Raw genomic sequence first — 144,179 nt, 5'->3', positions numbered from 1 at the left:
ATCTATGAAAAAATAAATATTCTATACAATATAATGGGGGTCCCTGCTTTATCTCGGTCTCAGCCAAGGGGTCCTTGGCCTGAAAACGTTGAAGACCCCTGATCTAAAGCGTAATTATATCTAGTTAGAAATGCTGTGGTGTTACCGACCCTGGCTGTGGTACATTTTGACCCAGTCTTGTAAGACCCTGCTTGTAAGACCAGCCACTGTATGAAAAGTGCTGGGTAACCAGGCTAGTACTTTTTACTTGTGTTTTTTTTTTCCTATGAAACTCTCAAAGAACAAAGCTTGACTATCTGCATGCCAGCCACAATGGACAGACTCGACTTTCATTAATTATTTTGGGTCATTAATAATGCCCATATTTGGGCTTTGTTTACGTCTGACTTCTTTTGGGCACACAGTAGCTTATTCCAGAGCGTTAGAGTTCTCTCTAAGTTAGAGAGAACTCACTAACGCTCTGGACCAGGGCTAACAGAAGCTTAGCCTTGGATCAAGACTATATTTTAGTTGTATATGATCAAGTCTGACTCAGATAAAATACATCTACGATAGTCTTGATCCAAGGTAGCCACGCTAGTAACACACAGACTTGCACAGCACTTCTACAGTTCACCAACATTACCTGTCAAACGATAAAACAAAATAATAAAAACAAACTTACTTACCCTTGCACAAATAAGATTGAGCCTCAAGGCTGTTGTAGGCCATCAACTGGTCCATAGTGTAGTAGGCACTGCGTGTAAACACTAAATAATAATCATACAATATCCAGATAATGTATGGCCCGGCGGATAAAGATCCTTATTGACACTAAACTCACTCGTAACAAGCTTATACGGATCGATACCGATAAATGTAATCTTCTCCTCGTATTGTTTCCTCTTAATCTGCGTAAAATGTTCTAGCAGTGACTAGCTAAAGTAGCTGCTATGTGTTTACAGTGTGTTACACTAAAATCTGCCGGCGGAACGGAGCTAACACGGTGCTGGACCGAACCGGACCTCACCAAGATGGCGCGTAGGGAGGGGGTGGAGTCTCGGCTCCGCCCCCTCCCTATCCGTAACTTTGTATAATAATGCATATGAATGATCGATAATTAAAAAACAGGTCATTTTCCGTTTTCCATTCATGTAGATGAAAGGCTAGAATTGAAAATCAAGCCAATTTTCGATTTTGGATTTTGGATTTCACATTGAATAATAGACTGAACGGGCTTGTGAAGTAATACTTGATATCTTGGCAAAAATTGTGTTTAACAAAAAATTAAAGTTAAAAAACGGGTCAATTTCCGTTTTCCATTCATGAGATGAAGCCAATTTCTTATTTTCGATTTTGGGACTTAAGAACAGATATAAACTGAACGGCCAATTTCCGATTTTCGATTTTGGGATTTGAGAACGGATATGAACTGAACGCTACGTACACGGATTCACAGTACATCAGACTTAAATGTATATCCTTTAACTTCTTGTTTATGCCCAAAATGATTGGATACAGGTTTTGTAGCAATTGTAGAAATACTAGAAGTTCGGGCCGCTACGCGGCCCGAACGTCTAGCGTGACGCGTCGTTCACTTTGCAGTGCCACCTCACAGGCACCTCACAGTGTGAGAGAGAGTTTTGTGCTCTCCTAAATCCACGGCAGGCTTTGAAAGTACCCACTTCAGAAAGAGGTGACGTGCATCACCTCTCCAATGACCAAAACCCACTATGGAAGCCGTCGAACTGGTGCGATCTGACGGCATCCTAGAATTTATAGGTAGGATGTGATGTCATATACCGTCTCATCGTGATGTCAGATTACGTCACACTGGCGTGATGTCAGATTACGTCACACTGGCCACATACAACGTTCGTACATACTGACAACCGACATGGCGCAGGATTCAAATTGTATATATAGATAGATTGAGGTGCCCACTCTACCTGTTACCTTTGTGGCTAGGGCGGCACAGTATCGCTCTGAAACATGACTGTCAGATGATGACAGTTATGACGAAACTTCAACCTGGTTTTTGCACTTTCTCTATTTAAAGGTAGGGTAAGTGATTTACTTTGGTTAAAATAAGTGTTAAATAGCTCTATATTCTGATAGTACTCATTGCTATAGAGTGTTTGTTCAGTATTAGGAGTCTCCTTGTCTCTCCAGCTCTTTATAAAACAGAAAATGCATTTTCGTTTCAGTTTCAGTTTCATTTCCAATTTTTTCCAACCAGGACAGAGAACTCAATCAGGATACAGATTAAACAAGTGACATTGTAAGTGATGACACTAAGAAATGAGCAGACAAAATTTGAACTGGAACACTATACAAATTAAGCTTAAAATGGGTACTTTCTCCTGATTGGCTGAGATTTTGACACCTACCGAAAAATGTATTTTCTGTTTATTAAAGAGCTGGAGAGACAGGGAGACTCCTGTTACTGTAAAAACACTCTATAGCAATGATTACTATCAGAATATAGTATTTCAACCTTTTAACAAAATACTTTTTGTTTTAACCAAAAAATCTCATTTACCCTACCTTTAAGGTCCGTACATCTATATAAACGTTCAAATTTCAAATATAAAGTGTTTACCTCATGGTAACGGATGTTGCAATTATGTACGGGGCTTTGAGACCTTGACTTTGAGAACCTACTGTGCTAAATGCCTATACATTGTAATTGTTATTCTCACCACAATATGGCGCTCCAGACCAGGATTAATATGAACACTGCAAACCACGGATTCTCTTTCTAGGGGGCCTTAGTACTGTTTTCATTGTGTCATAATAATAAGATATAACATAACACTGTTTTCATTGTGACATAATAATAAGATATAACATAACACTGTTTTCATTGTGTCATAATAATAAGATATAACATAACACTGTTTTCATTGTGTCATAATAATAATAAATGTCTCAGGCTACTTTCTTTGTTTTTATTCAAACTTAGTTTTTTATTTGTTTTGAGAAACATTGAGTAGATAATATGATGTAACAATGTCTGGCTTTTCTTTTTCCACTTTGTCAAACATAATAAAACCACACAAAGCAATGGTTCTCAACCAGTGGTCCGGGGACCACCAGTGGTCCGTGGGGGGGGGGGGGGTACCAGGGGGCCCCCAGCGAAATTAGCGTCACAATCATTTTAACCACTTAGCTTTGGCTATTCAAAAATAGCAGATCTACAAGTTCATAGCGAAGCACCAAGTGCCACGCTATGAGCTTGTAGATCTGCTATTTTTTATTTATTCTTTAAATCGTGTTGAGTTGTTTGACCAAGAAGGATCACAATAAAGATCATGTTCATTTAACACAACCCACTGAAATTACAATGCAGAAAATTGTAAAAACAATTAATGTGACACTTGATTAAAATAAATAATGTACTTTTGTTAACACTCCAATAGTCACCGTCACTCCCTTCATGGTCCAAAAACGAGGCAGTGGTTTTGTGGTACTGGTGGTTTTATTCAAGCACTTGTCTCTCAAATATACCATCGTAAAACTGATAGAAACACATAAAATAAACAACGATCAGAACATACAACGCATACAAAACATATAACTTACATAAAACGTATAAAAGAAAATACACTTAAGAAATGACTTTACCTCGCTGGCTGCATAATGACACAAAGGGAATGAAGTCCAGGAGGCCCAAATATACAAAGAACAAACAAAACTTAAGTCAGCACCAACCATGCTGCTTACAAACATTTCTCTCTGCTCCCATGGGAGCGAGCTGCTAGTGACTTCTCTACAGGTATACGCACCATATAAGGAAGCGGCCGGAAGCCGTCAGACCAGCACTTCCGGACTGCTCGTCAAAATAAGACAAATCTTGGCAAGAGACAAAATAATAAGCTATAGCTGCAGTTACACTCCCACCAAATCAATCTTGATTTCATTTGAACACTTTAAATAATTCAAATCTTCATTTCAAAACAAAGTAGACCTTGACCTTCTGCTTCAAGCAGTATGACAATATTTCTTGTCCAAATCAAAAAACAATTAAACCTTCAAACGTGTATAAGAAAACAAAACCTTTGTACAGCTTCAAAATCAACGTATAATAAACTCAAGAAATAATTAATAGAAAATATATATGCCAACATTGTGGCTTCACAATACTTTGACCTTTTCCATTTTGTTGGAGCCGGCGTGCCTCGCTCCAAACAAACAATGTATCGCGACTAGGCCTGTCAAAAAAAATCGATTCATGAATAAATCGCGATTCTTAATGCCACGATTTTAAAAATCGATTCAAGATATTAAAATCGATTTTTTGGAAAAAAATAAATAAATGTATAAGTTAGTACCTTTTTCACTGGCAATTTGTCTGAAATCAATGTCAGAAAGACTGCCTGACATGATCTGGCTGCATTGAAGTGTATGATTCAACTTTTCATGGTTTATATTATATTAAAATGTTCTAGTATAATTAAAGCAAAGTGATTTGGGGTAGATAATCGCAATAAATCGCAGAATCGAATATCAATTAATCGCAGAATCGCAATTTTAATCGAATCGGCACCCTAGGAATCGATTTTGAATCGAATCGTGAGGTAAGTGAATCGTGACACCCCTAATCGCGACGGAGAGACACAAATTTTTGTATTTCTTCAGATACTCCTTTTTTTTATAAAGATTTCACATACAGAATCTGCAGTTACCATTACAAGTTCGCCTATATGTTATAATGTTTCTGCCTGCCTACAACAAGGGCTGCCTGACTGAGCAGAGTGCAATTGAAATGTTAATGGCTATTTAAAAGACAATTAAACCCCCACTGTATGGGTGAGAAGGTGTCAACTCGTCTGGCGCACAGAGGGGAGACAGTATATGGACGCTGCCCATATATGGTCTTCCTGGCTCGGAGCCGGGCGTGGAATGCGAGCGCCCAGTGGGCCACTTTTGGTAAGCAGAACTGGCGCTGCGGGATGAACCGAATGCCGGGGTAAGGTGCCCTTTGTTTAGAGGGCACCAAATTTAAAAAAAAAATGGGTCTCAGAAGAAAGCCAAGAAATGTACTTGGGTGAGCAGTGAGTGAACAACACACATAACTAAAGCCAGGGAAACCAAAGTCTTTGGGTTCCGGGGGGGAGTATGGTTGCAAAGCTGAAACTTTCCACAGCTACCACCAGTAGGAGAGTATTAGATAACCAGGGTGAGTTTGCTCAATGATGAAGCATTTAACTTAAGGAATTGACGGAAGGGCACCACCAGGAGTGGAGCCTGCGGCTTAATTTGACTCAACGCGGGGAAGCTCACCCGGCCCGGACACGGAAAGGATTGACAGATTGATAGCTCTCGACGGCTGTGTTTTCAGTTCGGCAGCGAACACATGTAAGATTTGTACCGGACCACTTCCTACCAAAAAAAAAAAAAAAATGATTTTAATGTTTTTGTAATGAATAAAGATTTTCTATGGTAATGACTATTTCACCTTTTTGCTTGTTTGAGGATGGCACAGTCTCCCAATACAACCTTCCACTATCCTTCACTGTGCCATGTGGTGAGCATTTGACAATTCATGGCCTCACAGTAATTCTATTTTTCACAGTTTGTGCCACAGAGATTGCATTTTATTTTCTAGTTAGAAGTTCTTACAGTTTGTGACACAATGTGTCATTTACTAGTTCCTTATTGTATTGGTCTATTCACATAGGGCATGCACATAGCATCCACAACATCACTGATGAGCCAGCACTACTAGGCTTTACCAGGATACGCAGCCACAATGCAGATTAAATTTACACCTACAGTGTGATATTGGGGGGTGTGGAAGAGCTGTGGAAGTGGAAGAGCTCCAAAATTATTTGATGAAGTTTTTGTAATGAATAAAGAAAGATTTTTGTAATTAATTAAGAGAGATTTTCTATCACCTTTTTGCTTGTTTGAGGATTTTGGCAGATGGCACCAAACAAAAACAATGGGTCCCAAAAAATGAACAAACGAGCAAAACAATCGAAAACCCTTTACCTAGGTGAGCAGTGAGTGAACAACACACACAACTAAAGCCAGATTAATATTACATATATAGATTTATATTTATATTATATATATTTAGTATATATTTATTTTGTTTAGATGGCACCCAACAAAAAGAATGGATCACAGAAAACCAGAGAGAGCAAAAAAATGGAAAGCCCTCTAGGTAAGCAGTGAGTGAACAACACACACAACTAAAGCCAGATTTATATTTATATTATATATTTACTTATTATATTTATATTTATATATATATGTCGTCGCATGACGGCGGTGCACACTGAAAATAGCCGATCTACAAGCTCACAACATATGGTGCATGATGTGATGCGTTGTGAGCTTGTAGATCTGCTACTTTTTGGCAGTGGTGGAAAGTAACTAAGTATATTTACTCTAGTACTGTACTTAACAAATTAGGAGCACCTGAAAAGGAACAGAGGTGCTCACTCAAACAAACCAACTCCAGGGAGAAGGAGACTCCAGAGAGAAGAAACTTCAAGTTTTTTAAGCCGGTTTTAACACATTGGGTGCCAAAAACGTATATATACGTTTTTGGCAATACTAACATGGAGTGCCAAAACCGTATATATACGTTTTTTGAAGAAAAAAAACTTCTTTTTTTTTCTCAAAAACTTTTTTTTTTTTCCTCCATAGCAACAGGAGGTATCATTTTTCTAAGATTTAGACTTGAATCCACTTCCTGGTTAAGTTATGACTTCAAAAGGCTGTATCTCTGCTCCTGTGTACTTTTTTTTTTTTACAATGTTAATTTGACTATTTTCAACTGGCTGTAACTATGGAACGGATTACCGAATGTTTTTAATTTTTCCCCCCCGATTGTACGAGACCTCTATCTGTGTAATGAGGGGATCACTGTGAGGACGGTGATCACTGAAAATATTTTGTGACTACTTAAAAAAGGTTCAAAAATGGTTAAAAATCCAGGCACTCAACGTACATTTTTTTAATAAACCTCTGGCACCCCAAGTGTTAATAACCCTGTCTCTCCTTTTTAAACTTGTTTTAATCCTGCTTTAGACTTTTGATTATGATGCAAATGGTTCTTCTTTTTATCTGTTTATTATGTACTGTAGCACTTTGAGGTTTGTTTCAAATGTAAAGTGCAATACAAATAAAATGTATTATTATTATTATTATAAGTTTCCAAACAAGAGTTAAGCCCAAAGCCAATGGTCGGTGAAATTATTATTATATAATATATTTGGTACCGTGCCCAAACCATTCAACTTCTCGCAAGGCAACAAGAGGAAGGGGGAGGAGCCTGCTCCGTGTGTGTCCACGGCTTAATTTGACTCAACACGGGGAAGCTCACCCCACGTTAGGAGACTAACGTGGTGACTGGTGAAGTTGGTTTCACGTTGGATATCCAGAGGAAAACATTGTATCATCAGCAACTTTCTTTATTTCAGGTCGAAGCCAGTGTGTCTATCTTACGTCTGAGATGGAGGAGGCTGGACCAAGCAAGATCTACAAGCTTGCGTCACGAGCTTGTAGAACAGCCATTTTCGGTGCACATGACGTACAACCAAGTATCGGGCATAACCCTAACTACGCCCCAGTGTTGCGCTGCGTGCCAGGCGCCCCCATACGAGAACGAGCCTCTGATGATGATGATTACTGGAAGAGGATTGCAGAGCTACAGGCGAGGAACAAAAGGCAGCTTCCTCACCTAAAGAGCAGCTACCCTGTGGAGCCCAGGCCTAGCCTCGGTCCGGACTAGGGTTTAACATTTTCCGGGAAATAGCAAATTTTAATTCCCGGGAATTTTCAGACCTTTTCCCGGGCTTCCCGGGAATTCCCGTTAAAGGGTAAAAAAAAAAAAAAGCCCATTAAAATGCATTTATATGTAGATACTTAAATAGCCAATTTTACATCGAGGTGCCCAAATGTCCCTATTGTGTCCACCTATGAACTTGCACTAATAATGACTTAAGTAGATTTTTAAAATCATATAAATATAATATATAAATATAATATAGTGCCCTGGCGGAGATCTGCCCAGTTGCGCAGCAGCGGGTGAAGACTATTAACTTAAACGAGGAGCTGCGCTGTGCAGCCAAAACGCACTCAAACAATGTCAAACTCTAGCTGCTGAAATAAACGTTCCATTTGTATCATTATTGACAAGATCATTTGCAAAATGATTATTTATTTATTGTCCATCAGAGCGCAGGTGAGGTCACAGCTTATCTCTACTTTTGTAGGATATTGATTTGATAGCCTAAATTTGTTTGCAGTTATTCATTTATATTAGGCTACTTGCTGGCTATTAAGACTCCATTTCGGGATGTTGGCTGTATGTTGTCAAATGTATTAATCTATATTTTGTTGTTGATCAAATGTCGGGTTTTGTAGTGTGATTTTGATGTGCACATACATGCGCTGCCACTGACAATCAATGAGACAGAGACAGCTGTTGTGCAGTTCACTTGTTCTACTGGGTAGTTCTAGTAAAATGGTAGTTTGAACGTTCTAAAATGCAAGTGTAGGTAGGGTAGGCTACATTAATGATGCTAAAATAATCGGCTCTCTCTCTCTCTCTCTCTCTCTCTCTCTCTCTCTCTCTCTCTCTCTCTCTCTCTCTCTCTCTCTCTCTCTCTCTCTCTCTCTCTCTCTCTCTCTCTCTCTCTCTCTCTCTCTCTCTCTCTCTCTCTCTCTCTCTCTCTCTCTCTCTCCTCTCTCTCTCTCTCTCTCTCTCTCTCTCTCTCTCTCTCTCTCTCTCTCTCTCTCCTCTCTCTCTCTCTCTCTCTCTCTCTCTCTCTCTCTCTCTCTCTCTCTCTCTCTCTCTCTGCTGGAGTATAGGCTCGAAATCAAACCTACCTACTTGTTTATGCAGCGTTTCACTTGATGTTGAATCTCAATAGTCAACTGTACCGTATTGACAGCAGAGGAAACAGTGAAATCAGCCGTGCGCAGGGCAGGCAGCGGGCATCACGGCCACTTGTGTTTTATTTTGTTCATTACTGTTACATTCAGTGCGTCCCATATTTGGTTCACAACGGGACGATGGGACCCTGCCCTGGTCGGCAAGTAACTTGGCTAATTATAATAGTAATAATTCCTCCGCGCTGTAGATAGGCCTTTCTACTAATTAGTATTCATTTCTAACAAGAAAAAAAAAAAAAACAGGATCCCGGGAGCCAAAGTCAGTTCCCGGGACGGTAAATAGCCTCGGGATTCCCGGGATTCCCGGCATCCCGGGAATCCCGGTGTTAAACCCTAGTCCGGACTTCATGGTCTCGGACGAGGGGCTTCGCACGGCAACCCCTGGGGACCATGAGGCGGGCCACCCTGCTGCAGGACTCCCTGGCCTCCCACCGCGTCTCTAACATGGGACCGCATCCTCCTGGCGCCATTCTGTGATGCCCGGTCATCTGCCCAGAAACACCGCGGCCGCTTCTTTGTCCTCTCACCACCAGGAGACCCACAGAGGGTCAAGCGGCCTGCAGCCTGTGTGTCCCAGGCACAACTGGGTCCTGAGGCAAAGCGGAAGGCCATGCTTGCTCTTACTAAGGTTACACGCAGGGCGACCATGTTCACCATTGACAATACGCCAAAGAAAAAAACAAACCCGACGCCAGAGGAGGTCACCCCGAGCCACCGCCAGCATCTAATCATCATCGGCCCCGACTCCCTCACCCGCTCCACCCAGGACTTCTCACTCAATATCGACGGCTCCCTCATCAAACCTCCCCCCACATCCGCAACCTTGGTGTAATCTTTGACCCCACCCTGTCATTTCTCCCACATGTCAACAACATCACCAAAATAGCCTTTTTTCACCTCCGGAACATTGCCCGTCTCCGTCCCTCCCTGACATTTTCTGCTGCCGAAACCCTCATCCATGCCTTCATCTCATCCCGGTTAGATTATTGCAACAGCATCCTCCACGGTATCACCGCCAAAACCCTCAATAAACTCCAATATGTACAGAACTCAGCCGCCCGCCTGCTCACCCACACCCGCTCCAGAGACCACATCACACCAGTCACACGACCTCCACTGGCTCCCGGTCAAACACAGAATAAACTTCAAAATCCTCATCACCACCTACAAAGCCCTCAACCACCAGGCACCCCAATACATCTCCGACCTCCTTCACAACCACGTTCCCACCCGTTCGCTCAGATCCAGCGATGCCAACCTCCTCAAATTCCCCACCCAAAAAAACAAAGCGCACCTGGGGTGATAGGGCATTCTCCGTTGCAGCACCCACCCTCTGGAACCCACTTCCACCTCACATCAAAACCGCCCCCACACTTGCCGTGTTCAAAACCTCCCTCAAAACCCACCTCTTCAGAACCGCTTTCCCCACCTAACTGTTCCCCTACCACCCTAGTCTCAACTTGTGTTTTATTCCCTGGCCTTCTGTAGCCTTTTAACTTTTTAATCTCTGTATTTTCTCATTAAAGTTGTTTTGTTTTGATTTTATTCCACTTAGTTTAGCCTTGTAAAGCGACTTTGAGTACTCAGAAAAGCGCTATATAAATCTCAGGTATTATTATTATCAGCAGCAGCGCGGCAGGCCTGACGGCCAGCGCTCGCAAGATGATGATCTTTTCAAGGGAACCAGGGCCTTGTGCAAAACTGTTCCCTTAGGGAACTGTATAATTTTAATATTTGTTGTCTAATAAAAATGTGTTTTAATAACTTGTGTCTGTTTTGCATGCAGGAGCACATAATCATTGAATGAACAAACCCTTAACTCATTTAGACCTGAGGCCGATTCTAAAAACGCCTTCTAAATCCTGACCCAACATCAATCAGTCAAATGTTGGGATTATTGGCTCAGGAAAATGACAAAACAAAATCTCCATGAATTCCAGCCTTCATGGGGTGAGTGATTGATAGGAAAAAAAAATAGGGTTTTGACACTTGCTCTGGCAATGTAAACATGTGTTCTCATGCCAATAAAGCTCCATTGAATTGACAGATTGAATTTACCAGTAACCTGTAAACTGATCGTATGACATTCTGTATAGTAGTGTGCATATCTGTCTGTCTCTTACATGTCATCATGATTTGTGTGCATGGGGATCTCATCTTAAACAAGCTTAGTGCTTAATGAGCTATCCAGTTTAGTAGACCTTGTATTGTGAATTTGTACTTCCATGTACTGTTATGTACTGTCATGTACTGTTCTCATGTCTTACTAAATAAAGTACATCAATCAATGTAGTTATAAGGCTGACAGGTCCTTCACAGGGAACCGGAGCAGCTGACGTGTGAGGTGGTGCTGTAGATGCTGCTGTCCCTCCCCGTTTCCCTATAACTGGCTGCTTTCTCCGTTATTGTTTTATTCTACTTTAGTTAGTGGGCCCCTTTTAGTTTGTTTTTAGATAGGCATTTTATTGTTGTGTTTGGCTGTTTTAGATGCCACTGTAACTAGGGTAATTTACAATAAATGTCATTTGTTTCACTTTGCAATTTTGCCTGTTTTAAGTTTTTGCCTTTTTAATCTCAAAGTTGTCAGACAGACCTGTGTTGCCTTTTTAACGTTTTAACTGAGGACCAGACCTCTCAAAAGGTGGCATGGTCGGTCATTTTAAGCACCTGGCACTTTACAGACCTTTAACTTGTATTTTATTGTTTAATTTATAAGTACCATATTTAAGTATTGGGTGTTTTTAGCGGTGCCACACACAGTATATATTTCTTTTGCATGTACAATAAAACTGTGTGACCAGTATCCTTAAACACTTTGCTTTTTACTGTTGCTTGGGGTGGCTCTTCAACCTGTGCAGGCTCTGTACAGGCTGCCTTTGTTTTCCCACCTTGCTCAGACATTTTAAATAGCCAACACTTAACCCATTTAAACCATTCAACAGTTTCCTTGAAACATTATGTTGCATTTCATAAACACATAGTGTATGCAACACTTAAAATAATCAAAAACGGTACCACCAACAAAAGATCACAATGTCCTTCATTCATTAAATGCATTTGCAAAAGAATGCGCTTTTCCTCTTCTTTTCAAATTGTCTTTTAATGTCTTATGCACCTTGGCTTTAGCACAGTCTTTTGTGTAGTGCACTAACCTGTTGCTGTCGGGGGGTTAACAGCAAAAAAGCGTGCATTTGTCTGGGCAACTGAAGTCTTTAAAGGCCACCGAGCTGCTCCGCGAAACGGCGATTAAGGGTGAGGAAACGGCCCGCTTGGTCCCGGTCGGCTGGGCTGCGGTCTTGTAGACCCCCACGGAAGGGGCTGCGGTCTTGTAGACCCCCACGGAAGGGGCTTGGACTGCCTTGGGGTCGGTGGTATGCGCTGAGTTTGACTGTCACTCCCTTCATGTCAAGAACGAGGCAGATGGTTTGCTACTGATGGTTTATTAAGCACCTTTCTGGCTTAAAGCACCAACGTCAAACTGTGACAAAACATAGAAAAATAAACAACGATAAGGATAACATAAAACATGTAACGCACATAAAACCTAAAGAAAGAAAAATGCATGTAAGAAATTAAATTACCTCATTGACTGCATAATATCAAAGGAGGGACTGAGCGTTCAGGAAACCCAAAACAACAAACAACTGAAAACAAACTGAAACAAAACAAACAATCAATCAATCAATTAAACTCATCATAAAACATGACATACAACACATTGACAAGAACATAAACGTTGACATGTAAAATAAAACAAACCTTGGTTCCGTGACCATGCTGCAAACAAACATTGTGCTCACGGTGAGCGTCACCGACACTCTGAGCTGTGAGTGAGACTTCAACCCGGTCGAGACCATATAAGGGAGCGGCCGGAAGCTGTCACAATACAGCTTCCCGGACAGCTTGTCAAAATAAAATAATTCTTGGCAAAAACAAAATAATTACAAAACTAATAAGCTGTAGCTGCAGTTACAGTGCCGGTCGGCTGGGCTGCGGTCTTGTAGACCCCCACGGAAGGGGCTCGGACTGCCGTGGGTCGGTCATGGTATGCGCTGAGTTTGACTGTCACTCCCTTCATGGTCCAAAAACGAGGCAGTAGTTTTCTGGTACTGGTGGTTTTATTCAAGCACTCGTCTCTCAAATATACCATCGTAAAACTGATAGAAACACATAAAATAAACAACGATCAGAACATACAACGCATAAAAAACATATAACTTATATAAAACATATAAAAGAAAATACACTTAAAGGACAACTTTGTTTTTTTACAACCAAGGTTTATGTTTTAGATTGTAATTAAAGTAAATAAAAGATGAGTGTTATTTTTTTTTCATTTACTGCTTTCTATAGTTTTAGCAATTTTCGCCAAACTTCTTTTTTACAGTGGGCGGGGGCATTCTGTCCAGTGGCTAAATATGCTTTTTTCTACACAATAACCCCGCGTTTTCTTTATTATTATTTACAGTAGCTCTTCTAGCCTAGCCTGGTAAACCCTCCCTCCGGAAATCTCATTTCCATTTGATTTCAGGAAGGAGTCTGGCATGAACGCCCATTCTGCAATATTGGGGAGTTTCCAGCGAAATCAGGACCTAACCGCGCCTATCAGCGTCGTCGCTCATCGTTCTGTGATTGACAGTGACAGTTGGCCAATCAGGTGGCGAGTTCGAGTGAGCCAGAATGAAGCCGAGTGCAGCCTGAGAGCCGCCGACAAAAGACGAACGGCAGCCATTGTTGTTGTCCGAGTGCCGTCACTTCTTAGTTTCGTTCTTAAAACGGTCTCAAACTTCTTTTTTGAGGCACGGAATTTACTATTAACATATCGTTTGGATAGAATTTAGTTGTTTAACTTCATATATGTGGTCAATTAATCATGACAGAGCCTATTTAAAAATATAAATTTAGAGAACCGGCAGGGGCGGGGAGTGACACGCATGTATCCCAATAAGGCAGCCTATTTTCGGCATGGCCGTCCCAAAAGTCCCGTTGCGTCACATAGTCTGGAGCTCGTCAAAATGAACTGCTGATTGGCTGAAGGGGAAAAACGATCATTGGTTGAAGGGGTTGTCAGTCAACAGTATTACTCCCGCCCAACTCCAGCCCACAGCCAATATTGCAGAATGGGCGTTCATGCCAGACTCCTTCCTGAAATCAAATGGAAATGAGATTTCCGGAGGGAGGGTTTACCAGGCTACTTCTAGCCACCAATAACCCACATCTGGCCATCAAAGACCACAGGACCTTTTTTATTGTGTAAAAAAAGGCATATTTAGCCACCGGACAGAATGCCCCCGCCCACTGTAAAAAATATCATGAAAATTGCTAAAACTATAGAAAGCAGTAAATGAAAAAAAAATTACACTCACCTTTTATTTACTTTAATTACAAGCTAAAATATAAACCTTGGTTGTAAAAAAACAAAGTTGTCCTTTAAGAAATGACTTTACCTCGCTGGCTGCATAATGACACAAAGGGAATGAAGTCCAGGACGCCCAAATATACAAAGAACAAACACAGCTTAAGTCAGCGCCATGCTGCTTACAAACATTTCTGTCTGCTCCCATGGGAGCGAGCTGCTAGTGACTTCTCTACCGGTACGCACCATATAAGGAAGCGGCCGGAAGCCGTCAGACCAGCACTTCTGGACTGCTCGTCAAAATAAGACAAATCTTAGCGCTGTCGCCTCACAGCTAGAAGGTCCTGGGTTCAATTCCCGCCGGGGACGCTGTGGGCGCTGGGGGCGTGTTCTCTCCTCCGCGTCATCAGTGCCCATACCCAAGGTGGGGTTGGTGAAAGGGCCTTTCTGTGTGGAGTTTGCATGTTCTCCCCGTGTCTCCTAGGGTAGTTAATACCCTCACAAAAACATGCAGTAATCCTGGTCACTATACTGCCTCCCCCTGGTCAGCCAGGGCACCTGATGGAGGGGAAAGGAACTGGTTGGAATAACGTGTTCCTTCCACGCGCTACGTCTAACCAGGGAACCTCCCCCCTGTCGGGTGACAAGAAGCGGCCTGCTTGCTCCTCATGCATTGAAGGAGGCATGAGCTTCAGCTTGGGCTCTCCCTAGGCTGGCAGAGGGAGAGTAGCGCCCAGGATTACATAGGCAATTGGCACTGGGTGAAAAAATATGGGTTACAAAAATCGTGGGATAAAAATTATTAATAAAAAAAAAAAGAATAATGAGACAAATCTTGGCAAGAGACAAAATAATAAGCTATAGCTACAGTTACAGTCATTCATCACACATCTTATCTCTGACATTATGAGCATGCTGATATGTTTGGAAATGTAATCATAACATCATAACTGGTGGACCAGCATATGGGTATAGACATTCAAAACATAAAGGATGAGGATAAACAATATACATGAAGCAAGTTCCATGCAAAAGAAAATATCTTGTTTTTAAACAAGATGAGCAAATATTCGAGTCTCTTCTAGGATTATGGTGCACAATGTACAATCATCATACTGCACCTTCCTTCTGGATGCAAGAAGAGTGGGCTTTAAGGTAGAGTGGGCCTAATGAAGAGTGGGCCTATAGAGTGGGCCTAATGAAGAGTGGCCCTAATGAAGAGTGGCCTAATGAAGAGTGGGCATCTCCATGGAAAATGTGCTATTTTGTCCAAAATGTAAAAAAAAAAAAAAAAAAAAAAACATCTGAAGTAATGTGAAGTATATGATTAGAACATGATTGAACATTTAGGTCTAATATTTCTACAATTGCTTCAAATTGCTACAAAACCTGTATATCCAATCAATTTGGGCAGAAGAAGTTGAAGGGTAAATGTAAGTCTGATAATGATGTACCGTGCATGTTCACATCATATATCTACTTTACATCAGTGGTTTCATGTCAAGGACCCCCAAATTGATAAATATTTGGCCCATCTGAAAATATGTTGTGCCAGGGACCCCCAGAAGCAAAGATTTGTGTTAAAAAATGTCCACAAATGTTCAAGATGTTTGAAAAATAGTGCTATGAGCTTGTAGATCTGCTATTTTTCAATAGCCAACGTATAAAAAGTTAAAGTGGTTAAAACGATTGTGATGCTATGATAACTACTTTCGCTGGGGACCCCCTAGCCCTGGTCCAGAGCATTAGTGCAGGGGTCTGGGACCCCTAGGGGGTCCTCAGAGTTACTACAGGGGGTCCCCCAAATCTTTGTGTGATATGATGATGATTTTTTTACCTTAACCACTTGAACCCTAGCATCCCTTTTCTGGGGAGAACTTTAGCCGATCTACAAGCCGATCTACAAGCCGATCTACAAGCTCACAGATCTACAAGCCGATCTACAAGCTCACAACGCCTCGCGCTGCGAGGCGTTGTGAGCTTGTAGATCGGCTATTTTTGGCAAAGAGGTATAGGTGTAGAGGGAAAAAAGAGCAGACCAAGTAAAAAAAAATATATATAATCTGAAACACAATTTCATACAATATAGAGGGGGTCCCTGCTTCATCTCTCTCTCAGCTAGGGGGTCCTTGGCCTGAAAACGTTGAAGACCCCTGCATTAGTGAGTTCTCTCTAACTCACTAACACTCTGGCCCAGGGCTAGGGACCCCCTGGAACCCCCCCAAGGACCCATGTTGCCTTTTCCTTCCATTTATGTTTTCTCTTTGAGAAAAGACAGAAGAAAAACCCAACAACAGCAAGAAGAACAACAGCAACAAAACAGAAAGTGTAAAACAGTTTGAAAACACTGAGTGAAAGAGCTGTACTTTCTCACGGGGTGAAGTGAATAGTGAAGCATGACAGTATTACTAAATAGACTCATGCAGAGACAGTCTTCTTGGTCAAAGGCCCCTGTGCCAATTTTCTGAGACTACACAGTGTTGCCATGTCTGCTTATTATAAGCTACTTTGGGGGGCTTGTTTTTTCTGAAAAAGTTGCAATAGTAAATATTGGTAGTTGCAGGTTGTGTTTTTTTTTTTAGCTTGTTTCTAAAGTATAGTTGCTTTTTTTGGGCTTGTTTCTAAAGTATAGTTGCTTTTTTGGGCTTGTTTCTAAAGTATAGTTGCTTTTTTGGGCTTGTTTCCTATATGTTGTTTACAGTGGTTCTCAGACATTTTCATGTCAACGAGCCCCAAATGAATATGTAATATCTATAGAATATTTTCCCCCATCTATAGAATATTTTGTGCCAGGGACCCCATACCAGATTTGTGTTGTTAAAATGTTTTTTTTTGTTGTTCTAAACAGACAGATTGGCTATTTTCATATAGCCGATGCGATAGGTTTAAAGTGTTCATGTGGCTTATTTTGGACTTGTTTTCATAGACCTGGTTGCTTATTTCTCTTGCAAAACCTGGCAGCATTGAGACTACAGGCTGTGCACTTGTAGAAGAGCACAACAACACTGGACTATAGCAGCTGTTTGCTCCATTTCTACAATTAACACGGCCGTTAAACCAAATGATAAAGTGTGAAGCCTGTTATTGCAAAATATCTCCTACTATCTGTTTGCGATCTCTCAGTATCCAAAGCATGCACCGTGTCCCTAATACAGTATTTGTACTTGATTTGAGTATTTCCAATTTCCAATACTTTTACTTCTACTCCACTACATCTCAGAGGCAAATATTGTACTTTAACTCCACCACAAGTATTTGCAAACTTTAGTTACTAGTTGATTTTGTTGATCCTATATAAATTTAGGCCATTTGAAAATAGCAGATCAACAAGCTCACAATGCATCGCGATGCGACGCATTGTGAGCTCGTAGATCGGCTATTTTCAAAACATGTTTTATACATTTGAAAACTTGTAACGGGACATTCTGTACAATGAGTACTTTCTACTTTTGGGACTTTTTTTTCAAGTTTTTGATTCCAATTCATTTTGATACCAATACTTTTATACTGATACTCAAGTAATTTTTGAAATCCGGACTTGTACTTGTAACAGAGTACTTCTACATTGCAGTATTGATACTTTTACTTAAGTAAAACATTTGAGTGCTTTTTACGACACTGCATACCGTATTCAATAAACCACCTTAAAGTGTCTCACAACTTGGTCCTATTGCAGAGCACATTCCTCCAAAATAAACACTTAAAACAGCACTGTCTATGTAACTTTCCTCTTCTTCTACCCCGGATTCGAACCCTGTTCCATGCGTAAGTGCTGAAATGTTTTACCATTGAGCAAATAGGGCCTGCCTGCTTGCTCACGGGATAAATGGAATCTTGACCGCTTGGTGTCAGATCCTGTGTCTAGAGACGATCTAAATGTCTCAATTAAAGAGCAGGGAGACAAAATACAACCACCCTGTGTAAGTTAAGTTTAAGTTAAAAAAGAAAAGAAAAAAAAGACACATTCATATATTGTTGTTTAAAATGTGTTTTCTTTATGAAACCAAAAGACAGGGCGCCCCCAGTGGTTCACCTGGTAAGAGCACATACCACAAATAAATGAAGACTACAGTCCTTCTTGCAGCTGGCCGAGGTCCATTGGGGGGGGGGGGGGGGGAGGGTTCGAGGAGCAGAGGCCCCCACAGTTAGCTGTCTCAGGAAACTAACATAATGGCTCAGATATGAACTCAATTGACCAGGCCCGCAGAAGGGATCTCTCTCTCTCTGTCTCTCTCTCTCCTGCTGTTTAATCAGTCCACAGATGACAAGCATGCAGTTCAGGTGATTGAGCTATCATCACCATAACACCTAGTTGGAATAAGGGCCGTGGTACTAATGTTTGAACCATTAAATTAAGTGTTTCGTTAAAATCGTACTGCTTCAATATCCAACACACTGAGATTCTGACTTTAATATGCAGGCCTTATCAAAAAAAAGCTTATTAAATTGCCAATACAAATGTCTCAAAATTAAGAAATAGCTGTAATGTAAAGGATACTTCATAGTTTTTCATGTGAAAAGCAGGATATCGTGTAACTTGAGAGTAGTCTACAGACCACGTGACATTACAAGGTTTGGCGCAGTGGTAATTACTATATTTACTGCAAAAGAGTTTTTAATCAAAAGCCAATTCCAAGTAAACGCGTACAACAGGAGTAAAATGTTCAACCACTAACAGATAAAGTTTTGATTAATTTGGGGCGTTTTGGATAATTATTTGAAACATGCTGCTGATTTATGCCACACATTTGGACTTATTAATCACAGCTACATGTTGCTGAAATCTATATTTAATATTGTCAGAGAACCAAACCTTGTGTTCCAGTTTGAAATAGATCTTAGAATACTCCCAGGCCTTGAAAAAGCTAAAGTAAAACAGTAAAAACACTTTCAATGTAATCCAAGGTACAGCATTATAGCCCAAAACAGAAAAAGGTTCTAGTTTCTTGACGGCTGAAATGGCTTCACCACACGAGCATCAAGCCTCATGATGACACAGCATTATTCCCACAGGAAAAAACATCAAAGTAGAACTGCTTGCACAAAATGTAGGCTATAGTGGTTCTAAATTGTTTTCATGTCAAGGACCCCAAAATTGATATGTATTTGGCCGCGGACACCCCATCTGAAAAGGTTTTATGCCAGGGACCCCCAGACGAGAAGATTTGTGAGCTTGTATCAATGTCAGCACTTGTGGGCGGCAGTGGCTCAGGGGTAGAGTGGACTGGAGACCGCAAGGTTCCCAGTTCGATCCTGGGCTGGGGCGCTCCCCCAGAGTTAGTGTTGAAGTGTCCTTGAGCAAGACACTGAACCCCCTAATTGCTCCCGATGAGCAGGTTGGTGCCTTGCATGGTTTCTTCCACCATCGGTGAATGAATGTGTGTGTGAATGGGTGAATGTAATTGCACAATCTATGTAAAGCGCTCTGGATAAAAGCGCTATATAAATGCACCATTTACCATTTACTTGTAGACCTGCTATTTTTGAATAGCCAACGTACAAATGGATGAAGTGGTTAAAATGACTGTGACGATGTATAGTGTGGAAGTTCAAGTGTGTAAGAAGAAGGTTTAGGATGGATGTTTACTGTGATCCGTTTACTAGCGATTCTCAAAGCTGAGTTGTCCCCCAAACCCCGCCTCCAGTCGCAGAGGGAGGTGGGAGCGCTCTATGATCACGGCACCAGAGCCTGCTTGATCACACAGCCGTATCCCCTCAAACCTAATTTATACTCCGCCAGGCGAAGGTGTTGCGTGCAGAGAACAACGGTCTCATCCGCGACGCGTGAGCTTGTATGTCAGCCGCTCTCTGCGCGCAGTACCGTTGCGGGGTGAAGTATATATGTCTCGCCAGGAGCGTCTCACCGGCCAACACACAGAGGAGGTTGAATGAACTGAAACCAGTAGTACTCCCCAGAGTGATCCCCAAAACAACAGGTTTGGGGATCTGTTGGGAATAGATTACATGAAACAGGCACCTGCGTGTACTGTCTCAATGTTGGTAAAAACAAAAACACATTTTGGAACCCCCCACCAATAAACACTTTGAGAACCACTGATGGTAGGGCACAATCAGAGGGACAATAGTCAAGTCTCGATACAGACAGACCCGTCTTGTCTCGTCTTGAGACACGACAGACAGGCTGGGCGAAGTCTAGAGGCACACATGGTGACATCACAGCCTTGCGGTGGAAAAGGACAAAGCATACCATAGTGACAGTGTAATCTCTCAAGAACACATTCCGAGCTGCGCTAGAACTGCATCTGTCGGGAGGGCCATTCAGAACGTGTGAACGTTGGCCTACAAGTGGGCGTTCTCGGAGCCGACAACACCACGGAAAGTTAGAAACATTTTAACTTGTTCTTACATCATAGAAACAAGTGGGCTTATAACCAAAACCATCCATGTTCCGTGGGAGAAGTGTCAGTGGGAATGAAAACATAGGCGCCCCCACCGGAAGAGAAGGGCTGAGGGCGGACCAAACGGGCCAGCTTCCTGTATCAACATTCTATTGGGAGGTCCCCCAGAGTCAAATTCAAAGGAAAAAAACAGCCAGCAGAGGGCGCTGTTTTTTTTTTTACAATGGGTTCTCAGATTGGTGACAATGTAACAGCATTCCTTCGGTGTCATTCTGTAGCAAACCGTACATTCCACAGTCACACAGCTCGGAAAAAAAGCCGTCCGTCCGTCCGTCTGCTGCTATAGACGAAAGAAAGCCACCGCGGGGGGAAAAAAGAGTTGAATAGGCAGCAGCAGCATTACACAGCAACAGCTATGTGTGAAGCCATAGCTCCCTTAACAACCAGACCAGGACAGGTCCTTTTAATTGGGGACACGTTCCTTTTCGGTGTGTGTGCCGCAGCATGGACTGTCAATGGTGTCCATGTGAAGCTGGTCACTCCAGAATGTCCGTTTCAAAGGGAACCAGATGGTAATAGGAGAGGTTGGTGACGTAGGCTTCTGTTTCCTCCTCATCGGCGCACAGGTCTGTTTCCACTGGCAAGAAGTCCGTTCCGTCTTCATACCTGCCGGCACAGAGACAAACGTTATACTAACATGATGGGAAATGAACAGGGTTTTGCACAACACTATAAGATTTAAGACCGGAAATGCATCTGTGTCATTTTTTTTTATTTCTTTGTGCTATTTGGCAGATCTACAAGCTCATAGCACGGTACCGAGTGTCGCGCTATGAGCTTATAGATCTGCTATTTTTTTTTTAATCGTGAAAATTTGTGCAAATCTTTGAATATATATACTTTTTTAAAGCAAACATTTGTAACTAAAATCTTTGCTTCTGGGGATTTTACAAATGTCTTCTAAATCCTAACTGTTTTTTTTTTTTTTTTTTACTTATGTTTCTATAATATCAGTGGTTCTCAAACATTTTTCATGTCAAGGACCCCCAAAATTATATGTATTTGTCAGTGGACAAGAATCTCAAAATCTGTTGTTCCCGCAAGCAATTATTTGAGTTAAAATAATTGCTTTAAAAAATATATATATATTCAAAGATTTGCAAAGAAATGTCACAAGTTAATTGATGAAATAGCAGATCTACAAGCTCATAGCGCGGCACTCGGTGTCGGCTATTTTTGAATAGCCAAAGTAAAAAAAAATAAGTGGTTACACAGACATGTTCCAGGTCTTAATGGGTTATGCTATTTTATTTATACATTTTTTAATTGCTAATTTTCCAAGACAATCTTGTAGTGAATGTTGAAAAGCCAGGACAAACAGTATTAGTGTCTTAGAGATATTTGTCGGGACTCGGCATGCAGCTTGAAATCCCGACTTTGAAGGCATGATCATGATTAAAATATAAAGCGGAAGTGAAGCCTCCTCCCCACTTCCATTTCGTCTTTACAGTCGCACAAATTCATCCTAATATAAATCAAAATCATCTAAACATATATAGCTTAATGCTTAGCAGAAATGGAAATAAAAAAATAAAATGCAAAGATATTTTAAAATGTATTTTTCACGAACGGAAGTGCCAGCTTCCTCTCTCGGATTTTGGTAGGTGTAGTTCCAGACTCTATACAACAGGGGTCTTCAACAGGGGGTCCGGGACCCCTAGGGGGTCCTCAGAGCTACTATAGGGGGTCCGCAAAATCTTTGTGTGAGAGGATTTTGTGTTTTTACGTTAACCACTTGAACCCTAGAATTCCTTTTCTGAGGGGAACATTAGCCAAAAATAGCCGATCTACAGTACAAGCTTGTAGATCGGCTATTTTCGGCAAAGAGGCTATAGGTGTAGAGGGAAAAAAGAGTAGACTAAGTAAAAAAAAAAAAAAACTTTAATCTGAAACACAATTTTATACAATATAGAGTAGGGGGTCCCTGCTTCCTCTCTCTCTCAGCTAGGGGGTCCTTGGCCTGAAAACGTTGAAGACCCCTCCTATAGAACATTCGGAGATTGTGGAATAGTTGTCAGGCTATACGCGAAACTATGGTCACCCTAAGCATCGAACCAAGCTGTTGCAAGGAAGGAACCGCTGGGCGCAGCGACAAAGAATGCCCTCCCTCCCTCCCTCCCTGCCTGGCTGGCTTCCCTCTGGCCAACACAGCCAGTTGAGCTCATATGGATGGCCGGCATATTTCTGCCAATTAGTGACTGATGAAGCAGAGTTGTTTAGTGTGGAACACCAAGAGGCTATGCTTTGCTTCTTGCACACACACACACACACACACACAGACACACACACACACACACACACACACACACACACACACACACACACACACACACACACACACACACACACACACACACACACACACACACACACACACACACACACACACACACACACACACACACACACACACACACACACACACACACACACACACACACGCACACACACAGGGAAGGAAGAGGTACAGAGACATTTCCTGAGGGCCGGGCGGGAGGGGGGGAATTCAAGGAATTTCACTCATGCTGCATTCACCCAAGCAGCAACAAAGCAACAGTCCTACAAGTCATTTTCAAAGGGAGCTATAGTGACCAGTGGTGGAAAGTAACTAAGTACATTTACTCAATACTGTACTTATAAGTACAATTTTGAGGTACAAGCTCACAACGTTTTATTTTAATTTTAAATTGAACAAATTATTAATTAAACACAGTTTGACTTTTTTCAAGAAACTTGCCCTAAATAGTTGTTAAGACAGTGACGTACCCGAGGACGTGTGCACGAGGATAAGTGTAAAAAAAACATGATACTCACGTATGTTCTCCAGAGTCAGCGGACGACGGCCTCTCTTTGTCCTGAGACAGATTGTCATCAAACACGATGGTCTCTGTGTTCGCCAGACAGAAGCCATTGGACCGCATGATCTCTAGAAGAAGACACAGAGTGCATCACCTCGTTGGTTTCATCATATACAGTACGTGACAAACGTCTCAGAATCAGGTTTATTGTCACATCACAGGTTTACAAGGTAAAAAAAGTGGGTGAAATTCGTTTTTGTACATCGTTCCCAACGCAACGTTATTTCCATAGAAAGAAGAGGGGGAGGAAGAAGAGGGGTGGGGGAGGGCAAGTGGGAAGGAGATCAAACAAGAGAACAACAAAAAGGCCAAAGAAGTTATCTACATATTTACAATAGTACCTGAGATAAAAATATGACTAAAGTGCCTGAGCATAGCAGCAATGCATGTATACTGTGCATGATATACTTATGGACGTTAAGGTGCTTGGGGGGGGGGGGGGGGGGGGGGGAAAGAGCACATTAAAAAGACAAAAAAGTCAGTGCGTTATACATGGGATTAAGGTGCAAAAAGTCAGTGCATGTCGACCGCATAATCCACCTGGACTGACCCTGGTATAATCCGCAAGTAGCTCCATGAGGGAGAGCAAAAAAAGAAAGTCACTTGTACCTGCTGTAGTCCACAGGTATGTCCAAGGAGGAGCTAAGTCCAAGTCATTTGTCCCTGGTAAAATCCACAGGTGTGTTCAAGAAGAGCCAAAAAAAAAATGTCTGCGACCAGCTGGACAGTACCGCCTATTGTCAGGCTGCTGAATAAGGCTCATGCCTCATTCAGCAGTCTGACAGCAGCCGGATTAAAACTGCACCAGAACCTGGTGATGGTACTCTTGATACTGCGGTAGGGCCCCTTGCCCGGTCGCGGTCGTTGTTCTCACGAAGTTCTCACAAAGCTCAGCGACTATTGATGATTATGACGCACCTCTCATATCTCGCTCATTTCACTCCTTCGTTTGGCAGCTCTGTTCTTGGCCCCCTCCTCCCTAGACTCCCTTGGCAGTACGTTCTGTATCTTATGCTTGTTGTGTTTCCACTGAGTCTGATGACTCAATCTCACGTTAGCGCTGTCTTCAATCAACTTTTTACATGTCGATGAATTGTTGGAGGACCTCTTTTAATTTTTATTTCTTTGCCCTCAAAATATTATAAAGTCTTCTAAAAAACAGTTTTTTGAAAAAACATATGTTACTATGTCAGTGGTTCTCAAACTTTTTCATGTCAAGGACCCCCCAAAATAATATGTATTTGGCCGCGGACCCCCATCTCAAAATATTTTGTTCCAGGGACCCCCCAGAAGCAAAGATTTGAGTTAAAAATGTTGGCTTTAAAACAATATATATTCAAAGATTTGCACACATTTTCACGATTTTTCAAAAATAGCAGATCTACAAGCTCGTAGCACGGCACTCTGCTATCATTTGGGTTTTTAACATCGCCATGGACAATCCTACCTGATATCTTGATTGGACTCTGAAAGCAGGGCTGTATGCGGTGGACCTTGTCGTTCCTCAGCACCTGATCCAGCGGCGACCGCTCGAAGAACGTCAGCATCACCTCTGACCTGGAATACTGTGGAATGAGGGGTTTAGAGTACATTTAGTGATGTGGAATATACTTTTTCCCTTTGGTGGGATAAGTATACTGTAAAACACTTTTTCTCCACTACAATTATTATGTCACTGATCACATGACCTCAACAATAAATTCTCCAGTTCTAGGCAACATAGAAAGGGGGGGGGACTCTGTTCTTATTTCCACACAACAGCTCTAAGGTGTATTAAAGACATACAGTATAGTTCAATGTTGAAAATGAGTGGTATCCCCCTTTAAGTGTAACAGTGATGAAATGGTGACAGTGGTGAGTGATGGATGAACCAACCTTCCATGGCATGTTGATGGCGTTCTTCAGCAGCCTCTCCACCTCGTTTAACTTCATCTCTATGTCACTCGCTTCTTTAATCTTTACCAGTCCTGAAACAAATAAAGATACACACACAACTTAAGGCAGGCACTATGTTGTGGATGATGATTAATCAATGAACTATTACATTAAATACAGATATTAAAATAGATCTCACTTTATGGAATAAATATTGTATTGTCTGTCGTGACCATCAATTCAAATGAATAAACAATAATAAGAAAATAATTCAATTGGAGAGCCCATCCAGAAACCACAATAGGAAAGAAAGAATGCAATAAATTATTTGCGATAAAGCCACAAAACCCTGAACTAAGTTGATCCATCGTATAATTGTGTGTGTGTGTGTGTGTGTGTGTGTGTGTGTGTGTGTGTGTGTGTGTGTGTGTGTGTGTGTGTGTGTGTGTGTGTGTGTGTGTGTGTGTGTGTGTGTGTGTGTGTGTGTGTGTGTGTGTGTGTGTGTGTGTGTGTGGTCCCTTCCCATGAAGTCAATTTGGATGTTTTGTTCTTCATATTTTAACAATATGAAAAGGCTTTATATTGATATTTTAAATTAGGTTTTGGCTGCAGGGCTACCATGTTCTTTTAAATGTGGATTCCAACGAGGCCTTAGTGCAATATTAAGCATTTAGCTAACATAACTCTGTCAGTAAAGAAGAATGATCCTGACCTGAAACCGAACTGGGGACCCCCCACCCTGACAAGCACTTGGAATTGTAGGCATTACATTTAGTTTGACTCGGTTCCACAGATACATTTTGAGAAAACAGCCGATCTACAATATAGCCTCTTTCTTATATGTAATTGACAATTTGGTATTAAAAAGGTCTTAAAAGTGATAAATTGTCCCCTAGGGGGGTCCCTAAATGTAGACCCCCAGTTTGGGAACCATACCGCTCTACTATATAATCCCAAATCAGTTTTACAAAGATCATTTTCAGCCAGGCGGGGGGTAACACAAGGAGAACTATATTAGTGTGACCTTTGCTTCCAAAGACCAGGACTAGAATGGGTTAAATAAACCACTCCTCTTCTAAAAGGTTGGCTGCTAATTCAAGTGACAGGCGGGCAGGAAACCTGTTGAAAGAACGCACTAACCTTTATTAACAATACTCACTGCCCTCAGCAGCCAGCGCTGCATTGAGACTACACACATTCATAATAAACTATTTAAAGTTATCTTTGATAAGAGATAAAAGCAATAGCAGCTGTAATAGACCAGTGGGTCCCAAAGGTTTTAGTCTAAGACCCCAAAAGAGATATTAGACATTTGCCCAGGAACCCAAAACTATAGTGAAAACAGCAGATCTACAAGCTCACAACACTTTGTGGCGCGAATTCTAACAACACAATACACAAATCTGGTACGGTGCTCCCTAGCACAAAACATTTTCAGATGGGAGGTCTACGGACAAATACATAATTAATTTGTGGGTCCATGACATGAAAACATGTCATGTACATTTGAGAACCACTGGTTTAAATAATAATTAAAAACTTTGGAAGCAAGCCCTAAATAAGCAACTACAGTACACTTTTAGAAACAAGCCCAACAAAAAACTCAACTACCAATATTTACAAGCAACTCTTTACAGAAAAAGAAACCCAAAGTCGCTTATAATAAGCAGGACATGGCAACACTGGCAGCGACCTTTATCATAGCCTTTCTCCCGTTACAGTTGTGTCTTTTTTCATAACAGTACGTGCACAACGCCAGAACAATGTCCTCACATGCACCACACAGACATAATGATGGAGGGGAGGGGGGGGCGTGCCTCCTGGCAGAGATCTGTGCTCTACTGAGCCCCCCTTTCTAGCTTTATGACATATGACCCGTTCATTACATTACTCAGCACAGCATCATCATTATAGGGTCATGCTGCAGAAAGAGGGACAGGAAATTGCAAACACTTTAACGATGACTAAGCGATTGCAACTGTACAACAATGTAGTTCTGTCTGATGTGAAGAACGTGCTACAAACAACATGAAACCAGAACTGATGTAAAATAGAAGCTCTGTGTCTAAGAGGACACGAGGCAGCTCTCTGCAATCCTCACAGTCAGTGTGGCCAGATTTTGCGAGAGAAATAAGCAACGAGGTCTATGAAAACAAGCCCAAAAGAAGCGACTAGGCTACTGCTATTTGCAAATAGCCGATCTTCAAGCTCAATCAACAGGCAACATATTCTCCGACAAGATATATTAGCCAAGGATAAATTGTTACGTTAGAGAATAGAGGTTTTATTGTGGTGTGATTTGTGCAGAGTGACAATGTAAATGACAGAGTAGATGTTTCAGTGTGCTTGAATGTTTCGTGATGGATTCAACAACCTCCTAAGGATACAGAGCCTGGAGCAACAGCAAACCAGCACCACACAATACAAGGCAGTTACTGTATATTTGACATGTTTTATAATATAATCATTTATATCTACAAAGTAGTAACTAAAGTTGTCAAATAATTGTAGTGGAGTAAAAGTACAATATTTGCCTCCATGTAGTGGAGTAGAAGTAAAATTATTGAAAATATCGAAATAATCAAGTAAAGTAAAAACAAAAAATTGTACTTAGGTACAGTACTTGAGTAAATGTACTTAGTTACTTTAGACCACTGCTTTCAGTGTGCTTGAATGCTTCGTGATGGATTCAGTGACCTCCTACTAAGGATACATAGCCTAGAGCAACAGCAAACAACACCACACAACACAAGGCAGTTACTGTATATTTGTCATCTCATATGGAAACAAAACATGAGGACATAACTTCTCTTCAGACTAAGCATGCCCGGATGCCTAGAGTCTAGTCGTTTTCCCTGTAAACCAGTGGTTTTCAACCATTTTTCATATAAGGTCCATTATTTATTCGGCATTTAAGCAACGGAACACCATTTGATGAGATTTAGACTCTCAGACCCAAAACGTAGAATATTTTGTTGTCGTTGGATAAGATTTTGTCCACAATTCCATCCATGTTGTGTTGATGTTGGTACCATAGGAGAGATAACAGGCAAACGTTGATCAAAATAACAATTCTTCTACATTCTCTAATTGTGTAGACTTCTTGTAAATTAAGTAATGCAGGTGTTTAACAATAATTTAACTCTTGAGAGCGTAAAATGAAACCAAATGGACCCGTAAGGGTCCATTTGGTTTCATTTTACGCTCTCAAGAGTTAAAGATCTATAAGGGTCCATTTGGTTTCATTTTACACTCTCAATAGTTGAAGATCTATGAGGGTCCATTTGGTTACCAACTCTCCATCATTTAGCTGGGGACCACCTGGAACCCCCTCAAGGACCACTGGTGGTCCCCGGACCACTGGTTGAGAACCACTGCTACAAACCAATGACTCTGTGGGACCACAGAAAGAAACTTGGAGAAAACAAAAAATCGATATCTACTGTAATATATTATTGTATCGTACAGTCTCCCTGTCTCACCAGCTCTTTAGCAAATAGTAAATGCATTTTCAGGTCAGGAATTGTACTCAATCGGGAGAGAGAATCCATACAGGATAAACAATAAAAAAGTTGAATTGGAAGTGATGATGAAATGATCAGACAAAATTGGAACTGGAACACTATAAAATTGAAGATGATAAATGGGTTCTTTTTCCTGGTAAAACTGAAATTAGCAACCCAAAGGAAAGTGTATTTTCAGGCTTTCACTTTATTAAAGAGCTGGAGAGATGGTGAGACCGCTGTCATTGAACAAACACTCAACAGCACTCACACTACCTTTAAAGTTAGTGGAATCCCAATCAATCACTTACTGGTTTAGTAGAGCCAACCCTATAGCAGGTTTGACAGTGAGAAAAGGCCAATTTCAAGCTCTCTCTGCTAACCGAGTGAAAGAGTATAGTTATAAAGTCTCCCACATGTGCAGAATCTGGAATTTGTATAATACTGTATGTATTTTAAAGATGGGCACACGGCCTGCTGTAATGTTTATGAAAGTAAGAAGAGAGGAAACCATATGCCACAAACAAATTAAAAACAGTACATGAAATGTATTCATACAGAAGTAGTATCAGGGGACCACTATCTTCCCCAAAATGTGGTTAGTGATTTGTGGTGGAATTTCTACCTTAGGCTGTGGACAAGGCCAATTTGAAAGGGATTAAAATCCTTAACAATCCACTAATTATCACTAATAATCACCTGGCTAATACTATACTAATACCACAGGCCAGGGCTAGTTGTTGAAAACAAAAGCAGCGGTCTTGTTTCCTTTTAGGCTTCCTTTTAGTTTTAAGTGTATTTTCTCCAATTTCCTGTCAGTGTCCATTTCCTGTGTGGTCTTCCTGGTCGTATAGTGCAGTGGTTCTGAACCTTTTCAGGCCGTGACCCCCCAAAATAATCATATTTGAACTGAAGACCCCCCACCCTGACAAGCACTTGGAATTGTAGGAGTTGAGGCATTACATTTAGTTTGACTCGGCTCCACAGATAAAAAATGACAATTTGACCAATGTTTGACCAGTCTTTATACATATTTTGGTATTGAAAAGGTCCTTAAATCGTCACTTTACTGTCATCTGGGGACCCCAACCAAAATCATGTGGGGACCCCCCCGGGGGTCCTGACCCACAGGTTGAGAACCACTGGTACAGCGGCCCTGCTGACGTTGCTCTGTGACATTATTCACGGCTCTGATCATTTGGACAAATAATCCAATAATGCTTTTCTAGCATTCTGCACACTGACTATTCCTCTCACTGTGACACATCAGTCCAAGACAACGTTAAGGATTAACCCATTCAGACCTGAGGCCGATTCTAAAAACGCCTTCTAAATCCTGACCTAAGTTTTCTGAAAAACTTCAAATATTTATACAAAACTTACAACAAATGTATGTTGCTATATACTGTACATAGCAACAAGAAACCCCAAAAGGGGTTCCTGTCCTGAAAGGTATAGTTACAAATAGGGGTTCTCGTCTTAAGCTATACCGGCGTTAACTAAATCAGTGGTTCTCAAACTTTTCCATGTCAAGGACCCCAGCGATTACGTATTTGGCTGCGGACCCCCATCTGAACATTTCTAGTTCCAGGGACCCCCAGAAGCACAGATTTGAGTTAAAAATGTTTCTCTTTAAAAATCTCTGTATATATATATTGAAAGATTTGCTCCCCACTTTGAGAAGCAATGAACTACATGGCCCAAACGCTACGACCAAAACAGCAATTACACATCAACTACAGTACATGCAGTGGTGGAAAGTAACTAAGTACATTTACTTAAGTACTGTACTTAAGTAACATTTTTAGGTATTTGTACTTAACTTGAGTATTTCCAATTTCCGATACTTTTACTTCTACTCCACTACATCTCAGAGGCAAATATTGTACTTTTACTCCACTACAATTATTTGAAAACTTTAGTTACTAGTTACTTTTCAGATATAAACTATGATATAATGAAACATACATTAACCACTTTAGCCCTATTTTATACCTAGGCTATTTGAAAATAGCAGATCTACAAGCTCACAACGCGTCGCATCGCGACGTGTTGTGAGCTTGTAGATCGGCTATTTTCAAATATTTAGTACTTTTACTTTTGGTACTTTAAGTACATTTTGATGCCAACACCTTTGTACTTTACTCAAGTACATTTTTTATTTGGGATTTTTACTTGTAACAGAGTATTTTTATATTGCATTATTGGTACTTTTACTTAAGTAAAGAATTTAAGTACTTTTTCCACCACTGAGTACATGGCAGTAACTGTTGTCTGTAACTAATACTTTGTTGTGTGAGAGCGTTGCTCATACTGTTCTTTACATAAAGGTGGAGCGGGGACATAACCATCAGCTATCATGACATTTTAACAACACAGACCAGACAGATGACATCAGATAAGCTAAAGAAGAAGATCAAATGTTCTAGGGCAGTAGTTTTCAACCTTTTTCATGCCAAGGAAGGACCCCTAAATTGATATACATTTGGCCGCGGACCCCCATCTGAAAATGTTTTGTGGCGGGGACCCCCAGAAGCAAAGATTTGAGTAAAAGATGTTTGCTTCAAAAATATATATATATTCAAAGATATGCACACATTTTCAAGATTTTTCAAAAATAGCAGAAGTTGAACTTGTATATCTGCTATTTTTGAATAGCCAAAGCTAAGCGCTTAAAATGATTGTGACGCTACTAAATGCAACTAATTTAGCTGGGGATCCCCTGGTACCCCCCCCCCCCCCCGGCCAAGGACCACTTGGTTGAGAACCAATTTTCTATAGGACAGGACGCTATGCTATGTCATCCTCAACCACACTATCTCAACAGTCATCAGACCAAACAAACAGCCGTTTCACAACCAGCCTCTACCTTCTGCACCACATCAGATAAGAGCCAGTCAGCTGCATGAGACGATGACACCATAATAATCATCTAAATGCTAAAAACTCTCTCTTGTTCCATCAACACACCATGTTCAGGCTAAAGTCACTACACACATCTGTTTGTCCTGCTGTTCACTGTGTGTCTGTAACAAGAATTCTAACAAGTCTGAGGCCTAAATTAACTTGTGAGACCTTTCTTGTCCGAGTTTATATTCCTGTGTTGCCTAAATCATGAGCTGAACAAACACAATCGCTGCAATAGGACTGTTACAATTATGATATTTTACTTGACGATTAATTGTCGCTCAAATAATTGTGATTAACGATTTAACATTGGAACATTATGAATAACATAATTGGAACATTATGAATAACATAATTGGAACATTATGAATAACATAATTACATTTGTGTTTGGCCTTTAGGCTTCCTAAACAAAAAGGTGCACAGGGCAGATATGACAAATAACTTGATTTAATAACTTTATTAAAAAAACATGAATAGTGGATATAGCCGGTCTGCACACTCAAAACGCATCACATCATGACACGTTTCGAGCTTATATATCAGCTATTTCCACTATTTTTGAAAATCTCAAATAATTGCAATTACACGATTATGCAATAATTGCGACAGGCCTATCTATGTGCAATCACTGCCTGTCTATGACTGTCCATCCGTTTCCCGAAAAATTGACAAAGAGTGATCAGTTATAGTTTCACAGACTCGTTTCACAAACTTTCAACACTAACAGCATGTATTGAACCTGGGATATCTGTTGTTGGTTGGACGTTCTATAATAGGCCATGAAGCAACTGACTCTGGGGTCATGTGTAGACGTAGCCTACTGTTATGAGCAGGGACGAGCAGAGTATGTTAGAGAGGCAGGGGCTATTTTCGATATTTTCACCAAAAGTGCCCCTTTAAGGGGCACTTTTGTTGAAAATATCAAAAATAGCCGACGCGTTGTGAGCTTGGAGATCTCCTCTCCTCAGCCCATGACATCAGTCTGAAAGTTCGTCCACGCCTCCCTGGTTGCCCGGGGCGACGGCACATAAACAGGAAAACATGAGGCGGAGGCCAGCAGCCATGCAGAGAGACTGGAGCGATGGCTTTGAGGCGAGGTGACGAAGGCCACAAAGCTACTGCTCTATACTAGCAGGCAGTGATGGAAAGAGTACTACAATGTTTTACTATAAGTAAAAAGTATCAATACTGCAGTGTAGAAATACTCTGTATTAAAAATGTGCTCGAGTAAAAGTACAAAAGTATTGGTATCGAAAGGTACTTAAAAGTACCAAAAGTAAAAGTACTCAGTGTGCAAAATGTCCCATATCACAAGTTCATAATGCATACACATATTTTGAAAATAGCAGATCTACAAGCTCACAATGCGTCGCGATGCGACGCATTGTGAGCTTGTAGATCGGCTATTTTCAAATGGCCGAAATGTATATAGGGCTGAAGTGGTTAATGTATGTTTTGTGATAATAATAAAAATCTACAAATTATCTAGTAACTAAAGTGTTCAAATAGTAGTGGAGTAAAAGTACAATATTTGCCTCTGAGATGTAGTGGAGTAGAAGTAAAAGTATTGAAAATATGGGAAATACTCCAGTGAAGTAAAAAAAAAAAAAATCCTCAAAAGTGTACTTAAGTACAGTACTTGAGTAAATGTACTTAGTTACTTTCCACCACTGCTGGAGCGTCGGTTGAGGCGAGGTGACGAAGGCCACGAAGCTACGTCTCTCTACTAGCAGGACGTCCTGTCCCAAGCAGCAGTTATAGGGAGGATGTAAATGAAATATGGAGCTGAGGTGGGAAAATAGCAGCAATCCATCACTGGAGATGTCAAAGAAGCTATATCAGAGACACTGCTGAAGTAGTACTGCCCTGAACACATCTACACATCGACACTGATCTCGCAGCTTCCGTAAATTCATCTCTCAGTTTGAGAGAGGAAGGGTGTATTAAAAGAGATCCAAAAAACAAGAAGTGCCAACTGACAGTCAGTCAGTCACTCATGAGTCAGTACGACAAATCTCTTCCCATAATCAGTGTTGCCATGTCAGCTTTATTATAAGCGACTTTGGGCTTGTTTTTCTGTGAAGTTGCATAAGTTGTAAATACTGGTAGTTTGCGAGTTGCGTTTTTTCTAAAGTGTAGTTGCTTATTTTGGGCTTGTTTCCTTAAATGTTGTTTAAACCAGTGGTTCTCAAAAAGTTTATGTCAAGGACCCCCAATTACTATATAATTGTCCCCGTATCTCCATCCGTAACAGATTTATGTTCTAAAACATTTTTAGAAATAGCTGATCGTACATAGGTTTTAAAGTGCTCATGTGTTTGTCGCTTCTTTTGGGGGGCTCGCATTTTCATAGACATGGTTTGCTTAATTCTCTCGCAAAACCTGGCAACACTGCCCATAATGCAGACAGACAGCACATTTTAGCAGAGATTCATATGGAGCGCCACAGTAACTGTAGTCTGTTGATGACTTCTCAGCTATTTCAGTGTTAGGGGGGAGGAAGGAAGTGAAGCCACCGAAGGCATGCTTCCAAAATATACTTATAGGCTCATAGTTGGCAGACGTTGGCACAGACAAAAAGAGAAGTGCCAGGGAGACAGTGGTGGGATATAATAGACCCAGCAGACTACATACTGAACATTCTGCCAAACCCTCATGTGGGGGGCCTGGGGGGCTACCACCACCACCACACCACAGTGACAGGGGCCCCCAGATTCAAGCAGTGGTGGAAAAAGTACTCGAATGTTTTACTTACTGTAGGTAAAAGTATCGATACTGCAATGTAGAAGTACTCCGTTACAAGTGAAAGGCTGGAATTCAAAATGTTACTTGAGTAAAAGTACAAAAGCACTGGCAGCAAAATGTACTTAAAGTACCAAAAGTAAAAGTACTAAAATGTTTGAAAATAGCAGATCAACAAGCTCACAACGCGTCGCGATGCGACGCGTTGTGAGCTTGTAGATCGGCTATTTTCAAATAGCCTATGTATAAAATAGGGCTAAAGTGGTTAATGTATGTTTTATAATGTAATCATTTATATCTGCAAAGTAACTAGTAACTAAGGTTTTCAAATAATTGTAGTGGAGTAAAAGTACAATATTTTCCTCTGAGATGTAGTGGAGTAGAAGTAAAAAGTATAGACAGTTACTTTACACCACTATTGACAGGGGCCCCAGATTCAAGGCTATGGTTATGGGCCACATTTGGCAAGAACTTTAGCCCAATGAAAATCACTGCTTTTACCAAACCAAACCCCTTTGGAACTATTATAGACTGCATAGAACTTTGGAGCAAAACAACTCCTAGCACATTTTCTGCGACTGACTTTATATGTCAGACTTTATATGTCATGAGACCGGGAACGCATGTGTGTCATTTAGATTGACTGATTAAGATTTCTTAAAAAATCGAATAAAGCAGATATAGAAGCTCATAGGGTGGTGCCGCACTATGAGCTTGTAGATCTGCTTGTAGAAGTTGGAGCACCACTGATATAGCAACATACATACTGTTATGATTTAGAAAACATTTTTAGATATGTATTTGGCCGCAGACCCACATCTCAAAATGTTTTGTTCCAGGGACCCCCTCCCAGAAGCAAAGATACTTTGGGCTATTAAAAAATAGCAGCTCTGTGCCGCGCTACGAGCTTGTAGATCTGCTAGAGCTTGTGGATCTGCTATTTTTCAAAGTGAGCAAGTCTTTGAATATATATGTTTTTTAAAGTGAACATTTGTAACTCAAATCTTTGCTTCAGGGGATTCTACAAATAAATCTTCTTTTTTTTAAAAAACGTATGTTGCTATAATATCAGTGGTTCTCAAACTTCTTTTTATGTCAAGGACCCCCAAAATTATATGTATTTATCACCGGACCCCCACCCCCCCCACTCCCCATCTCAAAATATTGCATACAGGAGCAAAGTTAGATAAAGTTCAAAATGTATATATTATTCAACGATTTGCACACATTTTCACGATTTCTTTCAAAGATAGCAGATCTACACAGCCAATGACATCTAAAATGACACAGATGTGTTTACGGATTGAATTGGTTAAGGTTGAAATATTTCTGACAACTAATAAATCTATAGGCTGCTATTTGTTTAAGCTTAACCAAAAAAAACTTTACTATTAGACCTATGTTTTAGGCTGAATGAATCTTTACATAATCTATCTATAGGTCCACCACAGATATTGATAGCATAAACAACCCTCATTAGTCTGAACTGTTTGTTTGTTTGTTTGTGGTTCAAAGTGCAGCCATGTCATAGCGTATTGTGACATGACATCCTAAAACTGGACTTTGTTAATAATTAAAGTATAGTTAAAGGGATAGTTCACCCCTAAAATGACTTTTTGTCTATGGATTAGTCACCCCATGGAGACTTGAATTTGTGGATATTTTTTTGTATTTGTCGCATTCCTAAGCCAATATCTTTTTTTGGGTGAACTATCCCTTTAAAAAGTGTCCTTAAGATATCATTAAGCAGGTTGTATAGGCATCACCCTCTGTTAGTATCAGATTTATCACCTATATGCTGTCAAACTAAACACTATGCCTTAGCCTCTGTATACCAGCTGGTCTTCAACAGGAGGTTCCGGGACCCCTAGGGGGTCCTCAGAGTTACTACAGGGAGGTGATAGGATATTTATTTTTTACATTAACCACTTGAACCCTAGCATCTCTGTTCTGAGGAGAACTTTAGCCGAAAACAGCAGATCTACAAGCTCACAACGCCTCGCGCTGCGAGGCGTTGTGAGCTTGTAGATCTGCTATTGTCTGCAAATAGACTAGGCAGAATTTCAGAAAATGTGCTTGTATAAAATGCTGAAGGCATTTCGTGTTTATTTTTGGTATACAACATTTCTAGGGGTATTAAGGGGTGCTGAATCCAAATCTGCTGTATACCCAGCGCAAAAATGTCAATTAAGGCCTCAAAATTGAGAAATTCAACATGGCCGCCAGCACCAGGACCTCTTTCCAAAAAAACAGGTGCTAAACCCACATTCTTTATTCTACTGACATGAAACTTTGCACAGAACATCTGCACTTATGGGGGAAGAAAGTAGGAATATAGCTGGGGTGCAACCATGAGAGTAACAGGGTGTTTTTGACTGTCTAACTGTAATCTTTGTATAGGCGAGGATACAAAAATGACATTTCTTCAGTGTTTGCAGGAATACTACAGCAATTTGGTAATAACTGTACAGTGTTGGACACCAACATTGGAATCCCCCAAGTCTTAGCTTTCTTCAGGTACCAAGTTTATGCCAGTAGCCCTTATAAGTCTGGATATATAAGCATTTTAGTGTAAGCATGCTGTTTTATAGTAGGGTCCGAAAGTGAGGTTCTGTGACCATCCTTTGGCAAGTATGTTTTTACGATTGATTTCACCTCTATGGACCCTTTAGAAAAGATTTAGCCCCCAGGTCCCTCCCAAAAATCCCGGCATTTTTTGCTAGACAGCCAAATTCAAAATGGCGCCCGGCGCCATCTCTAAAAATTAACTTTTGATCTGGATGACCTAGAATCATGTATGAAGGCACTTTTCCATACAAGTCAACCATGAGGATTCCAAATCTGACACAATTTTAATTGTCAGACCTCGTTTTGACTCCGAAATTCAAGATGGCCGACATCCAGTACAGTAAAAACTTATACCCAGGGGGCAATGAACCAGATGGGCTAGAAATAAAAACTTGGTGTCTATTTCATGGTTTCAGAGCATGAGAAACTCAATGGAATACTTATCTTTATGATTGGGTGTGTCTGGACCTTTAATTTGCATATTTCCAAGATGGACGCCACGCAAAAATGAGTTTTACTTTGACTTTTACAGTGACAGCTGACTGTTATGGCAAAAAAGTCTGCTTTTTAAGTAATATGAACACATTTGGTCAGTTTGAGCTTTAATTTATATGTTGTCAATATGGCAGACCCACACCATGAGTCTGGTCAGAGTCGTGTAATCCGGGATGCAGAGATGGTAGTCAAGGCAGCAGTGGAGACTAACCCATTTACAGTGAGCACATCATCCATGATCAACATATCTACAGGACAGTGTGCTGATTCCACATCCACAGTCAAGGACGACTTGATGAGTGTGAAAGAACTTGGTCTGAAGGCACTGTGTGAGTCACTGTCCAGTGAACAGAAGAAGACAAGAATAATGAAGCTTAACACTTTCTACACTCAAAACACAAAATCTAAACAATCTAAGGGGAAAACCTCAGCACCTGGCAAGAGCAATGAAATTACTGCCCTCCTGCGGATGACCCTAATCATAGCCAGTGGTGGAGAACTCAACCTTGTTGACTTTATAGGCAACCACGAGTGCAGTGACTTCCCCCCTTCCCTCTTCCAGGAAGATGGCAGGATGAGAACAGGTACCAAGGCAAGCCTTGTGAAGGTCCTGAAAGAGGAGACCAAAGTTGCATGTATCCCTGACCTGCCTACAGAAGACAGAAAAACAGCAGTAGTTATTGATGCCATGTATGCCATGCGCCATTGGTCGTTCCTGAAAGGTGAAGCATTTGGAACAATCGCTGAACGATACCAACGTCTGCTGTTGAATGATGTGCCTGCTGGCACAGAGATCATTCACTTCTGTTTTGATCGGTACTGTGGACCTAGTCTTAAGACAGCTGAGCAAGAACACAGATATGCTTGACCAAAACCTACCAAAGAATATGAAGTCAGTATGCATTACACAGCTCCAGATCCTCAGGAGTTTTTTGCTGTGTCAGCTAACAAGGCAAACCTATTGAGTTTCCTCTGTGACGAATGGTGTGAAAATGAGAAACTTAAGTCGGCCCTTGGTCCAACACATCTTTACCTGGGTGGGGGGTTTAAAGAAGAGACAAGGAGTGTGGTGATCAAGGAGGGGTCTATTGAAGATGTCCCTGCACTAGAATCCACACAACAGGAGGCTGATACAAGAATAATACTCCACACCCTGTACAGTGTCCAGAATGACAAAGTTGACAGAGTTGTCAGAATCAGAATCAGAAGACTTTATTGCCATGACATGTGAACATGTTAGGAATTTCATTTGGTACAGCGGAGCACAGTTTACAACAGACAGAAACAACACTCCCCAACACCACAGCAGCCATGGGCGGCGCTGTCATCCATGCCAATGACACAGATATCATCATCATGTGCCTTTACTATGCAGCAACCCATCTCCAATGCCTTCCAGAGCTGTGGGTGAGAACAGAGCAAAATTCATACCTTCCTATCCATCAAATGGTATCAGCACTGGGTCTCGCACAGTGTCGTGCCCTGCCCTTTATCCATAGTTTAAGTGGCAGAGATACTGTACCACCAGCTATCCCTTCTTCACTGGGAAGAAGGCATGGTTCAAGGCCATCATGCGTCTGGATCTCTGCACTTGAGGAGTTTGGTGAAAACTCTTATGATTCCCTCTCAGATGACGTCCATCAATCAGGCACGAGACCTCACAATTGCTGTATATACATCCAAAGCGGACCACCAGGAGGATTTTGACCTGAGTAAGCTTAGAGTGTACAAGTTCCTCAATAATAGATCAACCCTCTTAAAGCTGCTGCCCCCAACAGATAATTCCTTTGACCTGCACCTGAGAAGAGCTGTTCTAGCAACCATAATAGATAAATGTGCACATATCGCCAAGCCGGATATTCCTTCTTTCACAGAGTATGGATGTTCTCTCAGTGCTAGCAATGCAGTCCCCCTTGCATCTACCGAGCCAGCCTGGCCTGTGTGAATGAACAAGGCAATATCATGCAGCTGTATCAAAGGCTGCCAGAAAAACTGTTCCCGTGCAAAGAAGGCAATTCCATTCTACTTAGGATGCCGTTGCCAGGGACTGGAGACACGATGCAGCAGGATCAGTGCAACATGACAACAGTGACAGTGAATAGCATTGTACCATAGTATCATTGGCTTTAGAAGCAGGCAAGACTGAACCATAGAGGTCAAAATGAACCTTTTGTAGGCAACCTCAACTCCGCTTTTACTCTATTTGTCACTAAGTAGTCTATCTTTTGTTATGTTACTTGAATGCATACCACTATGTTAATTTGTATAGCCCTAAAGTTGAAGTTTTTGGCAAGTCTTGGAGTGTGCATGTGTCTGTTTATATTGTATTTAGTTTATTAAAATGATACATAAGGTACATTGTGGGCTTTTTCTCCGATTTTTCTCTGCAATCATCCCCACAACTATAGATCTATAAATCAATAAATGGAAAATGTAATACCATACATTATTTATGACTGCAGCCATATTGACAACATATAAATTAAAGCGCAAATTGACCAAATGTGTTCATATTGCTTAAAAAGCAGACTTTTTGCCATAACAGTAAGCTGTAACTGTAAAAGTCATAGTAAAACTCATTTTCGCGTGGCGTCCATCTTGGAAATATGCAAATTAAAGGTCCAGACACACCCAATCATAAAGATAAGTATTCCATTGAGTTTCTCATGCTCTGAAACCATGAAATAGACACCAAGTTTTTATTTCTAGCCCATCTGGTTCTTTGCCCCCTGGGTATAAGTTTTTACTGTACTGGATGTCGGCCATCTTGAATTTCGGAGTCAAAACGAGGTCTGACAATTAAAATTGTGTCAGATGTGGAATCCTCATGGTTGACTTGTATGGAAAAGTGCCTTCATACATGATTCTAGGTCATCCAGATCAAAAGTTAATTTTTAGAGATGGCGCCGGGCGCCATTTTGAATTTGGCTGTCTAGCAAAAAATGCCGGGATTTTTGGGAGGGACCTGGGGGCTAAATCTTTTCTAAAGGGTCCATAGAGGTCAAATCAATCGTAAAAACATACTTGCCAAAGGATGGTCACAGAACCTCACTTTCGGACCCTACTATAAAACAGCATGCTTACACTAAAATGCTTATATATCCAGACTTATAAGGGCTACTGGCATAAACTTGGTACCTGAAGAAAGCTAAGACTTGGGGGATTCCAATGTTGGTGTCCAACACTGTACAGTTATTACCAAATTGCTGTAGTATTCCTGCAAACACTGAAGAAATGTCATTTTTGTATCCTCGCCTATACAAAGATTACAGTTAGACAGTCAAAAACACCCTGTTACTCTCATGGTTGCACCCCAGCTATATTCCTACTTTCTTCCCCCATAAGTGCAGATGTTCTGTGCAAAGTTTCATGTCAGTAGAATAAAGAATGTGGGTTTAGCACCTGTTTTTTTGGAAAGAGGTCCTGGCGCTGGCGGCCATGTTGAATTTCTCAATTTTGAGGCCTTAATTGACATTTTTGCGCTGGGTATACAGCAGATTTGGATTCAGCACCCCTTAATACCCCTAGAAATGTTGTATACCAAAAATAAACACGAAATGCCTTCGGGGTTATGCTTCTCTGAAAATTGACCCTGTCTAAAAGTGGTTTGGTGTGTAGAGGGACCAAAAGAGCAGACCAAGTACAAGTTTTCCAATTATTGACGGTTTAAGTGGTTAAACTGTCTGAAAATACACATTAACATGAATCCAACACAATGCTACACATTGATAGTTTCTGTCAAACAAGTCTATGAAGATATCTATGAAAAAAGTTTAATCTGCAACTTTTATACAATATGTAGTGGGGGGGCTGGGGGGGGGGGGGGGGGGTCCCCGCTTCATCTCTCTGTCAGCTAGGGGGGTCCCTGGCCTGAAAAACCTTGAAGACCCTTGTTCGAGAGTAGCCTATAGACTTTATTAGGCGGGTTGTTCTGCCAGCACCCGATCTGTTATTTATCAGCTACTGTCAAACAACACACTATGTCCCTGGTTCTTAAAGTGGGGTCCAGGGTCTCTTGGGGTACCTTTAGGGAGGTTTAAATTGACCCTTACAGGTCTGTAACTCTTGACAGTGTACAAATGGAACCAAATGGACCCTAAGGGTCCATTTGGTTCCATTTGTACACTGTCAAGAGTTAAGAGGAGACCTTGAAATGTAAACGTTTGAGAACCACTGCTCTATATACTATATCAGGGGTGATGCAACTTTGATGATGGAGAGGGCCACTATATTTCCATATTCCTCTTATCTCCGTATTTTAACTTTTTCCGCAATTCTAGGTCACACAAAAGTAGCAAAAATAGCCGTTCTACAAGCTCAAAACGTGTCACAGTGAGCTTGTAGAACGGCTATTTTTGCTACTTTTGAATTGGAATCCAGATTTATTTTTTGCTATTTTTGAATTGGAATCCTGAAAAGTAAAATTTTTATTTAATTTCAAATGCATTTAGTTATACTTATGTTAACTTTATGAACTTAATTACAAATACATTGGACATAAAAAAGACAATAGAATGTTAATACTAGTCATTAACTTCCTAATATAGACTGAAGTAATTAAAGCGGGTCATGTTTGCATGTTAGGAATCATAACAGCTGAAATAAATAATATATCAGTATTCTGATATTAGCCTGCGGGATGCATTAAGTGAAGGTGGGGGCCACATGTGTGGCCCCCAGGCCGCCAGTTGCCGATGTATGGACTATATTATACCAACCTTCTATGAGAGGACTCTTGGACAGCTCTCTCCTGTCCTCGGGGAAGGACTCCATCAGTCTCTTAAACAGCCTCCCCAGGTCCTTGGAGCTCCGGTGCAGATACACGATGTTCCTGTCCGACCACTGGGTCCGGATCTCGTAGAACTCCTCTTCCTCTCCTCCTCCTCCTCCTCCTCCTGACCCTCTCTCTCTCTGGCTGATGATCAGCCGGCGGACCCCGTTCACCCAGCAGTCCACCACGAACATGTTGACCACTGACGTCCCGGGGAACACGGCCGATGCCATGAAGTGATGTAATTCCTCTGGGAACCACCAGGAGGAGCCCCGTTTAGTCCAGCCTCCTGGACATTCTGGACCACTAGTGGACACTCTGCTCTGCTGGACACCAGTGTTGTTGCCAGATGTTGTGAGAGGAACAAGCAACCAGGTGGTCTAGGAAAACAAGCCCAAAAGAAGCAACTTATTAGGTCACATGAGCACTTTAAACCTATGTACACGTACGCGCACAGACACACGCACGCACGCACGCACGCACGCACGCACGCACGCACGCACGCACGCACGCACGCACGCACACACACACACACACACACACACACACACACACACACACACACACACACACACACACACACACACACACACACACACACACACACACACACACACACACACACACACACACACACACACACACACACACACACACACGCGCGCGCGCTCCATGGCTGGCAAAACACATTTTCATGAAAAAATATTTGAGAACCACGTACTGGTTTAGATGATAATTTAAACATATGGAAGCAAAGCCTAAATAAACAACTGCATTTTAAAAACAAGCCCAAATAAGCAACTACACTTTAAAAACAAGCCCAAATAAGCAACTACACTTTAAAAACAAGCCCAAATAAGCAACTACACTTTAAAAACAAGCCCAAATAAGCAACTACACTTTAGAAACAAGCCCAAATAATCAACTACACTTTAGAAACAAGCCCAAATAAACAACTACACTTTAGAAACAAGCCCAAATAAACAACTACACTTTAGAAACAAGCCCAAATAAACAACTACACTTTAGAAACAAGCCCAAATAAACAACTACACTTTAGAAACAAGCCCAAATTAGCAACTACACTTTAAAAACAAGCCCAAATAAGCAACTACACTTTAGAAACAAGCCCAAATAAACAACTACACTTTAGAAACAAGCCCAAATAAACAACTACACTTTAGAAACAAGCCCAAATAAACAACTACACTTTAGAAACAAGCCCAAATAAACAACTACACTTTAGAAACCAGTGGTGTAAAGTAACAAAGTACATTTACTCAAGTACTGTACTTAAATACAATTTTGAGGTATTTTTTACTTTACTAGAGTATTTCCAATTTTCAGTACTTTTACTCCACTACATCTCAGAGGCAAATATTGTACTTTTAATCACAATTGTTTGAAAACTTTAGTCACTATTTTATACATCGGCTATTTAAAAATAGCCGATCTAGCTCACCACGTTGTGTGCTTGTAGATCTGCTATTTTCAAACATTGTAGTACTTTTACTTTTGGTAGGCCTACTTTAAGTACATGTTGATGCCAATACTTTTATACTTTTAAGTCAATTTTGAATTCTGGACTTTTACTTGTAACAGCTAGTATTTCTATATTGCAGTATTAGTACTTTTACTAAGTAAAGAATGTGAGTACTTTTTCCACCACTGTTAGAAACAAGCCCAAAAAACCCACAACCCACAACTACCAATATTTACAAGCAACTTTACAGAAAAACAAGGTCCCAGAAGTCGCTTATAATGAACATACCTGGCAACGCTGGCTGGGCCACTTCAAAGTCAAACACCAAGTCACTCCGATTGTTGCAACAAATTAAAGGATCGTTACTTTGTGTCCGTTAGTTTAGACACAATGTATCAGAGTCTCAGTGGAGGATGTTTGTCTTCGCTCAGCCCATTAGATCATCATCAGAGGAATGTCATCATGAACGTGGCATAGTGACAGCGCTACGTTAAGAAAATACTCTACATTCTTTACTCACAGACACACAGGAATACCGCGTTACTGTACGAAACCCCGAAAAGATTGTTACCGTTTCTTTTCTCTTTTCTTTTTAAATCTTCGTTATCCTTTGGAAGCGAAAAGAAACATCGTTGACTCCCTAAATATAGACCTACGACTACTATTGTTTCTGCTGTTTGCTCTTTGAAGTTATTATAGGAGACAGAGGCAAAACCGTTAGTCGTTATATCCGTTAGACTGTCCTGTCTCTGTATTGTCCTGTAGGTTACTGTCCTACTGTAGTCCTGTCCTGATCTAACATTCCTCCAGTTGTTGTCCCATGAAGTCCTGATCTGTTCTTCTCTCTGACATGAAGACACGGTCTCCTCCCCGAGCTCTCTCTCTCTCTCTCTCTCTCCTCCTGCTGTTCCCTCCCTCCCCTAGTGGTGGAAGAAAGTACTCAGATATTTTTACTTAAGTAAAGTAGCAATACCGTCCACAATATAAAAATACTGTGTTGAAAACGTTACTTAACTTGAGTGAACGTACAAAATGACTGGCATCAAAATATAAGTACCAAAAGTAAAAGTAGGCCTACTAAAATGTTTGAAAATAGCCTAGGTATAAAATAAGGCTGAAGTGGTTAATGTATGTTTTATAATATAATCATTTATATCTGTAAAAATAACTAAAGTTTTCAAATAATTGTAGTGGAGTAAAAGTTGCACTGCACTCTGCCTCTGTCTTTCTCCACTCTTGTGCATTAAACACACCTCCTTCAAATGAGAAATTCATGTGGTTGCCATGCAGAACAGTTGTTTTTTTAAAATACCAATTAATAGTGTAGTGTATACGTTCACACTTCAACCATCAACAAAAAAACATGACTTCAAGCATAACAATAATTGTAACCACTTTAACCTTCTATACTTTGGCTATTCAAAAATAGCAGATCTACAAGCTCATAGCGCGGCACTCGGTGCCGCGCTATGAGCTTGTAGATCTGCTATTTTTGATAAATCTTGAAAATGTGTGCATATCTTTGAACATATATTTTTTAAAGCGAACATTTTTAACTCAAATCTTTGGGGGTCCCTGGAACAACATATTTTGAGATGGGGGGTCTGCGGCCAAAATACATATCATTTTGGGGGTCCTTGACATGAAAAAGTTTGAGAACCACTGCTTTAGACAAGTGACATATAGTGAAGCCTCTGAGACAAGCAGATCTATGTCCAAGAAGGACCAACCAATCTCTCATTCTCAGTGGTTATAAGGCCTGTGGCTTCATACCAATTTGGCATGAATGCCAGTGAATGCTTTTTTCTCTTTCTTTGAATCTATATTAAGCTAATCTGAAACAATTGTTAGCATTCATCTCTGACCCAAAAAAGGAGCAGCTTAGATCCTCCTCTCTGCTTTGCCTCGTTAACTACAGCATCCCAGTAATGTTCCTCTGAGTGCTCCACAGGAGCACCGTTGCCAGATCCTGCGAGAGAAATAAGCAACCAGGTCTATGAAGACAAGCCCTAAATAAGCGACTATTACCACATGAGCACTTTAAAGTTTTGAACCTATATGCATCGGCTATTTGAAAATAGCCGATCTACAAGCTGGAGCATCGACTATCTGGCAATAGCCGATCTACAAGCTCACAAGGTGTCGCGATGCGACACGTTGTGAGCTTGTAGATCTGCTATTTTCAAAGAAACGTGAAAAATGTTGAAAATTTTTAAAAAAATGTTTAACGCAAATTTGGTATTGGGAGGGGATCCCTGGCAAAAAAAACATTTTCAGATGGGGGGTCCGCGGAATAATGCATATTCATTTTTCAGGTCATGACACTACAAAAACAAGCCTAAAGTCGCTTATAACAAGCAGACATGGCAACACTGTGGATGAGTGGCTGAAGAGCTTTACAGGAAAGCATAACAAATTGAAGTAATGAGGATTGAGCTGTAATTAACTGGTGTATTATAACAGGACTGTCTGCTCTGGAGGCAGTGATGTGTGATGGTACTATCAGTGCCGTCAGTAAACAATAGAGAGTACAGGAAATGGCTTCTTAATTGCAAGTAAAGTTGAACTGTAAAACACACATGCACGCACGCACACGCACAAACGCGCACACGCGCACGCACGCACCCACGCACGCACGCACGCGCACACACACACACACACACACACACACACACGCGCGCACACGCGCGCACACACACACACGCACGCACGCACGCACGCACGCACGCACGCACACACATGCACGCACACACACACACACACACACACACGCACACACACACACACACACACACACACACACACACACACACACACACATACACGCTCGCATGCGTCCACATAGACACACAGTTGGTGAGGAATGGAACATTTTCCTAAAAGCTGTGTACAAACCAACAAACACCAAATCCATACAAAAGCAAAGTACGCTGTACCACTGAAACCAAACAAAGAAATTTACAATTGAGGCATTTAGAGAGACTTACAGTACGCAAAGTAAACAAGAGGTAACACATCAAATACATAGAAATAAGTGATCTAGGATCATAGGTGAACCAAGAACCTATCATCAGTCTAAACCAGGGGTCTTCAACAGGGGGTCCGGGACCCCTAGGGGGTCCTCAGAGTTACTACAGGGGGTCCCCCAAATCTTTGTGTGATATGATTTTTTTTTTTTTACCTTAACCACTTGAACCCTAGCATCCCTTTTTCTCAGGAGAACTTCAGCCAAAAATAGCCGATCTGCAAGCTCACAACGCCTCGCGCTGCGAGGCGTTGTGAGCTTGTAGATCGGCTATTTTTGCCAAAGAGGTGTAGAGGAAAAAAAGAGCAGACCTAATTTAAAAAAAAAAAAGTTCTATAGAGGGGGTCCCTGCTTCATCTCTCTCTCAGCTAGGGGGTCCCTGGCCTGAAAACGTTGAAGACCCCTGGTCTAAACAGTAGAATATCAAAAAATCTGTACATTGAAACTATACACGCTATAGGATGCCAGGTCTACACATGAACCTGACATCTGTCTACATAACATGCTATCTAAATTACATTTTAACCTTTGCGTAAGCCCTGCACGGTCATCAAGGCTATAGGGGCAAGTGCTACGGGTTAAGGTGGAGTCTCGGAGGAAGATTGGGAGTGAGTCTGCAGTTCTGACTGCAATGGGGAGTTCGTTCCACAGTTTGGGAGCCAGAAGGGAGACGAGTCTGGGAACGCGTGGAGCGTTGTCTAATGTAGAAATTGATTTCCATGGCAATTTATCACTGAACTAGATGCTGGATGCAAACCTGAAATACTGGATGTTAACCGATTCAATCCGGGAATGCATCTGTGTCATTTGAGATTTCTTTGGGCTATTCAAAAATAGCAGATATACAAGCTCATACAGTATATAGTGCCGCGCTATGAGCTTGTAGGTCTGCTATTTTTGGAGAAAAAAATCGTGAAATGTGCAAATCGTTATATAAACTGTTTACTCAAATCTTTGCTTCTGGGGGTCCCTGGAACAAAATATTGTTAGATGGCGGTGGGGGGCGGAGGTCCGTGGATAAATACATATCATTTGACATGAAAAAAGTTTGAGAACCACTGATATTATAGCGACATAAGTTAAAAAACAAAAACAAAAAGACAGTTAGGATTTAGAAGACATTTGTAGAATCCCCCGAAGCAAAGGTTTTAGTAAAACATGTTTGCTTTAAAAAATATATATATATATATATTCAAAGATTTGCAAGAATTCTCACGATTTCATTTTACATATCTAGAAGCTACGAGCTTGTATATCTGCTATTTTTGAATAGCTAAAGCATAACATAATGGTCAAAAAAAGGAATTTAAAAAAACCCAAAAAGGTAGCACATCCAAAAATGTCAATTAAATGGAGGACAAATTACTCACATTTCCACTTTTGTATTGGCACACCAATAAAGTGAACGCTTGCGCGTTTCGGCTATGAGCCTTCCTCAGAGCATGCTCTGAGGAAGGCTCATAGTCGAAACGCGTTTGTCCTCCGATTTGTCCTCCATTTAATTGACATTTTTGGATATGCTACCTTTTTGGAATTTTTCTATTTCCTTTTTTTGATATGTATACGGACTTTGGGTCTAGCACTCCACTGAGAAAACCCATTGTTGATGCGCAACCTCTTTTTCTTATATAACATAATGGCATCATAGCTAAAAGTCTAAAATGACACAGTATACGTTCCCGGATTGAATGGCTTAAAGGGGTAGTTCACCCAAAAAATGACTTATTTTCTATCAATTGGACACCCCATGAAGCCTTGAATCCATGGATTTATTTTTGTTTTGGTTGCATTCCTAAGCCAATAATTTGATTCCTGTCTCCTACCGGCTAATGTATCCGGTGGGAGACACAAAGTAGATTATTTGTGTCTCCTACCGGATACACACCCGGTCATCAAATTATTGGCTTAGGAATGCCACAAAAATAAAAATGAATCCATGAATTCAAGGCTTCATGGGATGTGCAATTGATAGAAAATAAGTAATTTTTTGGGTGAACTCCTCCTTTAATAAGAAAATACAGTACATTGAGTGTTCATCGTCTTTCTGAACACTCAACTGCACCACTCGGAGTGCAAATATCTCACCGTGGTCACGTGCTGTAGTGTAGGCACACAGGACTCAGAGATGCGGCCAGTCGGGCGAACATAATGGTTCATTTTGCTACTTAAATTTCAGCTATTCAAGGAGGAGGCCTCTTTAACATGAGACAGCTTTATACGCAGCCGTTTCCAGAAAGCCTCATCTCCAAATGAATCTCTCGTTCCAATGAGGAGACATAATAACTGAAAATACTGTGACATTATCTACTGTAATAGGAAATATCAACCGCCATAAAAAGGAAATGTTCTGAAGCTGTGGAATCACTGTATCAGTGAGTGATTGCTACTTTGGCACAGGTTCCACATTGTCAACCACATATACAATTTAATTATGAACCTGTCATCTTCAGATATCTATCTCCAATTGTTAGAAATATTTCTTTTCTGCTGTGTGTGTGTGTGTGTGTGTGTGTGTGTGTGTGTGTGTGTGTGTGTGTGTGTGTGTGTGTGTGTGTGTGTGTGTGTGTGTGTGTGTGTGTGTGTGTGTGTGTCCAGAGAAGTGTTTGTATTAGAGATATCCTACTCTAGCCTAGAGGAAGCCTTTATGACCATAAGGTCATTAAATACCAACCACTCCTACATACCATCTCAGAGCTGGGCTATAGGTGCAGACTATTTGCTTTTACATTTGGCAGCCTATAGGAGGACATACTCACAGACTGGTTGTTAGAGGGTTTCAACAACCTGCATTGCTTGTCATACTTTGGTCATACTCAACGCAGTGGAAGATCTTTTGTCTGATATCGTACAAGATGAGATGGAGATATTGAAAATGCAGCTCTATGCAAGTCTGAAGTAATGGAGCATATTGGTGAATCCCTTTGTCCCCATAGAGTAGTTGTATAGGTTTGGTTTGTTATTTAAAAGGTAGGGAAAGTGATTTGCTTTGGTTAAAATAAGTGTTAAATAGCTCTATATTCTGATAGTAATCTCATTGCTATAGAGTGTTTGTTCAGTAACAGGAGTCTCCTTGTCTCTGCAGCTCTTTATTAAACAGAAAAATGCATTTTCAGGTCGGGATACCAATTTTATCCAATCAGGATAGAGAACTCAGTCAGGATATAGATTAAACAAGTGAAATTAGAAGTGATGACACAAAGAAATGAGCTGACACACAATTAACTGGAACACTGCAGTATCAAAATGAAGCTGATAAATGGGTACTTTCTCCTGATTGGCTGAAATGTTGTCACCTACCAGAAAATGTATTTTCTGTTTAAAAAAGAGCTGGAGAGACATGGAGACGCCTGTTACTGAACAAACACTATATAGCAAGAGCACTATCACAATATAGAGCTTTAACCTTTTAACAAAAACCTTTTTGTTTTAATAGAAAAATCACTTACCCTACCTTTAATGCAACTCTGCTGAGTGGTACACGCAGGCCTAGGAGCTTGTTCTTTGATGTCAGTGGTGAAAACGTGGCAAGTTTAGTGGAGAAGCATTGTGAAATACAAGCAATAAACTTCACACAACGTTAATTTGATCTGTTCTCTCCCTGATGTCTATTATTTCAATGTTTTGGAGCATAAAATTATTAGCACAGGTTAAAGCATGTCTAGGTATGCTGCCTTTTATTCATTCCTATTACAGTTGGCACGCTGAAAAGCCCTCTATAGCGTTTCACACACCGTCTTTAGATTTTCATTAAACAAATTATATTTGAAGTTGTGAAGGTGGTGAGAATTCCCAGGGGGAAGAAAACATCAGTGCATGACTAATGAAAAAATCTGTGGTGGAAAAAGTACTCTCATTTTTTACTTGAGTAAAAGTATCAATCAATATAAATACTCTTACAAGTAAAAGTCCGGAATTCAAAATGTACTTGAGTAAAAGTACAAAAGTTTTGGTGTCAGAATGTACTTAAAGTACCAAAAGTAAAACTTCTAAAATGTTTGAAAATAGCAGATCAACAAGCTCACAACGCATCACGATGTGACCCGTTGTGAGCTTGTAGATCTGCTATTTTCAAATAGCCTAGGTATAAAATAGGGCTGAAGTGGTTCATGTATGTTTTTGTATAATGTAATAATATATCTCTGTAACTAGTAACTGAAGTTTTCAAATAATTGTAGTGGAGTCAAAGTACAATATTTGACTCTGAGATGTAGTGGAGTAGAAGTAAAAGTACTGAAAACTGGAAATACTCCAGTAAAGTAAAAAAAATACCTCAAAACCGGACTTAAGTACAGTACTTGAATAAATGTACTTAGTTACTTTACACAACTGGAAAAAGTCACTCAAGTGTATTGAAAAATGTAAATGTTCTAATTAGGTGGATAAGTGTATAAAGAGCTCCTGCTAAATCAACCTGTCACTTGTTTTGCAAACACGTACAGTGTAAATTCTCAGTGGTTGTAACATAACAATTTGCTCAGGATTTGCTGTTCACACCGTAGCATGTAATAACCTCCAACTCTGTATTAGTAGGAATTAGACAGTGAGGTGAGCACACTGTAAATTACAGTGTCATGTAGCGAAGCAGCAGCGTTGCCATGTCTGCTTACTATAAGCGACTTTGGGCTTGTTTTTCCTGTAGTCGCTTACAAATATTGGTAGTTGGGGGCTGCTTTTTTGGGGCTTGTTTCTAAAGTGTAGTTGCTTATTTGGGGCGTGTTTCATAATGTTGTTTAAACCAGTGGTTCTCAAACCTTTTCATCTCAAGGACCCCCAGATTAATATGTAATTGGTGCCAAGGACCCCCATGCAAGATTTGTGTTGTTAAAATGTTTCAAAAATATTCGACATTTCCCAATATGTTTTCAATATTTTTATAAATATACTTAAAGTACCAAAAGTAAAACTATTCATTGTGAAGTTTTCAAATGTATAAAATGTGTAAAAAAAAATCTGTTGAAAATAGCAGATCTGTTATTTTCAAATGGCCAAGATAGTGGCTTCTTTTGGGCTTGTTGGACCTGGTTGCCTATTTCTCTTGCAGAATCTGGCAACGCTGCAAAGCCTGTGACAATACTGTTGAATCATCAGGTTTTGGTGGGAGAGCCCGGTGCTTATAGAGACACTTTGTTATTATTTATTATGCTGACACTTCTGTTCTGTCATTGTTACCTAGCAGTGTGCTGAAAGGTCAATATTAATATTAATATATAAATAGCCAACAGGGCTGAAGTGGTTAGTGTATGTTTTGTAATAATCTAAATCTTCACAGTAACTAGTAATACACATTTTCCAAATAATTGTAGTGGAGTAAAAGTACAGTATTTGCCTCTTAGATGTAGTGGAGTAGAAGTAAAAGTATTGAAAATCGGAAATAATCCAGTAAAGTAAAAATACATCAAAATGATACTTAAGTAGCCTACAGCGTAAATGTACTCATTTACTTTCCACCACTGTTTGGAACACAGTTAAACGTTTCAAGTTGCCATCACAGAAAATGGCTAGGTAGTAGGCTTAATTGATCTGACATGGTTTTTATTACCAAACATTCAGACACAATAACAATACAAATACAACACATGATTAACAAAAACAGGCCTTCAATAACCATGAACAAAAACAGGCCTTCAAATATTTCGGCAAGAACTAACAAAAACAGGCCTTCAATAATCATGAACAAAAACAGGCCTTCAAATATTTCGGCAAGAACTAAAAAATGGTCGTGCATGAGGTCACGGTCGAGGCATTCTCCTTCCTCCCCTCACTCCCAGGCGTGGGGCACGACGGGACGGCTGGCCACGGGAAAAATAGACAATTTTACATGGCGGTGTCCACACTTCCTTAGTGCTCACACTTCCTGTCAAACTAAACACTATGACATAGTGTTTAGTGACATACAGTAGTCTGTGTAAAAGTCATAAACTAGCCCCCCCCCCAGCCCCCCCCGCTCTCGAACGGTCTACTGTACATATTTTGTTTTTCTTATTCTTTAAACTGCTTGAATGATGTTCTGCATAGTAGTGTATTAGCTGTCTGTCATTTAATGTCACTATGAATTGAGTACAAAGGACCCCAATGGAAACAAGCCAATGGCTTTCTTGGGTTTTTTAATTCCTAGCTTATTAGCTGACCTTGTATTGAACATGTGCTTTTTTTCTGCAAACTTATTCAATCATAAGCAGCCTGACAGCGCACCGTGGGTTCGAGTCCCGTTCCCGGCCGTCTTTGCTGCATGTCTCTCCCCATTTTTCCTGTCCATCTCTACTATAGAACTATAAATAAAAGGCAGAATAAGCCACACAAAAATAACGTATATTAATCAATCAATCAACCAACCAGGGCATCAAATTACTCAAGGCCGGCACTGGCTGTTGCTGGTGGTGCTGGTGGTGCAGCCGTTTCCCGGGTAGACGGGGCCATCATCATCATCGGAGGAGGAGCCGCCGGAGGCCCCTGCAGCCCGGCGAGGCGCTCCAGGGCCGCGGCGCTGCGCTGGAGCGCCGTGACGCCTTGGGCCATGAGCCTCTCCTGTCTGACCAGCCTGCTGTTCAGGCTGCAGAGGCCCCGCCGCAGGGCGCCCAACTCCCGCTGCACCATGCGGAACCCGGCCTGCTGGATCTCCTGAATCGGGTGATGGTCCTCCTCCTCCTCCGGTCCAGTGACCATGTTGTTCCTGGATGGGCGGGGGGGTCTCTGCCTGGCGGCACTGGGACCCGGTTCTGCCGCCGCTACCCCCGACGGACCTTCACCCGGGTCCGGATCCGCCTCCTCCTCCTCGGCTAGTTCCTCGGCCCCGGTTCCGTCCCGGTCCGTCTCCTCACTCTTCACTTGAAGAGGTGGTTCATCTGTGGGCAGTGTTGATTTTGACAGCAAATTCTGATTTAGTTTTTGATGTATTTTAGTCATCTGAAATGTTTTAGTTTTTGTCAAGTTTTAGTCGACTAAATATCATAAGATTATAGTCGACTAAATGTACAGTTGATTTAGTCGACTATAATGTACGTCGGCGGTGCCTTGATGGCGTCGTAATGGCTGATTTCACACTTGGTTGCATGCTGAAAATAGCCGATCTACAAGCTCACAACTCGTCGCAGCGCGACGCGTTGTGAGCTTGTAGATCTGCTATTTTCAGAGCTCAACACCCGAGCGCAACCAAGCATAAAATGACTTGTCTTTTAGTTCTACTGGATCTCTTCTCCACTCGTCCCTCACTAACATTTTAGTTTAGTTTTTATTTGTTGATGAAATTGTCAACACATTTAGTCATCGTAGCTTAGTTTTTATTTCATTTTTATTTCGTTTTCGCCAGTGAAAAAAGGTAGTCGACCAACATTTTTCGTCATAGTTTTAGTGGATGAAATCAACACTGCCAGGTGCAAGCGGCAAAATGATTGAATTACCTCCCTCGGCTCCACCATTCTCCGCTGGTCCCCCGATGCCATATATGCTCTCTGGGAAGAGAGTGGAGGCGGCGAGGACCTCCGGCGTAGCTTGTCCTCCTCCTGAGGCCAGTCGTTCCCGCCTGTTAGCGGCGGCCTTGGGAGTGATCGAAGGAATTATTGTATTGACAATTTCAAGGTACAGCAGCATGATCAAATAAAAAGGGAAATTTCCAATGGATTAAATCGCGAGGACAAAGTGAGCCTATTTCCATTATTTTCCAAATCGTCTCCTTCTTAAACCAATGGCCTACATTTTTCAGAAAAAACATAAAACAGATCCAAAACAAAACTATATGATATTTCTTAATCATTTCACCCAAAACGTTTATACCAAATTATGACTATTACTAGAAAATGTGCTCCTCGGAGCACAGGTCTCCGCCAGTAGTAAAAAGGGAAAGTAAAAGAAATAGTGTTGGGCATGTGCTGGCCTGCCCATTGACCATCAGGTCTAGAGAGTTCATGGGAGCCGTAGTGTGGCAGTTAGCAGGTACTCAAGTCCTACTGAGTCAGCGGACCCGTCAGCGGACCCGTGCTATTTTAACCAAAGGAAATCACTCTCAGTTTGTACTGGAAAGTGCTGTTCCTGATTGATCCTGTCTAAGCTATTTATATTACATATTGTGATGTCACGTGAAACTTGACCAATGTTAGGTGTTCTCAGACGGACACACACGCACGGTCGGGTAATTTGTACTGGAAAGTACTGTTCCTGATTGATCCTGTCTTACCTATTTAAATAACATATTGTGATGTCACATGCAGCTTGACCAATGTTGGGTGTTCTCAGACGGACGTATACAGAGACGGACGGAGAGGAAAAGATACTCTCCATTAATCCTGTCAATATTACATATTGTCACGTGTCACTTGACCAATGTTAGCTTGGCTGATGGATAGGTGTGTCTTACCTCACTTCCAAAGACATAAATAGTCTTTGGAAGTGACAAACCCATTTATAGGATTTTATTTCGTCATGCGTCTCGCTAGCCAATCAAAAGCATTGGTGACAACATATTGTCACGCGTCACGACCAATGTTAACTTGGCTGGGGGGGGGGGGGGGGGGGTGGGGAGACACAGCGGGACGGGAACGAAAACATACTCTCCACCATGCCTTCGGCCTGGCGGAGACAAACATAAAAATAACACTGACTGTCAGTTATGTAACAAAATATATTAAAATAGGTTTAAAGACGATTAAACCTGACTTAGGCCAAATGATTTACTGATTTACTCCAGACTTAAATGGCCTTAGCAACAAAAACATAAATTTTGGCCTAAGTCACACTAGGGAGATAGGCCATTATACCATTATACTAAAAGAGGAGTGAACAGCATGATCTTTTTCAATTAGGAGATACAGTAGGCCATTTTACCAGAGGTGGCCAGTGTCATGAGGAGCTGACTTGGGCAAAAATATCATTTTCAACTAAGTCAAAAAATGACTTAGGCCATTAGTTAAACCCATTGAGACCGGGAACGCATTCTGTGTGTCGTTGTAAGATTTCTTTGGACTATTCAAAAATAGCAGATCTACAAGCTCATTGTAGATCTGCTGAATATATACAGTATATTTCTTAAAGCGAACATTTTTAACTCATATCTTTGCTTCCGGGGGTCCCTAGAACAACATATTTTGAGATGGGGGGGGGGGGGGGGGGGTCCGCGGCCAAATACATATCATTTTTGGGGTCCTTGACATGGAAAAAGTTGAAGCACCACTGATATAGCAACATACTGTTAGGATTTAGAAAACATCTTTAGAATAATAATATTCAAAGATTTGCACACCTTTTCACGATAAAAAAAAAATAGCCTATCTACAAGCTCATAGCTTCGCTTGTATATCTGCTATTTTTGAATAGCCAAAGAAATCTAAAGTGACAGAGATACGTTCCCGGATTGAATGTGTTAACACATTGACTGCCTAGATCGAATTAATTCGATATTAGCTTATCATCACTTGCCTGCCAAGATCGAATTAATTCGATATTAGCAAAAAATTAATTTTTCAAAAAAAATTCAATTTTTTTTTTTTTTTTTTTTTTAACTTTTTTTTTTTTTTTTTTGACCCAAAGACCAAGGAGATATGAATTTTCGAAGATCTTTACTCTCATCCACTTCCTTGTTAACTTAAAACTTTAAAATTTTGTATCTCGGCTCCTGAGTACTTTTTTTTTTCCCATTGAAAAATCTCTGGCATGAATAACAATAGGCAGTGAAAATAATGAAGGTGACAAAATGACACACATAATACAGGCAACAACAAACCTTTCTTTTCCTCATTCTCTTCGTCGTGTCGAATTTCTTCTTGATCTGGTAGACGTGTCTCTGGATGCCGGAGAACGCCGAGACGGCCTCCGCCACCTCCACCCACGCCCGCCGGGCGTCGTCCCTGGCGGGCCCGGACGTCGGCGACCCGTAGATCCTCGCCTGCCTCGCCTTGACCTCGTGCACGAGCAGCTTCACCTCGCCTTCGGAGAAACGCTGCGAGCGTCCCGCCGGCGCCCAATGATTGCGCGTGGTGGATTTAGCACGTTGCAGCCTTCTGCTCTTCAGGGCAAAGGCACCTGGCACTAGGGTTGTCACGATTACAAAGTTAAAGTTGACGATCAATTATCACTGTTTCTGTTGTTGAAAATTAATGAAACATTATGAATAAAAATGACATTTCTGTTCTTGGCTTTTAGCTTTCGTAAACAAAAGTCTCACAGGGCAGATATGACGAATAACACATATTTAATTACTTTATACTTAAAAATAAACATTAATAGTGGAAATAGCCGATCCATAAGCTCAAAACGCGTCGCATCGCGACACGTTTTCAGCTTGTAGATCTGCTATTTCCACTATTTTTGACATTTTTTTAAAATATATGACATTTTTTAACATGGAATTGATTATGACGATTGTACAAAAATAATTATTAGACGATTATGTAATAACTGTGACAGGCCTACCTGGCGTGCCGTTTAGTTTGATTGGTGCAGCCACGCCCGAACCACACCTTGCCTTTTTGAGGCTGCAGAGACCCCGCCGGATCTCGAGCATCGGGTGATGGTCCTCCTCCTCCTCCTCCTCCTCCTCCTCCGGTCTGACCACGTTGTTCCTGAGTCGGCGGGGTCTCTGCCTGGCGGCACTGGGACCCGGATCCGTCTCCTCCTTGGCTCCTCCCTCTCCCGCCGTCGCTTCCTGGTCCGTCTCCTCCTGAAGTGGTTTCCACCACTGTTCACCTGCAGTGGTGGTAAAAGTACTTAATGTTTTACTTAAGTAAAAAGTATGAATACTGCATGCAATGTAGAAGTACTCTGTTACAAGTAAAAAGTCCAAATACAAACACAAGTGTATTATTTCTGACCATCCATGTCTGCACATTAAAGGGATAGTTCATCCAAAAAAATACTTTTTTGTCACCCCATGGAGACTTGAATTCATGGATATTTTTTTAGTTTCTGTCTCATTCCTAAGACAATAATTTGATGACCAGCGGACCGGTAGGCAGCGGTTCCGGTAGGAGACACAAAGGTTATCAAAATAATGGCTTTTGGGTGAACTATCCCTTTAAGCATGGCCTTACTCCCAATAAATAGACCTAAAACAAAACCAGGTGCAAAGTGGCAAAATGATTGAATTTATTACCTCCCTCGGCCTCCGCTGGTCCCATGATGCCATACTCTGCGAAGTAAGTATCTGGGAAGAGTGTGGAGGCGGCGAGGACCTCCGCCGGCGTAGCTTGTCCTCCTCCTGAGGCCAGCGGTTTGCCTCCGTTAGCGGCGGCCTTGGGAGTGATTGAAGGAATTATTTTATTGACAATTTCAAGCTACTGATAAAAAATAAACGGAAAATCCCAATGGATTAACACAGTAAGGCCTGAGGCCGATAATTATTTTTTTCTAAATCCTAACAGTTTATTGAAAAAAAATATAACAAATATTTGTTCAATATTTTTCAAAAATAGCAGATATACAAGCTCGTAGCGCGGCACTCGGTGCCGCGCTACGAGCTTGTATATCTGCTATTTTTGAATAGCCAAAGAAATCTAAAGTGACACAGATGCCTTCCAGGTCTTAATGGCGAGGACCAAGGCTTGAGCCCTAAGATACCCATGTACCTGTCAAAAAAACGTACTTCCAAAAAACGTAAATGAAGTCACAACAATCACAACACCAGAGGTACAGCTCCACTGATCACGTCCAACCCAGATTTGGCACAAACAACAGGGTTGAATTCGTTCTCCTGCTATGCGACCAAAATGTGGAACGCTCTACCAAAAGTCGTGAAGGAGTGTAAAACCCTACTCTCCTTCAAAACCTCCCTTAAAAGAGTACCTTTTTTTGAGGCTGCCATTCCAAACTGGCCTCTGTAAAAGTCATATCCTACCCCCCCCCCCCCCTTCTCAAACTGATTATTGTATATATTTTTTATAATATATAATATAATATATAATGTCACTATGTATGAATTAGGGCTGCTAAATGGTGAATTAATATTCGGATTTCGAATATTCCTCGAATATGGGGAAAATGTGTATATTTGAATATGAAAATGAATATTCAATATATATATTTTTTAATGTTTATTTGACAGGGACAATAAAAAAAAACAATGCATCAAGTTATAAAAACAAACAAAATATATGTTTTATTGGATCCGAGCACTTGATACATTGTTTTTTGCATTGTCCCTGTCAAAAAAAACATTAAATATATATATATATATATATATATATTTTTTTTTTTTATTATAATATTTGAATATATTCGAATATCTGCCAATTTTTAAGACGAGATATTTTAATATAATTTCTGAGGAAAGTTACCAGCCCTACTACGAATTGAATACCCCAATTGAAAGTCAATGGCTTTCTTTTTTTTATTTTATTCCTATTAGCTGACCTTGTATTGAACTGTACTTTCATGAGCTTTTTTCTGCAAACTCCTAATAAATAAAGTATTCAATATAATTCCATTATTTTCCAAATGACACATAAGGTAGGTAGGTGGCCAGTGACTTTGGCCAGTTTCACTTTCAAAACCTTTGCATCACTCATGTCACACAAACAGAATGAGATGCGTTTCATTGATATAACAAGTTTGTTCATATAGATTCCTATCCACAAATCCACCATTCATCCACCTCCACAATCCACATGATCAAAACCATTAGTTTTGGGTGCTGGATTCAAACCAACATCATCTCGGGTCACGCGCTCCATGCAGGAGATGTGGAAGGAAAATGGACGAAGTCACTGGCCACTAGGGCTGTCAAACGAATATTCGATATTCGAATATTATTCGAATATTGGGAAAATATGTATATTCGAATATGAAAATTAATATTCAAATTTAAAAACGTTTTTTTTTGTTTTGTTTATTTGACAGGGACGATAAAAACAAACAAGAGATGTTTATTATTGGATCCAAGCACTGTTTTTTGTACTGTTTGTACATGTTAAAATCATGTTTTTTGTACAACAAAAACATTTAAACATTTTATTTTGAAAAAAAAAGTATATATATTTTTTATAATAACAATATTCGAATATCTGCACATTTTTAAGACCAATATTCGAATATCATTTCTGAGTTAAGTTGACATTCCTACTGGCCACCTACTGTATATACAGGGGCAACAAACCTTTCTTATCCCGCTTCTCTTGGTCGTGTCGTATCTCTTTTTGACCTGTTCCGCGTGTCTCTGGATGCCGGAGAAAGCCGAGACGGCCGCCGCGACCTCGAGCCACGCCTGCCGGACGTCGTCTCTCGTGGCGGGCCCGGTCGCCGAGGACCCGAAGATCCTCACCTGCCTCTTCTTGACCTCGTGCACGAGCAACGCATTTTCTCCTTTGGAAAAACGCTGCGAGCGGCCTGCCTCGAGGAGGATCTCCATGCTGAAAGGAATGTGTGTTGTGGAGTTAGCATATAGTGCAGCCTTTTTAGACCGGTAACGCATCTGTGTGTCATTTTTAGATTTATTTGGCTATTCAACAATAGCAGATCTACAAGCTCATAGCGCGGCACCGAGGGATTGAGCATGTAGATCTGCTATTTTTTGAAAATTTGTGCAAATCTTTAAATATAATTTTTTAACTCAAATCTTTGCTTCTGGGGGGATTCTACAAATGTCTTCTAAATCCTAACAGTTTTTTTTAAAACAAGTATGTTGCTATAATAAGCGGTTCCCAAACCTTTTTCATGTCAAGGACCCCCAAAATTATATTTATTTGGCCGCGGACCCCCATCTCAAAATATGTTGTTCCAGGGACCCCCCAGAAGCAAAGATTTAAGTTAAAAATGTTCGCTTTAGAAAATATATGTTCAAAGATTTGCAAACATGTTCAGGCTGGGTAAGGCCCCTCTCGCACTCCTAAATGCCAAATTAGTGGGTTTAGCCAGTATGGCCCTTTGTAGGGCCCTTTGAAGACTGTTTTCCTTAGCTCCGAGAAAGCCCCTCTGGCACGCACAAACGCACGCGCTTTCTCAAGGCTTTCTCATGATTTTTTGAAAATGTTCAAAAATAGCAGATCTACAAGATCGCATCGCGTTGCTGCGAGCTTGTAGATCTGCTATTTTTGAATCGCCAACCTATACAATATGGATAAAGGGGTGAAAATGCATTCACCTTTTTGCTGGGGACCCACTAGAACCCCCTCAAGGACCACTCTGGTGGTCCGCGGACCACAGGTTGAGGACCACTGGCTTAAGACAACGCAATGTAGACACTGACAAGAAAAGGAAAGGAGTGATCAATCAATCACTGTCAATCAGACCAGCAGACATGTATAAACAGCAGTAACTCAGATAAAGCATGGTAAATGATGGCCATTGTTCACATGACGCTCGTCTATCACAAGCGTCATGGAACCACTCGTTCCTGGTTTGAGAATATTTTACATTTACAACCCGTACATCTACATAAACGTTCACATTTAAAATATAAAGTGCTGACCCCTAAGCCATGGATGTTACAAGTTGAACCGCCTGGGTCTAAGTTCCCGTATCTTCAGTATTGTTAAAAGAAAAGCATTATAATCCGATCGGCGGCCATTTATTCTTTATTTTAAATAATGTATCGGAGTGCGATACACCTCCCAACCGATAGAGGCGCGTGGATGAACGCATATAGAGACAATTGGGGAGAAATGGCCACCGATTGGATTAGAATGTTTTTTATTGAACAATACGGAAAATACAGGTACTTACACCCACGCACTTTAACTTGAAACATCCGTGGCTTGGGGGTCAGCACTTTATATTTAAAATGTGAACGTTTATGTAGGTGTAGCGGTTCTAAATGTAAAATATTGTCAAACCAGGAACAAGTGGTTCCATGACCATGTTTCAGGGCTAGTTAAATGAATACAGCAGACACTTACAGTAGTCACAGACGCTGCAGTGCTGTAATGATGAAGGTGGATACTTTGTAGCAGGTGAACGGCTATTGTAACTGTATTTAGGAACTATTTAATGTATTTAGTAACTATCATTTAGTAACCAAACCGCTTTCTCTGCTGCTACTATGTTGCTACTGGAATGAATAAATAACCCACAATGCATTGCGCACTTAAAGTGGCAGGTTCATGTTACAGTTTTTAAAGGGATAGTTCACCCAAAACATTACTTATTTTCTATCGATTACACCAGTGGTTCTCAAACTTTTTCATATCAAGGACCCCCAAAATGATATGTATTTGGCCGCAGACCCCCATCTCAAAATATTTTGTTCCAGGGACCCCCAGAAGCAAAGATTTGAGTTACAAATGTTCGGTGCCACGCCATGAGCTTGTATATCTGCTATTTTTGAATGGCCAAAGTATAAAAGGTTAAAGTGGTTAAAATTATTGTGATGCTATATTAACAAATTTAGCTGGGGACCCCCTGGAACCTCTCCAAGGACCCCTGAGTATTTTCGGGGGTGAACTATCCCTTTAAGGTGTTAAATAATAGGCAAATAATAGTCAACTTAATATCATGCTTGGAGTTTTCTAACAACTGCAATGTAGAAATACTCTGTTACAAGTAAAAGTCCGGAATTCAAAATTGACGAGTAGAAGTGCAAAAGCATTGGTATAACAATTTACATAAAATACCAAAAGTAGAAAGTACTCATTATGGATACGTTTTCAAATATGTAAAATGTATCAAAATCTTTTGAAAATAGCAGATGTACAAGATCGTTGCGATGCGACGCATTGTGAGCTATTTCACAAATAGCCGAAATGTATATAGGGCTGAGGTGGTTAATGTAGGTTTCGTAAATAATAATCAAAATCTACAAAGTAACTAGTAACTAAAGTTTTTAGATAATAGTAGTGGAGTAAAAGTCTGTTCTTCTCTATGGCAGTGAATGCTGGACCCTGAAGCCAACCCTGCAGAAGTCTCTAGATGGATGCTACACCAGAATGTTGCGTGCAGTACTTAACATCAGCAAGAGTACACATGACATGTTACCAACAAGATACTGTATGAGGGAATAACAAGTGTGAGCGAGAACATAGCAGCCAGGAGAATGAGACTAGCAGGCAGTGGTGGGAAAAGTACTCACATTCTTTACTTAAGTAAAAGTACCAATACTGCAATATAAAAATACTCTGTTACAAGTAAAAGTCCAGAATCAAAAATGTACTTGAGTAAAAGTACAAAAGTAGTGGCATCAAAATGTACTTAAAGCACCAAAAGTAAAAGTACTAAATATTTGAAAATAGCCTATGTATAAAATAGGTTTAAAGTGGTTAATGTATGTTTTATTATATCATAATTTATATTTGAAAAGTAACTAGCAACTAAAGTTTTCAAGTAAATGTAGTGGAGTAAAAGTACAATATTTGCCTCTGAGATGTAGTGGAGTAGAAGTAAAAGTATTGGAAATTGGAAATACTCAAGTAAAGTACAAATACCTCAAAATTGTACTTAAGTACAGTACTTAAGTAAATGTACTTAGCTACTTTCCACCACTGCTAGCAGGACACTGCCAAAGACATCAAGAACTGCCAGCCAGCAAATTGGTTGCTGTGTGAACCAACGCACGGTCATCGGTCAGGAGGACGTCCCACAATGACATACGTGGATGTACACAAGAATGACGCAGGAGCACAAAGTACCAACGAACTGGCCAGATGAACCGAGATGACTGGAAGCAACGATGGACGGCTCGTCTGAGGACGACCTAGAGAAAGAGAAAAAGTACAATATGTTGCCTCTGAGATGTAGTGGAGTAGAAATAAAAAGCATTGGAAATTATAAATTATAAATTAGAAACTCAAGTAAAGTGCAAATACCTCAACATTTTACATAAGTGCAATACTTGAGTAAAATGTACTTAGTTACTTTACACCACTGGCCACATACTGTAGGAGTGTATTAAATGTGCATGGCACATTTCCTGTTTGAATATGAATCATGTGTATACTTCAGCATTATCAGACCCCCCCCCCCCAGTCCCCCCTCTGTAATAATATGATCTGTCTGTTTTGAGCTCCAGTCTTCATGGCTGTGGTTTCTGCCCACATTGTACACTCAGCATATTATCTGCCACATCTCTGCATGGCTGCTGCTTCAGTTTGGAGACATTCCTCTGAAAGAGAAAACTATAAAATGGAAAACATTCTTCCATCCAACTGATCTGCAAAGAAGACATTCTCATACAGTATTCTAAACCAGTGGGTTTTCAACCCTTTTCATGCCAAGGACCCCCAAATTGATATATTTGGCCGCAAAAATGTGTCACAATCATTTTAACCACTTTATCCATTTATACGTTGGCTATTCAAAAATAGCAGATCTAGAAGCTCACAGCGCGGCACAAAGTGATGCGCTGTGAGCTTGTGCTCTGCTATTTTTAAAAACATTTAAAAAAAAATTAACATACAGCTTCTCTTCTGGGGTTCCCTGGCAAAACATTTTCAGATTGGGGGTCCGCGGCCAAATACATATCAATTTTGGGGGCCCTTGGCATTACATGAAAAAGCTTGAGGACCACCGACACAGGTACTGTTGTCATAATCAGCTCCCCCAAACTCGCTAGTTGCTCACAAGCAGTGTGCCTTTGTATGGAAGATTTTACAACTCGTAATTATGGAACTCGATTGTAATTATTGATTGATTGATTACAAAGTTTACATTTTTGCATTTGTATATGTATGTTTTATTGTTTTATTGGATCTTGTTTATTCAATACTTAATTGTTTTAGCTCTTGCTCATTTGATTTTCCTATTTGTCTCATCTGTTTAAGAAAGTAGGTAGCTGATATATTGCACTTCTACCTTAACGCTAGGTATATTCTTAGTTGCTTGTTTTAGAAGAGAATGCACTTCAGACTTCTGGTGATTAGTAGTTTTCGTTCCCTACCTACCTATGTTGAATGCACTTATTGGAAGTCTCTTTCGATAAAAGCGTCTGCTAAATGACTGTAATGTAATGTATTTTGCGAGGCCTAAAATACAAGTAAAGTGACCAATGGAAAATATTTGCGATTCGTTTTTGCACTTTGAAGATAATAAAGTCCAGTAAACTCTTCCATATACCTTTGAGAAAGACTGTCATGTTTGTCACTTCGCTATCAGTGGAATCACATGAATGATTCTGTATTGTTGTTGGCATTCACTTTGTGCATATAGTGCATATAGGGGGTGGATGTTATGTGTTGCTCAGAATGCCTTATAGTTTGTCATTTTGTCCGCTGTTTATGACATGCCATAAAAGTCCAGACCCACGTATTATGCCATTAAAAAAGGAGTAAAAATGAGTAAACACAGCATCCTGCACCCACTGGCCTTTTTAAAACACACCCTGGAGACAAGAGCAGGGAGCCATGTCTCCAGTCAAAATGCAATGGTGGAAAGTAAGAGCTGACACTGTACAATTGTGAGGTAGTTTTCCCACTTTTGAGTCGATGGAGGCTGCTAAACAGTGTGAAGGTGGGTTATTGAGAGGGAGATAGAGTGAGTGTGTGTGTGTGTGTGTGTGTGTGTGTGTGTGTGTGTGTGTGTGTGTGTGTGTGTGTGTGTGTGTGTGTGTGTGTGTGTGTGTGTGTGTGTGTGTGTGTGTGTGTGTGTGTGTGTGTGTGTGTGGGGGTTCTCTGGGCAGTAACTTATAGAGCGGGTCCATGCATCCTCTGCCCTGTGTAGTGTCTTTGATTTATATGGTAAGTGTGCAAGCCCGGACGTCTCGCCATAAGATTAAAGTGTGGGACATGGGAAGCATTAGATATTCCATTAGTGCAGCAGCTCCTCCTGCCCTCTAAATCATGGCCTTTACGTGGCATAATGTCTTCTTGTGTTTACTCTGTGAGGATACAACTAAAAGTATCTGCCTGATGCGGTTTGTATCATCATGCAGTTTGAGATTTATAAGACTCTAAACTTATGAAAGGTTAAAGCTGTTCTGTATGGTGGAACTTTCTCACAGACAGACAGACAGACCACACCATGAACAAATTGTGTGCCCACACAAACTGCACACTACCAAAGCATAAGGTACCCACTGACCATTTTTCGGGCTTTTAGACGTATAAAATATGTCTAAAGGCTAGGCTAAAACGGGGTTATAATTGGTCTAACAGTGAAAGTTTTTTAGCGGTCTAGGCTTAGCCTAGACGTTGATTAGCTGTTTTTTTAAGCGTCTATTTATAGACCTTCTATATTATAGCCGTTGAAATAATGTCTATAGTATAGACGTCTATATACAGACGCTTAAAAAACAGCTACTCAACGTCTAGGCTAAGCCTAGACGTCTAAAAAACTTTCACTGTTAGACCAATTATAACCCTGTTTTAGACGGAGGTCTAATAGCCGACTATGGCTTACTGGGTAGAAGGTAAATTGATGATTTTGCTGAGAGTTTCAAGCACAGGAGGCATCACAAGTGAACATTTATATAGTATTGAGAGTGGTTGATGCATTTGTGGTATATACAGTACAGTCAGTGTCTGTGTTGCCTTTTGGAACAAACTTGTAGACAAAACGCTATAGCTTTAGGAAAGCTGCATTCAAAGAACTTACATTGGCCTATTTACCTAGAGATCTGATGTGGTGCCTTTTAAATTGGGTCTGTCAGTGGGGTTAGGGTAATCTAAAGCTCAGCAGACGTTAGGTCTGCTGCCTTGACTCCTGAGACCTTCATTCTCCCATAGCAGTCAGTCAGACAGAGAGAGGAGAGAGACAATAAGGACGTGGGCCATAAAACATGGACTCCAGCAGCAGATGCTCATTGACGACAACCACAGTCCATTATAGGGTCCGTTAAAAACACTCAGGCATCTTTTTTCCTGAGCCATGCAGCGAGCCATCTCGGGGCCATGATGCCTGTGCTCTCTATGATGGGTTTTGTCTGTTTGCGTGGATGGATTTATATGAAGATCTACAGTGCTAGGATGTCAGTCAGTGCCTCCCACCTCCATTTCCTCACATGCATGTAGATCAGTGGTGGAAGAAGTACTCAGAAATGTTACTTAAAGTAAGCAATAACACAATATAAAAAAATACAGTGTTACAAGTAAAAGGCCTTGCTGTGTTCAAAATGTTACTTGAGTAAAAGTCCAAAAATGATTGGCCTCAAAATATACTTAAAGTACCAAAAGTGTACTAAAATGTTTGAAAATAGCAGATCTACAAGCTGTATACCGTGACAGATGCAACCATCCCTTTGTCCATCAGTCCATTTGTGTTGTATGTTATTTCTTGTCAGAATAAATGGAGATTGTCTCCAATGACATTTCTGGGTCTAATCCATTCAACACAACGCAGAGATAAAGACTACATCGGTTACACTTAGTTACTTCACAGCATACATGGGCAACTGGCGGCCCGGGGGCCACACATGCGGCCCCAACCTCCACTTAATGTGGCCTGCTGGTTAATATCAGAATACTGATATATTATTGATTTCAGCTGTTACAATTCCAAATTCATAAAGTTAACATAAGTATAACTAAATGCATTTGAAATTAAATGAAAATGATACTTTTCAGGATTCCAATTACAAAAAATTGCAAAAGAAAATTCAGGATTCCAATTCAAAAATAGCAAAAATAGCCGATCTACAAGCTCAAAACGAATCGCTACTTTTTGTGTGACATAGAATGGCCCGACGGTATAAATGTGTTCCTCTGGAGTGAGTGGGGAAATAAATATACTTGGCACTCTCCATCATCAAAGTTGCATCACCCCTGAATCCATTCAACACAACGCAGAGATGAAGACTACGCCGGTTAAACTTTACACGTTACTTTACACCATTGCTCCAATGGTGTAAAGCAGGGGTCTTCAACAGGGGGTCCGGGACACCTAGGGGGTCCTCAGAGTTACTACAGGGGGTCCACCAAATCTTTGTGTGAGATTTTTTTCTTTTTTTTACATTAACCACTTGAACCCTAGCATCTTTTCTGAGGAGAACTTTAGCCAAAAATAGCAGATCTACAAGCTCACAACACCTCGCGCTGCGAGGCGTTGTGAGCTTGTAGATTGGCTATTTTTGGCAAAGAGTTATAGGTGTAGAGGGAAAAAAGAGCAGCAAAAGTGCATCTGAAACACAATTTTATACAATATAGAGGGGGTCCCTGCTTCATCTCTCTCTCAGCTAGGGGGTCCTTGGTCTGAAAACGTTGAAGACCCCTTGTGTAAAGTATAGTGCACATTCACCGGAGCGCCACTCCTCCTCAGTGAAGAAAACAGGGAGGAGGTTGTGAATGTGATGCGATGCGCCTCCTTTCTCGTCTCTCCCCTTGAAGCTGTAACATAAATCTCCTCCCATCTCCTCACAGAGAGACAAGGCCATATGCTCAGGGCGTGGCTACCAGAAACACTCCTTTTTTACCAGCGTTAAACCCACAAAACAAAACCAAACATCACAGGCCCGTAAAACTAAACCTTTCTTGAAAAAGGAGCTGGAAATGGAGAAAACAAACAAAGGAATGGCTGAGCATCTGTCACGGTGCAAAGAACATCTGCGTGGATGGATGGAGAGCTTCTCCAGCTCAATGAGAAGCATTGTGGTACCAAGAGGACCATTACCTTCTATAACCCCTCTCTGCACTATGCAGGAGGAAACAGTGGTGGAAAGCAACTAAGTACATTTAGTCAAGTACTGTAGCCTACTTGAGTAAAGTTTTGAGGAACTTTTACTTTACTGGAGTATTTCCAATTTTCAGTACTTTTACTTCTACTCCACTACATCTCAGAGGCAAATATTATACTTTTTACCCACTACAGTTATTTGAAAACTTTAGTTACTAATTACTTTGATTATTATTACAAAACCTACATTAACCACTTCAGCCCTATATACGTTTCTGCCATTTGAAAATACAAGCTCAATAGATATTAAGGGGTCCTTTGGGGTTGGGGGGGTTCCAGGGGGTCCTCAGCAAAATGTGTTAATACAATATCACAATCATTTTAACCACTTTATCCAATTACACGTTGGCTATTCAAAAATAGCAGATCTACAAACTCACAGCGCTGCAAGCTTGTACATCTGCTATTTTTGTATTTATTGAAAATGTCAAAAATATTTTTTGTTGCTCCAAAATGTTGAGGTATTTTATTTTTAACTTTACTGGAGTATTTCCAATTTTCAATACTTTGACTTCTATTCCACTACATCTCAGAGGCAAATATTGTACTTTTACAACTAACTAACTAACTAACTAACTGAGTTGCATTGATTGATGCAAAATGCATTAAAATGTGGATGATAGCACCCTCTGGCAGTTGATCTACCAAGTCTATGTAATATAAAGCGCTGGCTTTATTTATTGTTTAATAGCGTTATTTTATCTTCATAATAACTTGGGTTGTTATTCTTGTACAAGAATGGCGATTATTTTACAACTATTGGATTTATTGAAATAAAGAACAGTTTTATAACAAACGCAGGATGTTTTACATCATTTTAGAAGCTAGCAGGCTAACAGGTTACCGGATGTAAACACAGTAAGTCTAGTCAAATGTTCTGTCAAAAGTGAGCGCTATTTTGGCCACTTCCGATGGGTTTTCATAATAAAAGCGTGTTCTGCACGTCAAATGAAGCGTCCAAAATCTGACGTCACGCAAGCATTTCCGCTTTTGCGCAGTTTGCGTTAGCTTTAGCTACAGTTAGCTTTATTTTACCTTCATATCTATTATCAGGTGTTACGTGTTTTATTGTTGCACTAAAGGACAGAAGGTTGTTTAACTCAACTGTCGATTGAAATAATGAAAGTTTTACAACAAATACAGGACTTGTTTTTACTTCATTTGAGAAGCTAGCTAGCTACATTTTGGAATAACAGGCTACCGGATGTAAACACAATGTCAAGTCAAATGTTCTGTCAAAAGCGAGCAGTCTTCCGGCCACTTCCGGCAGAGGGCTTTCAAAATAGAAGTATCGTCTAAGCGTCAAGTTAAGCGTCCAAAGTCTAATGTCACGCAAGCTATTCCGCTTTCAACCGCCAGAGGGCGCTATCATATATTGTAAAGTCTAGATAAAACCTCCTTCACTTGAATGGAGTGTAATTGCTACTGCAGCCAGGAGGTGAAACACGCACGCACGCACGCACGCACGCACGCACGCACGCACGCACGCACGCACACACACACACACACACACACACACACACACACACACACACACACACACACACACACACACACACACACACACACACACACACACACACACAGTACACGCTGCTGTATATTGTGCAACCTTTGGAAGAAACCATTACCACAGGGAAAGGGGGGTGTGTGACTTTTAGAGGAATGATGTACGACAAAATAATAAGAATATGTTTGACTCATAATGATATAAAATGATCATAACTACGTATTATAGAGAACATTACAATAAGTAAAAGATGGAATAAATACACATATCAAAGCTCTGTTTGGAGCATAATTACCCCCCCCCCCCCCCCCCCTCTGGCTGAATGTGATGATGTGGAGTAGGAAACACCCTGGGTTGCCATGTTTGCTTATTATAAGCAGCTCTGGGCTTCTTTTTCTATAAAGTCTCAAATATTGGTATTTGTGGGTTGAGGTGTTTGTTGGGCTTGTTTCTAAAGTGTTGTTACTTATTGTTTGGGCTTGTTTCTAAAGTGTTGTTACTTATTACATTACATTACATTACAGTCATTTAGCAGACGCTTTTATCCAAAGCGACTTACAATAAGTGCATTCAACATAGGTAGGGAACGAAACTACTAATCACCAGAGTCACCAAGTGCATTTCCTGTAAAAACAAGCAACCAAGAGTATACCTAGCGCTAAGGTAAAAGTGCGATATATCAGCTATCTACTTTCATAGACACATGAGATAAAATAGCCAAATCAAATGAGCACGAGCTAATAGATCCAATACAACAATACAACAATAGTTCCTACAACTAGTTAACAACAAGTAGGCCAGGCAAAGAGGAAGGGTAGTGTTTCCTGAAGAGGTGGGTTTTCAGCCTGCGGCAAAAGATGGGCAGTGACTCTGCTGTCCTGACATCAGTGGGAAGTTCATTCCACCACTGTGGGGCCAGAACAGAAAAAAGTCGTGACCGTGTCGATCGACCAGAAGGACCGTTGAGTGGCGAGGGAGTCAGTCGCCCCGAGGTGGCAGACCGGAGTGGTCGGGCAGGGGTGTGGGCATTGACCAAAACCCGGAGGTAAGAAGGAGCTGTTCCTTTCACTGCCCTATAGGCTAGCACCAAGGTTTTAAACTGAATGCGAGACGCTACGGGGAGCCAGTGCAGAGAACGGAGAAGGATAGTTGTGTGAGAGAACTTGGGGCGGTTGAACACCAGACGAGCCGCAGCTTTCTGAACAAGCTCCAGAGGTCTGATGGCAGATGCCGGAGCACCAGACAGGAGGGAGTTGCAGTAGTCCAGGCGGGAGATGACAAGAGCCTGGATGAGCACCTGGGCTGCCTTCTCCGTGAGGAAGGGGCGAATTCTCCTGATGTTGTAGAGGAGGAATCTGCAGGACCGTGTCACTGATGCGATGTTAGCCGAGAACGACAGTTGATCGTCCAGGGTCACACCCAGATTCTTCGCAGTCCGAGTTGACGTCACCACAGCGTTCTCAATGGTGATGGCCATGTCTTGGTGAGGACAGCCCTTCCCTGGGATGAACATCAGCTCGGTCTTGTCCAGGTTGAGCTTCAGGTGGTTCGTCGAAATCCACTCCGAGATGTCAGCCAGACAAGCAGCAACTTATTGTTTGGACTTGTTTCCTATTTTTGTTTTTAAACCATTGGTTCTCAAACATTTTCATGTCAAGGACAGACAACATAATAACCCATGTGTTTGTCCACGGACCCCCACCTGAACTTTTTTTGTTCCTCTTTTTTTTTTTTTTTTTTTTTATCCCACGATTTTGTAACCCTTATTTTTCACCCGGTGCCAATTTTCTAAGTGATCCTGGGCACTACACTCCCCTCACCAGCCTAGGGAGACCAGGGCCGAGCTCATGCCTCCTTCAATGCACGAGAGCCAACTGACCTTCTTGTCACCTGACAGGGGGGAGTTTACCTGGTTGGACGTAGCGCGTGGAAGGAACACGTTATTCCAACCAGTTCCTTTCCCCTCCATCAGGCGCCCCGGCTGTCATGGGGGAGGAGTTTAGTGACCAGGATTACTACATGTTTTTGTGAGGGTATCAACTACCCTGAGAGACACGGGGAGAACATGCAAACTCCACACAGAGTAGGCCCTTTCGCCAACCCCACCTAGGGTATGGGCGCTGATGACGCGGAGGAGGAGACACGCCCCCAGCGCCCACAGCGTCCCCGGCGGGAATTGAACCCAGGACCTTCTAGCTGTGAGGAGACAGCGCTACCGACTGCGCCACCGTGCCCTCTACTTTTTTTTTTCCAGGGACCCCCATACAAGATTTGTGTTGTTAAAATGTTTGAAACATGTTCTAAATAATTCCACTTCCTTTTAGCAGATCTACAATCTCACAATGTGTCGCATTGTGACACATTGTGAGCTTGTAGCGTGTGTGGTGATTTTTTTTTAGATTAATACTTTTATCAGGTTTTACTAGCATTGTAAAATGATGGGTACAATGTCATCCATTACAACACAAAGAGTAGGCGTACAGAAATGACTGAAGCATCAGAAACTTTTAAACAGAGCAGATAATTTCCTGTGTTTTGGTGACTTGTGTGAGTTTGACACCAAATCCAGGAGAAATCCAAAATGTCAATCCAGGAGTCCTCTATGAGATGTGGCAGAATCCAGGAGGGTTGGCAGCTAGTCTCTTCTTTTGGGCTTGTGTTCATAGACCTGGCTGCTTGTTTCTGTCACACAATCTGGCAACATTGAACTGAACACAGTCAGAAGTAGGAAGTAAACACAGTCCTTTACTTCATATAGGGTGAGAGATTTATGACTTATTATATGTTTTAAAAGTGAATTTCATGTGTTTTATAACGTATTCTATGTTGTTAAAGTTAATGTTGTTTAAGTGTGTTATAAGTTATTCTATGTTGTTAAAGTTAATGTTGTTTAAGTGTGTTATAACTTATTCTATGTTGTTAAAGTTAATGTTGTTTAAGTGTGTTATAACTTATTCTATGTTGTTAAAGTTCATGTTGTTTAAGTGTGTTATAACTTATTCTATGTTGTTAAAGTTCACGTTGTTTAAGTGTGTTATAACTTATATTAGAAACCTTCGGTATTGTTTACAAAAGTGTGTCAAAACTTAAAGGTAGGGTAAGTGATTTGCCTTGGTTAAAATAAGTGTTAAATAGCTCTATATTCTGATAGTACTCATTGCTATAGAGTGTTTGTTCAGTAAAAGGAGTCTCCTTGTCTCTCCAGCTCTTTATAAAACAGAAAATGCATTTTCGTTTCAGTTTCAGTTTCATTTCCAATTTTATCCAATCAGGATAGAGAACTCAATCAGTATATAGATTAAACAAGTGAAATTGTAAGTGATGACACTAAGAAATGAGCAGGCAAAATTGGAACTGGAACACTATAAAAATGAAGCTTAAAAATGGGTCCTTTCTCCTGATTGGCTGAGATTTTGACACCTACCAGAAAATGTATTTTCTGTTTATTAAAGAGCTGGAGAGACGGGGAGACTCCTGTTACTGAACAAACACTCTATAGCAATGATTACTATCAGAATATAGTGCTTTAACCTTTTAACAAAATACTTTTTGTTTTAACCCAAAAATATCACTTACCCTACCTTTAACAAACAATGGAGCCGTTTTACTTTCACTTTCTACTTATTACTCTGTCTGTCTGTCTGTCTGTCTGTCTGTCTGTCTGTCTGTCTGTCTGTCTGTCTGTCTGTCTGTCTGTCTGTCTGTCTCTTTGTATCTCTCTCTCCGTATCTCCCTGTCTCCCTGTCTCCCTGTCTCCCTGTGTGTGTGTGTGTGTGTGTGTGTGTGTGTGTGTGTGTGTGTGTCTGTGTGTGTGTGTGTGTGTGTGTGTGTGTGTGTGTGTGTGTGTGTGTGTGTGTGTGTGTGTGTGTGTGTGTGTGTGTGTGTGTGTGTGTGTGTGTGTGTGGACATTAAACCATTACAATTACAACTAGTTCATAGCTTGTGTTGCAGATTAAACTTCTTCATAGATTTCATAGATAGTTTCATAGACTTGTTGACAGATCTGTCATCAGTGTTGTGTTAATAATGGTTTTGTTTTGTTTGTTTGTTTGTTTGTTTGTTTCTTTGTTTGTTTACACATGATCTTTTATTAATATGTTGGATTCATGTTCAGACATTTAACCACTTAAACCCTCAATACTTAGTAAACGTGTCCTTCGTCCCCCTTTACACCACACCTCCTCACCAAATAGCAGATCTATAAGCTCACAACACGTTATGAGCTTACAGATCTGCTATTTTCACAGAATGTTCCTCCCTAGAATAGGGATGCTGGGGTTCAAGTGGTTAATGTAAAAAAAGTATTCCCCCTGCAATAAATAAGAGGACCCTCTAGGGGTCCCGGACCCCCTGTTGAAAACCCATACTATAGGGAAAGCGGCTTTATGTGACCTTTTGTGGTATGATCTATGACAGGGGTTCCCAAACTGTGGTGCGTGCACCCCTTGTGGTGCGCGAGCGCCCACCAGGGGGTGCGTGACCTGCCATCTAGGCAAACCAACCTAATTGGTTTGCCTAGATGACGCCCCGGGGGGGTGCGTCATCTAGGTCTGGATGTAATAAGGGGTGCACAGCTAAATAAGTTTGGGAACCGCTGATCTATGACATAACTAGAAGATTATATTAGAACACTGTTATACAATGTTTGTAGCTACATACCAGTATAAAATAATAGATAGTCTACTGTTAAAAAAAACACACACACACACACACACACACACACACACACACACACACACACACACACACACATATATATATATATATATATATGTGTGTGTGTATTTTTCAGCTTCAATGGTCATGATGTCACTCATATCATGAATTCACCATTTCCTGTTTCCTGATGTATTTCATTGACTGTAACGTTGACAGGTTTAATAAAGACCTAAAGATGAGTCAGTGTGTGGAGAGAGAGGAGGAGGGATCTGACAGACCAGAGTCTCCAACATCCAGCTGTGTGTCTATGAAGAGTGACCTGTCTAAAGGAAAACCTCCTGAACCTGGACCTTCACACACACAGTATGTGAATCAGATACTGTATATTATACTCTGGTATATGTCGGTTTCCACGTGTCATCATAATTTTAATTATTTGATTATTATTAAATATGAAGTAATTAAATTTAGACACAACTAGCCTGACTCTTGTCTGTTTGTCAGGATAAAAAGACCAGCACAACCAACCACTGATGATGAACACTGGAAATGTAGAAGATGTGGCTCCAGGAACTCTGCAGAGGATTTAATATGTAGCTTCTTATTCTGCGATACTAAGAAGATCATATCCACAAGGTAACGTTGGCTCTCTGTCTGTTTTGTTTGTCTGTTTTTTTGTTTGTTTGTTTGTTTGTTTGTTTCTTTGTTTGTTTGTTTGTTTGTTTTTCTTGGTGAACATTTCTCTGGTTATCCAGCTGCATGTCTATGAACAGTGACAGTTCAAATGATTAACCTTTGAACTTCAGTTGTGAAAAATAGCAAATTTGCAATTTAAAAAAAACATTTTTACCAAATATGGAACAACATATTTTGAGATGGGGGTCCGCGGCCAAATACATATTATTTTGGGGGTTCTTGACTTGAAAAAAGTTTGAGAACCGCTGATATTATAGCAACAGTTTATTTTTCAAAAACACACACACACACACACACACACACACACACACACACACACACACACACACACACACACACACACACACACACACACACACACACACACACACACACACACACACACACACACACACACACACACACACACTCTGTTAGGCCATCTTTCCACACGTACAGTAGTTACATACTGTATGTTGCAGAATATGATGTCATAATATCATAATAATAATGTATTCCTCATTGTTTCTCCCTCCTCTTTCTATATCTCTTTGTCTTTTCTATCATTGTCTTTCTCTCAGCTGGGACTCCATCACAACCCTCCCTCTCTCTGCAGCAGACATGAAGTCTTGGCAGAAACACTGGACAAAGGACGTCCGTAACCGCAGTGTCCGCTGGTTGTGAGTGTTCATCACACAGAAAGCAGAACCAATACAATGTGTTCTCACCATATTCTAGACCCCAGACCAGCTGAACAATTATCACTTATTTAATGATGAGTTGAGTCTGATGTGTGACTTTGTCTCTTTCATTCTCTGTGTGTTGGTGAGCAGTGTAGAGCTCATGTTAACAGGAGACCCAGCTGAGAACATTAATGACTTGATGACTGATGCTCAGAACATAGAGAGGAACATACATGAGTCAGCTAACAGCAAGGTATGAACATAATATTCTCTCCATTACATTTATTTACATGTTCTAATGAATACATGAACTACAATGTAGCGTGTAAGACTTCATCGTTCATCATTCAGTGACATAAACAAATAAATAGGGATGCCAGGTAACCACATGAGCGTCCTTATTCTGAGGTGAACATTTGACAAAAATAGTCGATCTATAAGCTTACAATGCATCACAATGCAACCCGCTGTGAGCTCTTGTATCGGCTATTTTAGGCAAACAGATTTGGTGTTGAGAGAATAAAGCATTGGGCCTAGTTCAGAGCCCTGGGGGACCCTGTTCAAATATGTATTAAGGGTTAATGTGGTAATCGTTGTTGTCGGGCAGAAACCTTGTATCTCCACATTTCAATCCCACCCCCCCCCCCCCCCCCCATAACTTATTGCCCCATTGCATCAAATGGAGTAAATGAGTAAATGTACTTAGTTACTCTACATCACTGCAGAAAACACAAAAAAATATTTTCCCAAGTTCCATACAGTTATATGGGACACATTGGCCTAAAAGCAAGTCCTGAGAACGTAAAGAGCCTGATATGTTTTAGCATGATAAACAGATCGATAGATAGCATTTTTTTATTATAGTGTCCTGCACCACAAGATGCCCAGCCCGCACGGGGCTTACAAGCAGTGGTGGAAAATGTACTCAAATCTTTTACTTAAGTAAAAGTATCAATACTGCAATAATGTAGAAACACTCTGTTACAAGTAAAAGTCCAGTATTCAAAATGTACTTGAGTAAAAGTAAGTAAGTCATTTTGACCGAACAGAGAAAATTCCAGTGTACACCCGGCAGCTAACATTTTGGATGTGCAGAGCATAGAACATTAGTTAATCATTAAAAAAATAATGAAAAGACATAGGCACATTTGAAGTTATAAACAGAGTATACTTAAGTACTAAAAGTAAAAGTACTCATTATGCAAAATGTCCCATTTCGCAAGTTTCCCAATGTATAAAATCCTTTGAAAATAGCAGGTCTACAAGCTCACAACACAGCTTTGCGTTGCATGGCGAGCTTGTAGATTGTCTATTTTCAAATAGACAAAGTATATAGGGCTGAAGTGGTTTGTGTTTGTTTTGTAATGATAATCTAAATCTTCAAAGTAACTAGTAATTAACATTTTTAAATAATTGTAGTGGAGTAAAAGCACGATATTTGCATCGTAGATGTAGCGGAGTAGAATAAAAAGTATAGAAACTTGGAAATACTCCAGTAAATGAACACAATAATCCATCAAAATGGTACTTAAGTACAATACTTGAGTAAATTTACTTTCCACCACTGCTTATACCTAGCTAGTGAGGACTTAGTATTTTATTTTGAAAATATAGGAAGTAAAAGTTAACATCTTGATGTAGTTTCTCATTGTCTGTTGATGTGTGAAATACAGGACGAATGGTGGGAACTGACAACGAAGAAGAGGATTGAGCTGCAGGAGAAGTCGAACAGTTGGGGTAAGATTCTAGCCTCTGACTAACACACACACATGCACACGCACACACACACGCACACGCACACGCACACACACACACACACACACACACACACACACACACACACACACACACACACACACACACACACACACACACACACAGTGTTGTGCTAGTTACTGAAAACCAGTAACTAGTTACCATTACTAGTAGTTACTTCATTTAAAAGTAACTCAGTTACTTTACTAGTTACTTACACCAAAAGGTAATGCGTTACTGTGAAAAGTAACTTCTTAGTTACTTTAAAAAGAAATTGTCCTTATAGCCTTCATTTCAGTACTGTTATTGCATTGGAGAATAATACAATCTGTTGATCAACTTGACATGCATTTGCATCACTGAACTCTGCTAAGCAATGTGGTCTATACCAGGGGTCGCGCTATAGGAGTGTAATCTGCTGGTCCCAATGTCCGGAATGATCAGACATCTGATAAAAAATACCGGTCATTATTATGTTTAAGCATTAATTACAAGCAGGTGCGTAAATACAGCCTAACACTTAGGCCTACAGCATTATATTTTGGATTGAGCTATTTGAACATGAACCATGATGAACGAGTAATATACACGTTATATACAGTAGCAGGGTCATCTTGCACAAATAAATGAATTACCTACACTACCATTTGCGCCTGGCAATCTCTGCTTCTCACCCATTGACTTGCATGTTAAATGATGGCTTTTCCCCTTGAAAATAATCGATCATCGACTATGCTAGATCCTCTTGGTACTCCAACACCTCAGTGTCACTGAAGACTAAGCTTCAAACCTCCCAAAACAAACTGATTCGACTACTTCTCGGACTGGGGCCCATGACCCACCTCTCTCCCACTCACTTTGCCAGCCTAGGCTGGCTCAGGGTGGAAGACAGGGTTATACAACTAAAAATGGGACTGGTCTTCAAAATTGTCATCATCATCATCATTTATTTAACTCACAACCATGTTCACATGGTATGGAGCACAGATATCATACATTTTCATTACATAGTATTTCATACAGACATAGCTAGAAGGCATGGCAAGCCTTACTTAAACAGAGGGAGAACATTCTTTAGAAAAGCACCTAATTTATAGATAACTCTTTGCTTATCAGATTGCAGTAGTAAAATTAGTTTCATCATAGATGGACGAGTTATAAAATACTTTGGCAGATATTTTTGTCTGAAATTCATAATGGTATAGTGTTTTTACACTCAAACACAACATGGAACTCATCTCCAACTTTATTTCCATTACATAAATTGCAAAACCTCTGGCTTCTTTCAAGTCCTCTGTATCTACCAATGATCTTTGGGATTCTTGTGTTGTTCACCCTGAAATTACAAATGGCCTATCTATTCTTCTGGTTGTCACACAACAGATATTTTTCCAACTTAAACTCTTGTTTATACTCAACATAAATGTCACATGATGTCATATTATTAAGTTCACTTTGCCACTTTTGCAGGAACTGATCTTTCAACCTTTGTTCGACTGTTCGTTTCAACCATTCAATGTTATTACACTTCTGTGTAAATGTAAATGTAAATGCAGATTTGCCCGAAATGCCCCCTATACCCGCATATCTGTATAAGTACCTCGAAAAAGTTAGTGACACCCACAGTCACAAAACTAGAGGGAGCGTAAACAACAATCTGGTAACACCCACCCATAAAACAAACATGGGCAAATTCTCCTTCTATAGCACTGCCACCAAGGAATGGAATAGTCTAACCCCATCCCTCAAAAAATGCAGTTCGCTGGGCTCATTCAAAACAGCCCTAAAATCTCATCTTTCTGGAGGCCTAAAGAGGAGCTAGTACCAGTTTCCCTGTAGACAGACGACCCCCCCCCCCTCCCCCTTTTTTTTGTACATACTTTTTATTTTATTTTCTAATGTTTTTTTTTTGTATATATTTTTTTATTTTCTCATGCCTTTTGTTGTACATAATGGTATATTTTTTTCCCTCTGTATTCTTATGATGATTTTTGAACTGTTTGGTTGCTACTATATATGTCTATGAAATTAATTCAAGGACCCCAACGGAAACAAGCCCGCAAGGACTTTTTTGGCCGGACCTTTTAGACAAAAGCATTATAAATGTAACTGTGTTGTTTTACATTCTTTCGCCTAATAAAAATTTCAATAAATCAATCAATCATTTCAGGAGCAAGAGCTTCAAAATCTCTTCTAAATCTAGTCAACAAGGCCTGCAGTAGGCTATGCACTGGACAAATGTGCATGACATTATTTCAATAAATTAAAATGCTTTTTATTGAACAATACAGAACACGCGGGTACTTTTGAGAGTCCCGTGCATAATTGTAACATCCGTGGCCATGGGGTAAGCACTTTTATTTGAAATCTTTATATAGATGTACGGACCGTAAATGGAGAAAGTGCAAACACCAGGTTGAAGGTGATCCTTGACTGTAACAGGAGTTTTCATGTACCGCAGGGACTGCAGTAGCAGTTAATAAATAGACGAACAAATGAATTAATATACTTTCACATGCGGAATCCGAAACAGGCAGCGCTGTGATTCTGAATTGTGTTACGATTATGGTGATTAGTAGCCTATTATTGAGACCAACTATGGGCGAGTGAGTCGTGTAACTTTCACAACGTTAAGCTGTGTATGTGTTGAACAACACAGCCATGAAGCCTTGCAGTTTAAGTGCAGATTTCAGCTTTGGAAAAGCAGCCTCCAACGGGTTTGGGTACGTGGTGGTAGTCACCATTGCGTTATCGTAGTATTCCTAGTCCCAGAAACACACACACGCTGTTAAGAGAGAGAGAAAGAAAGAGCGAGCGAGCGAGCGAGCGAGAGAGCGAGAGAGAGAGCTTTCAAAGCTGCTCACAGCGCGTCTCTGCATGTGACACAGACTGGTGTTAATGCAAGCGAGAGAAACGTGAATAAAACACAATATGCAAGTATAGTTGGGAGGCGGCTTAGTTTGGATTGAGTTGCTGGCTCGTCATAGCAGAGAGGTCTGTAGGCGCAACTGCGCCGCTGGAATCCGGGGAGCAGGGGCGCACTGGTATGGTGCTGCTGGCCGCAGCGATGGTTTCTGGTGGTGGCGGGTCTGGCGTTGTGGTGGGCGCTGCTGGTTGTGGCCCCACTGGCCCCCCACCAGCAGCCGCTGGTGCCTTGCAAGAGAACCGGTTTGACAGGGAAACCGTTTTTTAATGGCCACCCATTAACAATTTGGCCGAATGCAAGTAAGCCCGATTTGAAAACAAAGGCGAATTTCTGTGGTTGGCAACAACAGAATAGGGTGAGGGGTGCTAATGTTGTTATGTTGATTTTTTGTTTTTTTTTCCCCTGGGGGAGCAGAGTTTTATAGACCGGGCCATGGCCCCGTTGGCCTCTATGACGATACGCCCTTGTGTGTGACTGTGGTTAATTGAGTTTACAGTGATATTTATGTACAGTCATAAAACAATGTATCAGACCTCATGTCTTCTATACTCATCATGTGTAATGAATGTGTGTTTGTTGTTCTGCTGTAGAGAAGAAACAGTCTGGTCAGATGGAGATGAAGTCCATGGATCAGACATCAACACCCCCCCTTCCTCCTGGTGACAAGGTTATTATAGTCATGCTTTTTTCATTAGTTTTTATTTCTGTGATTGTTATTTACTTTCTTTTTTAATTTCAGTTTAGTTTTAATTCATTTTAAAACAGACGTAATAGTTTATTTTATTTCTTATGTTATTATATTTTGTTAAATGTTTGTGTTTTAGTGTTATTTTTTTCTACTTATAATTACTTACTTAATCCTCTTCGTTCCCTGTGGGACATAAGGCTGCTTCTCCTTGTACTGCTACCTTGTTGTGGTGGGGAGGCTTGCGTGCCTCCGTGACCCAGAAGGCTGTACCGGCGGGGGCTCTATACCCCCACCAGGTTCAACCAGGTTTCTAGAGTCGAGGCTGGACGAAAAGTACCACCTGCGTGGCCCTCCAGGTTGGGGGCTGGGCGTGGGGCTAACAACCCCACCCAATAAAACACTACCTTGTTACAGAAACTATGTAATTATAACGATATAATAAACTTGTTGTTCCAAGGAACCAGGTCAGTTTTACTAAAATTAGAAATGAAAGGTACATATACCTGGTGTATCAGAGATGCTCATAGGCCTGTGTCATGCGTCACTGATGCACATTATTGAAAAAGGACGCATTCATGTCACCGTCGCGGGGTCCATGGGACGCACTAGTTATTAACAACAGATTTCATGTTAAAAAGAATTTGCGGTAAAAAAAAAGATATATATTAAAAATAACGTTTATAATTTTCTGTTTTCTTGGTTAATGGCCTATTTCTGTAGAATCAGAATCAACAATATTGAATTAGGTAAAATTATTCGCAGGATAATTTATTTTATACTAGCGTTACTACATGGGATAAACAGGGACGCGTCTCGGCTACCAGAAATAGCAGATCTACAAGGACTTTTAAGACCCGTTTAATACCTTAAGAAAGAAAAGAAAAAAGACCATTACTGCATCAAAAGCAATCAACAAACTATAGACTATAAAAAACTGGTCAAACATTGGCCAAATTGTCAAATAATATAAGAAAGAGGGAAACATTTTGAAAATAGCAGATCTACAAGCTCACAACGCCTCACAATATTTATCTGTGTAACCGAGTCAAACTAAATGTAATCTCTCAAGAACAGATTCAGAGCTGCGCTTGAATCTGTCGGTAGCCCCGTTGAGAACCTATGCACATTGGCTACAAGTGGGCGGGCCTTCATACTTTTACATCTGTGCGTTTGTTTCCCACTGGAAACAAACCAAAACTAATTTAACAATAGCGTCTTCGAAGCCGCCAAAACCACGGAAAGTTAGAAACATTTTAACTTGTTCTTTCATCATAGAAACAAGTGGGCTTATAACCAAAACCATCCATGTTCTTTGGGAGAAATGGTGTTAGTTTTCCGTGGAGAAATATTGTTAGAGGGAACGAAAACATAGGCGCACCACAGGAAGTGGAGCGCTGAAGGCATGTCCAAACCCCGGTTTCCAGTGAGCATAGGTCCAGTTTAACTTTAGGCCTAAGCAATGAAATCCTTTTGTTGTTACTTTTTGGTCAATGTATATATTTCTTTATTAAGTAGCCGTATAATAAGTGGGATCATCAATGGAGAGCAGGTCATTATTGAGAAATAAACCCAGACAGGGTGATTAGACGCTGACGCGAAGCAGATCCAGCATTTATAAACACAAACAGATGTTTTTACTTATTTTAATATCATGCCAGATGTTCAGCTTCTATATGATCTGGGAGTCATTCAAGTTCTACTTAAATGTCTTGTTCTCTCTAGCTTCATCAAGCGTCTGCATCTACAAGAAAACCTCCTGACTTCACTAATGAACCTGGACCTTCACACACAAAGTATGTGAATCCTCCTAAACAATATAAACACTATAATACTATACAATATACACAACACAACACAACACAAATTATTCAGTATCAGTAGTAAGTTATTATGAATGCAGTATGTCAATGAATGAAGACAAATCATAATGTGATGTTCAGTGGTGAAGCCAGGGGCATATGGCTTACCGGGCGGTGGGCCACCCCCAAATGTTTTAAATATCTTTTTATATTCATTACCACCGGCTTCGAATGCTATCAATGCATTGAATGGGAGATTATCACGTTTTATCAGACCATTGAATGGGTGAGTAGGTGACGAGTAGGCGATACACGGACCTACCCGCGATTTGTCAGACCATTCATTGGGCGTAATCAGGAGCTACTGACCTACTTTGGAGGTGGAGCAGTCCCCACAACAATATTTACGATTCTGTGCCTATCGGTACATAACTCCAACGGCGCTGAGTAGGCTGAGGCGAGCGTCGCACCGCTCAGGACGGCAACTCGGTCGCTTTAGCTCCCTCGGTGGTCCTTCGCGGGGCAAAACCTTATACATCGTCTGCAACTGGTTCAGTACCAGCTAGGCTCATCACTGGTACCAGGAGATTTGATCACATAACCCCTGTTTTAGCTGCACCAGTCGCTTTCAGGATTGATTTTAAGATTTTACTACTAACTTTTAAAGCTCTTTAATGGTCTAGCTCCTAGCTATTTATGTAATTTGGTTGAACCTTATGTGCCAGGGCGAGGGCGCACCCTTAGATCATCTGGCCAGGGTCTACTGGAGATTTATACGGCTAAATTGGTGACCAAAGGAGGTCGGGCCTTTTCTATAAAGGCCCACAGACTATGGAACAGCCTACCAGAGCAACTAAGGTTAACCAGATCATTAACAAGTTTTAAATTCCTGTTAAAAACCTATTTCTACAGAATGGCCTTCTTAACTCCTTAGGATAAATGTTGTTTATTATTGCTCTGTTCTATTGTAAATGTAATATATCACTGTTATTTCATTATTGCATTGTTGTTGTTGATTGCGGTTTTGATTGTTCAAGCACTTGTACCTTTGTTTAAATAAGTGCTATACAAATAAAGTTTTATTATTATTATTATATACAAGCCCCACAACGTGTCGCTGCCTCGATGCTTGTAGATCTTCTATATTCAGTGCGAGACACCATTGTGTGAGGAAACATAAATAAAGGCATGCGTCTGGCAGCAGACTTGGCAGAGAGAGAGAAACAGTGCTAATCTGATGGGACCAGGGCTGGATTAGCCATTGGGCCGGTGGGGTCGGGGCCCAGGGGCCCATGGCTCTCAGGGGCCCTTCGGGGGAACTGGGCCGTGTGGTTAGCGACAATTTCTAAAATTAAATGTATAGGTTAATCAAATATCAAATGTGTGTGGGCCCCTCCTCTGTATTAACAGCAGTGGTTCTCGCTGGGTCTGAGCCTCCTGGGGCCCTTCAGGGCCCCACCAGGCTGGGGTGGACCCTTTAAGGACCACTGCTCCACAGTACAAAACAGGTTTTGTACTGTGAAGCAGTGGTCCTCAAAGGGCCCACTTTGAGAGGTCCCTTTGAGGAGAGGGGCCTTGATAGGGTCCTCCAGGGGTTTGATTGATTGATTGAACATTTTATTAGGCAAGAGAATGTAAAACAACACAGTTACATTTATAATACTTTTGTCTAAAAGGTCCGGCCAAAAAAGTCCTTGTGGACTTAGGGCCTGAGGGTTGACAAAAGAGGAAACACTGCCCATAAATCTGGTTCTCTGGTTTACTCCTTTGACCACCTTTGTCACCTGTCAGGTATTTGTCAAGAATACATCCCAAATAGGTAATCTCTTCTTTGCTAGTGATGATTGTATCATCGACTTTGACCTTGAAGTCATTTACCTTCATTTTACTGAGGGAATGTTTGGTCCCAAAGAGAATGGATTCAGTTTTCCCAAGGTGTAGTGACAGTTTGTTATCGGTAAGCCAGGTACGGATTTTTGAGAGTTCAGAGCTGAGAGCTTCCTCAACTTGCAACTTGTCCTCACCCGAGATCATGGGTGCCGAGTCATCAGCGAACAGGAACAGTTTGCAGTTACAGGCAGCATTCATGTCGTTAAAGGTATATTTCCTTGAATAGAGCCACCTAACAATTAATAGCACAGTTCAAGCTCCTTCCTGAAGCAAGAGACAATATAATGATGATGTTGATATAATTGATTATACTTGTTTCAGGCAGCATTGCAATTAATATGTTTTTACCTCAAATATATTATGAATATTGTTCACATGCAGCCTATGTTTTGTCAAATCTAATTATTGGGACTGATTGTGGCGGCCGTTTTCCAAATTGTGTTTTACACACAAAAATATATACAATTATTCATAGGCCTACAAGCTTAAGGAACAAGAGAAGTAACTTCTCACTGTAAACCACATTATTTCAGAGGACATATAGACACTAATAACACATATAATATAAATACTGCATAAATATACATTCAACTAAAATTGTTATATTCTTGTTATCTGGACTTTATCAACCAAGTGTAGCCTAGTTATTAACACCAGCTCGAGCAAAATATCTATAAGCCAGAGAGGGCCGCTTGTAAAAGCTTTGGCTTTGATGCTATCATATATGTAGACCTATTTGACAGTGCAAACATAATTGCCTTCCTTGATGCATTAACGAGCGTCAACGAGCATCAACTGGACACAGACACACACAGTCCCCCTCTGCAGTGCTCAACTGAAAGTAACTGGAGTCTGTCTCATTTCCTCAAGCCCAAGAATATGATGGAATATGATTAAGAATTACTGTGATTATGGTAAGCTCACATTTCATATCAAACACACCATACATGTAACTTTCACTTGCCCAAACATTTTGTGGTGAGCACAAGAGAGGACTGTATGTCTTCCTGGTTTCTATCACAAAATGGTTTAGAATGGTGGCTAGCTATCTGAAGAACATTAAACAGCAAACTCTGTATGCGGTGTTGCAAGTAATTATGTCTAGATATCTATGGCAAACAATAATAATCCTATACTAACCTAGTTGATTGATTAGATGCTTATATTAACCACTTTAGCCCTTTTTTATACTTTAGTCATACGATTATGTCACACAAAAATAACTATCTACAAGCTCACAAGTCATTGTGATGTGGTGTGTCCTTGTAGATCTGCTATTTTTGCAAATAATGAACATTTCTGCCAATAATTTCATGGCAAGTGTCATGCATCGTTCCTGTTGCCCAGGCAGTCCATATGGGCTTAAAGGACAGAGCGTGAGCGAGGCGAGCGTTTGTGCCTTGACGGAGTGGGGCGGTAGAGTATCTGCTATCTGTGCGCCGGTTGTGGTGGGCCGGTCTGGGCCAAATTGCCAGGGCCGAATTTTGGTCCCAGTCCGGCCCTGGGTGAAGCTGCACTCACAGGCTGGATGCCTGTGAACGTTTCATCTGGTGTGGTGACAAGTATGTTTGTTTGATTGATTGGATACTTTATTAACAGTTTGCCCAAAAAAAGCACAGAGGTACAGTTTTATACAAGGGCTGCTAAAAGGATACACCCAAGAAAGCACTATGGCTTGTTTCCATTGGGGATTCAATGCATCGAGGCATTCAAAGACAAACAATAATATACAAAATATGCAAAAACATAACATAAACGAGTAGTAAAAAAATATAGAAATATGTACAGTAAACAGTTGGGGGTTGGGGGACATTTCTGGAGATGAGCTTAGACTTTTTACAGGAGACAGTTTCAAATTACAGCCACCTGTAAGTGCTCTTTTAGGTCACATTTTTTTTGTTGACGGTTGGTAGGGCGTTCCACATGTTGGTAGCATAGCAGTAGAACAAATTTAACCCCTTGTTTGAGCCAAATCTGGGTTGAACGTGATTAGTGGAGCTCCCTCTGGTGTTGTGATTGTGTCATAGACATTTCGGAAGTAGTTTGACAGGTACATGGGTGTCTTTGTGGGGTAGTGTATCTTGTAGACCAGGTTGAAGTAGTTTGACAGGTACATGTTGTCTTTGTGGTGTAGCATATCTTGTAGACCAGGTCAATTGCAAGTTGTTGTACTTTGTCCTCTACCCTGAGACACCCGACCCTAGCAAAATGAGCAGGGGTTAAATGAGTATCATGTGAGGACAAGCAGTCCTGACAAGCCTGACCAGTTTGTTTTGGGATGTCTGGAGCCTTGTTTTTAAGGCCATTGTGGTGCTATGGTACCATGTGGTGCATCTGTTAGAGTCAAGTGGGTGTGCCTTCAGATCAGGAAGCAGGCCGCGCTTTACCCAATCAAATGTAGTGGGCGGGATTCACGTGTCCGTCCACCCTTCCCCCCTCGAAACTAACCGAAACTAATTTAACAATAGCGTCCTCGGAGCAGACAAAACCACGGAAAGATATTCACATTTTAACTTACTCTTTCATCATAGAAACAAGTGGGCTTATAACCAAAACCATCCATGTCCTCTGGGAGAAGTGGTGTTAGTGTTCCGTGTATAAATATTGTTAGTGGGAATGAAAACATAGTCGCGCCAACCGGAAGTGATGCGCTGAAGGCAGACACAAACCCGGTTTCCTTGCGCACTGGTGTTACGTTTGCTTCCTGCCAGACCCAACAGACATAGAACAACCTTTTTACAGTACACCCTCAGTAAACATTTGGATTATCCAATCACAATCCAGGTCAAAAAACATGCTAAATGTCTTTAGCTGGCAGCCATTTTGGAAAATGGCAGTCATTTTTTTTTTTTTTGCGTGGCTAACAGGGGGACGGGGTGGGGGGGGGGGGGGGGGGGGAGTCAAAACTATATGCCAAAATAATCAAAATTGGATAATCCAATCACAATCCAGGTCAAAAACCACATAAAATGTCTTTCACCAGCAGCCATTTTGGAAAATGGCAGCCATATTGTTTTTTTTTGCATGGCTAACAGGCTTTTGTGAAAAAGGTCCAGAAGAAACTTTGTGGAAAATTTGACGCTTGTATCACAAAGTGAAATACTTTATTGGAGATTTGAACATGGACATGTTCAGAAAAGAAGCATCCGTCTTCAAATCCTTCAGTAGGTTTTGTGATTTGCACGGCCTCTGTCAGCTAATTACTCAACCCACAACGGTGTGTGATTCTACTCAAACTACCATAGATGTCCTTCTAACATCCGACAGGTCCAAAATCTCCAAGAGTGGGGTTATTGTATATGGGCTAAGTGATCATTATATGTCAGAACGAGTGATAAAGTTAGTATCTGTTAGTATCTGCACTCTTTTCTCTACCCTGAGCCATCCCACCCTAGCATAATGAGCAGGGGTTAAATGGGTTGTGGGTATGAGGCCAAGCAGTAGCCTGACCAGTTTGTTTTGGGATGTCTGAAGCCTTGTTTTTAAGGCCTTTGTATGTGCGTATGTTGTTAGTGGACTACAGCTCAGCATTCAGCACCATAGTCCCAGCTAGATTTGACATAAAGCTCAGAGACCTAGAGCTACACACAACTGGATTCTAGACTTCCTGTCAAATCCCCGCCAGGTGGTGAGAGGCAGCATCACATGTGACCCTATGCCCTATGGCTATGATAAGGTCAGTTCACTGGCACTCTGTTGCCAGGAGAACAGCCTCACCCTCAATGTGGACAGGACCAAGGAGCTGATCGTGGACTTCTGGATGCCGAGGAGAGATGTCTTTATCGAAATACACATCGAGGAGGAGCTCAAGTGGGAGACACACCATGCATATGAGGAAGAAAGCTAAGCAGCGACTATACTGGTTTTGTTGCCTGAAGACGTTTGCATTAGGCCCCCACATCCTCAGGCTGAACTACAACAGCAGATACATAATGAGGCAAAGACAACAATTCAGATTTCAAAGTATGAGAGATTTTACTCGAGTAAAAGGAGCCAAAACTTACATTACACATGCAACGGAAACCTTGTCTGACTCAATTGGGGTTGTGTCTTACCTTGTATTTCACTTAGAGATATCCCTGTCACCCCACACAGACAGGTTAATTTAATCAACAAGCATGATGACAAAACAAAATAATGTACAGTAAATGTTGCATAGGTGCCAGCTTGTCTCAAGAAGCAGGGTGGAGTCACACAGACCACGGGAAACATAAAAACCAATACAATTATGCAATGGTTTATTCTTAAAATGTTTATTTTATACATTTCTATGACACCCCCACATCCTCAGGCTGTACTACAACAGTCCATTGAAAGCGTTACACAAGGCCTGTTTAACAAGGCCTGACCACCGCCTCTCACCAGGCTACCATCAGACTGTTGAACAAGGCCTGAACACCGGCTGACACCAGGTTACCATCAAGACTGACGGAAAATGACTATAAATCAACGACCCGTCTCTCTCTCTCTCTCTCTCTCTCTCTCTCTCTCTCTCTCTCTCTCTCTCTCTCTCTCTCTCTCTCTCTCTCTCGTCATCTTTCCACCTGTACAGTTACAGATATTTCATAGAATATTATGACATAATATCATAATAATATATTCCTCATTGTTTCTCCTCTTTTATGTTTCTTTCTCTTTTCTATCATTGTCGCTTTGTCTTTTCTATCATTGTCTTTGTCTTTTCTATCATTGTCTTTCTCTCAGCTTCATCACAGCCCTCTCTGCAGCAGACATGGGGAAGTCTTGGCATACACACTTCCCACAGTACCTCCGTGACTCCAAAGTCTGCATTCTGTGAGTGTTCATCACACAGAAAGCAGAGCCAATACAATGTGTTCTCACCATCTTCTAGACGAACAATTATCACATTTTAAATAATGAGTTGAATCTGATGACTGACCTTGTCTCTTTCATTCTCTGTGTGTTGCTGAGCAGTGTAGAGAAGATGTTAACAGGAGACCCAGCTGAGGAGATTAAGGACCTGGTGACTGATGCTCAGAACATAGAGAGGAACATATATGAGTCAGCTAACAGCAAGGTAAGAACCTAATATTCTCTCCATGACATTTATTTACATGTTCTAATGACTACATGACCGACAAAGTTGCTGTTCATAAAAAAATAAATACATATTTCTTTATCCCCCCCCCGCACCCCCCAAATATTAATGCCAGGGTAACTAATCCAAGCGTCCCTTTTCAGAGGTAAACATTCGGTGAAAATAGTAGTCCTTCAAGTTCACAACGTTGGTGAGCAGTACAAATGTTTGATCAATAATGCCCCTGTCAAGTATTTTTATCACCCAAACAACATCTATAAAGGAGTTTTATAGCACCTTGAACTTGGCTCTGTCTGTGCCCTCATTAACAATTGGATCTACTAATTATGCCATTATTTCACGCCTGCAGGAACAACCCCTCATGAATATACTAATATGCCACGTCCCTGTAATCAACTTGCCCCCCCCCACATTTTGAATATACTTTTTCATGTATTTTTATTATAATTAGCATTTCTAAGTTGTACATCAATTCAGGGGCGCAGCCCATGGGTGGGCTTACATAGAAAGCTGGCCCACCCAATCGATTTTGAAAAAAAAAAAGGATTTATTTTTTTTTATAAATATTTTTTTGATGGGCATGCACGCGCGCTGCACGCATGCATGCCCACCCGCTCCTGCCTATAGGCCCAGCCTATGCTAGTATTCTGGCTGCGCCACTGCATCAATTGCAATGTAGATATTGTAACCTAGTTTTACTATAGTGTAACAATGTAGGCAGTGAAATAATAAAGTTTATGTTGGTAGCAGGCCTGGAATTTCGTCATTTTAGGGGCAAGGCCATTTGGCCTTTGGTGTTACATTTGGTGGCACAAAGGCCAAATGCCAGGGCAGGAAGGCCATCCCCAAAAAAAAATTAAATAATTAATTTAACTTGAAGGTTAAGGATGATTTATTTTAATATATTATAAGAATAGCATAACTATCTGTGAAATATAACCCATTTATTTCACAAAATAATGTGTTGGCAAATGACCAATATTTAGTTATATAGGTCTCAATATGTCACAGATTCAGCCCTGGACTTCACTGACTGAAATAATCACATTAGATTCACAGATTAGAGATTTTATGTATTTTCCCCGCAAGTTATTTTCATTCAAATGAAATGTGACTGAACTTGCACTAATAATGACTTAAAATGTTTTCACTCTTTAAAATATAGTATTTCTTAATTATTAATAATTACAGCTTGTAGATTGGCTATTTTCGCGATTTTAAATTGGTTTTAAATAATAATAAAAAAGGAACATACAAGATTTCCAACGACAATATATAGCCAATATATGGTTCTGTATCAGTATACGAGTCAGTTTTTGCAGATTTCATTCTAATTGGCTACTATGCCTGCATATGAATTTCATGGGCCTGGGTAGCGGAGATATGCCCTGTTGCGCACACTCCGCACAGCAACAGCAGGTGAAAGCAATTCACTTAAACGAGGGCTGTGTTGCGCACCAAAAAACTGACTAAAACTGTCACATTCTAGCTGCTGAAATAAACTTCCCATTTAGATCATTGTTGACAAACGAACAGAACATGGATGTGGTTTGCAAAAGGATTATTTATTTCTTGTCCATCGGTGAGGTCACTCTTTTGTATGATATTGATAGCCTAAACTTTTAATTTGTTATTCTGTTGCTTCTTGCTTTATATTAAGACTCATAATTTGGGGATTTATATTTTGCTGTTGAAAAAAACATCGGGGCACATCGGTCTGTAGGACTACGGAATCATCTCTCTCTCTCCTCTCTCACCATTGATTAGTTCAACAGGCTGCATTAGATTTAACTCCTGTTTGGCCTGGTAATAGACCACCGAAGTCTGACGTAATTTACTCATCCTACCCGGGTTGCGGTTTATTTCCCCCATTCAGAATCCCCATAGACTTATTTAATATTGCGTCAAATAAGAACTGTGTTCCAGAAATAAACAAATGACCCCAGCGGTTTGATATGGATATGAAGCATCAACTGACGGTGAGAAAACGCTAATGTTACTGCGGCCGAATTAGTTACATTTTCGCCAGAAATAGACTTTATCAAATATGAGTGACTGACTATCATAAACGATACAGAGACACCTCCCTGACAATATCGCCGGGACAGTGTGTTTATTTTTGGACCACAATTCTTATATGAGACGATTCTAAGATGACCCAATGTTATTCTCCATAGAGAAATTACTTCCGCAACCCAGGGGATGAGCGAGTCATGTCAGGACTTTGGTACTCTATGCTTTTGTGTCTATTACACTGTGTTGCGGGATTCCGACGGTTCATAGGAGGCTCAAAATCAAGCCTACCTACCACTGTGCATGTTGTAGCTGCGCGGCTCAACCAAAGGGACTGGTGTCTAAAAAAAAAAAAAACGTGTTGACAGGAAAATCGCGCAGAGGAAAAACTGTGAAATCAGTTGCTGGGCGCAGCTTGGGCACCACGGCACCACTTACACATTTGGGAAAGAGATCTCCCAGCTTCCGACGCCACACTGATTTCATTGTTTCGGGATAAACACAACAACAACATATCACATGTCACCACAACACTAGCTACAACGTGCGCAATTAATTTACGGGTGGCGTAGGCTACTTTCCATTGCTCACTACACATTTGCCTCCTCGGGCCATAATTCATTCAACTCACCACATTAATGTACCACCACACCGTACGGGGAAACACTTTAGCACCGTTTACCGTGAGCACACCCGAGCGCCGACGGCCACACCCGACGCTACACGAAGCGGCGGCCATTGAAATCTCTCTGCATCGCCACAACAACAACAGACGCGAGCCCTTCGCTTCAACCCCCACTCTTGCTTACCTTTTTGTTTGGTCATGTCTCTATCCCACCAGACTCACGCTAATATGTCCATCATTTTCGTGCCATGCAAATCCCAAACAATACATTATTAGTTACCCGCGCCAGCGTCTACATAATGCCTCTAACAGTCACCCGAACCGACTCGCCAGTCAGTCAGGATGCCAGGTTGGAGAAAAACAAGCGACAGAAACAAGCAAGCAGGTTCATGAAAAAACAAAAGGCACAGGGAGCAAGATGGTGGATCTATATGGGGTCTGAAGGGGTCCGCGATGTTTCGCGCGGCTCCCAAGACTCCCAGGGGGTCCACGAGGGGGTCCACGGACCCCCAGGGGGTCCCACATGTATTTTTTTAAGTTTTTTTTTATCCCACAATTTTGGCACCCCAAAATAAGCAAGCCCTCACTAGAGCCCCGTGCGCGGCTAGGGGGCAGGGCGCCCGGACCTCTAGTGTTTTTACATTGGCCACTGCACCTATAACTCTGCGCCATATGATGCTTTAGAGAGATAAGCTTCAATAACATATAAAAAAATGAAAAAACAACAAAATGTGGGACATTTATTTATTATTGTCAGTCTAGTAGTGCCCTCTAGACACTAGTGATGCACGGGTCAGGTTTTTTGCATACTGCGCCCGGCCCGCTACGGAGCCCAACTCGCCACAACCCATCGTGCAACACAATATATAAATCAACGACCCTGCCCGTCCCGCAACCCGCAAAAACAAAAAGTAGCCTACCTACTGGCTTTGAACACTTTAGCAACGTCAAGTTTGACGAGAGAGAGAGACACGAGAGAGAGAGAGAGAGAGAGAGGGAGAGAGAGAGAGAGAGAGAGAGAGAGAGAGACCTAAAACTCGATATGACCATATATAGCCATAATGCTGATGATATCAGGGATCTCCAAATATGGCGTAAAAGAGAAAACGGCAGACAGGTGTATAGAGATCTCCATATGGGCATACAAGGACAGATATATATGATCTCCATATAAGGGACACAGGCAGACAGACAGATACAGAGATCTCTCCATATTTGGGCACAAAAGGGACACAGACAGACAGTTACATTGGTTATAACCGGTATTGCATAAGAGGGTGGGTGGGGCATGCATTCCCTATTTGCATCATTCAAGACCCAATTTGTTCCCAATTACCGGCCTATTTATGCAAAATGAACCGATGAGCTGGTCATCATATTTGATCATTTATTTTTATTTTTTTTATTTTTTATTTTTTTCATGTAGCAGGCTAAACGTTGTAAGCACTGTTAAAACAAACTGTTCACTTACAGGGCATAGCAGTGGTGGCCATTTTGTGGTTCCACTCAAAATAGACCCATAGAGATTTCCAAAAATAATGGCCTTTTTTTTTTGGAACCACAACATGGCCGCCACTGCTATGCCCTATACAGTGAGATCTTGATCTAGTAGAGCAGCTAAAGCATATAATCGTTCACTTTGTGATACAAGCATGCAATTTGGCACACATACCCTCTAAGGGCCACTCTTATGGAAAAAGGCGCTGGCCACTCAAAAATCCAAGATGGCTACCATTTGTTCAACATGGCCGCCACCTTATCAGTCTTTTATTTTGGAAATACAGGAAGTAAATGTTAATTCCAACCAATGTTAAGGAACAGTCTGTTAACATCTTGATGTAGTTTGATTCTCATTGTCTGTTGATGTGTGAAATACAGGTGGAATACAGACGCCTGATGACAGAGAAGATGGATGAGCTGCAGGAGAAGACGTTGATGAGTATGGGTAAGGTTCTAGCCACGCACGCACGCACGCACGCACGCACGCACGCACGCACACACACACACACACACACACACACACACACACACACACACACACACACACACACACACACTCTTACCCCTTACTTGGTGTCCCTCTTTTCCCTCTAGACCAAATATTATTTTCCATAAATAACCGATCTGCAAGTGCTTTCACAGGATGTTTGCATATTTTCACATAATGAGTTATGAGCTTGTAGATCATCTATTTTTGCCAGATGTTCACATATTTTCACATAATGTTTATCTATTATGAGCTGTCCAGAATAGTGAGTCTAGGGTTGATTTGGTTAAACTAACATGTTCACACTGTGTCCATTTAACTCTTACTTCATACTGGAGGGGGAGGGGCCACCTCCATGTATGATGTAAGAACAAAATGGCCACTGTGTGAATGTGGTTAATTGAGTTTACAGTGATATTTATGTACAGTCATAAAACAATGTATCAGACCTCATGTCTTCTATACTCATCATGTGTAATGAATGTGTGTTTGTTGTTCTTCTGTAGAGATGAAACAGTCTGGTCAGATGGAGTTCATGGATCAGACATCAACACCTCCCCTTCCTCCTGGTGAAAAGGTTATTATAGTTTTGCCAATCTGGGAACCATTCGGTAAAAAAAATAGGAAAAGAATATGGGGGCACCACCTTGTGTAGAAACATTGGATCCTCCACTTTCTTAGTCCACTTCCTCCCGGGTGCTTCTGTGTGTATTCCTTCTAACAATAACATTACATGTTTAAAACAGTGGTGCTGACCTGAGAGATTATAGTTTTGCTAGTTTATATACATTTGCAGTGGTGGACAAAGTACTCAGTACTTGAGTAAAAGTACAGATACTGCTGGTCAAATTTACTCCTCTACAAGTAAAAGTAGCTCAGTCAAAATGTTACTGAAGTAAAAGTACAAAAGTCATTGCTTTTAACTTTGACCGCCAGATATACATGAATAAATAAATCACCCAGTGCCAGATTATGTTTTGATTTTCTTACCTTTTCAAGTAGTCACAGAATATTTATCTCCAGTATGATCGATTCCCCGATCGTTGATAATCACGGAGGGTTTCACTGTGCTTCTGCCCAAAAACAAAATGTCATTGAGACCCCGTTCGCTTGTTATAGGCCATTGAAAATAGCATGTCTCGTCAAAAATGCAGGGAAAAAGTAGGAAAGCAAGAAAGCCTACAGCCGTTTCCCCAAATACGCTAAACAGGAAGTGGACGGAGGAGTAAAACATGCCTGAAATGGTGGCTCATAGGTTGCGGAACAGCGCCCTCTAGTGTAAAACCACTGAAAACACCTCACTCGTCAAACTCGTGCTTGGCACTTTGGACCAACTCGTCCATGGCAGTCAAAGAGTTAAATATGCATAAGTGCAACTACAAGTAAAAGTAGTCTAGAAGTATTTTCTTTTATTATATCGATTCATTGCTGTAATATTTTCACAGTTAATGTATAGAACCTTGTAAGCAGAGACGTAGTTTGTCCTCGGTAAACAGAGTAAGCATTTGAATATATATGTTTGTTTTTTTGTCTGTGAGTGCGTTTTTTTATCCCCAAAATCTCAAACATGGACTTCAGATAAGGTTCGTCAGGCTGATTCAGCTGATCAGACTCAGGGCGTTCTTCTCCTGCTGCCGCCATTACTGCGTTTTATTTTTATTTATTTTTAGTTTACGTATATGGATAGGTTTGCGCGCCTGGATGCCATATTTCCATATTTCAGCTTTCAGCGTAGATCCCAGTGGAAGAACACAGAGTGTGGCCAATTGCATTTTAGGGAAAAAATAAAAAATAAGGCAACAAAGCTAAGTACTTGTGTAACTAGTACTTCACAGCATTCCTAGAAATGTGCTTAAAGTAAAATATTCTTCTTGGAAATGTACTTGAGTAAAATGAATAAGTATCAATGTTTTAGTTTAGTTTTGTATTAGTTAATGTGTTTTAATAGGCAAGATTCAAGGCAAGATTCAAAAGGCAAGATTCAAAATGATCAGAAAACTCCATCTTTCTCTCTAATCTCGCTCTCTTTCTGTCAATCCATCCATCCATCCATCCATCCATCCATCCATCACAGCTGTCTCAGAGTTCTTCTATGATGACAGAAGGACAGACTTACACTCCAGCATCAGTCAGCAGCAGTACAGACCTCAGCTCCCAGCATGTCCAGACGGGAAGCTCCATGACCTCCCAGAGGGAGGTGAAGATGGAGGAAGAGGAGGAGGATGAGGAGGAGGGAGCAGAGGGAGAGAGCAAGAAGGTCGAAGGTCAACCTGATGTGAAGATGGAGGATAAAACAGAGGTGAGATCATTATTAACCCAGAGGTTCTCAACTCAAATGAATGTAATGAACTATCTCCATAAAGTCCATAAAGCAGAGTCTCTATAGTCAGACTAAGGAGAGAGAAGCTCTAGTGTCAGTAAAGGCCTGGCTCTTTGTGTCATTCAACTCTCAGTCAACATATATGTAACCGGTGTAACGTATTTCTCTGCATTGTGTTGAATGGGTAGACCCAGGAATCTCTTTGGAGACAAACTCTGTTTATTCTGATTCAGAATGACATGAAAACACGTCTCTGGGTTAGTTTGGCTTTAGTGCACTCCTCTCTAAATGAAGTTAAACAAACACAGTATAAGTAATTTGCAACTCCAATTGTTATTTTGTTATACAGGGAAGATAACAAAAGACACCCACCTCATTCCAATATGGAAACAACAAAGGGAAGATGTGGGGTTGTTGCAGGACCACTAAAGCATGTATTAGTATACACACCAACCATGTAGATTAGAACAAACACAGGCAGAAGCACCGATGTGAAACACATTTTGTGTAATTATATTAACTGGACGTTATTCATAATTGACACTGTGTCATGAGTCCATGTTCAGTGGAAGGAGAGGAGAGACGGGACAGCAGATCCTTCTGTAGTTTAACGTTGGCAAAGCAACAGTGATCAGGGGCTTTGTGGCTGAGCAGGTCCACTCCATGTGCTTCTGTTCTCTACATCCATAGCAGACAGACCAGGGGTGTTGGTCTTGTTTCTGTTTCCTTGGTACCTCTCCTGACTGGCAGGAGGAGAATGAAAACAACCACTGTACTTATACAGTACTAATCACCAGAAGTCTTAAGTGCATTCTCTTCTAAAACAAGCAACTAAGAGTATACCTAGCGCTAAGGTAAAAGTGCAATATATCAGCTACCTACTTTCTTTAAATAGATGAGACAGATAGGAAAATCAAATGAGCAAGCGCCAAGCGTTAAAAGAAATAAGTGTATCAAATAAACAAGATCCAATAAAACAATAGAACAAGAGCTTGTACAACTAGTTAACAACAAGTAGGCAAGGAGAAGAGGAAGGGTAGTGTTTCCTGAAGAGGTGGGTTTTCAGCCTGCGGTGAAAGATGGGCAGTGACAATAACTGTGTTCAGACAGTAAACGCAAGCCAGCGTTCCTAAGCTTCCTTTTCTTTCCTCATCCTGGCAGACAGCTGTTCCCTGTTTTCACCCTGAAGTAGCCTATAGGCCGGTCAGAACGCTGTATGAGGCACAATCCTCATATTTTAACTTACTTAATCTCTTAAGACAGATTCAGAGCTTCGCAGCTGAATCTGTTCAACTACAACGTGTAGAGTTGTTGTTATTATGAATGAAAACAAAGACGCACCGCCGGAAGAGGAGGGCTGAGGGAGAGTCAGGGTGACAGGGAATTAGGCGATGCCCTCAGAGGCAAATTCAAAGGAACTTTTTGACGATGGGTTCCCAGATTGGAACATACTTGACCAATAAATGTTCTGAACAAGGTGAAAACTACTGTGAGTGGTTATTAATGCTCATCTGTATGGCTTTGTGTAGGCTGAGCGCCATCTATTATTGTCCCTTAACTCCACCACAATAAAAAAAAATGAAAAGAACAGCTTAAAATCCAAGGTTGTAAAAGAAGATACAATCTAAACAAGGAATATATAAATATATATGTAGGATAACATATATCTCCATCAAGCATGTGTGGTGTTATGGCACAGTTACTTTTGTTATTTTTGTTTAATTAATGTCCTTGATTTGATTTTCCCTTTCTCTATTCTATTCTATTTAGGGAACTATTCCTTTGCATGGTGAGATGGAAGACCATCCTATTACAGAGTCACAGTTCTCTCTACATCCCTCTCTGGAACTCCAAGATGAAACTGATCTAAGTTCATGCTTCAGTGGTTTGAGGATAGAAGAATCCATCTCTCTGCCTCGTTCTCACAGCTTACCCTCACTGAGCCAAATTCCATGTTTAGAGAACAAGACAAGTTTCAGAGCCAAACGGTCCCACAGCGTAAATGATGTTACACTACTGGACAAAACCCAGAAAATTACACCTGATATCATTGTTGCGGAAAACACGGAAAGCTACAGGTTCCACAGCACCCAAGCAGGACTGTTCCAATGCAACGTGACCGACCTGGTGTTTAAGATGAAGACAGAGGGAGATGTGACTTACAGGACAGTCAACTGGGACCGAAGGCTTCTATCCCAGCTTGGCATGAAGAGGCCTGCAGGACCACTGTTTGACATCAAAGGTTCTCAGGGGTCTGTGTGTCAGTTACAATTTCCACATTGTGAGATCCTCTCCATGGGTGGAGGCAAATCCTTGTCTGTTGTCCATGTGATGGATGATGATAGCTTTGTGCTGATCAAACCCCATATGATCACAGAAACTCATGTTATCATAAATGTAACTGGATTATCTTTATTTGGTATCATCAAAGAGATAAAAGCGATGTTCTACGGGTCCAATTCAATCAAGGCATTGGTGTTACTGTTTTATACACCACCGGCTGATGATCATCCCAGATCAACCCTGAATGTGTTGCTGCTACCTAAGAATGTCGTGCTGAGGGAAGTGCTGAAGGAAAGGAGGAGCAGACATAGAGAAGAGATTTTCATTGAAATCCCTCCCTGTGAACTAATCGCAGAGCAACAATACACCCTCTCCACTTCCCCTCAAGATGATTCCATCATAATTCAACCAACTAGGGCAAGATTTGCAGTAGAGTCTTCCTATCACAACTACATGCCGACATTTGACATGATTTTAAAGGGAAGGTTTACAGATGTTAAGCTGCTTCTAAAAGACAGTAGCACCTCTGACGCACCTCCGACTTGGGAACGCTATGTAGACCTTTCAACTTCGGGTCTAAAACAACAAGAAGTTCAGCATACACTGAGTCTTCCAGCAGAAGACAGACTGTTTGATGCGCGGAGCAGCTTCATCAACAGCGTTTCACATCCTATTAGGAGACAACAAGTTCAGTGCACACGGAGTCTTCCAGCAGAAGACAGACTGTTTGGCGTGCGGAGCAGCTTCATCAACAGCATTTCAGATCCCATTCTCAACAATGTCTTGGACAAACTTTACCAGAAGGGAGTGATCATCAGAGAAGAATATGATAACGCCAATGTCAAGCAAGTGACACAGGACAAGGCACGTTTTGTCATCGATGCAGTGAGGAACAAAGGAACTGCTGCAAGTTCAAGCATGATATTGTTTCTCTGTGAAATCGACCAAGTCCTCTCGAAACATCTTGGGTTGATGTAAAACTGTACCAATGTACTTGAGTTGGACACACTGAAGTTGGATCATTATATTTAACTGTTATCTTTTTTTATAACATTATCATCCAGGGCAACTTCAAAGTAAATGATCAATGACAGGTGCAATGCCTTGCTCAAGGACACTTCAACAGGGTGCCTGGCTACGGCATGGACACACATTGACTTTTTCAGAGATTAAACACAGGATGTTTCGACTACGCAAAATGTAAATACATGAGTCTATGGGCCTTAACAAGAGATAAGACCCACACACACACAGTGGGGCTTTGAGCGTTGTATGTGTAGTCAACACATGCAGATGTGCTCTCATGAGAAGCAAGAGGATGCCTGCAAAAAGCCATTTTACTCCCTGCTCCCCCTGACACAGGGATGTTCACAGAACAGCTATTGTTTAGACCTGGTCTCTTCACTCTGGTCTGCACTAAACCCAGACCATATCTTCAGCACAGTCTACTGGAAAAGTGGAGTTATGGTACAAATACCATGAGCTGTTCTGAGAGAGGTCCATGTCCCTCTGGCTTCCTCACCACTAGCATATATATCATGCTAAGAAGACATCTGTACCACCTACTCCCTGTTACATCCTGACAGGACGTCTGGAGATACATACAATGTACAATAGACCTTTAGAGTATGCACAGTGGACACATAGCCCTTATTAAACACCTGTAGAATATACAATCGTATTAAACTGTTAAAATCAAATGCCCTTTCCTATTCATTGGCTATCTTGTCCTCTTTGCCTGGGCACTAAAACAATCGAGAGCGGAAAGACAGAAGTCAGAACATTTTGGATTCTCTACTGGAATAAGCTTTCTTGGACATTGTACAAGACACTATAAGATTTTTTACCAAAAAACCCTCAGAGATTTCATGGGGATGTGAAGAGTTTATTAACGGAGAACTTTTCCTACCTAAGTCTCCACAGGACCTTTAACTCATTGACTGCCAGAGTTAAAACATCGTCTATCGTCCCTTTGCCAGCGAAAAAGCGATTTTACTGTATCTTTGAAAAATCATGGAATGAACTCTAGATTATTATGGAAGCTTGGACTTTGCAGAGATGAGAAGCTTTTTGATGCTCAAGGAAAACAGACTGTTGGATTTCTATTACAACTATTGTCAACCAGAATTCTAAGACAATAGTTTCTCTGGCTGGATGCAATATATTATATCCTGGACACCTGGAATCCTCTATATAGATTATTATAGAGTATACTACAAAGTATTTTAGAATTTAGGAATGAAATTGTTGCTGATATTTCAAAAGTTCCTGTAATCAATGATTCTGTATTTTCAAGTAAAACCTATATTTGTTCTTTATCCAGACTCTACTTTCCTTCTTTTCTATTCAGCCCTTGGATGTGTGTAAATGTGAACGGTGGTGAGTAAATCAATTTACTCAATGTACTGTACAGCTAAGTTGTACATTTAACTTAAATTGTTATTCATACGTTTTTCAGAAAACTGTTAGGATTTAGAAGACATTTGTAGAATCAGTCTCAGGTCTTACCGAGAAAGAATCTGTGTCATTTTTAGATTTCTTTGGCAAATAAAAAAAAAAAAGCAAATCTACAAGCTCATAGGGTGCTGCGCTATGAGCTTGTACATCTGCTATTTTTTGGGGAAAAAATCATGAAAATGTGTGCAAATCTTTGAATATATATGTTTTTAAAGTGAACATTTGTAACTCAAATATTTGCTTCTGGGGGAGGGGTCCCTGGAACAAAACATTTTGAGATGGGGGTCTGCGGCCAAATATTTGCTTTAAAATGTTTGCTTTAAAAAATATATATTCAAAGATTTGCACAAATTGTCAAGATTTAAAAAAAAATAGCAGATCTACAAGCTTATAGCGTGGCACAGAGTGCCGTGCTATAAGCTTGTAGATCGGCTATTTTTGCTACTTTTGTAGCAAAAATATCTTTTCTTGTAGATCGGCTATTTTTGCTACTTTTGTGTGACATAGAATGGCGAAGTACGGCATTCATTTACGAAAAAAAGTTAAAATAGGGAGATTCTGCCCGATAGTATATGCAATGTGTCCCTCTGGAGTGAGTGTGTAAATATAGTGGCCCTCTACATCATCAAAGTTGCATCACCCCTGCTTCAGGCACACAGCATACAGATACACAGTGTACAGTTTGTGTGGTTTCTGAAATAAATCTGGAATATATACAATCAGGTGTGTATACTGTACTAAATATGACATCAGTCACTAACACAGTGAAACAAACACAGCCAGGTAATAATATAATGAACCAAACAGTCTCTGCTCTCATCCACAGCAACAACATCAAAGGGCTCCAACAACAACGAGGCCCCTGCAGCCAGGTGTTGGCAATGAGTGATTAGTAGGGCTGTAACGATACATTGTAACAGAGATACGATACGCATCACGATACATGGTTGACGATACGATACATGGAGGATATTGGTTCATTCAAGGCCATACGATTCAATGATTTTAAATCCATACAGTAACTATTTAGCAAAAAAAATGTAATCTGTGTGTAACGTGTGGATAGAGCAGGTTTTTTAAAGTGAAACATGTGTTATGGATATAAATAAGTAAACACAATGATTCTCTGGCAAATACATCCACACCTTGACATGAACCCAGAGAATACACACATTTATCTATAAACCAAGTGTAGTGATATGTAATGGAAAAGTAATTAACCCTCTCTTTTTTTTCTTCTTAAAATTGCTAAATACAACGCAAAAAGTACTTAGTATATCGATACAATTGATTATTTGCATTGTAGAACGATACGATAAAGTCAAACGATATGATCTTTTGCTGCATATCGATATAGTAGATTGTTGAAAATTCTAAAATATTTTGATGCAGTTATCGTTACACCTCTAGTGATTAACTAAAGCAGAGTGATTAACTAATACAGAGCATCCGTGGCTATAGACCAATTATTTGTTTACCAGCATTGAGACTGGATGCACAGGTGATAGTTTCATGTAATCAATTCTCAACCTGTTGTTTTGGGGTGCGCTGGTTTCAGCACACCCCAACCCCCTCTTGTGTGTTGGCTAGTGCTGCGCGCCCTAGCGAGACCTGACAGAATGGGTTTCATTTGCAACCAGTATGACGCTTGCAACCAGTGTGAGGCTGTGTGACGTAGTCTGTTAAGGGGTCTATATGGAGCTAAAGTAAGGACACATCACAGACTCCCTTTTAGTCCAAACAAATACATACAGGTAAATGATACATGTAGGTATATTAGGTAGATGTAGATACAACCATAATGACAGGAATTAACCTAGTAATCAACCTAAATGCTTCAGAGAGGTAAAACGGCACATCAAACAGTGGCACAAAATTACCCTAAGCAGAATATACCAGCAATAATAACGGTGGAACATATAGCAGACATAAATCACAACTTACAGTTGATCAATGACGCACACAGGTAAAATAATGGATGGTAGAAAGGAGTATAATAACCAGTGGTGGAAAAAGTACTCAAATTCTTCACTTAAGTAAAATCAATACTGCAATATAGAAACACTCTTTTGCAAGTAAAAGTCTAGAATTCTAAATTGACTTGAGTAAAAGTACAAAAGTATTGATATCAAAATGTACTTAAAGTACAAAAAGTAAAAGTACTAATGTTTGAAAATAGCCTAGGTAAGAAATAGGGCTGAAGTGGTTAATATAACTCAGGGCTCTGTCCTAGGTCGTCAGTCTTTGTCTATAGGCTGATGGTCAGTCAACAGTCTCTACAGGTGTTACGACCCCTTTAACCTTGGCTCCAACACCCAAGGGACCACAACACAATAAAGGACATAGTCAGGTTTCACACTAAACTGAAGGTTTATTTTTCAACACATCAAGTTTTTATCCACCATGAAATCATGACATAGTGAATAATGTAACATAAAGAATAATAGTGAAGCAACATTTAAACCTAACTAAAGTCCTAAACAAACAGAGAAGTGATGGGCTGGACAAAGTGAAAAAGTGGGGAGTCTGGTGAGCCAGGCACTATGTGCCCGTCGTCTCACCAGACTCCCATAAAACTACCAAAACATTCACTAGAACTAAACTAACCAGTAACCAGAAAACATGTACCAAACAATACTTACAACCAGCCCATCAGAACTGACATAAAGAAATACACATTAGCTACAGGATCAAAACACTGCTGTTCTCTGCTGGGGTGTGAGGGAGATTACTGAGAGATGGCTACAGCTCCTGTTTTATAGACCTATAGACCATTGGTTCTCAAAGTGGGGTCCGGGGACCCCCAGGGGTACTTGAGGGGGTTCCAAGGGGTCCCCAGCTTAATGATGGACAGGAACCAAATGGACCCTTATGGGTCTGTAACTCTGAGAGTGTACAAATGGAACCAAATGGACCCTAACGGGTCCATTTGGTTCCATTTGTACACTCTCAGAGTTACATCAACATTGATTTCACAATATAAATTGGGGTCCCAGGGATATAAACGCCATTCAATGGGGGTCCGTAGACTAATGCATGTCAAACTGGGGGTCCTTCAAATTATTTCATTAACGGCTAGAGCCGTAAAAATCTTCTCTTATGGCGGGTCCCTGGCTTATCTTTTCAAATGGGGGTCCGCGGGTTAATAAGTGTCAATTTGGGGGTCCTTGACATGAAAAGGTTTGAGAACCACTGCTATAGACCCTAATCACACATGAGACACAGCTGTTTTATAGACCTATAGGCCCTAATCACACATGAGACACAGCTGTTTTATAGATCTATAGGCCCTAATCACACATGAGACACACCTGAGAAGGGGAGGGGCCACCCAGAGCACTCCCACTCCCAGGTGAGTGACAGGTGTCTATAGCCAATACCAGGGCAGCAGAGCCAGCCAGGCAGGATAGACAGTAAACACAGCTATAGGACAAATAAGCATTATAGCGAACACATAAGAATAGTAATACTGTAGACCAGGGGTGATGCAACTTTGATGATGTAGAGGGACACTATAGTTACACACTCACTCCAGAGGAACACATTGTATATACTGTCAGAGGGCAGACAGCTCTTATCTCCTTATTTTAACTTTTTCGCCATTCTATGTCACAGAAAAGTAAAAAGCTCAAAACGCGTCACACTGCGACGTGTTTTGAGCTTGTAGAGTCTCATGTAGACTGAGGTGTTAATATGTACGGTCACATAACAGCAGCCTCATGGGTAAAGTGGTCAATCAGCTTCTGATGACTGACAATGACAACATGTTGTAACCGTCCACTAGAGGGCGACGCAGCATTCTCTTACTATCAGAAACACACTCTGACAACCTGTGGTGTAAAGTAACTAAGTGCATTTACCACAGTACTGTACTTAACGCCTTTGTAGTTGTTTTACTCAAGTATATTTTCAAATACAGGTCCTTTTATTAGTACTTCTTCCACCACAATGTAAATAATGTCTATCAGAGGAGGGTCATGTTATTTATATCATCATCTATCATTATAAATGAATGAATGACGTCACTTTGTCTCTTATTGTCTCTTTAGGCGTGTGTACACTCACCAGTGGTGTAAAGTAACTAAGTACATTTACTCAAGTACAAATTTTGAGGTATTTTTTACTTTACTGGAGTATTTCCAATTTTCAGTACTTTTACTTCTACGTCTAAGTTTAGTTACTAGTTACTTTGTAGATTTTGATTATTATTACGAAACATACAGTAACCACTTCAGCCCTATATACATTTCGGCCATTTGAAAATAGCTGATCTACAAGCTCACAATGCGTTGTGATGCGTAGGTGGACGCCTTTTTAGGAGACAGGAAGTAGGTTGGAGTCTATGGATTCCAATGGAAGAGTGAACGTGAACACAGCTTCTGAACCATTCTTTATCTCCATGGTTACTGAACTAAATATTGGACCCGATCGTCACAAGACACAATATTTACAACATTTTCATTCTAAAATGGCTTTCTTTAGAGACACAAATTAGGACCTTTCTCTGTCCCAGCAACACTCTCACGAGATTTGGGAAGATATCTGAAGAGTCCATCTGCAGTCTGACGGACGAGACATAGAGGGCGCTGTCCCTTATTTTAACTCTATGCTCTGTCCCCATAATATGCTCTAAAAACTGATTAATGAGATTCTATATGTGAATATAGTACATGAAATCACAATAAACACATTAAAAATGTAATAAAATGTGTGTTCCAATGCTCAATAATATCATTTTCCATTATTAACTGTCTTGGTTGATGGGGTATGATTTGGGAATCATGACATTTTGCTCAACATTCATGCTAAACACATTATAGTCTATAGTGGTAAAATATATACCTTATAAATAAAAGGCCCCGTAACAACGTTGAGCATAAGACTGAATAATACATGCGTGTTTGTTGCGGGAATTGTATGGGTTTCTTGAAAGCATCTTTGCCAATAACAGTGCACTTTCAAACATGTAAAGCATTTATTTTCTTCAATGAAATAGATACACAAATACACATCCACATGATGTTGTCAGCCAGGGAGAGGAGGGGGGAGAGGAGGAGGGAAGGAGGGGGGAAGGGGGGGGGGGGGTGGTGGGATGGTCGGCGAAGAAGGAAACCACGCCTACTTAGTAGACCATTTGTAGGATTTGTGTAAGTATGTCGCCTCTAGTGGCTCCACTTGGCATTGTGGATCTCCCTTAATTAACAATCTTTGGTATAAACAAGAACCAACAGGAAACTGTATATAAATTACATTTATATACAGAAATGTGTGGATAAATTGTCTATCAGCCCAACCTGGTGATCAGGGGCGGTACCAAGAATTATACATGATTTATTTTACAAAATAAAATACATGATTTCATAGACATATTTTTTCAAATTAATCAAAAGTAGCAGATCTACAAGCTCGAAACGAGCTTGTAGATCTGCTACTTTTGATACTTTTGTATGACGCTGTGGTGTGATCAAGTAGGGCGTTAATTTACCAAAAAAAAACAAGTTAGAATATGTAGATAAGAGGTTTCTGACCAACAGAAAGGATTATGTTTGTGATGATAATATAAATACACATTTAAGTATCTGACAATGTATAAAAGTCACCAACTTTGATGAGGATTTATGAGATACAGTATTAATTATATGTGTAGTAACTGGAGCTAATATGCCTCACTACGCCACCTTGTGGAGGGGGCAGGAGGAACCCCTAAGGGGGGCAGGAGGAACCCCTAAACCAGTGGTTCTCGAACTTCTTCATGTGAAAGACCCCCAAATGGAAACTACTTATTAGCCCGCGGACCCCCATTTGAAAAGATAAGCCAGGGGCCCCCATAAGAGAAGATTTTTACGGCGATAGAAGTGATTCTCAACCATTTTAATTTTAAGGACCCCCAGTTTGACATGCATTAGGCTACGGACCCCCATTTAATGCCATTTCTATCTCTGGGACCCCAATTTATATTGTAAGATCAATGTTAATTTAACTCTGATAGTGTACAAATGTAACCAAATGGACCCTAACGGGTCCATTTGGTTCCATTTGTACACTCTCAGAGTTAGACCCATAAGGGTCCATTTGGTTCCTATCCATCATTTAGCTGGGGACCCCCCTGGAACCCCCTCAAGTACCCCTGGGGGTCCCCGGACCCCACTTTGAGAACCAATGCTCTAAACCTTAGAATGTTCCACACGGTGATGTGACCAACTTCCCTTAAACAGGAACAATTTACCAGAGGCAGTTTGTGTAAAAATAGAACATGACTTTATTAAACAACTATGTAATACATGGATCATTAAAATATCAGGCAATAGTCAGTAAGGCAAAGATGTTAGCAAATAAAGTGACAAGTTACAGTTACTCTCCTAATAAGGAAGGGCGGGTCGGCCCGTACACACGGTACTACCAGGGTACTAATGGGGAAAGAGAAGGGGAACAGGCAACTGGTACCAAACTCATGCAATAAAACATACTAATCAATACAAAAACATGCAGTGTCAGGGATAACATACACACCAATAAAACCAAAAGGTCCCACAGTGCAGTCCCAAGAGAGGAATGGAAGGCGTGTGTAACAGGGCGGACCCGGCCTTGAACACGGTTACACTGTAACATAAGGAGAGGAGAGAAAAACAATTAAAACCATGTCACTATGAAGGAAATCTAACATCTATGCCTAACGTACCTACTATATGCCTCAAATGAACAAACTCAAAATAAACAACAAATCAAAGTAGAATAACAATGGAAAACAGTGGCTGGACTGACTGGTCCCTTTAAGGAAACAGACAAAACACATTTGTTTCCAGCCCTAGTATTTCAACATAATGCAAACACTGTATTCAAATCGTTAAAATGAACAAACAGCATAAATCTACTTTGCTTTGCAGTGAATGCACACAATGCAGCACAATGCAGGGACAAGGGCGGGGGACAATTCCAGCCCCACAGCTACTAGAAGAAGACAGTGATGTTACAAAACTAAAAATACATTAAAATACACAAAAAGGCAATGCATAGAATATATATGTTGTACCAGAATCTCCAGGTGTCTAGATACAGCACAGCAGTTAGTTCACTAGAGGTAACTTCATTTGTAAACTGAAATAAAAATACATTTGAATAAAATCCAATAAAACAACAATGTTGATACAAATTAAAGTTCTATAGGCATGGTAGCATCCATGCGCTCAAACAGTAGGCTAGCCGACAAAGACCAGCAGTAACGCATGTGCTCAAACAAACAATAGGCTAGCAGTAGCAATTAGCTGCAACAAACAAAAGGGTAGCCTTACACATGGTTATGATGTGCTACACAAAGTTGAGCTTTGGCCTACCATGCGTTCTCCTTCACCCTTCATGAGAGGAAACACCATCCTCTGCAGCAGAGTCAAATGGTTCTCTACTGGGAGGAACTAGACTTTTATACTTCCTGGTCATGTGACTAGGTCAGGTGCAGTGGGTGCACCATTCACCTAGATTCCCACACTTATTTTACACTTAACTGCATGGTGGTGTTGCTCACTGAATAGCCATTCGATCCACAAGCTCACTGAAGCTCACAATGCATTGCGATCTAACGCGTTGTGAACTTGTAGATCGGTTACTTAAACAAGCCATAAACCAGACAGACGACAGAGGCCGACTCGTGGCAGACTAAAGCCTGGTTTGCATCGCATGGCGGTGTTGTGCACCGAACACAGCAGATCTACTATGAATGTATTCTAGACATTGTATTGTATTTTCAACTAATGTGACTGTGGTCTGCTATGATGTCACTCTGGCTTATTTGGGTCTTGTGTCCCAATGTTGTTTCAACCAGTGGTTCTCAAACATGTTCATGTCAAGGACCCCCCAGGACCCCCCTCTGTCTGTCTGTCTCCCCTCTCTCTCTCTCTCTCTCTCTCTCTCTCTCTCTCTCTCTCTCTCTCTCTCTCTCTCTCTCTCTCTCCCTCCGTGTGTGTGTGTGTGTGTGTGTGTGTGTGTGTGTGTGTGTGTGTGTGTGTGTGTGTGTGTGTGTGTGTGTGTGTGTGTGTGTGTGTGTGTGTGTGTACAAATGTTTCAGCATCAAAATATACTTTGAGTGCCAAAGTAAAAGTACTCAAAAAGTAATATGTAATATAATATATACTTGTATATATACTTATATACTTGATTCCAAGTAATAAGTAATATAATATTATTACTTTTTAAAGGATTAATATGAAATAAGTATTCTCCTGAGTATTATTGCCCAACATTCACTGTCCCTGAACAGTGTTGGTGCCAAGTTTGGAGCGGATCAGAGCAACGGTGCTCCTCACTGGTCTGCATGTTACGGTAGTGACGCCCACCCCTCCCTCCACATCCCTCCACCCTCCCCCACTCTCCACCTTCCACCCACCACTGGCTGGCTGACTGGGTGGGTGAGGGGCGTGATTAGGACCTGTTGCAACAAGACTCTACCTGGTTGAAGTTACGTAATAGAGACTGTTAGATTTATGAGCTAAACCTTAACTCCAAAAATAAGCAAGGTACTTGGTTCAGTGGTTCTGTGAAGTGGGGAGACGTTAAAACACCCTTAAATGAAAGTGACAGGAGATTTACAATTCGTCACCTTATTAAACTAATGGCCTAAGTCATTTTTTGAGGAAATGATATTTTTGACTAAATCAGCTCCTCATGACACTGGCCACCTCTGGTAAAATCGCCCACCTCCTAATTGAAAAGGATCATGCTGTTCACGCCCCTTTTAGTATAAAAGACGCCCCTTTTAGTATAATGGCCTAACTCCCTAGTGTGACTTAGGACAAAATAGGCCTTTTGTTTGGCCTAAGTCACATGTTTTTGTGACTTAAGCCAAATTATTTACTGATTTAGGCCATTTTGTAATTTGTTTTGCTTTTTATTTTGGCCTAAGTCAGATTTAATCCTATTTAAACCTAATTCAATCTCTTATGTTACATAACTGACAGACAGTGTTATTTCTACTTAAATAGTCATAATTTGTTATAAACATTTTGGGTGAAATGATTAAGAAATATCATATAGTTTTCTTCTGGATCAGTTTTTTATTTTTCCTGAAAACCTTGAAAAAATGACTTAGGCCATTAGTTTAATAAGGTGACGAATTGTAAGATCAAATCATTTATTATCCTTTAAACTAAGTTTACAATTATTTATGAGCCTATGAAACTATCAGAATGAATTATCAAACAAACAGTAAAGATACGATACCAATCAATAACAGCGTGCTGGATACAGGAATCTCTCCCTAATCACAGAGTAATGATGCTCCAGACAGGGTGATATTTCTGCACTGGAGCATCCTATCCCTATCCCAGCGATAGTATACATTCTCATAAAACATTATCAAATAGGTGTCGCTGTTGGTTGTCGAAGATGATTCATCCCGCTTCCTGCTGTTCTCACGCTGTTGGTAGCCTTGGCTTCTCCATCCTCCCCTGGAAGGCGTCTGGATGGCTATACTTCCTTTGCTTTTTGTGTGCTGATAAGCTTTCTATGAGACCTATTGTCTATAATAAGTTGGCCAAGGTATATGGCATTTTTAGTTTCTATTTCCTGGCTGGGAACTAACACCCTGAATTCTGCTGTGTAATTTTATGGCATTTTGATATCCATTTAAAGCTTTTAGTATATTACTATAAGAGTATTACAACAAGAGTATACGATTGTCATGACCTAATATTCATTTTTAGGCGTCACTGGTGCCTGTATTTTCAGTGAGACATTCCTTTCGAAAAGGGAGTGAATGAGAGAGGGGAGAGACAGGGCCCCTCTCACTATGATCTCTCATCCTTGGTGAACACATTTTCTTTGAATAAGGTTATAATGACACAGTTAAACTAAAACTTTTAGTCATACTAATGATTAAAATATACGGCATACATACAGTACACAGTATAATAGTCTATATATCAATGTGTAGCTTAAGTGACTAGAATAGCTGAACTTAGAGCAGTTATATGTTTAAACAGCAGGTTATAAACATGAGCCACTATAAAAAAATATCAAAACATCGACCAGGCCGTAGCTATAAATCAAAGGTCCTCTATTCTAGATGTATGTGTTAGTTCCCCCTTTTTACTCTACAGTTTTCTACAGACACATTTATTATACTTCTAGACTTTAAATCTAATTTTCCTAACAGTTATAACAAATGTACCATTGGAAATGGACATGGAAGAGGTGAAGCGAGAGATCAGAGGCGGAAAGGTGAGGCCAAACGGCTACAAACCTATAAAGGTGGCACTAAAGCGGATAGCTTGTCCATATTGATAACGTTTGAGAAGGCACTGCCTGCTGAAGTAAGAATGGGCTGGATTAACTTCAAAGTGAGGGAGTTTATTCCACAACCACTAAGGTGCTTTAAATGCCAGAGAATGGGGCATACAGCAAACCAGTGTAAAGGGAGACAGAGGTGTGCAAAATGCGGAGGTGATCACGAATATGAGGAATGTAACAAGGATACTAAGTTGAAGTGTTGTAACTGCGGAGGCGAGCACAGCGCTGCTTATGCGGGATGTATAGTTATAAAGCAAGCCAAGGAAGTACAGAGATTCAAGACTATAAATAAAGTGTCATATGCAGAGGCAGCACGGAGTGTTGGAGTAGAGGGAAGGACACGAAGTAGGCCGATTGAGAGGGAAAGCCCCCCCCCCCCCCCGCAGACAGTACAACAGCCCCCCCTCAGACAGGAGAACAGGCCCTCCAATAGCCAGGTTAACAGCCCTACTATTATGGATATGCACCCAGCACCAGCTTAATGACCAGGAAAGCCCAGCCAACTAAGGCCAGCGGATCAATGGCACAGCAACAGCCATGCACCCACAAGTGTAAAGTAAAGGATAATATCCTGATGGTAGACAAGAAATCTTCACTTCCCATCTTCACTTCCCATGCCGCCTGATCAACACGTGACCTGAGACTAGCGACGAGATCCACAAACTTGAGATCATCATCAAAGAAACTGAAGTGGATACATATCCACTGATAAAGATCATTTTTTAGAGCACGACTGGCCTCCTCTACACTCGACAATGAGCACCACAGCAAGCAACAGAGGACACTGGCTCAGGCTTTAGGCCCAAGTCCAGTTTGACACACAGTGAGCGCTTGGTGGAAGATGAACTTGCACAAAATTAGACTATTGTTATTTGACCTGCCGACAAAGGCGGAGCCACAGTGATCTTGTCTAAAGAGCAGTATATTTCTGAGTCTATAAGCGACAACTTATTATTAATTACTAAACGTTATGTGAAACCTTCTACTAATCCCTTACCAGTCATGCAAACCCAATTAATTCCATGACCTCCTAGTCAAGGCTAAAGAGGCCCAATGGATTTTGGATAAAAATGACTGTGTGTTGATTGTTCCTGCATTGTTCCTGTGTTATTCTCATGTCCCTATCTGTGTGGTGCTCGGGAACACACGTGTGTAGTTCTGGGTGTGTTTGCTACACTAATGGTGATTCACTAACGGTGCTTCTGCATCTCTCAGGCGTTCTGACATTATTTATGGACCTGTGTTTGTTTGTCAGTCTCGTACTTGCCCTGAACAAGACCAGTTGCTGGTCGAAACCTATTGGCTTTTAATACTTTTTGTAAACATGATTAAAGTACATAGATTTTACGCCTTCTCCTCCGTTATTTATTTGTTTAGCACATGAACGCCACACAAATAGTTAAGTTAAAACCTAAATAATTATTGAAACTTGTTGACCATATGAACGCCACACAAGTAGCCTACAATTCAGTCTTACCATCATGAAGATGCAGCCCGAATGATAATACAGTATGTGTCCTAGCTCTGTCACACTATAACTTAGAATAACGGATAAATGGAATAGAGAAGTGTAAGGAGTCAGACTACATACTCCGGTACAGTAGGTGGCGGTATGCACCTAAAAGCAAACGGTTGCGACCCGCCATAAAACCAAAGAAGAAGAAGAATATTAGCTGAGTTGACAGAACAGACGTTCTCGCTCATTCAGCTGGAAACAAGCCTTCAAACACGTTGGAAAAAAGCCTTGAAAGAACACGTTGGTGAGTGTTAGTTTTAGGAGCTACAGTAAAACTGCTTCAAAGCTGAACTGACTTCATTGTTCAACTTTATCAGTTAAAATCAGTGGTGGAAAGAGTACTAATTTATTTACTTGGCTTCGGCCGCACCTCGATTTCATCATACCTGGGTATGTATATATCCATGTGATAACATTTGCTTTTGTCTAAAAAAGGTACACAAGGCTCTGCAACGTTTCGTCCATACATGGGCGAAAAAGACCGGCTGTATAAAAGGGACACAGGCTGACACGTCATACGAAGTCCGGCGTACATTGCTGCTTGTCTGGCTGACATCTCGGAGTGGATGTCGACAAACCACCTGAAGCTCAACCTGGACAAGACCGAGCTGATGTTCATCCCGGGGAAGGGCTGTCCTCACCGAGACATGGCCATCACCATTGAGAACGCTGTGGTGACGTCAACTCGGACTGCGAAGAATCTGGGTGACCCTGGACGATCAACTGTCGTTCTCGGCTAACATCGCATCAGTGACACGGTCCTGCAGATTCCTCCTCTACAACATCAGGAGGATTCGCCCCTTCCTCACGGAGAAGGCAGCCCAGGTGCTCATCCAGGCTCTTGTCATCTCCCGCCTGGACTACTGCAACTCCCTCCTGGCTGGTGCTCCGGCATTTGCCATCAGACCTCTGGAGCTAGTTCAGAAAGCTACGGCTCGTCTGGTGTTCAACCGCCCCAAGTTCTCTCACACAACTATCCTTCTCCGTTCTCTGCACTGGCTCCCCGTAGCGGCTCGCATTCAGTTTAAAACCTTGGTGCTAGCCTATAGGGCAGTGAAAGGAACAGCTCTTTCTTACCTCCGGGTTTTGGTCAATGCCCACACCCCTGCCCGACCACTCAGGTCTGCCACCTCGGGGCGACTGACTCCCTCGCCACTCAACGGTCCTTCTGGTCGATCGACACTGATAAAGTAGGTTTTTTCCCTATCAACCAAATATATAAATATCGATACAGGGCGAAACATCACATCGATATTCATATAAGTATTAGAACATTTTCATAAAAGGCGATAAAGAAAAACCAGACTCAGGACACAGGCAGCCATGGATGTAACGAAATATCTTGTATTCAGACAGAGAGAGAATGGAAGGTTACAGTATCACAGGGGTTAACGCATCATCGGTCGTCGTCTCTCTGCCATTAAACAGAGAAAGCACTGGTCTTTAACAGCGTCCGTTAACATAAACATATGACATCATTGAAGATACATCAAGCGTCCAGCCGTCAGAGGTGTAGTCCTGCTATTGGTGGATAGTGATGAGTACGTCATCGTCAGATGAGGATGATGATGGTAGATGATGATGATGATGAAGATGGTGTGACAGTTTATCTTTGAACAAACAGCGTCGACATGTCTCGAACAACACGTTGGCCTCGGCTCTGACCTGTCACTGGTCAGAGGTAACTTCGTGAAACTGTGAGAAGGGTTATGCATTGGAGGAGAACACCGAGATATGGTGTTCTTAAAACAATAGATAACCACAGAAAGGCCTGTAACTAGTCTGACCTTGCATAGACAGAGAAATAGCAGAATAGTACATGACAGAGTTTAGGCCAATATGACAGCATTATATTAATTTGACATTTAAAGCAGGTCTAGGACATTAGACAAATTATGATTAATCAAAACATTTCTATCAGACACGGTCACAACTTTTTTCTGTTCTGGCCCCACAGTGGTGGAATGAACTTCCCACTGATGTCAGGACAGCAGAGTCACTGCCCATCTTTCGCCGCAGGCTGAAAACCCACCTCTTCAGGAAACACTACCCTTCCTCTTTGCCTGGCCTACTTGTTGTTAACTAGTTGTAGGAACTATTGTTGTATTGTTGTATTGGATCTATTAGCTCGTGCTCATTTGATTTGGCTATTTTATCTCATGTGTTTATGAAAGTAGATAGCTGATATATTGCACTTTTACCTTAGCGCTATAGGTACTGTATACTCTTGGTTGCTTGTTTTTACAGGAAATGCACTTAAGACCTCTGGTGATTAGTAGTTTCGTTCCCTACCTATGTTGAATGCACTTATTGTAAGTCGCTTTGGATAAAAGCGTCTTCTAAATGACTGTAATGTAATGTAATGTAATGTGACGTAGTGCTCTGATCTTATAAAGTACATCAGCTTCTGATGACTGACAATAACAACATGTTGTAACCGTCCACTAGAGGGAGACGCAGCATTTGCTTACTATCAGAAACACACACACTGACACACACTCTGACAACCTGTATGTGGTGTAAAGTAACTACACGCACACACGCACGCGCGCGCGCACACGCACGCACGCACGCACGCACGCACGCACGCACGCACGCACGCACACACACACACACACACACACACACACACACACACACACACACACACTATGCATGTATAATGCTAATAATAATAATAATAATGATACACTAAACTTATAGAACACTTTTCTAGGTACATAAAACAGTGCAAATAATTAAAAACTGTGAAATAAGATAGTTGAAAAAAACTGAATTATGACAGAATAAGGAGGAAGGTTTTGGAGGTTCTGTCACCCCGTCTGTCTGTCTGTCTGTCTGTCTGTCTGTCTGTCTGTCTGTCTGTCTGTCTCTCTCTCTCTCTCTCTCTCTCTCTCTCTCTCTCTCTCTCTCTCTCTCTCTCTCTCTCTCTCTCTCTCTCTCTCTCTCTCTCTCTCTCTCTCTGTCTCTCTCTCTCTCTCTCTCTCTCTGTTCAGTTGAACATGTCTGCCTCTAGTAACAGGTGATGCTTATTAAAAGAAGACATTTGATTGGCTGTTGAGTGGCATTGCGTGACATTAAAGTTTGGGGACTTTCCAGTTCAGCTTTCAAGCCGAACCTCTGATCATGTGACACTTTGATCACATGACCAAACAGCGCACACACACACACACACACACACACACACACACACACACACACACACACACAGCAAACTGCAGAGCTGACAGAAAGTCTCTGCTTCCCTAAAACCTGAAACCTCTGAACCAAGAAATGTTCCATCAAGATGGCTCCCAGTGGTGGAAAAAGTACTCAAATGTTTTACTTAAGTAAAAGTATCAATACTGCAACGTAGTATCTACTCTGTTACAAGTAAAAGTCCGGAATTCAAAACTTACTTGGGTAAAAGTACAAAAGTATTGGCATCAAAATGTACTCAAAGTACCAAGAGTAAAAGTACTAAAATGTTTGAAAATAGCAGATCTACAAGCTCACAACGTGTCGCGGTGTGACGCGTTGTGAGCTTGTAGATCTGCTATTTTCAAATAGTCTAGGTATAAAATAGGGTAAAGTGGTTAATGTATGTTTTATAATATAATATATTTATATCTGCAAAGTAACTAGTATATAGCTTTCAAATAATTGTAGTGGAGTAAAAGTACAATATTTGCCTCTGAGATGTAGTGGAGTAGAAGTTAAAGTATAGACAATTGGAAATATTCCGGTGAAGTAAAAGTACCTCAAAATGGTGTTACTTTACACCACTGATGGCTCCTAGAGTGTGTTGTAGTTTGTGTACATTGTGTAGGTTGTGTAGCACCATTCTCAATGTAACATCAATGAAGTGTTTACACACCCGTCATTGTCTATGATTTGTTTGAACGGTTTTCAAACGTTAAGGGAAATTATGGTATAATAATCAATGGGGAGCATCAGGTCATTAATGAGAAATAAACCTCTTCAGGATGATTAGACCCTCAACTATCGGTCTAATCACCCTGTTAGGGTTTAGTAACAAAACTAGGGGACTCTGAAAGTCTCTGGCCAGTTAAAGTAGCTAAAGGAGTATTTCACCTAAAAAATGACTTGTTTTCTATCAATTACACACCCCATGAAGCATTGAATTCACGGGCTGCATGCAAACAGTTAAAACAAGCGCTGTATGCGTGCCCTATGCCTTACGTGAAGCATAAGGCCATTTCAATTCATTCCCAAGTCACATTGTTTGATAAGGCTGACTTGCCTGGGTGGGGGGGGGGGGGGTAAAGCCAGTGAGCCGTGAGGCATGCATAAAACAGCAAACCATGTGACTTCCATAGGGAATGAATTGAAACGGCCTTATGCTTCACGTAAGGCATAAGGCAGCCATAAAGTGCTTGTTTTAACTGTGTGTATTCGGCCATAGGCCTCCCTCCCTGTGTGCATGTGAGAGGGGGGTAGGGGATTTAGCTGTGGACCCCCTGGCACCCCCTCAAGCTTGCAGTACCACAGTTGACCACTGTAGTGGTCAACCCCCGTGCCCCCGGTCCTGGGGTCGTGTCCTGGATCAGTGAACCTTCTGTGTAAATTAACTTTATAACCTCCCATCATGTCTCATCTGAAAGGTTTTACCTTTATAAACTTCTTTCTTTTATTCTGTCTTTCTGTCTTTCTTTCTTTCTTTCTTTCTTTCTTTCTATCTACTTCCATATATGTCTAACTTATAATATATTTCTCTTAAAAAGTCCAGAGTCGTCTTGCCGGAGACAGATGATGCAACAGTGAATCTTTAATCTGATTGGCTGATTCTCCTAAACTACAGAGGAGCACCTCCTTCCCTGTGTCAGACGACAGAGCTTCTGTCGAAGTAAACATCTGATTATTTTCACTTGTTTATTTGAATCTGTTTATTTTAATCAGTTTATTCGATCAGTTAAATTCAGTTCAGATTCTCTCTGAGGATGAAGATTTCAGCCACCATCTTCCTCCTCCTCTGCTCTGTACTTCATGTCAAAGCTTATGGAGGCAGTAAGTACATGAGATTTATTTTATTATATGATATAATACATTAAATATGTACTGTTTTTATAAACAATATAAATGTACATATACTTACTTTTATATAATGTATTTTACAAAAAAAACACTATAAATAGCTAAAACAGCACATTATACACAACAGCTATTGTATACACTATTAAATACTTTATACTGTATACATTATTCATGTTATAAATGTTCTAGTGACAGTGTGATGAGTCTTTATTTACAGGCAATGTGTTGATAAAAAAAATGCCTTTAGTCATTAACCAATTAAACCCCATATGGTTGACCGTAGTCCCTCAGGGCTCAATGCTAGTGTACTTTCTGTTTTTTGTTATTGTTTCTGTTATTGTGACGCGCTGTGTCGCGTTGTGAGCTTGTCGATCTGCTATTTTCTGCTAAAGCTTTCCCCTCAATACCGATGCTGGGGTTTAAGTGGTTAACACTGTTAGTACTTTATGTTTATATTACTATATAAAATAAACATTTTTGTTCTACTCTCATTACACAAAAGTTATGTTTATGCATACAGGTTAGTTATGTTTATGCATACACTCTTGTAGTATTAATAGTACTTGTAACATGTATGTGTATACATTATACTAAACGTTATACATACTGTACAGTACTACTAAAGTGTAAAGTCTTCACTAACAGTCAACACACACACACACACACACACACACACACACACACACACACACACACACACACACACACACACACACACACACACACACACACACACACACACACACACACACACACACACAGCAGGTTGTTTCAGCAGGTCTGTGTCACATGAAGCTACCTTACATACTTCATATTCATGTTTACAACCGAACATGAAATATATCTGATGTAGTGATGTGTCATTGTCTCTTTGATTTAATGTCATCTTTGTTTTGTTTATAGTTTTACACGAGGAGATTCAAGTCACTGGATGTTCAGACACAGAGGATATCACAGAGGGAGAGGCCATGATTGGACTGGATGGTGAGGTGATGTGGTACGCAGACTTCATCAAAGGGAAGGTGGAGTCTCCTGTTCCTGAATATATAGATCCATTCACTTCTGATTATCCAAATGCTGTGGGTAACCTGCATACCTGCAAATACAACCTGGACATTGTTCGCAAGCTCTTCAAGAACCCACCAGTGAAACAAGGTCCACAAATACTAAGTTTTAACACAACAATGATAATGTGTGTGTGTGTGTGTGTGTGTGTGTGTGTGTGTGTGTGTGTGTGTGTGTGTGTGTGTGTGTGTGTGTGTGTGTGTGTGTGTGTGTGTGTGTGTGTGTGTGTGTGTGTGTGTGTGTGTGTGTGTGTGTGTGTGTGTGTGTGTGTGTGTGTGTGTGTGTGTTCCTGTCCAGATGTGGACCCTGGTTCTGCTGTATGATGTGTGTAACATCTGTGTGTGTTTGTGTATTGTGCCTACAGAACAACCTGACACCATGCTGTACCCCAGAGACCATGTGGAGGTGGGAGTGGACAACGTTCTCATCTGTCATGTGACTGGTTTCTATCCTGCTCCTGTGACCATCACATGGACCAGAAACACCCTCAACCTGACCTCTGACATCACAGACAGCGTGCCGTTCCCCAAAGATGGAACCTTCTACCAGTTCTCCAGACTGAAGTTCACACCAGAGCAGGGAGACATCTACAGCTGTACAGTCACCCACCAATCACTGCCTGGACCTGAGACCAGGATGTGGGGTAAGAACTCTATCCTGATGGATGACACTGTTTATAAATAAATACTGGTTGTAGGTCTAATCAATTGCGTCCAGACTCCAGACTCCAGAGCCATTGTTTTGATCCCGCAACTTGGGGAAAAAAACGTCTTCATAGAAGCACCAGACTCATATCCACGCAGTGATAGTCTGGCCTCTGCTACACGAGGCTACTACAGTACTGTTTATGAATAAACACTGTCCTGATGAATAAACACTGTTCATGACTAAATAATGTCCATCTAACTATATAAATGGCGAGCGACTTCCGCACCCTCGGTGCGACACCCCACAGCTCTGTTATCGAATAAACAACGCACCGCCCGACCACATGTCGCCAACTCACTCGCCACGGCGGCCGCGCTGAATTTACGCCTCGCGTAGGGGACATCTCATTGCTCACTACACCTTTTCCACCGCGCAACATAATTAATTCTACTCACCAAATGTCGGACAAAACGGAAGGGGAGGCAGCTTCGTACCGTTTACCGTGCACACCACCGACACCGCACGGCGACGGGTTTCGCCGAAACAACACCAGCGGCCGCCATTGCACTCTGCCCATGTCCTCCACAACACCACACACACAGCTCCTTTGCTTCAACCCCCCCCCCCTTCTTACGTACCTCCTTTGTTCCACCCAGGCCGTTACTTTCACTTCACTCATGTCTCGATCACAATATGTCCGTCCTTCACGTGCCATGTTCATCCCAAACACAAAAACAAACAGCCACGGCCAGTCGGCCACAGCACAGCACGCTGCCCAGGCTAATGTGGTAAACAAACCTGCCTAGGTTCATGACACCACAGGACTCGACAGTGATGTCATCATTATGCAACCCGGAAGTGCAAATACCAAGGATAGGTCAGTGATGTCAGTCGGGTTGCCAAGTTTGCTGCCAGGTTTTACAAAACAAGCGACAGAAACAAGCAAACCGTGCATGAAAAAAAAAAAGAACTGCCGAAGGGGTCCGCCATGTTCCAGGGGGGTCCCCGGGGGTCCCAACACTCACAGGGGTCGGCGGACCACCAGGGGGTCCGCGGACCACCAAAGTAACAATCACTATTAACATTTTTTCCAATTTTTTTTTTTTTTTTCCTTTTGGACACTTTTACTCCGGCGATTTGGGTACCCCAATATACACGCACCCACGCTGGGCCCCGTGCGCGGCTGGGGTTGAGGGGGGCGTAGCCCCCCGAAACTCTAGTATCCTATATTAAAATTGCCTAGAGGGTTCCACGTCGCTCTGATCCACAACAAACTCGGCACAAACACTGTTCAGGGTTCTGCTATCAAAATAGTCACACCCAAAAAACGAAATAGCACACATATGGGGAAACTACAGCAGTGTTGAACACTTCAAATGACCATAACTCGGTGACCATTGCTCTGATCAGTGAAATATAGGGCTGGATTTTCAGGCCGCATAGCTACCTGAAAATCTAGTAAATACTGTTGATTTATAAACACTGTCCTGAATACTGTCCCAAATTAAATCATGTCCAACAGTACAAATACTGTTTATAAATAAACACTGTCCTGATGAATAAATACTGTCCATAAACTAGAAAAGTGTGCTCCTTGGAGCACAGGTCTCCGCAAGGCCCAGTTGCCTACACAGGGTTCGCAAACCTTAGAAGAATATTTATTACAGTGTGTGTGTGTGTGTGTGTGTGTGTGTGTGTGTGTGTGTGTGTGTGTGTGTGTGTGTGTGTGTGTGTGTGTGTGTGTGTGTGTGTGTGTGTGTGTGTGTGTGTGTGTGTGTGTGTGTGTTCCAGATGTGGTCAGTCAGCATCAGTCCAGTGTGGGGCCAGATGTTTACTGTGCTGTAGGACTGACCGTCGCTCTGCTGGGGGTCGCCATGGGAACCTTCTTCCTCATCAAAGGAAACCAGTGCGACTAAAAGCACATTATGGAACAGCAATTTAACACATGATTTTAACAATAAAAATGAGAAACTCAGTAGATAATGTTCATTAAATCATTTGAAAATCATCATCATCGTCATCATAATTTCTTATTGTCTGATTGTTTTAAAGTGAAGGTAGATATCTCTAGTTGTAGATGGTGAGGGTAGATATCTCTAGTTTACTAGTTCACTATTATTTTTATTTTACCTATTTTTCAGTTATAAAAACTATGCATAATAACAGAATAAGATGTTAAAAATGTGCATGCTTAATTTAATGCTTGCTTAAAAGTAGCTAAAGGGAAATATTATTGCTGCTAGTAATAATAGTTCATGGAATCATTATTGTTCTTGCTGAATAAATCACATGTAATCACTATGTGTGGGCTGTATTGATACAGTACGTCATTCAGAGTAACGCAATGTCATTCAGTGTAACACCAGTAAAAAAAACAGTATTTTATATTAAAATGCAATAACTTGTTTTTTTTACTAAGACAGACCAAAAACAAATATCAAAGGATGATAATAGAGTACAGAAGTCCTGACGTCACTCGTTCATCCCCTAGTTCGTAAAGTAATTTCTCTATGGAGAATAACATTGGGTCATCTTAATCGTCTCATATAAGAATTGTGGTCCAAAAATAAACAAACTGTCTCGGCGATATTGTCAGGGAGGAGGTTCTGTATCGTTTATGATAGTCAGTCACTCATATTTGATACAGTCTGTTTCTGGTGAAAATTGAACTAATTCGGCGGAAGTAACATTATCGTTTTCTCACCGTCAGTTGATGCTTCATATCCATATGTAAATAAATAAATAATTGGATTTCAACATTTAAAAAAATATCTGTGTAATTAGTATTTTAGCCCAGACAGTTATACTATATGACATTTTGACGCTTTAAAGCTGAATAATGAACATCAAATTAAGAGTTTGCAGTAATATGTATGGGTCAAAAGAAGGGTATGAGTTGAGTTATTTAATATTATATTAAATAATTTTAAATATGCCCCGGACAACAAATGTGCACGTCTCGTCTTTGACCCGGGTACACAATATCTGCCTTGTAGTTAAAAGAGACAAGAGTAATGCATTTGTTGTAAAACCTATAGGAGTGCTTCATTTCCCCGATCACAGGAAAAGTAATAATACATCAATTGAACGGTACGGTGAATATTGTAAACAAAACCATGTAGTAGAGATACTGATATACATGCAGTCCAGGTGTTTATTGAATATTTGGTTTGACGTCTGCCTGGTAACAAGTGATGAGGGTGAATAGGGTTTTTTCATTGGTTGTTGTAGAGTAGATAGTTGGAGAAGCGAGTCAGTGTTCATTTCTCTGAAACATCTCAACTCATCAACACTTCAACTAAATTCTGAAACATCTCAACTCATCAACATGACTTCAGATAATCTCTGGCTCTGCGTTACACTGTGCTTCATCTGTTTCTATCGAGCAGGTAAGCGTTATTTCATACATTCAGTCTGGGTTGACATTATAGAGATAATAGAAATAGGAAGATTGGTGACATTTTTACATTTCTATTTCCAGATGGATATCTGCAGTATGATGTTATGCGCTGTGTGTTTAACTCCAGTGAGCTGAAGGACATACAGTACATCAGATCATTTTATTTCAATAAAGACGAGTTCATCAGGTGGGACAGCAGAGTAGGGAAGGTTGTAGGATACACTGAGCTTGGTGTGAAGCAGGCAGAGAGCTGGAATAATAATCCTGGAAGAATCGCTTCACTGAGATCAGAGAGAGAGATAGTCTGCAAACCCAACATTGGGATCGACTACTCCAACGCTCTGGATAAGAGAGGTGAGCTGACCTACCTATCAACACACATCACCTCATAAACTGTACTCTTTACTGATAATAATAATGATGATAATAATAATGATAATAACAATAATACTTATAATAATAATACTTGTCTGTAGGCTACCTGTATTGATTATGACTCATGACTACTCTACAACACCCAATGAAAAAATATGATTCACCCTCATCACTTGTTACCAGGCAGACGTCAAACCTACAAAATTATTAGCAGTTGCTGTTGTTATTAACATTACTGACATATGATCTATATTAATATCAATCATTTAACATTGTAATGACTGTACTAGTAGTGTAGTCTGTACATTAGTCATAATCAGTGTTAGGCAGCTATTTAACAATAATAAATATTACTGTAATATTATTACTTTCCCCGGTGAATAGTAGTCTAACTTATTAACTGCCAAAATGTAATAAAGTTAATTCAAGCAACTTTTAGTTACAAAGTTACCATTAAAGGGGAATACCACTCATTTTTTTGAATACACCTTAGAGCTGTTGTGTGGAAATAAGAAAAAGAAAAAAAAGAAAAAGAAAAAAAAAGCAGTGCTGTAAAGTAACTAAGTACATTTACTCAAGCACTGTACTTAAGTAGACAGTTGTGAGGTATTTTTTACTTTACTGGAGTATTTCCAATTTTCAGTACTTTTGCTATTACTCCACTACATCTCAGAGGCAAATATTGTACTTTTACTCCACTACAATTATTTGAAAACTTTAGTTACTAGTTACTTTGCAGATATAAATTGTTATATTCCATGTGTTACAAAACACACATTAACCACTTTAGCCCTATTTTATTCCTAGGCTATTTGAAAATAGCAGATCTACAAGCTCACAACGTGTCGCGATGCAACGCGTTGTGAGCTTGTAAATCTGCTATTTTCGTTTTGGTACTTTACGTGATGCCAACACTTTTGCACTTTTACTCAAGTACATTTTGAATTTGAAACATTTTGAAGAGTATTTTTACATTGCAGTATTGATACTTTTACTTAAAAGTATCAACACTTGAAAAAAGTACTTTTTCCACGACTGTCTACAAAACCCATAGCTTGTAGATCTGTTCTTTTTAAGCATTCACTCTATTATTAATAATGATAAAATAATAAGGGTACAATGTTAATTACAATAATAATAATAATAATAATAATACATATAATAATAATAATAATAATAATACGGGTAATAATAATAATAATAATAATAATAATAATAATAATAATGTTATTGCAGTGAAGCCTGACGTGAGACTGGCCTCAGCGCTGCCCTCTGGTGGTAGACATTCACACATGCTGGTGTGCAGTGCCTACAAGTTCTATCCTAAACTGATCATCGTCTCCTGGCTGAGAGACGGAAAACCAACCACCTCTGATGTCACTTCCACCAATGAGCTGTCAGACGGTGATTGGTCCTACCAGATCCACTCCTACCTGGAGTACACACCCAGGTACACACCTAAAAAACACCTATACATTCCACTACACACCCAGATGAGTACATCTTACAATAAATGCACACGTATGTCTGTAATCCACGTATTCTCGAGAACCGTTCGACCGACCGACTTCGTATTCGGTGCACGTGTCCCAGACGACCCGAGGGAATGCAGTGCCCGGCGTCGAGTGTCGGTGTCCAGAAGAAAAGTAGAGTAATAAGTAACGAGTTACTTTTGGCAGGGAGTAATATGTAAAGTAATAATATTACTTGTTAAAGAGTAATAGGTAATGTATTACTGTTTATGAGTAACTTTTCCATCACTGCGCATGCACACACACACACACACACACACACACACACACACACACACACACACACACACACACACACACACACACACACACACACAAAATGCTTAGCAAGTGTCATCGGTAGTTGTTACTGTAGGCTTCAAACTTCACAGTAAGCAGAAAAGACTTTGGCCGTGGCCCAAATGAGCCAATTGATTGCCATGGCAATCCCAGCCTACGCTTGATTTTGGCAAATTCCCCCATTTGATACTACTACTAGCAGAGTACTACTACCATGGGCGACCGGGCCTTCTGCTACACAGCCCCATGTCTGTGGAACGCCCTCCCCGACCACATGAGAGAACCACAGTCCACTGACGCTTTAAAAACCTACCCTTTTAACAGAGCATTTTCTTTGGCCTCTGTTTGTATTTTACCTATTTTTTTTGAAAAAATTGACCCTTTAGTTTAGCCTAGTTGGGTCCCTTGAATTAGTTTGGTTGCCTATATGCTGTTTTTATGCCATGCTTTTAAACCTGTAGCACTCTGAGATTCTAAGAATGTAAAGTGCGTTATAATTAAAATGAATTATTATTATTATTATTATTAGTACTACTAGCAGTAGTAGTAGTACTAGCAGTAGTAGAAGTATTATTAGCTGCTATACAAACATTACAACATTACAACTGAAAACATACACTAATAAGTCATGTAATGTATATCATGTAGAATACTATCAAAAATGTGTGTGTGTGTGTGTGTGTGTGTGTGTGTGTGTGTGTGTGTGTGTGTGTGTGTGTGTGTGTGTGTGTGTGTGTGTGTGTGTGTGTGTGTGTGTGTGTGTGTGTGTGTGTGTGTGTGTGTGTGTGTGTGTGTGTGTTACAGATCAGGAGAGAAGATCTCATGCATGGTGGAACACCCCGACCTGACTGAGCCCCTAGTGGTCGACTGGGGTATGTGACTCTACTGTAATTATTGTAATCCACTGCCCTACAAAGACAGTACAGTAACGTTTTAGGACACACTGACTTATTGATTATTCAGTCTCGGCGGTCAGATCAGCCTATATGATTTTGGGGGATAAACAATGACCTCAAGGGTTATGCTGTAAGTGTGGAAAATCATGAAAAAATCATAGATTTCATAGACTTATTTGACAACACTATCAATGTGTAGTGTTGTGTTTGATTCATGTCAATGTGTATGTTCAGACAGTTAAACCACTTAAAATAGCCGATCTACAAGCTCACAACGCTTCGCAGCGCGAGGCGTTGTGAGCTTGTAGATCTGCTATTTTCGGCCAATGTTCCCCTCAGACTAGGGATGCTAGGGTTCAAGTGGTTAATGTAAAAAAGAATCCTATCACACAAAGAGTTTGTGGCCCCCCCTGCAGTGACTTTGAGGACCCCCTAGGGATCCCGGACCACCTGTTGAAGACCCCTGCTTTAAAGCCCTTTTTATCAGTTTAACTCTTTGGGCCATATTTTTGCCGGTGCCTTACCTATTATCCCTAAACTCCCTAAACATTTTCAAATAGTTCAACTGTAGCCCATCTACATGGACACGTTGTGAGCTTGTAGATCGTCTATTTGAACTATTTGAAAATGGTTTTAAAAATAGAAAAAAAAATGTCAAAGAAGTTTAGGGTTAATAGGTAAGGCACCAGCAAAAATAGAGCCCTTTGTGTAGTTACTGCACTTTGTCTTTGTAGTACAGTAAGTGTACTCTACTGTAGTGTATTTTAATAAGCAAGAGAAAATCAATGAGGAGCAGGTCATTATTGAGAAATAAGCCCTGACAAGGTGATTAGACCCTGACACGGTCTATTCACCCTGAAGGGCTTTATCTCTCAATGATGCTCCTCATTGATTATTCCTCTTATTGTGGCTCGTATAAATATTATATTATATTGTATTGTATCGTAGGCTATTGTATTTAATTGTATTGGGTTGTAATGTTTGTTTATTATATTATCAGATGACTCCATGCCAGAGTCAGTCAGGAACAAGATGGCCATTGGAACATCTGGTCTGGTTGTGGGCTTGACTCTGGGTCTGTCTGGATTCATCTACTACCAATGGAAGAGGAGGAGGGGTAATTACCATATTTAATTAACATATTTAATTATCATGTTTAATTCACTAAATGTCTGAACCTGCGGTTCCTCTCATGCTGAGCAGGAGGTTGCAATAGTAACCATTAGTAAACCAGGTTTCACGTAACAAACTGTGTTTCAGGTGTCTGTCATGACAGACTCCTGTTTGATGTTGTATTCCTTCACAACCACTTGTAAACATATGAGAAACACAGGTTTGCAGCTGAACTTTTTTTTTTTTTTTTTTACCAATTTCCAATTATGGTTGAATGTCCGATCTTAGACGTCAACCTTAATTTTATTGGACAACATTTGTAACCACAGCAGTAAACGGTTTCAGCTTGGCTACAGGTGGTAGGCCCACTTAACGATGTAGTTTATAAATTAAGCAAATAGAGAATGTTAACTGTCATTTATGAATAGACTGTTTAGTGTTTACACAACCAGCTCACTGCTGAGGACTGTGGGAGACAGGGCTGTGTCAGAGGGGCTACCCAGTGAGCCATAGTTGCATGTCTATTAGACCTCTGTCTAAAACTGGGTTATAATTGGTCTAAAAGTGAAAGTTTTTTCAATGTCTATTCTTAGACGTTGATTAGCTGTTTTTTAAGCGTCTATATTTAGACCGTTTATATTATAGATGTCATTTCAAGGGCTATAATATAGACGGTCTATAAATAGACGCTTGAAAAACAGCTAATCAATGTCTAGGCTAAGAATAGACGTTGAAAACACTTTCACTTTTAGACCAATTATAACCCAGTTTTAGCCAAGCCCTTAGACGTATTTTAGACGTCTAATAGCCCCAAAAATGCTCAGTGGGTAGATCACACATGGGCAACTGGCGGCCCAGGGGCCACATGCAGCCCCCACTTAATGCGGCCCGCAGGTTAATATCAGAATAGTGATATATTATTGATTTCAGCTGTTATGATTCCAAACATGCAAACACGACCCGCTTTAATTTCTTCAGTCTATATTAGCTTAATGACTAGTATAACAATTCTATTGTCTTTTTTATGTCCAATGTATTTGTATTTAAGTTCATAAAGTAAGTATAAATGCATTTGAAATTAAATAAAAAATATTACTTTTCAGGTTTCCAAAAAAAAAGACGATTCCAATTCAAAAATAGCAAAATTAGCAGATCTACAAGCTCAAAACACGTCGCACACGTTTTGAGCTTGTAGATCGGCTATTTTTGCTACTTTTGTGTGACATAGAATGACAAAAAAAAGTTGAAATATGGAGATAAGAGGTGGCTGCCCTCTGACAGTATATGCAATGTGGCCCCCTGGAGTGAGTGTGTAAATATAGTTACCCTCTACATCATCAAAGTTGCATCACCCCTGGGCTAGATAAATAAATGGCAGTTTTTTCTTTATTTTCTTTGTTTCTCTTTTTCTCAAAATCATCCTGATTGGACCTCTTCGCAGGCCATATGTGGCCCACGGGCCACCAGTTTGACACCCTTGGTTTGACTAAAGTGATTCATACTGTTTTAGAACCTAGACTGGTATAAACTAGGCTTACTGGTTAGTTTTAAAGGTCAGTATTTCACCTCTTTTAACGTTCTCTCTTCTTTGTTTCTATCAGGACGCATTGCTGTGCCCACAAACTGAAGGTGAGAATCTATACCAACTATACACTTTATAAAACTATAGTACACATTTCACTGGCGTCAGTTCAGCAAAAGCTAAGGTATGGCAGCATGCACGCGACCTCATGCACGCGCGCGCGTAGCGCGTGTGCATGAGGTCACCCCGCGCTTTTGTGCGGTTCTGGGCGGGTTGGGTTAATTTTTTTTCAGTTTTTGGTTACTTTATTTCGGTTTTAGGGTTAGGATTCGGGTTAGGTTAGGGTTATGTTATTTAATTCTTATTTTTGCCTGATTTTCCCGATTTATTATCAAAAAAGTACTTCTTTTTTTTTCTTCCCTGGAGCCAGGGTATGGCAGCTGCAATAGCCTGCCATACCCAATTGACGCCCCTGACACATTTTATAAAACGAGTACACACATCTTAAAACTAGTACACACACTTATAACAGTTATAAGTGTACCTCTCAAAATACTTCAAAAACGTAAAAGTCCACAATCATCATAACACCAGAGGTAGCTCCACTGATCATGTTCAACCCAGATTTGGCACAAACAAGGGAATGAACTCGTTCTCATGCTATGCAACAAAAATGTGGAATGCCCTACCAAAAGGAGTAAAGGAGTGTAAAACCCTACTCACTTTCAAAACGGCTCTAAAGATACACCTTCAAGAGACTGCGATTTCAAACTGGCCCCTGTCAAAGTCCCCCGCCCCCCAGGGACGTCACAGGCTCTCAGAAGGTGGGGGGGATGGACTTTCGTTTCGGTGGACTATGCCCCTGACTTTACACTTTGGCTATTTTTGAAAAATCGTGAAAAAAAACATTTGTAACTGTCAAATGTAAACAAATTTTGTATTTTCAAAATGTTGCGTTTTTTTGGGCGGATTTTGTTAGTTTTTTTTCGTGTTTTGGTTACTTTATTTCGGTTTTAGGGTTAGGGTTAGGTTATTTGATTCCTATTATTTCCTGATTTTACCGATTTATTATTTTTTTTAAAAGTTTTTTTTTTCTTTTTTCCAAAAAAGTGGGTGGTATGAAATCACGGATCTGTGAGAGTGAGGGTGTCGCGTCGTACGCACAGTGAATGGCCGTGACGCCCCTGCCGCCCCCCCCCCCCCCCGCCTGAACTGTTTATTGTACATATTTCTTATTTCTTGCTTTTCATACAGTAACCTGTAAGCTGACTGTATGACGTTCTGCATAGTAGTGTATATCTGTCTGTTTTTTTAAATGTCATCATGATGTGAGTGCACAGGGATCTAATTTTAAATAAACCGCTGTGCTTTTATGAGCGATCCAGTTTAGAGGACCTTGTATTGTAAAGTGTACTGCATTTTTCAATTCATCTCAACTATAAATGGAATTAAACCAGATCAATCATATTTACATGGTCAAATAAATCTTCTGGTTATGTCTACGGTTATGTTGACTGTGATATAGATTAATAAAACTCAGATTGATAAAAAAAAAAAAGAAAAGTTGCAGGACTTGTTGTAACAGTCAGACTATTGACTTAATGTGGTTGAGATTAATATGAATAGAATAGAATAGAACTTTATTGTCACATCACATGAATTACAAGTAAAACAGTGGGTGAAAAACATTGTAGTGCAGCTTAAAACAACAACAGCAGTTGAGAGTGCAAAAAGTGCAAAAAACTTTAAGATCGTTTAAACTTAAAAACATACCGATACACTCATATTAATAAATAGATCAGAAAAAACAATAATTAAGTCCAGTGTGTCCAGAGTGTACAGCCAGTCCTTCACTACTGCTTATTTAGCAGTCTCACTACCGTGGGGAAAAAGCTATTTAGCGTCCTGTTGGTGGTACTTGGGATGCTAAGAAATCGTTTTCCAGGGCGGGGGTTTCTGCAGGCCTTGAAGAGTTTATGGCTGGGGTGGTAAGTGTCTTTGATAATCCGAGCCGCTTTGGCAGTGCATCTGTTTTCGTAGAGTTGTTGGAGGGATGGCAGTTCACCTCCTATGATGCGCTGGGCCGCTTTCACCACCCTCTGCAAGGCCCCCCTGTCGAGTGCGGTGCAACTGCCATACCAAGCAGTACAGCAGTACAATAGCACGCTCTCGACCGTGCTGTTGTAGAAGGACCTGAGGATGGTGGGGCTGACACTGAACTTTTTCAACTGCCGGAGGCAGTGGAGGCGTTGTTGGGCCTTCTTTGTCACGTTTGTGGTGTGTGTTGACCATTTAAGGTCTTGAGTTATGTGTACCCCGAGAAACTTAAATTCACTGACCCTCTCCACCGCTACTCCATTGATGTAAATAGGGGCGTGCTCTCTCCTTGGTACCCTGTAGTCCACAATCAACTCCTTGGTCTTCTTAACATTGAGGGTGAGATTATCCTCCTGGCATCGTAGAGCCAGTAGTCTGATCTCCTCTCTATATGCAGTATCATCGTCGTTGACAATCATGCCCATGACTGTCGTGTCGTCCGCATACTTGACCATGATGTTGGAGCTGAGCTTGGTCTCGCAGTCGTGGGTATAGAGGGAATAGAGGAGGGGGCTTAGCACACAGCCTTGGGGGGCTCCAGTGCTGAGGGTCAGGGGGTCAGATGTTATGTCACCCATTCTCACAACTTGGCAGCGGTTTGTCAGGAAGTTCAGTATCCAGGTGCACAGTGCCGGATGCACGCCCAGCACTTTGAGCTTTGCATCGAGCCTGGCAGGAACTATGGTGTTAAAGGCTGAACTATAGTCCACAAACAACATCTTACACACCTGCTGCCCTTGTTCTTCACGTCCAGATGTTGGAGGGCGGAGTGGAGAGCCAGTGCAATTGCGTCGTCGGTCGATCTATTCTGCCGGTATGCAAATTGCCAGGGGTCCAGAGTAGGGGGCAGCATCGCACAGATGTAGTCTCTCACTAACTTTTCAAAGCATTTGCATGCAATGGAGGTTAGAGCGACAGGTCTCCAGTCATTCAGGCCTACCACCTTGGACTGCTTTGGGACCGGGACAATGGTGGACATCTTGAAGCTGGCAGGGACCACTCCTTGGAAAAGGGAGAGGTTAAAGATGTCCGTGTAGACATCTGCTAGCTGGTCCGCACAGGCCTTGAGGACACGGCCTGGTATATTGTCCGGGCCTGAGGCCTTGTGGATATTCAGCCCTTTAAAGGCTCTCCGTACATCATGGACAGAGATAGACAGCGGGCAGGCGTCCCTGGATGGGGACGGTGCAGGTTGTGCTGTGTTTGTGGCCTGCTCAAACCGGGTGAAAAAGATGTTCAGCTCATTCGGGAGAGAGGCCGAGGGGTTCCCTATGTGACTGGTTCCTCCCCTGTAGTTTGTAATGTTCTGTAGGCCTTGCCACGTACTCCTCACATCACCACTGTTAAATTGGTCCTCCAGTTTGGCCGCATACTCCTTCTTGGCCTTTCGGATGGTCCTCTGGAGGTCGGCCCGTGTGGTTCCGATGTCCCCAGCCCGAAAGGCTGCGTTGCGGGCCTGAAGTGCCTGATGGACCTCGCCGTTCAGCCAGGGGTGCTGGTTAGGGTACACCCTGACGAGCTTCCTCTGGACAGTGTCATCTATGCAGTCTATGATGTGACTGTTGACTGCATCTGTATACACACTGACATTGTCCTCAGAAGCCCGCCTGTGCACCCCCCAGTCAGTGTGATGGAACCGGGCCTGGAGTTCGACGAGGGACTGCTCTGTCCAGACTCTAACTTCCCGTGCTGTGACAGGTGTTTTCTTCAGCCTGTGCCTGTAGGCGGGCAGCAGCTGGATGGCCATGTGGTCTGACTTTCCAGACTGACTCTCCAAAGGTGGTCGGAGCAGTGCCTTATAGCCTTTCTGGACAGTGCTGTAACAGTGGTCCAGGGTATTTTCTCCTCTTGTGGCCACTGTGATGTGCTGGTGGTAATGTGGGAGAACTTTTTTCAAGTTGGCCTTGTTAAAGTCTCCTGCCACTACAATGGCCGCATTTGGATGTGCAGACTCCTGAGACCTTATAAAACCTGATAGTTCTTTTAGGGCTATATCAGTCTTAGCTGCAGGATGAATGTAGACAGCACATAAAATTACAGCACTGAACTCCCTGGAGAGCCAGAAGGGACGGCATTTAACAAAGAGACATTCCAGGTCCACAGAGCAGTGTGACGTCACTGTGTGTGTGTCTACACACCAGGCGTTGTTGGTGTAGATACAAACTCCTCCCCCGCTCTGTTTACCTTTCGGGTCCGATGTGATGCGGTCAGTGCGGTGGACAGAGAAGCCCTGTAGAGCGATATAGCTGTCAGTGTGTTTATTTCCCAGCCACGTTTCAGTGAAGATGAGGGCACTAGTGTTCCTCGTTTCCTCCTGGAACTTAATGCGTCCGCGTAGCTCAGAGAGCTTGTTGTCCAGTGACTGGGCATTGGCCAGGAGGATCGTCGGTAGGGCGAATATTTAACCAATCAGTTTAAATGCCCATTCAGTCTAATTGTAACTCCCATCCGACGCATGTAAGACTCAGGTTCCTTGTACTGGTGTTTATTCATTTGAAAACATCGTAGAACTGACAATACATACAGAAAAGACAAAAAAACAAAACATCAACTTGGGCATTCTGACATTCACAAATATATACATGACTTTCACAACAATTACTGACCACTTTGCCTGCTTGCACACGAATGGGGGTGGGGGTCGACTTGGATTCTTCAGTCTTTCTGCAAAACCTTTGCTTTTCTCTTCTTTATTCGTTTATTTCACTTTACTTTCTTCTAATTTACTTTAATTTCTTTCTTTCTGTTAAACTCTCCTTCCCTCCTCCTGCTCTCTCACAGTGGAATGAGTGCTGCTGCCCTCTTCTCCAGCACAACAGGTGACACAAACATACTTGATTACAAAAAACACACAGCTGTAACAAGTGTCAACTAATTGGAAACTTACAACACATAGAACACACAAGAGCGCCCCCCAAGAGACATGTCACTAGAAGGACAAATACACAAAAATAAACAATGACCTGATGCCAGCAGTAACACTAATTCTGATTGGTTCATTGATTCTGTGTCATTCTAACTGAATGATTGTGTTTCCACAGATGCAGGCAGTCATCTGTGGGCCCTCTGCTGGAGAGAGGAGGAACTACATGTCTGACCAGTCAGCTGTTAAATACTAATTATAATAATTAATTGTGATAAAATAATAATAAAATAATTATTATTAATAAGGATAATAATAATAATAATAATAATAATAATAATAATACTATTAACAATAATTATAATTATAATAATGCATTAAACAGTTGATACATGTGTCATTTAAACAAAAAGCTGAGGCTAAAGGTCATTAGGTGAGCCTATACATCAAATTAAATTATATTTTATATTTTTATAAATATTTTGTATTTTCATAAATATTTTATAGTTGCGAATCATGCTGAGAGAGACCAGCTACTGAGAGTCTTAACAGGAACAGGCACATACATGCACACATAGACATCAAAGTGGTGGGTGAGCCTATGCTGCCATTTTACCCGTCTGTGAAAGTGTCCTCTCTCTCCAGAACATGAATGCAACCTTTTCTATGGTGAAAGAAATGCAAACGGCCTTCCATGCCATGGCATAGGCCTACCTGAAGGCAGCGTTCGAGAGAATTGCCGAAAACAGACGATCTCCAAGCAACGCGTTGTGAGCTTGGAGATCGCCTTTTTTCACCAAAAGTGCCCTTTTAGAAATCGCAGCCCCTCTAACGTTCTGGGAGGATGTCTTTCCCAGGTGTTTCGCCCCAGGCAGGCGGACAGGGTTTTGAGGTTAAGTTTAGGCATAGTTTGTGAGGTTAAGGTTAGGTTTAGGGTTAGGCATTATTTATGTGAGGTTAGGGCTAGGTTTTACCCATTTAGACCTGAGGCCGATTCTAAAAACGCATTCAAATATTTATTCAAAAATTACAACAAATGTATGTTGCAATATACTGTACATAGCAACAGGAACCCCTAAAGGGGTTCACGTCCTGAAAGGTATAGTTACAAATAGGGGGTCCCGTCCAATTAGGGTAAGGGTTAAGGTAAGGGTTAGGGTTAGGCATAGTGTTTGTGAGGTTAGGGTTAAGGTTAGTTAAGGTTAGGTTTAGGCATAGTTTTAGTGAAGTAACATGTTAGGGTTTAAGCGCAATCAAGACGAAACACCAAGGAAAAGGAAGTACAGGAAGTACCGCCCAACAAAGCTACGTTGATGCTTACAGATCCGCTCACATTCCCTGGCCATGAAACCCATGCTGTGCCGTTTCCAGGGGGTCCCCAGAAAATGCAGCATTACAATCAGTTCAACCACGTTAACCCTATGTTATACTTAGGCTACTCAAAATGTTTGAAATATCTTGAAACATTAAAAAAAATGGAATAATTATTATATGATTTTAATTGGTTTTAGCTCAAATCTCTTATGAGGAACCCTGGTACAAAATGTTTTCAGATGGGGGTCCATGGACATTTTCATGTCCATTTCCTCCCGGTGGGGGCTCCTCAATGGCAGGTGAGCCAGTTGGAAATAATTCATTAGCATAATGACTAAATTGGGGAGAAAAAGGTGTAAACAATAATTGGCTATTAAAAAAAAGAGAGGAAAAACGTCAGTGACAAGAACACTTGTATCGTGTTATACGTTATATTATACAACAGGTAGTTCCAACCAAGCATTCTGATTGGTTGAAATATATGCTCTCTGGCCGTTCTCAAATTAAACTAATCAAAATATAAAACTCTCAGCAGTAGAGCAGAGCTAAGCGGCTAGGCTAGCCGTTTGCATGGGAAGTTCACAGACGTATAGTAGCACAATCTGTCATTAAAACATTTAGAATTTCTATCGAATACATTAATTACAATGAGATTGGGCTAACAGTTACGTTTTGTTTCTCTGTGTGTTCAGTTTGGTAAAAGTTGTCCAGCGCTGACGGGACTGTGTAGGTTGTTATTTTGAGAGTGAAATGCACCGCAATATCAATACGTTTTTATATGTTTTATTGTGATGGTAACTGTTATGTATAATCGCAATCTTACCGTGATTATTGTCACTTCAGTGATGCTTGCAGAACTCGGCTCCGCCCCGTTCCTGACGGCATCACTGTCGTGCCAATAATCACGGAAAAGCCCCTCAAGTGAAATATTCCTTAATTGAAACAGAGGATTAATTAATCACACAAAATGTATTAATCAGACACAATGTAACTTCTTAACGTTACGGTCAACCACGTCTAAATGCTTAGTGGAAATAATTCATTCATGTTTGTGGAAAAAGCCCATAATTCAGTTCATAATAATCATTTGTATCATTATAATATTTAATCATTTGCATAATTATTAAATGTAATCATACGTTTTTTTTTTACCACTTGAACCCTAGTGTGCAGTGGTTCCCAAACTGTGGTCCGGGGCCCACAGGTGGGCCCTGAGGATATTGCAAAGGGTCGTTACAGACGGGGGGCGGGTGACGCGGGCGTTCTCGCTCGGATCAGGAGGGATCGCGCCGTGATCATTATTGTTTAGTCCTCCTGCGCCTGGGGGAGAAAAAAGCTGACCGCGATCCAGCTCTTGCCGCCCGTGGGCGGGCACGTGCACAAACGAGAATGCGAGAATTTCACGGGACCGCGCCCGCCTGCCTCTCCGCCCCTCAACTTCTCCGCGCGTCCCGAATAAATAATATGCCCGCCTCTCATTGAAGATGAACAGGCTCTATGCACAGCAGCCATATTGGAAAGTTGGGCCTCTTCCTTACTTCCTTCAAAGGTGTTACCAATGATACTAATGAAGGCTCTGTTCCATTTAGTGTAACTCAGTGGTTCTCAAACCTTTTCATTTCAAGGACGCCCATAACTCTGAGAGTGTACAAATGGAACCAAATGGACCCTTACAGGTCCATTTGGTTCCATTTGTACACTCTCAGAGTTACACACCCCCAAGGGGCCATTTGGAACCCTCCTCAAGGAACCATGAGGGTCCCTGGACCACACTTTGAGACCCACTGGTGTAATGCCAGTGAGCCAACATGCACAACATCAGCACCCTGACTCTGTTTGACCAGAATGGAACAGAGCCTTCATTAGTATCATTGGTAACACCTGTAAGTAAGGAAGAGGCCCAAATCATTCCCAATATGGCCGCTGTGCATAGAGCCTGTTACATACTGTAGGCACGTCAGCCGCTCCCCGTCTGAAACCACCTTTAGTGTTCCTATTCTGGGTGGGAGAACATTTGGCCAAAAAATAAAAAAATAAAAACATTTGCTACAAGCTAACAACACGTCGTATTTGTGAACATGTTGTGAGCTTGTAGATCTGCTACTTTCGCCTGGGCATTCTGGCGTGTAGACAGAGATATATGTAGCTAAAGGATCTACTCTAGTACAGAGCCCTGGGGAATCCCCGGTCCACTACGCAAAGGGTTTTATAAGTGGTTCAGTTTGAACATGGTGTGAGTTTGATTTAAACTGCTTTGTTTGATTTGAGTCTATTACGTATCGTTTCGGAACACACACACACAGTATCTTTGCTCAATAAAGCAGTGTGCAATTATTCATCTCTTACGGTCATATGTTGTTGGACAGTGTGTGTGTGTGTGTGTGTGTGTGTGTGTGTGTGTGTTTGAGAGAGAAGTCAGAGCAGGACATTAAACCATTATCATTACAACTAGTTTGTAGCTTGTGTTGCAGATTAAACTTCTTCATAGATTTCATAGATAGTTTCATAGACTTGACAGATCTATCATCAGTGTTGTGTTAATGGTTTTGTTTGTTTGTTTGTTTACACTTTAGCTTTTCTATGAATATGTTGGATTCATGTTCATGTGTATTTTCAGACATTTAACCACTTAAACCCTCAATACTTATTGTAAACTTGACCTATGACTCTGTACTTGGTCTGCTCTAAAACCAATTTTCAAAGTACTCCAGCATTGAACTAGGAGACCTGGGATTTGAACATGGATCAGGCTCACTCTTGTATTGTTGTAGTACTACATTTAAAGGTATATTGTAGATGTTTTAAAGTAAAACATTTCAGTGCTGGAAACCAGGTTCAAATCCAGGGCAGAAGAGGAAAGTTACATGGTGCAGCTTTGCAAAAGAAAAGAAACACTGAGCAAAATGAGGTGACAAACGACACCCAGGTGGGACCTGACTCTTTTATTGAACATACAGAACTGTTAAAAACATGTATAAAATTAATAAAATTGGTCCCGTTTCATAAACAAGGCACGAATTGTCAGTGTGTTCACAACATCATCAGTCTCCGTGTTTGTCTATTAGTAGTGTCATGCACTAGGGTTACATGGCAAAAGAAGGGAGTCCACACATGATGCAAACATTTGAATTTATATTTATTTAAGAAATAAAGCAATAAACAAAATGAATGGAATGAGGTGTGAATAAGTCAGTAGTCAGTATGTATGCAGTGTGTGAATGTGTGGAGTGTGCTGTGTGCGTGTTGTATAGAAAGTGCAAAACTAAACAAAAGGGCTGAGCCCACTCAGGCCAGGTGGCACCCAAGACAAGCTCTGGAGAGGATATGGAGAGAGATCCAAAGGTTTCAAGGAGAGGACCTTATATACTCTGCCACACCCATAACCCCAGGTGTAGCAAGTTGGCCTGACGGCCTGCTCCACTCTGGCAATCACCAAGGCTGCCGGCTAGCCTACAGTGAGGCAGAGGGGCAGGGCCGTCACACCCCCCCCCCCTTAAGAATGGGGTTCCACCACATTATCTACAAAACCAAAAAAAAGTAATAACCAATACAAACAACAAACACATTTTCTTAAATAGCCATCATATAACAATGCCCCTACAGCCCACAACTACAAATATCAAGCATTCTCTCAAACTTTATTCATTTCAAGGACCCCCATAACTCAGGAACCTTCTCAAGGGCCGTCCCTATATATAAAAAACACCTTCCAATTGTTTTGTTTTTTTTCTTCCCATCACAGGTTAAAACTTGTTTTCGTTTTAAAAACAGTAGCAGCAGCAAGATAAAATATTTCATACAGAGAGAATTTAAAAAGACTCGAGGAGGTTGGAGAAGAGGAGGAGGAGAATGCAGGCTGACGGAGGAGATGGGGACGGGACGGGTGGTGGTGTATCGCCGGGGCACCCTCTTAATAGGTCTCTCGTTCCACCCAACCTGGGACGCACACAGGGAGAGAAAACAAAACACGCAGGGGAAGGGACGTTAGATACAAGTTCTGTTCAGTGCAAGAACACATTTGGACAGTCTGCCTTCTCAGTAAAGTACCATTCACACATCATTGTATTGTTTTGTATATAGTTGGTGTGAACTCTGCCATCCACTTGACTTTTAAAACTATATTTTCATAGTTGTAGTTCTCAGTGTGAACAGCCCTTAAAAAAAAAAAAAGAGTAGTTCAGCGCCCCCAAAAAATGCTTATTTTCTATCAATTAAGCCTTGAATTCATGGAGATTTAGATTTGATTTAGTTTTTGCCGCATTCCTAATCCAATCATTTCATAACCGGCAATGAACGGTGGAGTCAATCCGGTAAGAGGCTCAAAGAGTCTCCTACTGAGCAGCCACCCAATCATAGTTATTGGCTCAGGAAAGTGACAAAAACAGTGGGGTGTGTAATTGATTGTGTGTAATTGAAGTGTTTTTTGGGGGTCAACTACTCCTTTAAATGGGGCAAAGAGGCTAGCGTCAAAGTAATAATATATCAGTAAATGATATTCTGTGAAAACTGTCAACATACATTGTAACATCCTGAGAGAGCGAGAGCGAGAGAGAGAGGTAAGACATAGATAGATTGGTTCCATTCTGTTTCAATCGATACTCTGCACAAACGCCACATAACTCAAATATCACATTTGCCAGTGGAATGCTCTTCTTGTTTTCTGACAATGAAACATTGTGAGATGCGTGTCTGTGGTACATTGTGAGGCGTGTGTGCGAGACTCACTTTAGGGGGTACATTCTGAGGGCAACGTCCATGCCAGGGCAGTAGGACAGGAAGGCAGCCAGGGCCGTCTCCTCAAACAATCCAAAGATGAGGATCTTGTTCCTGGAGGAGAGACCACAGACAGCTCATCAAACTGTTCCTCACCGTCTTCTAACTAGATACCCTGTACAATCCTCTGTGTTCATTTAACTCGGAGGGTACGCAAAACTCAAGAGTTACACAGATGTATAACTTCATAAAGCCACACATGGATAAATTAACACAGGGGATTGTCAGTTAAAGGAGAATTTTGGACTACGTTTTTCTTACGTTATGATATCTTAGGATGATGAGGAACGGGAACTGGCCAATCACAGCGCGTCTTTTCCAGGACTTGTCAGAATCTAGTTGTCCCACCCCCACCAGCCTCTCATTGGCCTACTGAACGCCCCCTTCTGTGATGCATGCGGAAATTTCCAGCTGCCCCCCCATGGAAACTTGGGAAGCGGAAGCGCGCCCGCCATACAGACGCTTCACAGCCAGAGGAGGCGTCTACCTTTATATGTCTATGGTCGTGATGGCCGATTTTACACTTGGTTGCGCTCTGAAAATAGCCGATCTACAAGCTCACAACGCGTCCGCGTTGTGAGCTTGTAGATCTGCTATTTTCAGAGCGCAACACCCACGTGCAACCAAACATAAAAGAACTCGTATTTTAGTTCTACTGGATCTCTTCTCCATTAGTCCCTCACTAGCATTTTAGTCTAGTTTTTATTTGTTGACGAAATTGTGAAAATATTTAGTCTTAGTTTTAGTCATCGTAGCTTCGTTTTTATTTAGTTTTCGTCAGTGAAAAAAGGTAGTCGACGAACATTTTTCCTGATTGTTTTAGTCGACAAAATCAACACTGCGTGTATACAAACTAAACTAAACAACTCCCCCAGAGTGTGTCTGCAGCGCCGTAGCCGTACTCACTTCATGCCCTGTTGGAAGACAGAGTTCCTCCTGGTCTTGCAGATGATCAGATCGGACCACTGCACGACCACGATGCTGACGAAGAACAGCTCATAGGTCTGTGACGGAACAACAACAACACAGTAGAACTCATGTACAACAGACCCAATCACAGTGAATAGGGGCGACACAGTTCAACTCTTTGCAGATGGAACCAAAAAAAGATTTTACTGTGACTCACTATCTTTTTATGTTTTTTACTTAGGATTTTTAACTTGTATGACTGCATCAGCTCAAGTACCGTACTTAACACATTGGGTGCCAAAACCGTATATATACGTTTTTGTTTTGTTTTTCTCAATTTTTGTTTTGTTTTTTTCCTTCACAGCACCAGGAGATTTTCACATGGGCGGCCTGATCCAAAAAAACATTGGGAACCCACTGCCTTCTAGCTAGCTCAGATAAGACAAAGGTTTAAAACCTGTTTGCAGAACTTGACCCACTCCGGGGTGGTGGGGGGGAAGGGTGAGAGATTCTCAGCCGCCTTGGCGTTGGTCAGACCCTGGAAGTAGAGGGGAGAGAGAGAGAGAGGAAGGTATGATCGTCAGATGTGTACATTATGTGACAATAATAGTAATCCCATCACAGGTTAAGCCCGTCACAATTACTACATAACTAGACCATACCCGGTCAACGCATCCGTGGGGGGATATGCGCACATGATCTGGCAACCCGGGAGGCAGTTCGTCCCATAGCTGGGCAGCCCCGTAACCATGGCGACAGTGTTTTCACCTACTCCCACTACAGACAGAGGTTACTAGAATTATAGTAGGATAGTCGAATCGCAATTATTTGAGATAGTCGCAGTTCTTTTTGCATTAATCGTCGCAATCGTTTCCACGTTGCCAAATCATGGAGGTCCCCAGGGACGTGCACAGATAGACTCTAGGTGGCGCTGGAGCACCTGCCCTTTGCCCTCTTGACCAGAAGTGCCCTTTTGAAAGAAATAAGAAAAACGTTTTTTTTTTTTTTCTTTTTCAGTTTACAGCAGGGGTCTTCAACAGGGGGTCCGGGACCCCTAGGGGGGTAACTCAGAGTTACTACAGGGGGTCCACCAAATCTTTATGTGATATGATTTTTCTTTTTACCATAACCACTCGAAACCTAGCATCCCTTTTCTGAGGAGAACTTTGGCCAAAAATAGCCGATCTACAAGTGGCAAAGCGGTATAGGTGTAGAGGGAAAAAAGAGCAGACCAAGTAAACAAAAAAAAGTATAATTTACTTGAGCACCTGCCCCTCAAAATGTCTGCACGCCACTGGAGGTCCCGACCTATAGGTTAAGAACCACTGCCCTGACCAACCAGTAACAGTGAGTGATTGACACCTCAGTCATGCCACCGGGGCCAACCCCCCATCTTAACTCTTTCTTTAAGATGTAGAAGCCAAACAAGTCTTGTAAATGTCTATTGTTGCTATTATTGAATAGTATATATTTTAAATTCTAATGGCTAACATCATCAAATGGACATTATTATCCTTTGAAAGTGAAGTCAGAATGGATATCAAATGGAAAAGCTGACGTTGTCTCCTAAGTGTGTCAAAACCATATGAAGAGCAAACGCCTGTGTTAATTTAACTCTGAATAGGGTATATTTTGACACTTTAAATAGACCCTTAAAGTAATGCTAGGTAACTTTTTCAATAAAACTAAAGTTAAATTGTATATCTTTTGTGAGTAGCAAATGTTTCACAACACCCACTCCATGAATTTCACCCCCGAAAGCCTTTTATTTATATATTTTCTATTGAACGGGGTCGGGGTTGACGTTCCCGCGATAATGACGTCATCTGGCCGGAAAATGGAAGCGGAAATGCACTGGTTTCCTTTTTGGCCAGGAACTACTGCACCGGTTTCCTGTTTGGCCAGGAACTACTGCACCGGTTTCCTGTTTGGCCAGGAACTACCGCGTTAACAAAAAGGAAACTCACGCTGATTTTAAGAGATTGTATGATTTGAAGAACGAAAAAAAAAACAGCAAAAGAAAACACAGCTCACGGTAACTAAAGCTCCACTGGCTAAGAGAAACGATCCACAGATCGTATACAACAATTAAAAAAATGCTTTTGTGTGACGCTGTGGTATGGATCAAGTAGGGGCGTTGATTTACAAAAAAAAAAAAACACAAAGTTAGAATATGGATATAGGAGGTTTCTGTGTGTTCCTGAACAGAGGGAGAGACGTGGTGGACTCACCAGGTCCACCTCCTTCTTCAACTCCTCCATGTCATTCTCCTTCTTCTTGCCACCCTGCTCCGAGGTCGCCGCCAGCTCATACTGCTCACGTCCGTCCTGATGACCGCACGAGGAGGACAAACGGGGGGGGGGGGGGGGGGGTGGGGGGGGGAATACGAGAGTGGAAGAGAAAGAGAATGGAGGTGGAGGAAAGAGGACAAAATCGGGATTAAAAGAGGAAAACCTGGTTAGTAAGATGACAAACACAGTTGATCAGATTCATCATGTATGCTGGAAAACTGTTAGATAAGTTTTGTTTTCATTACATTTTTGTTGAGCCTAGTCCAAGCCTATTATTGGGCAATGGGGATCCTTGGAGACGCTGCTGTGGTGCTGTGCTGCTGTGCCAGAAGCGCTTCCCTTAAAACGCCATAAAAATAAGGGCAGGAGGATAATAATAATAGTAATATAGTAGTAGGATGGCATTAAAACAATGCAAAACACAGCACAGATGGAGTCTCACCATGGGCTTCTCCTCCGTCTTGATGGGTTTGACCTGTAAACAATCGTCCTGTTTGGAGGTAGCGTGGCTCCGCAGAGGGTAGCGTGGCTCCGC

General features: G+C 41.1%; 5 protein-coding genes and 1 long non-coding RNA gene across 7 annotated transcripts; 4 read left to right on the top strand and 2 right to left on the bottom strand.

Annotated features, from left to right (window-relative positions):
• The first annotated feature begins 18,171 nt into the window (after positions 1-18,171).
• Positions 18,172-20,974, top strand: LOC311039019. The gene is made up of 2 exons (XR_014600125.1): positions 18,172-20,358; positions 20,406-20,974. It is a non-coding gene; the product is annotated as an uncharacterized lncRNA (long non-coding RNA).
• Positions 20,345-44,676, bottom strand: pxdc1b (PX domain containing 1b). Its single transcript, XM_084048661.1, has 6 exons — positions 44,161-44,676; positions 42,337-42,769; positions 25,401-25,492; positions 24,973-25,090; positions 23,482-23,593; positions 20,345-21,273 (listed from the first exon to the last, which is right to left on the bottom strand). Exons 2-6 carry the CDS (start codon positions 42,620-42,622, stop codon positions 21,144-21,146), a joined length of 738 nt encoding a protein of 245 aa, XP_083904787.1. The 5' UTR covers positions 42,623-42,769; positions 44,161-44,676; the 3' UTR covers positions 20,345-21,143.
• Positions 44,677-53,237: 8,561 nt separating this feature from the next.
• LOC311039093 (uncharacterized protein) lies at positions 53,238-61,845 on the bottom strand. Of its 2 annotated transcripts, none has more exons than XM_084048733.1 (7): positions 61,714-61,845; positions 59,976-60,228; positions 57,978-58,116; positions 57,299-57,571; positions 56,610-56,914; positions 54,295-54,430; positions 53,238-53,739 (listed from the first exon to the last, which is right to left on the bottom strand). In XM_084048733.1, exons 2-7 carry the CDS (start codon positions 60,225-60,227, stop codon positions 53,243-53,245), a joined length of 1,602 nt encoding a protein of 533 aa, XP_083904859.1. In that variant the 5' UTR covers position 60,228; positions 61,714-61,845; the 3' UTR covers positions 53,238-53,242. The 2 variants fall into 2 exon arrangements, with proteins under 2 accessions (XP_083904859.1, XP_083904860.1); XM_084048734.1 differs by having other exon boundaries at positions 56,610-56,908.
• Positions 61,846-74,814: 12,969 nt separating this feature from the next.
• Positions 74,815-101,627, top strand: LOC311038637 (uncharacterized protein; the record flags this gene model as incomplete). Its single annotated transcript, XM_084048209.1, has 8 exons — positions 74,815-74,942; positions 75,084-75,215; positions 75,836-75,934; positions 76,088-76,190; positions 77,611-77,674; positions 81,209-81,285; positions 96,754-96,978; positions 98,770-101,627. 8 exons carry the CDS (start codon positions 74,815-74,817, stop codon positions 100,258-100,260), a joined length of 2,319 nt encoding a protein of 772 aa, XP_083904335.1. The 3' UTR covers positions 100,261-101,627.
• Positions 101,628-118,377: 16,750 nt separating this feature from the next.
• On the top strand, positions 118,378-122,288 carry LOC311038756 (H-2 class II histocompatibility antigen, A-U alpha chain-like). Its single transcript, XM_084048348.1, has 4 exons — positions 118,378-118,540; positions 119,471-119,722; positions 119,997-120,275; positions 122,072-122,288. The coding sequence occupies exons 1-4, from the start codon at positions 118,474-118,476 to the stop codon at positions 122,194-122,196; spliced, it is 723 nt and encodes a 240-aa protein (XP_083904474.1). The 5' UTR covers positions 118,378-118,473; the 3' UTR covers positions 122,197-122,288.
• Positions 122,289-123,562: 1,274 nt separating this feature from the next.
• Positions 123,563-137,295, top strand: LOC311038636 (H-2 class II histocompatibility antigen, E-S beta chain-like). Its single transcript, XM_084048208.1, has 8 exons — positions 123,563-123,669; positions 123,762-124,034; positions 125,292-125,505; positions 126,671-126,738; positions 127,763-127,879; positions 129,477-129,504; positions 134,276-134,313; positions 134,536-137,295. Exons 1-6 carry the CDS (start codon positions 123,609-123,611, stop codon positions 129,500-129,502), a joined length of 759 nt encoding a protein of 252 aa, XP_083904334.1. The 5' UTR covers positions 123,563-123,608; the 3' UTR covers positions 129,503-129,504; positions 134,276-134,313; positions 134,536-137,295.
• Positions 137,296-144,179: the final 6,884 nt, after the last annotated feature.

This window comes from Gymnoscopelus microlampas (genome assembly GCF_963454915.1).
Source record: "Gymnoscopelus microlampas genome assembly, chromosome: 22".
NCBI classification, from domain to species: domain Eukaryota; kingdom Metazoa; phylum Chordata; class Actinopteri; order Myctophiformes; family Myctophidae; genus Gymnoscopelus; species Gymnoscopelus microlampas.
This window is presented reverse-complemented; position numbering and strand designations above follow the sequence as displayed.

Bases quoted from the DNA above. Each gene is read 5' to 3' on its own strand.
- pxdc1b (XM_084048661.1), bottom strand. From the start codon at position 42,622: ATGGCATCGGCCGTGTTCCCCGGGACGTCAGTGGTCAACATGTTCGTG. The intron at 25,493-42,336 runs GTTGGTATAATA...TATTTGTTTCAG, and splicing joins CAAGAGTCCTCTCATAGAAG to GACTGGTAAAGATTAAAGAA. The intron at 23,594-24,972 runs GTAGGATTGTCC...GTCTTCTTCTAG, and splicing joins GAGTCCAATCAAGATATCAG to AGATCATGCGGTCCAATGGC.
- LOC311039093 (XM_084048733.1), bottom strand. From the start codon at position 60,227: ATGGAGATCCTCCTCGAGGCAGGCCGCTCGCAGCGTTTTTCCAAAGGA. The intron at 57,572-57,977 runs GTAATAAATTCA...CCACCACTGCAG, and splicing joins ACCAGCGGAGGCCGAGGGAG to GTGAACAGTGGTGGAAACCA. The intron at 53,740-54,294 runs GTAATTCAATCA...CACTGCCCACAG, and splicing joins GAATGGTGGAGCCGAGGGAG to ATGAACCACCTCTTCAAGTG.
- LOC311038756 (XM_084048348.1), top strand. From the start codon at position 118,474: ATGAAGATTTCAGCCACCATCTTCCTCCTCCTCTGCTCTGTACTTCAT. The intron at 118,541-119,470 runs GTAAGTACATGA...TTTTGTTTATAG, and splicing joins TGTCAAAGCTTATGGAGGCA to TTTTACACGAGGAGATTCAA. The intron at 120,276-122,071 runs GTAAGAACTCTA...TGTGTGTTCCAG, and splicing joins ACCTGAGACCAGGATGTGGG to ATGTGGTCAGTCAGCATCAG.
- LOC311038636 (XM_084048208.1), top strand. From the start codon at position 123,609: ATGACTTCAGATAATCTCTGGCTCTGCGTTACACTGTGCTTCATCTGT. The intron at 124,035-125,291 runs GTGAGCTGACCT...ATGTTATTGCAG, and splicing joins CAACGCTCTGGATAAGAGAG to TGAAGCCTGACGTGAGACTG. The intron at 126,739-127,762 runs GTATGTGACTCT...TTATATTATCAG, and splicing joins GCCCCTAGTGGTCGACTGGG to ATGACTCCATGCCAGAGTCA.